Here is a 126,594-nt window from a genome sequence, read left to right as displayed (position 1 = left end):
TCACACATGTCTCATAAAGATGTGACCCTTTGAAATCTCAGAATGGCAGGTTATGTGAACTCCCGAGGATGAACGGAGAGCTGGGTCCAGACTCTCTGCAGAGGTTGACTATCATGCATGCACAATGCAACGGCATATTTTCCACTTAGACATGTTCACAACAAATCGAATCTCTGTAGCGTTCAGGTGACGGGTGGTGAAGCATGCAGACGCAGGACGTAACGTATGAATTCTGTAGTGCATCTCTCATGTTGTGGTTTACAACACATTTACAACGGTGTTGGCTCTTATCAAAGTTTGTCTATACTACTTGTGTATCCAGAGAAATATTATTATTATTTTTTAATTTTGCATCTGTTACGCCTTAGAAATCCTTGTGAATCAAACTTTTTGCGGACTTCATACTAGGGAGCCCGATAGAGAAAATCCTCAGAAGGTTAAGCGGCTCTCACTCGGTCATTTCCGTTCACACATACAGCCCCTGTGGAAAAAAAAGCTGGATGATCTACAGAGTTCAGTACATGTCTTAAAGCAGCTGTAGTAAACTGCTTTGCACAATCACTTCTTTCAACCTATCTGCCTTATTCATGATCACACACAGGCTTGTTATCTCTGCCAAGCAGGTAATGTTCCTCCCTTGTTTGTTTTCTTTGTAGGTTTGTTTGCAAGCAAGCTTATACAAAAACAACACAGATTTCCACAAAAATCTGTGGGAGGATGCTGTGTGGGTCTCGGAAGAACTGATAATTCTGAGGTCTGGACATGCACAAACAGACACTTTGGAAAACAATGACGCAGACATTGATATATCCCTCTTGATTGGATGATGTACTTAATACACAATTTCATTTTTTACTTTAAATATAGCTGGTATTGCACTGTATAACTCTGGTTTACTGCAGAAACAACTGTGACATACTTTCGGCATCTGCACATTCCAACAACCAGAGCCGGAGACGGCAGCTAGCTATAAGAAAAAATAAGCTTGGTATCCTCAGTATGGCAGAGCCAGCAAAGAAACTGAAGTCTATCATGTACAATATGTGCCTATATCATTACACCTACAACATTTAATATCATTATACAAATTAGCTTGCATTATGAGCTGAGAATACAAGCAGAATTTCAGCCAAATTAATGTCATTTTGTATCTCCAATGTCACAACAATTTTAGCTATTCAGTCATGTTTGTGTAAATTCCTGTAACATTACTGTACCTTTTCAGTTAATGTGGTTCTTTGGTTCCGAGTTTATCTGTTCGTTTGATGTCAGCTTTTATGGCAACAAAAGCATGTGTGTATGTTTGTCCATGGGGCGACTGAAACTAAGCGTTGTTTAAAAGACAGTTCTGAAAACGTTAATTGTCCCCCTTATCTATAGGGAGACCCCTAGCGTACCCAAGAGCAATTTTTGCATTGTGTTGTTGAAATAGTGCTGGAGTCATTACAAGTGAATGTTTTACTGCCCTATTTGATAAATTGGAAACAAATGTATCTAATTTTACCGAAATGTTGGATGACATAAGGTTGACTTTCCAAATCGCACAATCACCAGCAGAAAAACAGACAAATACCTGACATCATCTTTAATTCATGACTTTGAAAGCTTACAGACAGAGAAAAAGTAAAACGCCTTTAAATGTCTGTTGACTATCCAGAAATCAGAGATAGAAATGTTTTTGGTTTTCTGCAAACAGCTGAGAGAATGCTCATGAGCACATTGCAGTACAATCAGTTGAGAGCTAACAATGTCTTTCTTCTCAGGAGCTTCATTTACCACTTCAAAGTGCAAGCATTTGTGTCACTACCATTTACAACAGTGTCTGTCCTCAGGAATGACCTTGCATCTAACCCTGTTAGATATGCGCCTTGAGCATGTTCATTGCTCACTGACATTTTGCTCCTTAAAAATAACACAGATGCTGGGCCCTGTCTGACAGACCCACTGTAGCTGGACAGCGTCCGGCTATTTTCATTACTACCATCTCTTGCAACCCCCCCCCCCCCACACACACACACACACACATACACACTGGAACCTCCCTCTCTCTTGGTGTCTGTGGTTCAGAGAATGGCAGTTGAGTGAGTCACTTTATACGTTTTGAAGTCTGACATGTTCCCAGCTTCTTGGCATGTGGATGAAGCAGTAAGAGCCTGTCTGCAACTGGGAAGTGTTAATCATGGATCAGCAACTTGGGTTTCACCTTTTGGACATCCCAGCGCTCAGGGACTCAGGGGGATTTGCATAGTCTGGTCCCCCTGACAATGTTGTCTGTCACTTATTACCTCTTACATCACATGCTTTAAGCTCTTAATGTCATTAGTTATTCACACACATCAGGCTGACCTATCTTTGTTACATTTAACTCATCACTGGCCATTTTCACACTGTAGGGTCACAATTTTGCAGGGTGCTTATGCCTTCCATCACTCAAACAACTTTATCTCACGTGATCCCATGCTGCTTGACTTGCTAGTGTGTGTGCATGAGTGTGTTTGTGTTCAAAGGCTTTGTGGGGAAGCACTCATTATGGATAAAGGGGGTGGGGAAACTAGTTCAAATTTATTGCCTGCGTCAGCTGTGTCAAATTTGGCAAGCTCAAATGGCCAGCTTGCAAATGGCAGGGCAATACCTTAGGGTCAACAGCCTTTGTAATAAGTTGTACATATTCACCTCTCAGTGTTTAACTTTAAAAGTTCCCAAAGAACATTCAAGGGTTACTTTTTCATTAGCAGGCTGCTGAATCAGTCAAGTGAGGGCAGACGTGATTGTGGATGTGAGAGACAATCAGAGCCCCGCTGCTACTGCTGCAGCTTTTGATGAGGAGCGGCCTGCTCGTCCAAATCAATCCAACTGTATTTTTTTCATTCTTTTTTAACGTTTCTCCCCTTTTGATCGTTCATAAATTGGACCACCCACTTTCTGAACCCTTGCCTCTATTTTTGCAGGGTCAGAAAGAGTGGCCAGTTGCTCTTTATGGCGGAGATTTTTACGATGTGGTCAGAGCTGTTTGGAGACCACCAGTTCTCCTTTCACTTGTCACTGCAGCTACAGTAGTCCCAAGAGAGGCCCAAGCTGTGCACGAGTTTCACTGTTTTGAAGACTTGGACATTTTGGCAACTGCTCAAAAGTCTCTAAAACAGTTTATCCTGCTAGTATTAAGACAACTACATGATTTACCTGTGTGTCATATTTATCAGGGTCATTACTTGAAGATTATGTGGAACTATTGCTCACACGGTGTTAAACTTGTTACCATCATAACTGTAAAAACTACAAAACATATACCAGTATATAGAACAGTGATTTGTTCATCTTTACATAAATGTTTACTTAGAATTAATGTCAACTCCTAAGAAATGCCCTATGCCAGTGATGTGTCAACCTACAATTAGGACAATAAGGAGCCTGGTAAACCAGCATTCCAGCAAGGCCTTTGTCAAAATATTATGAATAGTTAAAAATAGAATAAATAATAAATAATTAAATTAATTATTTGTTGAGAACACGTTTCCTTTTTGTCATCCAAAATTGATACACAGCCTTGTAAGGCTGCTCTTAATGACAATAATGCTTTGAGCGTAATTTGAACAACAACATGCTGACGTGCTCACAATGACAATGCTATCATGCTAACGTTTGCAGGTTGAATGCTCACCATGCTTAGTGTCTTATCAATTGTGTTCTAGCATGATAGCATGCTAGAATCTCTCATCAGCACTAAAGACAGAGTGTAGCTGAGGACATGTTTTATGGTGTTTGTTATCTTTTATGTATTTAACCAATAACTAAGGTATTGGCCATATTAACAGTGAAAAAGAACACACATGTCTCAACCAAATTTAATGGCAATCCATACAATAATTGTCTAGACATTTAAAACCCACAAATTTACTGGTGACAGTAGATGCAATGTCAGTTTATAGAATTCTTCATGGATAGAGTCACCAAATTTCATGAAAATCTCTCCTGGATATTTTAGTCCAGATCAAAGTGGTGGACCCACAGAGAGACCGACTCAAGCCATGTTGCTAGCATGGACAAAATCTTCACCTGTTTTGCCTGCATTTCTGTCATCATCTAGGTCTTCTCATTTCAGCCTGAGTGCCTGCCCAGCCTGCCACAGAGACACGTATAAATAAGATCAGGTTACGTGTCCTCAGATCTCTGCGTCACTTTTCAAATTGAAGAGTGTTAGACTGATTCTATGTTGTGCTCAAGCTGTCTGAGGAGACATTTTCCTTTAGCCATATCCCATTTCTATATCCCTATACACTGTGGGTACATAAACAAAAATCATGTATATATGAAAGTGTTGGGATTTGACCTCTGTGCATCATGAATATCCACAGCAAATTTGAAGCCACTGGATCTATGTTCATGATGTTTGAGTTGGGACATCACAATGATGGAAATGAGTGGCTATCATGAGTTTCTCAAATATGGCATTATGGAAGGAACTGATCAGGATTCCTCTCATTGTATTAAGTGGCATATTCAAATTTGAAGAAATGGATGTAAAACTAGGATGTAGAATTTCTGCTCCAAGGATAACATGTTTTAGTTTACAGCACATCAACACCGGCATTGGCCTGTATCACCAAAACCCTTGAATGGCATTGTCTTTCCAATTTGTCGTCTGCTTTGGTGTTGACTACATGTCTCACATCTCTTTTACATTCTGAAATATTTGTAATCCTTTTTTCTTTCTTTTTTGCATCCATTGCGTGTATGAAATTAACACACCCAATCACTCAAAGCCTGATAATCTCCTGCTGTATTCTCACATGGGCTCATTTGGAGATTTCTAGAATTTTTACCAAGGGGCTTGCAGGAAAAGTTTCAGAGAATGTCTGTAGCAACTGATATTTGTGTTCTCACAAACATCCCCTCGAGATAATTTCAGACGATACTGAAACTATCCCGAACCAAATCACTGCACCTTAGCACCGCGCGTGCCCATAACTTATTGTTTTTACTGTATATATTGTTGTTTTATGTCCTATTGTTGTTTTATGTCCAATGCACAAACCACACCAAGTCAATTTCCTGTTTGTGTGAATATACTTGGTAATTAAAAAGAATTTTGATTCTGATATATCCGGATTTCAGTGCATGTCTGAAAGCTGCTTCAGATGGGTCTTTTTTTATTTTGGGTCTTTCATGTAATTTAGGCTGAACTGTCATGTAGTTGTCTGACAGTCACCAAAGGGTTATAGTAAAATATTCACACACAAAAGAATAAAAGATGATTGTGTCTTCCTCTTCTACTCCGACTTTTTAACATATCATAGGTTCTGACGGTGTGTTTATGTGCTTTTAAGTTGGCAGTAGGAAAGTTTGACGAGTTGCATTTCGTGAGGCCCTATTTCCCTTTTTTCTTCCTTCTACATCCCATTGCCTAAACATCTTGCTGACAACAGAGCGTAGCCAGAGATCTGTGAACTCCACAGTGATGACAGCAGCTACTGCAAAAGTATTCTGCAACCCTACTGTCAAATAAGATGGTATCCTTGTTAGCAGCCGTCACCACATGCTGAAGAGGTAATCCTGCACAGCCAGCTTTTGACATTTAGAAGAATTTGACATCTTACCATTGAGTCACAGCTTATCACTATATAAACTATATGAGGATCAGTTAGATGTATGTGGATCAGTTAAGAGGGAGAAGACCAATCAGCTAATGTAAGAAGATAAAGGTAAAAATGTTGTCACCATGCTATCAAGACATCAAGTTTACAGTATCTATTAGATGTCAGAATTTAACAAGACTTTATACTATATATCAACTTTATACCAGAATAAATTTGAAATACATTGTGTCCCGGAGGAGAGTAGACATCTTTATAGCTTTTCAACATGTATTGGCTGTAGCACAATGTGGGAATGAAACTCACAATAAAGCAACAGTGAATGCAGGTCTCGGGTGAGGACCCTTCATGCTATCAGGTTCCATTTCCCCTTTTATCAGAGCCTTTGGACATACTAAAGGACACACTAAATTATTGAACACATACTGTATATAGCACTAACCTCTCTTATGCAATTGCTGGGACTGAGTCTCTTTGACGAGGCAGCGGATGTCAGATGGTAGTGATGATGATGATGATTCAAATCACAACTGGTTTTAGCCAAAACAACTTGCAAGAATTCCTCCCCTTAGTTTTGTTGTTTATCATAGAGAGAGCAAGTTGCCGCAAACTAGAAACATTGATTTATTCAATTTTTTCATGAAAAGAGCAACACTCCAAATCTACTTTTCTTTTAATGAGATTTATCTTGATGTGATCAGCTGTCATCAGTGATGACATGTAACAGCTACGTGTTCTTCCTTCACCCTGACTGTGACCTGACCTGATCCAGTCCAAAGGGATTGTTATTTTTGTTATTGCACAAAAAAAATAACTGATGTCATGATTATAAGTTTCTATTGCTACGTTGCTGTCTTGTCTTTATACATTGGCTTGTGGGCCTGAGAGTCACCATCCACTGACCTGTACTATTTGACTTACATTTCTGATTTTACGATTCATTTCTGATGATTTTTGTTTTTGATTGCATCTTTTCCAGATGACAGCGAATATGACATCATGAGGCTGATGATATTTCGATCCAGCTGCCACACACTTACTGGACCATGGATCACACCACTGCATCATTAAGAGCTTCTCTCAGCATACATTACTCACATGTCTGTTTAGGTTCCTGGCAACAATAATATTGAATGTTGTATTACCAGAGGGGATGAGCTGATGTTAACTGTGTCTTATACAGTAAGAAGTGAGATCACCAGTGAGAGAAACAAGCCACTGCTGTCAGTTTAAGTCTGAAAAATCGGTGTGTCCGAGATGACTGCTGCATTTTATCACTTTAGTGCCCCAGACTGGGGTGATGAGGGGTCAAGAGAACGTGAGAAGGGCAACAAGTGAAGGCACTTGAAGCTTCATGTTACACTGTTGTCCATGGACACAAGGAATGTTTCATCTGGACGCAGATACTAATAAATTATATTCAATTCGTAATTTTAATATACATTATCTCAAGCCACTTCACATCGAAGGCCGAGACCTTACAATTTTAGAGAAACCCAACAGTCCCCACAATGAACCAGCACTTTAGGGACTGTGGAGAGAATTTACTCCCTAATTAGCAAGAAGAAACCTTTAGCAGAACTAGACTCGGCGGCAGTGTGGGCGGCCATCTGCCTCGTCCGGTTGGGGTGAGCAGAGAAAAATGGAGGAGAGAGGAGAAGGTAGGTGGAAACGAGGGGAGAGAACATAGAGACCAGGAATAGTTGTGTGACCATCATATTTAAAATCTGTCAGACTGGTTGTTATAGTAACGATGATGATTAGAGTGATACTTATAGATATAATTATGTTATCAATGACATCAGCATCAGTTATTAATAATAATAATAATAATAAAAATAATAATAATAATAATAATTGAGTGTTAGATCTGGATCCTGCAGCTGCAGTCAGAGCAGGTCTTGTCTTCTCTTATCGTTAACGTCATTGCTTTCAGGGGAAGAGGAAAAGACAGAATCCTTCAGTATCTCGAGATGTGGATTGCTTATTATCTAGACATGAAACTTTTTGTCTAAATGGTTTGTTTTGGCTCATTTACATGAGCTTGAAGTGTGACCAGTCAACACAGAGATAAAAGGGATTTTGTGGTGGGAGTGGGGGGCTGTGCCCTCTTTAACACCTAATTGCCACACCCATAAGGTGCGATTAGGCCTCTCACTTTTAAATACAATGCTACAGTAATGATCAAGGCTACCTTAAAATCAGACAGAATGAAATATTGAACCAAAACTTCCACAACTGTCTCGTTTTCTTTTGCAGTTGAGCTGAATAATATGAGAGTGGAGATAAGTCTCTTTGTAGCAAAACATGACTGTGAATAATTTCTCTTGTACTGCACATCTGCGTTTCCCTGGGCTATTAAATCATCGTTAGGGGTCTTGGTGCTGTGCCCACCCACAGAAGGAAGATTTCAGGGAGGGACTTTGCTTCTCAACATTTAACCAGTGAGCAGCCTGATCCCGGAAAGGCAGAGGGCTTTTCAAAACCTGGAATTAACCGGAGCAGTGCTGCACAGAGCCGGGAAGCGCTCACGTTTGAACCCCCAGTGATGCGCAGGCTTTCTGTTTTCTAATGGATGTACCCGGGTGTGATGCGCAGTGCGGATCTGTTGAGGAGCTCTTCACCACCCAGTCAGCTGGACCAGGGGGCTTGATAGCCTGCATGTGAAGGGACATAACTCCGCGGTGGTTCTACCAGAGACTCTGTTGGTGTGGATGGACAGGTCACAAGTGCATACGCAACAGTGTGGCAGCACCGCTGGATTTACGCACCGCATCCAACTTGGACTATCTACCTCCTCTCTTGTCGGGTGAAATAAGAAGGAGGATGTATGGAATAAACCAGCGCTGTATTTACATGTAAGTCGTCCGATAAGGCTGTAGAATGAAATATATTTTATTGATTTACTCAAATATAATAACAACTCTCCATGTTTTCTTGCCCCTGCAGATCATTTCATTTTTTCGTGCTGTGGTGCCATGCTCAGGTAAGAACTAAATTCCGAATGACACTATTAAAAGTTATCTTCTAAAGTACAATCTAAAAAACAATTGGAATTGAAACGAAAGTTGGTTTTAAGTCTGGATAACTTACTTGAGAAAATCTCATTGTGTAGTATATATTGTTAACTTTAATTGTCTGATGGGGAGATTCCTCTTCGTACACCCTGTCTTGTAAAACTGGCTACATACTCATTTATCTCAGATTAGACAGAAAAAGAATTATGTATTTTATTTTTCCCTGTACATGAAAGGGGGAGAATCACCCGTCTCCTAATTTTAAGCAGTATGTGAGGACGCAGGGCGCAGTGACGGACCAGCTGAGCCGCAGACAGATCAGGGTGTACCAGCTCTACAGCCGCACCAGCGGGAAACACGTCCAGATTCAGGGCAAACGGGTCACCGCTACCGCTGAGGATGGAAACATGTACGGTAAGAGCTGACCCGAGGCCCGCTGCTGGCCCTGCAACACATGTGGCTGTGGTTGTAGCTTTTGCCACGGAGCTGTACTTATTAACAGAGATGATCCTTCAGCAATATTTTCATTAGAGGCATTCACCACTGGAGGTCTGCACGGTGGAGAACACAATTAGACTGTTTTTTAATGGTAGCTAAAGCATGTTTGGACAATTCCCATCCTCCACCATGGCATTGAGCTAAGCATCGAATTTTCTGAATAATAAGAAAATGTACCACTGATCTCTGAAAAAAAGAAGACGTTTAAAGGCAATTAATCTAAGGAAATTTCCACAAATCCTCAAGAACTTCTGCATGAATAATTTGTAGATAATTGAAATATATTGGTAACCTCGTTTTTCTCGTTCAAATCAGATGGGAATTAATCATTCTTTGAACTTAATTTTTAGGGAAATTCTATTGGTAGGTAACATCAACATATATTAATAGTAGAATTTTACACTTTGATTCATGTGGTACCACAATATGCTTTGTCATTGCAGCCACCATCTTTGTCTGGGGTTGGAAATGTGGTCACACCATGCAAATCTTTTTTATCATGCAACAAACTGAATATTTCTTTCATCGTGATAGTTAGATGAGTCCGCTGGGGATTTGTGTTTGTCATGTGTCGGACTTCAAAGAATTAAAAAAATTGGTAATTATTTTTCAGAGAGTCAGATGCTTAGCTCTGACTGAGAGGCACAAATGAGGCTAGTCTGGACTGGTATTTATGTCTTATAAACTGTGCATTTTGGCAACTTCAAATCTGCAGGGAAACCTGTTGCATGTTTAGAGTCTAGGCTTTACAAGGATTGTGATTTTTGAAACACATTTGGTACACAAAAATGGGTCATGCGATAAAAGACAAACAGAGAAATGTTTAAAGTTTCTTTAGAGAAGGGATCAAATGTCATGTTTCGGTCCCTGACACTGGGCACAAAGCCTCTGCTGGGGACTGATGTCCTCAGGCACAACCAGCAGTTTCACCTCCTACCTGCGTGTCCCTCTGTGAGGTGTTTTCAGGCCTATATGTTAATTCAGCCTCCCTGCTGTACCCATGAATCCATCGTCTGGCAAGTTAGCGGCTGATTAGGGCAAGTCCTTTGTCTCCATACCCCCAATACACAAGGCTGTTGTAATGCCCAATGACTGTAATTAACTGCAGGACAGATTCAGTTGAGAATGTATATTCTGCTGCCAATACAATTCTTTAATGTTCAGTCATCCGCTCACTGATGATTTGTTTAGTCTTTCAGCATAGAGTTAAATTGAGGAGGGTTACCTTCATTTCCAAAGCAGGTCGATACTGTTGGTTTCAGCCCAGCAGAGCTATTGTCTAATGATAACAATTTAATATACAAGGTGATAACAAGCATACAAAGTAAATTTCATCTACTAACAGGTAACACAACAAGTAACAGCTTTACAGACTCTCAAATGCTCAAATAAGCTTAAATGAACAAACAACAGGCCTGAAACATGGATTATGTCTGACACGGTGCAGTATCAAATTGTGGATCTTCACATTGGAGCATAAGTGTCCATAAAAACAGATTAGAGCCTACAGTCAGAATTCTGTTAATTCATCAGTGGAACTGCATGTTTCACTGTGTAGTGTTGGTTTGGGATAATATACGGAACTCTTGAAATGACAAACTGATAATTAAAAGAAAATGATTTCATGGATTCTGGTGTAACTTGACTTTCTATTCTGCAGCTCGCCTGTTTGTCGAGACGGACACGTTTGGCAGTCGCGTGAGGATAAGAGGAGCAGAAAGTGGGCGCTACCTCTGCATGAACCGGAAGGGTAAACTTGTTGGAAAGGTACAATATATATTCCTTTATCTTTTTAACCTGACAAACAAAGTTAACTTTGATGTTAGTTAGCATGGATCAGTTTGGAATCATTGCTGTGATAAAATAAAGTTAAATAAGTAAAAGTAATTACAATGTTATAGTATGATAATGTTCAACGGCCAAATTCTATTGTTGCAAGCAATAATTGTGTCAAACAATCTGAACCATCTTTGAAAACACTTGTGGTACTTATTGTAAAAGTTTCACACTTTACCAAGCAGATAAAATGTAGACAGAGGATGTAAACACAGTATGATCAGTGTTTCTTACAGTTCCAGCCAAAGAACACATGACTCACTTCTCCTAATCCATTCAAGAGCTAGTTCCTCTTTAGAATACATAATCTGTGCTTGGCGTCAGTTTATCAGATCTCACAACCACTAAAATACACACTGCAGCTCTGATATGAAAGCCTCAGTCCATTGTCATTGTAGTGTCATAACATGTCAGTCACCCCAGGACATGATGTGATGGAAAAAAAGGAATCCTCGGAGAAGTGTAGGATATTTGCTCCGCCTTAGAGCCACAGCTGACAGAATTTAGGGGAAAGTACAAGCCCATCATGCACTCCCTGTGTGTTTGGTCACAAGTCAACTCTCCATTTCCTTCATGGAAATGGAAAAGATGGGTCCACATATCTGGCTGACAGGAAAACGTACAAATCTATGTCTCCTCTTGGTTGAGAGGTGTTGAAGGCGCGGCTGCTCAAATGTCTTTTAGAAAGACTGAACACGACACAGAACACAAGTCAAGAGGAAACTTTCTTTGATCTGCTAAAATTAGTGTTCACGACAACAAACCACTGACATGTGGCTGTCACACTTTTTCTGCCAACATACCTTTTACAGAGGTTGCGTGTTATTGACATTTCATACAAAACTGCAGCACATAAAGTTAGTTATCTTTGGATTCATATTTTATTACTTAATAGAAGTTGAAACTGAAATTACAATTTAAATGAGGAGATTGATACCACTCTCAGGTCTGTATATTAGATATGAGGTACAGCAGCCTGTTAGCTTAGCTTAGCTTAAAGATTAGGAAAACACTAGCCTGACACACCGACCTTGTTGTTCAATATGTAGAGCAGCTAAGGTTGTGGTTGTGCAGCAGAATTATGAACCAAATTGTTGAAAGAAGTGATATATTTAACGTTTTAATTTGTGAGCCTTATACCTTTGCTCTGAGCCAGTGTACTACACAAACTGACTGCTTGTTATAGGTTCATATTTATTGATAGATATTAGTCAAAAAAGGAAGAAAAAGAATATGATATCTATCCTCTCAAACATTACACAGATTGTACACACGGCTTTAATATGAAGAATAAAAAAATCTGAATTTACCATTGGCTTATTATAGATCATATGACTTTGGTAATATAGTTATTTATACTAAGTTATCCTTTTGTTTGATGTGTATATGAACAAACAAAGCATGTGTGTTTCATGCTTTGCGAGTCTGTCCAAGTTTAACATAAGGAACCATTCTCTCTCCTCATGCAGCCCAATGGTCGGAGCAGGGATTGTATCTTCACAGAGATAGTGCTGGAGAACAATTACACGGCGTTCCAGAATGCCAAGTATGAGGGCTGGTATGTGGCCTTCACCAGGAAAGGGAGGCCCATCAAAGCCTCCAGGACGAGGCAGAACCAGAGAGAGGTCCATTTCATCAAGAGGCTACACACGGGCCCCCCTCCCTTCCCCAACACCAACCAAAGCAAACACTTTGAGTTCATCCGATTTCCGTCCACACGTCGAGCAAAGCGGAACAGGAAATCACATACCTCTTCCTAACACGCAGCAAAAGACATGAACTGATACCAGCTGTGGAATAGGAAGAAACAGATGCAATTTTATTTTTGTATATTTTTGATAGATAAGCAATGGTGAAAACGCCATAAATGCAGAGTAATATTGCTGTAAAATGGTCACGTGTAAATAATGAAAGAGAGTAAAGCAGATGGATTATATTTAATTGTCCCGTGTGTATGTGTTTTCTGGGGGGATGGGGGGGGGGGACTGTTTAGGACGAAGGGTGTTTAATAACAAAGTGGAGTGTGACAGAGACATTATTTTTGCATGATCAGTGAACTTGGATATGGAGATGATCATAATCTTAATCTTAAGTATCTTTCTCTGATGCTGTACAAGACAGTCCACACTGTTCAATGTAGGGGGTGAACGAAATAAAATGAAAATCTCATGTGACATGAAATGATGAAAAAAGGACATGAAATATGTAAAATCGTCCGAGCCTATACTGCAGTTGCATCAGAGAAAGAAAGCTGCAAAGTCACATGGAGTGATTATAATAATCATCGTTAGAAATAGCAGCTTCAAATTATCATCTATGTGCAAGAGCTAGGGGGAACCCCATGGTGGTGCTAGAGCAACAGACTATGAGGATTTATCCTCCGGGCATCAAATATAGCTCATGGAAAGTTAATACTTGATGATATATTTCAGTCTGGAGAAAAATTAATTAGTGGTACATATAAACTCTTAGTCATTCAGAAAATATGAGCTCACAATGAAATTACAACACATTACAGTGAGGGCAGTGGTGATGGCACCGTTGACCAGGACCAACAGCGGTAATGATGCTGGATCTGCTGCACGCCAACGCAAGAGTCGGGGAGGAGAAAACATTGGAATGAGATAGATTAAGTTGTTCTGCTCAGGACCATCTTGGTGGGTGGGTGGGTGGGTGGGTGGGCATCGGAATGGTTGATGGAAAAAGGACGAGGGCAGGGTGGAAGAGTCCGGGTCACACATCAACAGTTGTGGAGCTCATTCAAACGCCGATGCTTGTGTCACATGTCAGATTAGGCTGTATTAGATCAATGTGATGTCAGGACCGACACAATGTTATGACAGATCAAAATGCTATTTGGAGTTCAGCCAACTAATATTCCTCTTTTAATAAACTTGGCAAAGACAGAGGACATGAGCCTCAGACCGACTTACCACTGACTGCAGGAAACATGGCTGTGAATGTAATGAGATCTATTTTTACCACAATAACAGGAAAATATTTGATAGCAGGTTGGTGGGAGCACATCAACTGATACTGTTTCAAATCGCACACGAAGTATAAATATCTTTACCTTATGTCTAATTTATCTTTGATTTTTAGATTTAATGGGGCCCACTAGTGAGTTTTGGAAAATGACGTGACGAATTTCATCAGACTGCAACTCAAATTGAGAAGAATCTGACTCACCAACCCACTGAGGATCTAGCTTTAATTATTTCTTGTGTATGCAGGGAACCTCTGTTGTTATTATCATACCCTCTGTTCTCTTCTATTATTTCTGTGTCAGTTGCTGTGTGTGAGTATACACATCACTAATGGATACAATCTGAAATAGTGGTGAAAACAAATCAACAAGAGTGCCTGGGACATTTCCAGCATTATAAGACAGACAGAGAAGAGTAAAATAACAAATCAAAAAGTAGACATGGAAAATTTAAACTAAACGTGATGATGATCTTTACACTGACAAAACAGACTAAACAAAGAGATGTTTAGTGTGGTAATGTTGAATCATTAACAGCCACATAAAGGCTGTGTCCAAAATCTCTAATGGTCTTCTACATAGATATCCCAAAACAGTGAGGTAGTGAATGAGTGGGTGAAATAAGCATAGTTTGTATAACTGTGTATTGAGCTTCCTTGGACTTATTGTGAAAACCAAACTTACTTCATTCCATTATCTTCTTCTGATTTCTTCCCCGAGTGTGATTTCCGTTAGAATTTACTTCAGATTTTAGTCGTAGTAGATTTGCTTATGCCACTCACCGATCATCCCACACAGATACATTCCCTCCTCCTCCTCCTCTAAGCTCATGTGTGAGGTCAGAGGACAGGGTTAGCAGAAGGACAGTCACTTGATGACTGCAGCACTTTTGATGACCTGTGCTGCCTCAGGATTAAACTCTGTCCTGTGTGGTTAATGTCCTGTAATAGTCGTTGGCGCCCCCCAGCGACAGTTATGGGAAATTACACCCGGATCAGGTGGAAAGTCAGCTGATCCCACCACAAACAGGAAGCGACAGTTCACCAGTCTGCTCATTGGAAAACAGCTAATTCACTTGTGCTATTGTTTTATTGAAAAAGAGAAGGCGCTGGACGCGAGAGAGGATGTTCGTCGGAGACGATGAAGAAGGAGACTTCTTGTCTCCGTCAGGAGGGTGCGTTTGTTTATGTGTTTTTACCCACCATGCTAATTCTCTTAGCCTATGGGCTAACTAGCTTGCCTCCTTTAGCTAGGGTTAGCTTTGCTCGTTGATGGGCCACATTTCACTTTAAATTGAAATGTAAAGATGATTTCGACTGCCTCGGTAAGTAGTACTGTTACAGTGGACTAGTTAAATTCAATTCAGCTTAAACTGTCTGCATGAATTGATTCAGTAGATGTTTTTGACGTGCCTTTGTTGTGTCTGTAATTCTGTTGAATCACTTCAGACAGATGTCGCAGTATAAAGACTAAGTCTGTGTGTAATTAGACTCCTGACATTCATTCTGCTTGGTGAGAACCCCCCCCCCCCCCCCTCACTAACCTGCAGGAGATATGAATATAGTTGAAAGCTAATTTCTAATTCCAGGACTGATGCCATGTCAAAGTCAGTGTTTTTAACAGCAGCCAACTTGACAGAAACAGTATTGAACACATGTGTTTTTAATCTCATTCATTCATCATCTGCACCTGAACAGAAGCTTAATTTATGTCATTAGTAACAACTGTGTTTACAGTGTCATGTCAAAATGGCTGTGGGGAGAAAATGTGTATTAAGAGGATTAGGTGTGTGAAAAACCAAACAGTGGCTGATTATATCAGATATATTTAAACACTGAACTCATATCCACCACATCTCTGGTCCCCTGATCACAGGCTTCCCCTAACCCTGTAGTGTGCACAGTAGTTTGTATGAATGAGGCTTCTTAGCCTGTCTGACACGTCCCACAGTGCTGACTTGAATGTGTCAGCACCTTGGTCTAATTAAACTAGCCTGACTTCTATTGCAGCTGTGATCACTTGATGGGACCAAGATACATGACAATACAATAGGTGTACTGTGTCAATCCACATCTTGCCCTAGCTTTAAATAGAGTAATACTATTGTTATTAATTGTGCATTCACTTGCTCCTCAGAAAGCCCCATTTCACTTTCATGTGAAGTCATTATTCCAACTTTGGTGCGTTCATGTGCTTTGAAATCAGAATGTGGAAAGAACCCAAATGCTGTAAACAAAATGTGTTTATTTATTCGCACAACACTCACATCTCTTACAATATATGCATAATCATAAAGAGTAATGAAAAAGGTGTGACAGGCGTACAGAGGATTTAAAATGTATGCACATTTTGTATTGATGGTGCTAGGTGCTTGTGAGAGATGGATGTTTTAAAAAAACAAACATTTTACAAGTCACATTAAAAGATATTATTTAACGGTGAATGTAAAATAAGAATATAAGTGAAGATGTCAGCAGCTCTGGAACTCGTGCACCAACATATTTCATCTCTCTGAGTGGACATTCTGACTTCAGATGGCGTTCAAATAGAGTTTCCATCTTTACCATCTCAGATACACCTCTTTTCAAACTGTGATCTATTTGTCACGATACAGACTCTCATGCTTATTATAAACCTCACCTCACAGTTATCTGCCATTCAGTGAGAGTTATTCAGTTGAAGCTTTGCCCTATTCTCAGGCTGACCACTGAGCTGTACTTTTTGCAACTGTTTGTGTGTGAGCTGGTGGACTAAACAACCAGTGTAGGGCCTGGCCGATAGGGAGGAGTGGTCTGGCGGCTAATTCCTCTCACATGCTGCTTGTTAGACGAGGAAGGAGAAGGCCTCCGCCCCAGCCCATCTCTGCTCAGCGGAGACCCAACACTCAGTCGGAGCTCCTCGGTTTCTTCTGCTATGCTGTTGAATCTACCATGGTGGTGTGACTGCACTGAGGGGACGAGAGGTCAGGGGGGGCCTAGGTCAGAAGCGTGGAGCGATTATCAGAAGGATTTTGACTAGCACATGCTAACAGATAGCTTCACCTCATCCCAGCTCCTTGCCGTTGGAGATGAGGGCCTCAAGGCTTTCAACATGTCATTCCTTGGAGATGCCAGTGATTACAAGTGGAAGGAGTTCCAGGGGTCAGTACGAGGCAGCTGGGCAGTTTTTCAAGCCGTCTTGTTTGGAAACCAGGAAAACTCGGAACTATTGGTCTCATCTTGAATGTTTCGACAATGTTACAGCATGCTATGGTCTTGTTGGAGCTCAACATGTAGATATTTATTTGATTAGCTGTTGATATATATTTCAAGCAAAAACATTGTTTTTAAGTGTACAGATTTTCTCCTTTTTAGTTTTGGGATCAGTGTAAGACATAAATAATAAGTATGCAAGCTCACTTTTGTCCTTGAAAACTGTGGTTTGACAAAAAAATAATCATATTGCATGTTCTATGAACCAGTTTATCGGAGCATCTCACACTGATTGTTTTCAGTATATGGAGTTATCTTAGTTGTGACGGAGCATGTCACGTAGCTGCATCATGCTGGGCAGGCTCCACAATTTGAACACATCTTCTTTGTCTCTGGAAAATTGCAATGGCCATTTTTCAAAAATGACATTTCGTCACATCTATAGACTAAATGATTCATCATTTACCAAAATAAAAAAAGAACTGACCAGTTAATGAATAATGAAAACATTGCTAGATGGAACTTCTACAGTTTTTGTGGCAGGCAGATACAGTAACTGCTGAAATCCCCCAAAAGTGGATGAATGGTCTGTATGAGCAGCTTTTACCTGGTGTTAGGGAACAAGCCTGAGTCAAGAGTCAGTGCTGTTTCAAAAGTCACAAATTATACCTCAGGGCGTTTTTACTCTGCGTGTCATACACTAGATCATACGTCTAATTGCAGATAGACATAGATGATCTTTACTGTCACTTCTTCTCTTTGCAGGGCTAAGTTGGCCTCCCTGTTTGGTCTAGATCAGGAGGCAAGTAAGGGGAACGAGTCATTTCAATATACAGCTCCCAAACAGCCCAGGAAGAGCTCCACTCCAGGTAGGATCATCACAAATAGATGTGAATACATGTTTTACAAGGATGAGGATTTAAAGTGAATATTTCTGTCTGTTCATAGTGCCACCCTCCCAGAAACAAGCTTCACCGTATGGAGCCCCAGCTGTGCTATTCGCCACAGCCGTCCAAGCCTTCAGATAGTGAGCCCCCTGTTTCTTATTATTTGAACGTCTTTTCTGATATTGTTCGAAGTACTTCTCAAATTTTTTTTTAAATGTGAAAAATCAATGGGCTGCAAATATTCACTCCGCATAAATAAACTTTTTTTACAAAGCTGAAGATTTGATGGTAATTTCTAGAAGTCAATCTGCCGAATCATCTTTTGTCAAGTCAAAAGCTTTTCTACCATTTTTGTCTTGCACAGTATTAACGGACAGTATGTGAAGCAGGGCAAGCTGGGAGCAGCCGCACTGGGCAACCACACAACAAAAGAGGTTGGAGCTTTGCTAACTGGTCACTTGTTTGAGATTACTGGTTTGACTTTGGAGTTTTTTGAATAATACTCCTCATCTTTTCTTTTCTACAGTACAAACTGCTTCTGTACTTGAGCCAACAGAAACAAGTGACCACTGCCAAGATTCACATGGGCTTTGTTTTCACGGTGAGTGAACACACACAATTGAGTACATGCGAACAAACAGATAATGGGATGCATCAAAGGAATATCATGCTTTGCCGATTAGTCTTTCATAAAGTTGGGAAGGTTACAAAGTATGGAAGTACATTTGGATCGTTTGTAGGTGTGAAAAATTGCATCAACACTGAGCAAAGGCCTAAGTTTGTGTACATGTTTTTAAATAGGTATAAAACACCTTTGTAATGTTGCACTGATTGTTTTATTGTCGTACACTGTGCCATATTCAGCACTTTAGTTGTTTAGTGTAAAAACGGTATATTTTATAGATAAAGAAAATGAGACCTTCATCCTAGACAAATTCATCACAAACATTGAGCTTTTAATTCTGTCTCTCAATATCATATCAGTTCCTGCTCTGCAGGATTATTATCTGAATAGGAAATCAAATTCTTTAATTGTGAGGATTTTTTTGGTCAAACTTATAAACTTGTTAAAATAATGACAATTAAGCATTTACAAAGTCTATGTCACACTGTAGCCTCAATATTAGGCTGTCCTTGTGTTCCTGTGTTTATTTGGTGGTAAACACAGCAACTGAAACCAAAAATGAAAGGTCATGACACAATATATTTCTCCTCCAGGAAAAGCAAGTTGCTTTGTAAATTAGCTGATCATTGTAGAAAACTGATACACTGTGAACTCAAGTTTTCCGTTGTCATGTCTGTTCTGTGTTCATGACCACACGTTATTTTGCTCCTGCAGGTACAACCTAACCATTATTGCACTTTTTATGATGACCAGAGGCAGAACTGGTCCCTGATGTTTGAATCAGAAAAAGCTTCATCAGACTTCTGCAAGGAGGTCAGTGACACGGGAGCAGAGCTACCGCTTTTAGTCAAATACAGCTTTTATTTGACTAACAGAGCGAGTATGTGTTGATGGAACAAGGTCCACAAGTTTCAGGATTGATCGTTAAAGGCCCTTTATCAATCCAACATACTCAGGATTCAAGGTAACGCCAATTATGATGAACTTACTTTCTTTTTTGTGCACTAGGTATGCTTAGCAAAAGTGAACAGTGCAGCCTCTTTAGATGCTGTGGTGGTTCAGGATCTGAGTCTTGGGGAGGGCCAGGGGGTGGAGAATGGAGACTCCCTGGAGGTGGTGTACACAGGCTGGCTCCTGCAGAACCATACCATCGGACAGGTCACACAGCTCCTCCATTGTAGATTAATTTGCAATTATTTGATCTCCAGTTCTTGTGAATTTTCTTGACATGTGAAGCTCAACTTACACGTTTTTCAAATATAATTTTAGATGTTTGACTCCAACCAGGACAAAGACAAGTTGCTCCGACTGAAAATTGGAGCTGGAAAAGTGATCAAAGTGAGTCAGAATACTAGCTCTGAATAAGAAAAGCAGCTTCAGTCCATTCATACTTATGAACAACCATTCATCAAATGATCTTTATAATTCTTGAAAATATTCCAAATTATTTATTTTCTTCTGCTGCATATTAATACATTTAATTTCAATATATTATGTTTATTTATTAACCTTTTTAATTACTAATTGCTCAACACAGGGTTTTTAAATAAACTATCCTAGCCTCAAATGAGCAGCATCATGATCATCACCATCATATTATATTATCACGTTCTTTCCTCATTATCGCTCTGCCTCTCCTCCTCTGTGTGAGCAGGGCTGGGAGGAAGGGATGCTGGAGATGAAGAAGGGAGGCCACCGCCTTATTGTCATCCCACCGAACCTTGCCTACGGATCCAAAGGAGTCCCCAACTGTGTCCCGGCTAACAGCACTCTTATTTTTGAAGCAGAACTTCGGCGGGTAACAGCCACTGAGCAATCTTTGTACTTCCTTGCCTCATCTGCTCTAGTTGTTAACATTCTCCAACATCCAAGAGGAGTCTGATGTCACATTAATCATGTCTACCCTACATCGGTAAAGTGAAATATGTTCTGCTTGTTTTGTGCTTTAGGTGAAGTTTTCCAAGGACAGTGGCTCTGATCGGGCCAGTGCCAGCTCCAGAGACTCTGCTGCTCCTTCCCCAGCTCCCAGTGTGGAGAATCTGACCCCAGAGTCTGCAGTACAGATGACTGTCTCAGGCCCAGGCAGACCAGGGTGAGTTCGGCAATAGCTAACAACATTTTCCTTAACTTTTAACACGTAGCCTGGTTTGTCTCTGACCTTTCCTGTTTTATATTGTTTTTTTCCAGGGAGCCACAACTTCGTGCAAAGTCAAACTCTCTCAGTGAACAGCTGGCAGTAAGCACAATCACTTATTTTCTTTCCCTCTCAGGGAAGCATTTCAAAAAAATTATTGTATGCAGTTATTTCATAGCTGTGTTGTGTCAAATTCTTTTTAATCTTCAGAATCCAGATGCTTCTAAAGCCAAGCTGATTTCTCGCATGGCAAAGATGGGTCAGCCCATGTTGCCCTTTCTGACAGGAGCGGCCAGCCAGCCTGAATCCAGTGACTCTGAGCTTGAGGTAGGAATTTTTATAATGTGTTTTTTATCTGAAGATCTTAAAAGGGAAAAAAGGTGATACTATGTGGTTTTTATTATTGATAAAAAAAAAAACATGAGATAATCTAATTTCTGTTTGTATTTATGTACTCATCTTAGCCATAGAACTCAATTGTTTTTCAAAAACTGTTAAAAACAAATCAGTGAGCCACAGTGCTGCAAATGTCAAAATAGTTTTTGAGCTTTATGGAATTATTTAGCCTTTAAAACAGATTAATTACAGAAAGTGTTGAGATTACTGCTGGTTTGGGTCTTTTCATCGATCTTATTAATTGTTGACACAAAGAAAAATATAGCTGGAAGCCTTGGAGACATCATAGAAAATACCAGCTCCCATTTACAGAAAAGCTCAAGGTGTAAAAGGAATAATCCTTCATCATAGCAAAAGTCAGCTGAGCCCGTCAGCTGCATCATGTGAAGTTTTGCTCAGAAAATAAAAAGAATCGTAACCAAGAATCTGGATCAGTTTTGGCCTTCAACAAAATGAACATAACAAACATAAAAGGGTAACTTTCAAATTTAAATTAGTTTACATCTTATAATGTGCTGAAATGAAAAGCTAAACAAAGGATTGTGGTACAAAGGTATTTACTTTACTCCCTTTACTAAGAAACTGTTGAATGGTTGATGGATCTATTAGGTTTTTTTAGGTTTCAGTTCAGTTATATATTAAACATAAAAAATATGATCAAATATTCAATTCTACAAGTATACTTCAAACGTAAAGGTATTCAAATTAAAATGATATAATGGAGACATACAATAACTTCACATGTTGCTGAATGGTCAACTTCAGACTTTATGATATTTTATTTGGTTATTATCAATTGATTATCATAGTTGTTATTGATATTGTGGTAATCTATGAGTGGACAAACGGCTTCAGTATAACCAGCAATAATCTTTTCCCAGCAGATATGTTGACTTGGAAAAACATATGCTATCTATCCAAGCATTAGTAAGCTTCAACAGTGAGCCAGCAAGAAGAATACCATGGCTTTTAGACCTTTTCTCAGTAGCTTCAGAAAAAATTAACTATTTATTTGAAAGTATGAAGATGTTTCTCCTGATTTAAAAAAAAAGTTTTCCAGATAAATAACCCAGCTCACACATTTTGTTATTTATCAGAAAGGAAAGCCAAAAATTTCAAAAAAAACTCTCACAGCTGGTGTGTTACTAAGTTTCTGCCACTCTGCGTTGATCTCCAGGACACCAGCGGCAGCAGAGTGAAGGATCGGCCTTTAGCTTCATCTCCAGTGCAGATTTCCACTGCTCCAGATTCAGCACATGGTGAGCTTCTTCTTATTCCTCTTATATGCATTTATTCTGTATTACAAAGGAAATAATTTCTTATGATGGTGTACAGCATGTTGCTTTGTACGTGACCTAAATTCTTCCCCCCCAGTACATCCTCATCCTCACACTGCTCCAGCTTCTACCTTACTTCCTGTTATGACCACTGTTGCCCCGCACCCTGGCAGCAACCATGCCTTTCAGGTGAGTTTTCACCACATTTCTTACCAACATATCAACAGTATCAACATGACACAATGAAATCAAACCTGGTAATATCAGTGCACTATGTTGTTTCGTAGCCCTACTACAATCAGACCTCTATGGCTCAGTCTCAGCTGCAGCCTTTTGGTCAGGTCTACCCTGCACAGAGTGTCCCGTATACAGGTAAGAGCATTCATTTCAATCACAAGGCAGCCATTATAATCAAACCAAGAACGTTGGGTCTGTGACACAAATATTTGTATAGAGAAAATACAATTTTAATTAATACAAATTAATAATCATCTCAACTTCCCCCCCATTGCATAACATAAATTAAACATATCGCAGATATACATGGAAGAGGAAAGCTTTATGATATATACTGCAGGCAGCCATCAGAGGGCGATCAAGATGATTTGACTTCACCTTTAGGGAGCTGTCATCTTCATAGACATAGTCTATTGTTTCAGCCACATTACACTCAGGATTATGTTGTCTACTCCAGGCTCCAGTGATGTGACTTCCTTCTTGATGACTGAAGCACGCCAGCACAACACAGAAATCCGGTTATCTGTTGGAAAAGTGGCAGATAAAGTAGATCAACTGGCCTCAAAGGTAAAAAAATGTGCACATGTGCAATGTGCAAATGTGCAAGAATCAGTTGAAGATGTACTTTTAACAAAAAGCACATACACATGGTTCTTGTCTCATTTAACTTCAACAGATAGATGACCTTCAAAGGCAGGGAAGTGTTCCAATGGGTGTTTCTAGTATGTCGATGGAAACCTCCATGATTGTACACAACATCCAAAGAATTGTGCAGGTACACACCTGAAAATACTGCATCACATGTTTCTGAGACTTTGCTACTAGCGTTTTTTCATCAGCTCTTTTATAACAGTGTGCTGGGACGCTTTATTCAAATCAATCTGAAAACTCTCATTTTGTCTATAGGAAAATGAATGTTTAAAAAAGGAAGTCTTTGACAAAAGCTCTCGCATTGAAGAGCAAAATCGAAAGATTGGGGAGCTCATTAACCAGAACCAGAGGTGAGTCAGAAAAGACAAATGGTCACAATTATTGTTGACCAGAACATCATTGTTTCACATCATCATGAACAGAAATATAAATGATCTTTCTCTCATGTTTGGATCAAATAATGATCAAATTAAAAAATGCGTTTTTTTCTTTTAAACACACATTAACATCTCATACAATTTCCAATGAAATATTGCTGGATAGTGTACTTAAAATCTGTGGATTAAAACCCCTAACTGATATAACTAGAAGGGCACTCAACAGTCCCATTATGAAGCCACATTTAAATTCACTAGTACCATTTATTTGGATCTGCACCAAATTGTGCACTCATAAATATATAAAATATATATAAATATTAGTCCCCTAAACATAATGGATATATTTTCATCAAGATCTTTGAAATATTCTATGGTAAACCAACACAAGTGTTGAAGAACACCCTATCTCTCAACAAAGTGAATACAAATCCTGGATCAACCACCTGATCTAGAGCCACACCAAAATGAAAAGTTACATGCTACCACTTCCAGGAGTTTTTGCGTAGTCCTTCTAACTAACAAACAAATTTATTTTGCTCAAAACATAGCTTGCTTGGCGGAGGTAACGATAACGATTTTATCTTTGTGTACTTTATATACTTAAGGATTTTTCTGCTGGCCAGTATCTGATCTTGTATTAAAAAGTGTGAGGTCAATGTAATGTGGAATTGCTGTGCTTGTCCAGGTACATGGAGCAGAGTAACCTGCTGCAGGAAAAGAGAAACGACTCCCTTAAGTCGTCCAGTGAACACAACCAGGCCAGAATTCTACAGGCTGAGCAAGACAAGGTGAGTGTCTGGCTCTAGTGCTGAAAAGGGGAATAACTAATCTTTCAGATGGATAATACTCTCTTTCGCTGCATAGTTTTTCAGAGGATAATTGTGTGTGATGCACACACATCATCACATACTTTATATAGTGTTGTGCTTGTGCCTTCAGACTGTAAACATTTTCCACATATCACAGAGGAAGATTCATCCTGTCACTGAGTTTCAGATGTTGTATGTTTGAGGTAGTTTAGAAACAGTCCCATGGAACATTGTCCTGCTGGAAGTAGCCATTAGAAGATGGTACACTGTGTCCATGAAGGGATGAACGAGGTAACTAACAAGCAATGTTTGATTGGTAAGGGATTAAGACCAAAACGTGTGTCAAGAAAACATTCCCCACATCATCACACCACCAGCAGTAGTCTGGACTGTTGACAGGTTAGCTCCATTGATTCATGTTTTTGCATCCGTTGTGACTCTGCCATCTGCTGCCTAAGCAGAAGATTCATCAGTCTTCAACTGTCCAGTGTTGCTGAGTCTGTGTCACTGCAGCCTCACATTTCTATTTCTTGTCATCCACCCCGAGGTTCGACACATTCATTGCTAGAGGTTTATCTGCTCACCACAGTTGTAGAGAGGGATGCCTGTGTTACTGTGGCCTTTATGTTCACTGATACTAGTCTGACCATTCTCCTCTGACTCGCTCATCAACACTGAACTGCTGCTCACTGGATGGCTTTGTTATTGGTTCCATTCTGAGTGAAAAACACACAACAGTCTCTCACAACCAACACTCAAACCAACAATCATGTCACATTAAGTCACTGAGTTCACAGGTTGTCATCATTCTGATGTTTGATGTGAACATGAACTGAAGCTCCTGACCTGTATCTGCAGAATGTTTAACACTAAGCAGGTAGGTATTCCTAATGAAGTTCTGAGTTGAAAGCAAAGAAACAGATGTAAGGTGGGTGCAGGGGCTATAAGTTGTAGTTTGGTGGGAGGGGTATTTAATGAGTAAAAAGTATAATCCTGGCCTGTGGTGGAGGCTGCACCAAGTCCTCCTTTAAATATCCCCCAGACCCTCACTGTAGGGCCTAATGATTGCCTGTGTGCGTGTATGGGATGTAGTTTAGCACCCACCCTCTGCCTGGGGTCTTAAAAGGTTGACTAGGGCAATGCAGGCTACTAATCCACATACACTGGGCTTGATGGGTAGTGGTTAGAGATGAGGGAACGAGAACAAGCGAAACAAAGCCAAACTAAGATTTTTTTTCCTCATGTGTCAATAAAAGGTTTTAATCTCTTTTATTCATATTTTGAGACTGGCACGAATTATCATATTTGGGGATTATGATAAAAAGATAAGGTTTGGTATTTTCTCAAGTATATGATTTCTGTTTCCGATAACATCTGATACTAATACTAAGGACTCTAATCTTTGCGAATTGCACTCTGCCGGTTTTTTTGTACTGCTGAGGAAAATCTAGCATTTACTACTCTCTCTTCTCAGCCTGCACTGCCTCAGGACCTGGGCTCTGGTCAGGTGAGCCTGTTTTCCTCTGAGTACTGCTACCAGACCAGGGTCAAACAGTATTTGCAAAGTAAGAGACAAATTGGAATGGTGTAACTTCTCCAAAGGTTTACTCAGGAAGAAAAACATGCTCTTTGTGACCAAAATAGTTGAAATGATTTATTTACATGGAGCAAAAACACCCAAGTTCTTGAGTAATGGTCAGTCCACAAGTCACAAGTCACCTCCTCTCACTGCCAGAAAGTTTATATTCTTTGCAATCATTTCACATTCACTTTGCCATTCTGGGACCAAACCACTGATCTGATAATCTTGTCTGCCCCGATTACCGCCCAAGTCCAAACATGCTGCTCGAAATACCTAGTATTATATGCAACTACTATTTGACCCAGGTCTAAATGCTTTCACTGGAATAATGTGTTCACCATTCATTTGCATTTTAACAAAATTTCCTATTTTCTTATTCCTGTCCATGTCCTTTCCCATTAGTCATTACTCTTTTTTTTCTTCCACAGGTTCATGCTGATCACACCACTATCACCAGTAGCCACTCATCCAGGCTCTCAATGTTTAGCTACACTGTCTGTTTGTGCTCTGTGATTTCCTATAGCTTCTTACTGCCGCTGTCCTCCTGTGTCCCCATCAGGTTCGTCTGACGGAGGATCTGGCTTCATCCTCAGCCCGGCTGTCTGAGCTGCAGCTGGAAGCTACTTCCCACCGGCAGAAGGCTGTGGAGCTGCAGAGTAAACTGAGCTCAGTGCTGCTGGATACTGAGAGTCAGGGCAAGTGCATCACTGCCCTGGAAACAGAACTGGAAGGTTTGTCTATTATTATTATTATTATTATGATAAAAAAAAAATTTGAGAGGAATTCAACACCAAAAACGACTTCATCAAACTTACATACTACAGTGGCAACAGTACTGTATGTGGTTACACTTATTAATAGGTTACCATTTGCCCAGTTCTCCATATGTGTTTAACAAATCCTGATATATAATGTCTTAGCAAACCAAAACAACCCAGTTAATGTTTTTAAAAGCTCAGTAGTTTCCTAAAGCGGCTTGTCACTTTAGTTTTCGGCTTTTTACTGGTTTACTTAAACAGGAGGAGGAGGTGTGGACCTATTTGTTGTGACTATTTTCAGCAGCAGATTAATCCACCTTTTGTGCTTTATTTGTGGCAAGATTGCTTTTTCGGGGTTGATTTGGATCGAAACCATGATTCACACTCACTGCTTTGTTTGATCATATCAGCATTTTTCTGTTGATGCCTTGAAGGAAAATTAGTTCATGATCTAAATAACAGATTTGATTGATACCCGTTTTAACAAGCATAAGAACACTTTGCTTTAATAGCACACAGTATCCTGGAGCATAAAAGGCTAAGGACTTTGTGAAAAAAGAATGATGCAACAAAGCTATGTTTATGTGGTTCAGAGCTGAAGGAGACAGCAGAGAGGACACAGGCCCAGTACCGCTCAGAGAGGCAAAGACGCAAAGAGACAGAGCTGAGGGTCAACAACACCGAGGAGGAGCTGCAGGACCTAAGGACTGATAAAGAAGGTCTAGAACGAGTAAGTTTACTTCTTGTTCATGTCCCTCTTCCTCTTACTGTTGTCGAGGTTTAAGGGCAGAAGATGTTGCACCTTTTTAAGTCCTATGAGGCAAATTGTGATCTGTGAATATCTGCTATATAGATAAAATTGGATTGATTGTTTAATAAAAAGTAATCACAGGCTGACCTTACTACAATGTTATCACTTAAACTCATAATGTGGCTCAGTAGTGTGTATGGCCTCCACGTGCCTGTTTGCACTCCCAACAACGTCTGGGCATGATCCTGAAGAGACGGCCGATGGTGTCCTGGGGGAACACCTCCCAGACCTGGATCAGGGCATCAGGTCTGACAATTGCTAAAGGATTTGATCCCGGTACCTAACAACAATTATTGGCCATGACATGGAGGTCTATGCAATATGCCTTCCCAGACCATCACTGACCCACCGCCAAACCGGTCATGCTGGATGATGTTACAGGAAGCATGACGTTCACCACGGGGTCTACAGACTCTTTAACTCCTGTCACATGTGCTCATTGTGAACCGGCTCTCATCTTTGAAGAGCACTGGGCGCCAATGGCTGACCTGGTTTCTATTTCTGTCAGATTGGTCAGAAACATGCACACCAGTAGCCTGCAGGAGGTCATTTTGTGGGGCTCTGGCAGTGCTCCTCCTGTTCCTCCTCGCACAAAGGAGCAGGTACCGGTCCTGCTGCTGAGTTGATGCCCTTCTACGGCCCTGTTCAGGTCTCCTTGTGTAACTGCTGGTCTCCTGGTGTCTCCTCCATGCTCTTGAGATTGTGCCGGGAGAGACAGCAAACCTTCATTTGACCGTATGGATGTGCCATCCTGGAGGAGCTGGACTACCTGTGAAACCTGATCAGGCTAAAAGGACTGCCTCATGCTACCAGTAGTGACAAGGACACTAGCAGAACACAAAACTAAAGATGAGTCAGTCAGGAAGGATAAGGAGAGAGCAGCTGTCTTTGGCCACCACATGCAAAACCGTTTTCTTTCAGGGGTTGTTTTGCTTTTGCTTCTCCATTGCACCTGTTGTCACTTTAATTTGCACCAAAGCTGGTGAAATTGATTAACATCATTCCGATTGAGTTCCTTAAAGTTTATCTGACTTGGTTTTATACGGGGATGATTAAGTGTTCCCTTAATTTTTGGTTGTCATGTATAATCTGACTGTGTGTTTCTGTCCTTTTTAAGACACTTTTGGAAAGGAAGAAGAAGTGGCAGGCGGAGCGTCAACGTCGGGACGAGGAGGTGGAGGAGCTCCGCAAGAGCAGCCAGCAGGAGCTGGACAACCTCCGAGCTCAACTTCGCAAGGCTAGGACCAGCACTGACAATGCTGCATCTGAGCAGGTAACATTCAATGATAGGATACTGTAGGAACATGAATGATGATGATGAAGTGTTAATCTCAAGGGGCCACATTGTTAACATTGCATTACAAATATCTATTTGGCAATATATCTTCGTCCTAATTAATTAGATATGATTATCCATATGCTGGCATCATATATAGATATTTAGTTATTTATTTTAGCTTGGACTTTTTTCACTTTATGGCTGTTTTACATTGGAATTTTGTCATGTGCAAAATGATTAGTTACAGTGTGATTACTACTAAGATTTGATGTCCTTTTTACATGTTTCATCTCAATTTTTTGTCTGTAAAACTGGCACCAAATCACAATGAATGAATACACAAAGCCTGCTCTTTATCCTCTTTAAGGCAGTATCTATTTTTTTTAGTTAGACATGATGTATCATTATATGATTGTCTTCCAATATATCAATTTTCACAGAATAGCTAGACCGTGATATTATCGTTATCGTTGGCTTTGTATAGCGTATCGTATCCTGAGATACCCTGGGATTCCCACCCCTACATCAGACCACTGATGGAACACTTCCTGTATGTTTTGCAGTTGTCTCAGCTGCAGGCTGAGCTTGAGGAGGACTGGAAGGGGAAGTATGAGCACATGTTGGCGTCTGTTAAAGAGCAGCACAGGAGAGATCTGTCTGAACTTACAGAGCAGAGAGATGCTCTGCAGGACAAGTTAACCCAGCTACAGGAAAAGGTACGCAAGCCTGTCTTGATGCAACTTGTTTGGTCATAACCATTGTATACATTTACAATATGAAACCATTACTTTCATTGTTCAGTTCTACCTCACCTCTTGCCCAATGACAGCTGGGATGGGCTCCAGGTTTTTACTAAATTGTCCTGTAATGGAGATTTTTGATGAGATGTTTTCACTTAAAAATATTCAGGTTTTTGCAGCTTATAGTGTATTTTTTTAATTCAGTAGAGTCGAAGTTGGTTACATAGTGTGATCAATGTGAATACATGATGTTTTATTACCTTGCTTTTGGACCTTTTCGCTCTCAATAGTTTACTCATCTGAAGCAGTCAAGGGATTCGGAAGAGCAGATTTTGCTCCAGCACAACGGGCAGACTGAGGAGCTGCAGGCCCTTCAGGAAAAAGTAAGAATGAATGACTCGTCAGCTGATCCCTCTTAATACGTTAAATGATAGTAATTGCCAGGGAATGATGTCAGGGATGTCACTGGACTTTTGCAAGACATTGTATTTACATACAGAGTTGTTCTTCATTCTGTAGGAAAACATCAGCCTCTCTAGAGACACGAATTCGCACACACAAAAACAATCACTGTATGTTATTGTCTTTAAGTACACAGCCTTGGAGCAGCAAGCAGGAGCTGTAAAGGAGAAGCTTGAAAATAAAATGGCTGAACTGGAGAAGAAACTGGCAGAGCAGGAGAGTTCGGGAGACACTGCAACAGAGGTGAGGAGTCCTAGGTGGCAAAGATCACAGTTGATGTGTTGGTCACTGATATTTTTGTGGTCATCCTTACCAAGGTTACCTGGCCTGACGTTGTCATACTCATTATTCTAGTCAGAATATGAGTCTGATACTGCTCCATTGGGCTGTGATTATGGGGCGTGTTTCAACAGAACCAGGAAACAAAATGCCTCTTCGCTCAATTGGATAGACCTACAACCAATCAGAGCAACGTAGTATGTGACGTATGTCAAGCGACGCATAGTTGTTGTCAGTTGTCTGTTTCACGAGTTATTCACTCTAAATTTCACTCTAAATCAATGGAAATGCTGCTAATGCCGCTCGTATCTCCACCGGAGGCAAAGCCCCCAGGAAGCAGCTGGAGACCAGGGCTGCTTGTGAGAGCCCCGGCCGGCGGCGGCGTGAAGAAGCCCGCTACGGATCTCTCTCAGAGCCTCGCGACCGGCCTGGGACCGGCCCGGGACCGGCCCGGGACCGCGACCGGCCCGGGACCGAGGCTCTGAGAGAGATCCGTCGCTACCAGAAATCCACGGAGCTGCTGATCCACGGAGCTGCTGATCCGCACGCTGCGCTGCAGAGCTCCGCTGTCATGGCTCTGCAGGAGCCAGCGAGGAGGAGAAACGGCAGCTAATCGTTTTACACTTCCTTGTTGCTCCAACATTAACTACAACAGCGTCCCAACTTGTCTTTTTTGTCTCATATGTGCTGAGGAGCGTAGCGCCCCCCCACCCCCCACTCTCTTTTTATTTATATGACTGCTTGTGTGGCCGCAGCATCGGGGCCAGCTGATAAATTAAACTTTTTCCGAATCCCGTAGGTGGACGGTAAAAGCATCTGTTCGATCTACAAATGCCTTGATCGCGTTCCTCTGTTCCTCTTTCAAAATGAATGCGCTGTCGATGTCTGCTAGAACAGACTCAATGGCAGCATCGACACATCTCAGCTCTGCAGGCAGCGCTCTCTGGTGACGTGGTTGATTACGTCACTGTAGATCATCTGTCAATCATCGTATAAAGCCCGCCCTGACGATTTGATTGGATCGACCAGCTTCGGGTCTAACATAGTTTCTCCCCAACGGAGCGATGCCAGACCGAACTTCCCGAACAACAAATGTTGTGGGCGGGGCTAAGTTCGTCTGGCACCCAGGCTAAAGGTTACCTACAGCACACTTGGAAATATAACATCCGTTATAGGCAGCTATGGTAGAGGTGGTGAGAAACATGGCCAATCACATTCTCGTCTCTCAACCCTTTTAACATGTGTACACTATATTAACATTACTGATTATAAGGTTATGGCTATAATTTAAATTCATGTTTGAATTCTCTTGGACATGTTGATGAATTTACAATCAACATGTTTTTCATATGTAATAGTACAGATGGTAGGGATGCTACAATGATCCCTTAATATAGACATAACTCATATCTAGTTTTTTTATGTTTGATTATCTTCTGATGTCTTCTGATGTTGTTTTAGTCTAGAGTTGTATGTTTGAATGATACCTGACAATCCAGAGCGATCCGCAAATACATTATTTTTAAGATAACAGTCTTTTATTATTGTGTTTCTCAGTACCGACATCAGTTTATCTTTATTCTGTTTGTCTCGCATTAACGCCATGATCACAACACAACCTCTTTCTACACATGATCACATGTCATGCAGCATGTTTGAAATTGTGTTTGAAAAATGTTTAAAAGTGAAGATATGAGGAAAACATAAAGGGGGATATGTGATATAACAGAGGTTTCACCAAATGAAGTGACTAGAATATTATGGAACAAAGTGCCCTTCTTGTGAACACAGTGCATGGTGAGTCACCAAGTTACCAAACCAGCACAGTAGAGGAAATATCCACAGTGCATTGCAGGAACTTTTCAGTTTACCTCACTGTGCCAGTGTTTTGCACTACCAGTTCTGCCTACTGCAGCTCAGAGCTGAGGCGCAACTGTACTGAAGTTTGATAATTGATTTCTATAGAATTCTAGTGGTGTTAATGTGCCTTGACTTATCCTCTTTGAGCAATAATAGTAAGGCCATCTGTGTGTATCTGCAGGTGAAGCGTGTGATGAACGGAGTTTTTCATTCTCTGCGAGCGGAGTTTGACCTTAGTGAATCTTACTCAGGCCAGGCTGTGCTTGGGGTGATTGTCAGCACCATCAAGGTAGGTTAAGTCTTTTAAACAATTACAATACCTAAGCAGTCTTAAAGTGGCAGTCTGGAAAGCTGACTAAGTACATTTACCAAATGGACAATATAAGGATGGAAATAAGTGTCTCAGCTACTTCCAGTTTCTTAAACCAAGTGAAACTTGATTGTATTGGCTGTGATGGAGTTGGTTGACACTCACTGTTTGGCGTTGTAAAAGAGAATATGTGCTAATCATCTTTTGATTCAATCTTCAATCGTGTGGTCTTCTCCTTAGAATGTAACTCTACAGCTGCTCAGTGGCACACAAGGACCTTCTGTCCTTCCCAAGAAGGAAGAGGATGCGGAGGAACAGGAGGAAGAAGCAAGTGATGATGTGAAACAAAGTGAGGAGAAACCTCATCAGAATGTGCATGTGAATGGAGAGAGACAAGTCAAAGAGGAAGAAAAAGAAGAAGAACATGAGGCTGAGTTGAATTCTTACCATGTCAGTGAGACTCAAATGAATCAGGACATAGGGCAAGAGGAGACAGAGACATCAACTGAATCAAAGACACAAAGCCAATCTGAGACATTACAGGCCACTGATCTCCATCCAGTTTCATTCAGTGAAGGGTCACTTCAGGAGCCAGCGGAAGAAGCAGCAGCAGCAGAGAGTGAAGGACAGCAGGAGCAGGGAGAACAACCTGTTCCTGAAAGCCCAACAGAGTCCAGAGACTCCAACAAATCTGCACATCCAGATGATGGATCTGATCAGAGTTCAGCATCTGACGATGGACAGGAAAGTGCTGCAGAGAGCAGTGAGGTGGACAAGGAGAACATGGACAATAGAGAGCATGTAGAAGAAAAGAATGCTGCTCCTGAGGAATCTTTTGGACCCCCAGCCAACCCACCTCCACCACCAGACACAATTCAGAAGACCCCATGGTGAGTTGGAACATGAACGCTTACTAATACTGCACATTTATCTTAGATGTCAGTAAAATCAGATGAATATTCACTCAGAACAAAGTCTGGTGTCCAGTGGTTCCAGAAGAATAACTGATGGGATGGAGGTGATGCAGCATCCTATATAATACATGAATATATATATATATATATACTTTATGATAACACAACAATAGCAACACTAACACACAAACAATTCCAGGAGGACATTGATGTGGCCCAGGAGTCAACCGAGCCATCATTTCTTTTATTCATTTATTTTTCATCACAGCATTATTGAAAGCCCCACGACGTTTGGAACTGGTTTTCTTCCCACTGCAGAACCAAACAGCTGCTGCCAGATCTAAACGTTTACAAATCTCCAAGCTGAGCTGAGATGAGCTGATCAGAAACCAGCAGCAGCAGCAGCTAATGAATCTGAAAACGTTGACTGTGATTAGGAAGCCATTAAATAACATGTATGCTGTTTGCCCACTGTCAGATTTCATCTTGAGGGCCATAACTTTACTTTAGTATCTAGATTACAATTGTAACATATGTGTGTGCCCCCCCACACCCCCACATCTATTCTCATGTACATGTGTATTCCTTTAAACTAACAGTCTGTCTCTCAACCCCCGGTCTCTTTCTTCATCCCCATGTTCCTCTTCTCATTCTGCTTCACCGTGTATTTGTCCCCTCGTCCTCGGCTCTTTCTCTGCTATTCTCTCAGCCTGACTGAGGGAATTAGTGAGGAAAATGGATCGGAGCCATTTTTCCAGATCACAGCTCCTGCCAAACCCTCCGCAGCAGCCAGCGAGGAGGAAGAGGAGGATGAGATGGTAAGGGAGGATCTGTAGAGTTCGATCAAAGCTCTCAGATTTGATTCTGCAGCTGCCTCACCCCCCCTACCCCCCAGCTCCCCCCTTGTCTTTTGTCTCCATGTGAACTCAGTCAGGGAATTTTTTTATCGCCTTAAAAAAACGTAAACATCTATCAACAACATTTTGGACGGCATTCAATTTTTTATTTATCTCGCTTGTGTCCAGAGCTTGAAGGGCCGCCCACCACCCGCCCCTCTGTTTGGTGAAGAGGAGGATGACGACGATGATCTGGACTGGCTGAACTGAGATGGAACCAGAATAATTTAATTTTGCGTCTTAATTTCTGACTCTACAAACCAGACGCAGGGTGTTTGACCTGTTGTTTGTGCCTGGCGGAGCCGTTAGGATGAACGTCTGCACGTCTGAGTCCCGACGATCCACGATCTGATGCTGCAGTTATGGTTGGAACATGAAGTCTGTAAAACATGATTAAAAAGGCCACATCTGTTAGTGATGCGATTAAGTACCGAACCTTTACATGGCACTGTAGCAGAGTTTGTTGAATCAGCAGTAATCCTCTTATCAGACTGTACCACGTTTTTTAATCATTAGCTTGCTGCTTTAAGAGTAGAACTTTTACACGGTTTTGCTGACCTGAAATTGATTCCAGGAAATAAATAGCATTTATCTTTTCTTCTTCTGTTTTGTTGTGCGTGTTCTATCAGTTCTCTCTGTGATAATTAATCATTTGTGTTTAGTGTTCAGCCTTAAATACTGAACATGGAGTACGATGTCAAGGAAACAAAGTGCCATTCATTGGTAAACTAATTCAACAGTTTATAAAATATGGTGTACTTTTCTGTGTTTGGGATTTCTGCCAGAGACCAGCAAGGGGTGCTCAAGACCCTAGGAAAAGTTACTCTGTTGCTGAGCAACAGTAGCACCAACCATGAACAGTACCACACTGCTTAGAGTTGAGAGCCTGAAAGAAAATGTTTGATTCAGTCAAGACAAAGATGAGCTCCAAGTATTAGAACACTGACACTTACACAGAGCAAACATATGTTTCTGTTATGTTTTAGATCCACAGGTTTTCACCTTATCCAGCATGGAAATTCCATTCACTCATTAATTCAATGGACTGAAGCTTCAGCCCAAAGCGGGAAGAAGGAACTAAGTGCTAAATCTGTTCAACACGACAAAGTGTAGAGATCAGGTAAAGAAGTGATTTAACCATCAGTTACTCAAGAAATCACAACTAAGTAGACAGTGTTGAAAATAAAAAACAAACATACAGTATTGTAACGTTGACAGATGTAATAAAAATAATTTAGATGTAGCCATTAAAATAATAATTGATTGTAAATATTGAACTAAGAGCTAGAATATGTTCAATCATATGTAGATAGTGTTTCCTGCTTGGTGGTTTTGAACATTTTGATACATTTGTTCAGTCAAAACAATTTAGTGACATTATTAATCCAGTACTCTGTTAAGATGATATTTAAAACTGGAAATTCAATATGCCTGTTCTTCGACATGACTTCTGACGAGGTGGAAAAGAAGATGTGACATGGTCTGTGTTTATGGATTTGCAGCCAACCATGTGAGGATAAGTGTGTCACAAGAATAAAACAGGTGCTCTGTTGTTTCTATGTTAACTCTGTGCGAATGTGTTAAATGTTGCTGCCACGAGTCTGGGAAAGAATCATCTCTTTCCAGTAACAGGACCTGACGCTCTAGCTTCTGGTTTGCTTTCATCTCGCTCTGGCCGTTGAAGACACACAAGGTGCGTCTATTTGTGTTCTTTTATTGAAAACTTATTAAAAAACAAGACAAAATATGTATTTTTTATCGTCTGCCTCAAGTTCAGTATTAAAACCAAATACATAAAGAGAGAAATAAATCTAAGAAAATTAATAATCTCAAATATTTACTTATATATATTTAGCAATGCTTTCTAGTCAAGTTAAAGTGATATATTACAGAAATGTATCTCATTCATCTGATAGATCAAATTTGCTTTTGTCTATGCATTAATAATAAAACTTCCCTGATACCAAATCTATTGAAAACCAACTCTTAATTTCTGTTGACGACAGAAGCACCAAATGAGTGTGACAGCTCAATCTCCTGTTCTGGATATCACTCCAGACGGATTCACAGCGGATAAATATATGTTCCAAACTTTTAAACCCTCTTCTACAAAACATTCAAATCAACTTTAAATCTCAATCTCAAGATTCTTAGAAACAATGTAGAAACCGTCATAAAAGACACTTTTCAGTGATAAAGCTATCATCTGCAAAATTAATTCAGGTTTAACCCCTTAAGATGGTTGTTTTGATTATAATAAACAGTATCTGTCAGTCACCATTATGAACAGTAATTGCCGCTATGTGCTCCTCTCTTAATGTCCCTCTTAAAGTGCCATTCGTTACAGCTATAACTCTTGATTCAATTACAAAGCATTACAATCACATTTAGAAAAACCCTATAAATCCAAAGCAACCCAGGTTTCCCACTGGTTTAAATCTTTTTTCCAAATAAAGTAACTGCATGCTTTTATCTTATAATCAAGTAAAAATGTTTTGTTATTGTGAATTGGCCTTCCTTCCAATTGTCTTGCTTGAGTCTCATTAATTGAGGTTCAAATACATTTCTTCATCCTCATCAGTGAGAGTACATTATAACCAGTTAAGCTATGTGAATTTTCTCAAATGTCTTATCTTTATCAGATGTAGCCATCAGGGTGATACAACCTTGTTTCATGCTTCTGTTCTTCCTTAAGCTTTGATGTCCTTTCATCTGGACTAAACAATTTATTTTGAAATTGGCCCTAAGCCTGTCTGTCCCTAGAGATTAGTTTGAAGTCATCTTTAGGAAAACTGATTTCTGTTCCTTCATTTTAGAAACCAACCATTTTTCTAAGAATGTTAACACTCACCAACAAATGGTCAATTTTATCTATATCTGAGGACAAGTTTGTGAGTGTGTGAGTGGTGTCTGGTGAACAAGCGTCTGGTTCCTGGTTGGTTTTTGTTGTATTGTTGGACAGTAGGTGTCACTATTGAGTCACTGAGGCTCATGTGAACATCGTTGACAGAAGGTAAACTGCACAAGAGAGAACATATCTGTCACGTGCACAACCCAAAAAATACAGATCAAATATATGGAGAAAATATTCAATTTGAAAAGATCCCTAAATACATGTATAGACTCAACTCATTGCTCTGGTTCTTTTAATGTGGCTTTATTCATTTCATTCCTAAAGTTTTGTAATTTATTTCTTGAAATAGAATGTTATAGAACATTCATTATGCAAAATTATCTTAATGGATACAAAAATACAATAAATAAAATCTGTCAATGAGATAAAATAACATTCAGAGACAATGAGCTGAGATTCAAACTCTTTTAATAGGCGGGAAAAGATCAAATGGGCAACATCTTTATAAATAAATCAGTGAGGAGCACATGCTAGAGTTTGGACTGATAAGGTGAAGTAGTCCCTCTGTATTAATCAGCATGCTCATTATTACAGTGAGGTTTATTTAAGATTAAAAGTTCCCCTCAGTAGAAAAGTATAGAGACTGAAGAAGTGATGAGGACCTTATTCCATATGTTGAGTTGTGATGCTCAGGTCAGGTTCACGCTGCTCTCAAGTGCCGACTGGAATCAGAAGGTTTTCATGTTGACTCTGGCTGCCTGTCAGCATAATGAAGAGGTGTGTGTTGTTGTTGATGTGTCTGTTGCTGGGGTCGACAGTATGATGTCACACTCCGGTCACAATCCTCCCTGGTTGCCTCAGCTTTGCCTGGCTCTCCATACCTTTGCAAGATGATGATGTCATTACCAGGTTCAACTGGTCTTTTACTTATTTTACTGGCATTCCATCGTCCAGTCATTTATACCAAATAATGATGAATGATTTGTTGATCTATAGAAGCTGCAGATCACATCTCTGTTTGCAAAAGTAATTCAGTACTACAGCATATGATTTATGACTTCATAGTGATGTCATGATAACATCATTTCTACAATATGATCATAAATAATTTCTGATCTATACAACCATGCATGAACTCTTCATTTTATGCGTCCTTTCTGACTTCTTTACGACGTCATACGATGTCATATGATGGGATGTAATCTCCTGAGCAATATACACTTAAGATTATGTGCAGAGATGTCATGGGAGATGTGTTTTTTCTTTGACCATATTTTTGTTAAACTTTTTGCATTTCTTGATCTTTGACTTATCAGCTCTGAAAGTAAATCATCTGCAGATACACTCCCAAGTGACATTCCCATCATATTTGGTGAACATCCATTGTTGAGTCATAAATCTTCAATGATTCATGTGTGAAGATGTAGAGGTTTTGGGACTTTGCACTACTCTGAAGAACTGATGGCGCTTGATGAATCCAAGACCTTGAAGACAAAAGCAGAAACTTCAATTACCTTTGCCACCAGAAGACCCAATTCCACCTCTGACACATTGTATAGATAATAACAGGTGATCCTCAGGTGTTCAAAAGCAGTTAGTTCTCAATAAACAAGTCAGTGCCAGGTCCTGGGTCAAGGACAGCAATGCCTCGGACAAACCCCTTCCTGCGAGGGAAGTCTTGCTAGCCTGCCTTCTGCCTGGCAGCTCGAGTTAACAGCCAGAATGTACACACCCCAAACCTTGAAGAAGTTTCAAAGAGCCCTTTGAATAAATGACCTCAATATCAGCACAAACACTGCTGCCTAATTTTAGATGCCAATAACACTGAATGTTTGTCATAGGGTATTGGTGCATGCTGCTCGCTGCTGAGCAAACAAATGATCTCCCCCGTTTGCCGAAGGAAACGGCGTACGGTTGAGTGTTGCCAGGCCTGTTCCTTACAGATACAATACCTTCTGTGCTGTCATTTCTTGATCAAAAGTGACTTCATTTCCATTTACTGTATATTGGTTTTCCAGTCAGACACAGTGAGCTTTATGTGCTTGTGTCCCAGTTCTCGCAGGGGAGCCCTGGAACGTTTTCTGTTTACGGCTTTACTGTGATAACATTTTCCCCTCTGAATCACAGGCAGCTCTGTGTAGTGGTGCCACCTTCCCCTGCCCACTAACAGGACACACTCTGTCAGCTGGCTACGCCGCCAGCTCCCACACTAAAGGCCCTTTGAAATACCAGTTTGTTTATTCTAGTGTATGAAATGTGCCGTGTGCAGTTTAAGACACCTCAGATTCACCAGAGGGAGAAGCAGCATCTGTGTTGATGCCTCTGGCCTCTGTCCCTCGCAGCTAAATCCTGCTCATTGTACTCAATTTAATGTAAATAAAATGGATATTACAGTATCTCCTGACTCTTTGCTCTACTTTCTCTGCTTGTTTGTTGTTTGAGATGTTGCTGACCTCCCACCTCCTTATTCACAAAATACATTTCCATTTCATATAATTCCCATTTCTGCCCTGCTGTCAGAGTCCAAGGGATCAACTTTCCACTTGTGGTCCACATCTATATACACAATACAGAGATGAAACGCTGACATTTACTGTGCAAATGGGTGACATTAATCACTGTGCGAATGTTATGACTGTAAATAATCAGTTTTTTTCCGCAATTGAAACATTTGTTTGACTTAGCTACAGACCCAGAACCAGATGTTTTTGCTGCCCCTAGTTGTTGTTAGCTTCACTCTATACCTACAACACTCTGCCTGCTCTCATGACAGACCCTCACCCTCACCCTCTTTAAACCTCTGTATCTCAAGACCCCAGTGTGGGGGTGGGGTGGCATCCAGCTGCAGGACCGAGGTGTCCAGGTGGCTCAGAAGAGCAGAGCCAGGTGAATTGACCAGGAATGTTATCACTCCTCTTAACTGTAGTAGTGTGCTGGGCCTCAGGACACCTGCCACTGGTGCGAACGGATGCCACGCTGCAGGATTTATTAATAAGGCACCACAGAAATTGAGCTGAGCACAGGGACATTTTGTGTTTTCATTCATTTTGAGATTGACCCACTAATTCCACAAACATCTGTCTGTTTGTCAGTGTGATCCTAAATCCAAGTCCTGTCCTCACTCTCCTCCTGGCTTTGCCACTACATGCTCCACCAGCTGCCTTCTAGCTCTGTGTGTTTGACAACATTTTGAAAATTTAAATTTCTATAGACTCTTTTGACCCCAAAAAACTAAAATAATAAGCATAAAGAGGCTAGTAAGCTGAATTCAGAAATACAGAGTCACTGAAAATGATGGTTGTTATTATTTGAGACAACCTTTGCATCATAAGGTCAATTTGTATTATACAAAATATTACCCTTAGTTAATTACCTAAAAAGTGCTTAATTGAAATGACCAGCTCAGCAGACGAGAGGCTGTTCAGTCAGAGCCACCGCAGTAAAAGTTATGAGTTGAATCCACTTGTTACCTCACTCTCCATCTGTCGGTCAACACCTGCTGCACACCTGCTCATGCCAGACACACAATGGCCAGGTTATTGCCAGTATTGGTAGCACTGTGGCTAGTTATTGCGGCTCTGGGCTCCCTGCTGTCATCACTCCTATTAGATGCTGTGGAGGAATTTGCAGGCCACAGCTTCCCTCTGTCCTGGGCAGCTGCCAGCTCAAGTCATGACTCCCTTTTGTATGCAACCACACCTGCAGCCACCACATGCAGGGTGAGCCCAAGTTTTCATTCGTGTGAATGCTGAGAGCATCCAAACTTTAGTTAGTAGTCAATTTAGTCAAGACCTTTATCAGTGACCAGAAACCTACACAAGTCCCGTGAGCCCCTAACAGCAGGCCAACACTTAAAGACTTGGAATGCCTACAGTACTGATTTGTACCACTGACACCTGAGGATAGCATTTCTGTGTTAATTAATTATAAAGATATTTAAAGAAAACATTTGTATGGAAATACAGGTGAATAAGTATACAGTACTGGAGGCCCCTCCCACATTGCAGTTCTACTATGCCAGTCATCTCTTTGCCAAAAATGGAATTTGTGATGTCACACCCATGTATTTCAAGCGTGTTTTTACACATGTTAAAACATTTGCCTTATATATAAGTACTTTAAACATTGACAGACTTCTCCATTGTTTTAAAAAAAGTTTGTTCCAATTAATGTTGTAAATACTGTAATTTTCTTGATGGGTTCAGTTACTCGTGACATCTATTGCACTTGTGTCCGTCCTGGGAGAGGGATCCTCACATGTGGCTCTCTCTGAGGTTTCTAAGTTCTTTTTACCCTGTTAAAAGGTTTTTCTTTTGTTTCTCCTTACTCTTGTTGAGGGTTAAGGGCAGAGGAGGTCACACCATGTTAAAGCTCTATGAGACAAGATGTGATTGGTGAATATGGGCTATACAAACACCCTCAATCCCCTCAATACCATGTATTACTCATGTGAGATTGATGTTGCACTGACAGTTGAAAACAGCAAATTTTATTTTTTAAATGCGATGTTAAACTCACAAATAGAGAAACAAATAATGAATATAAAAGAGTGAAACAACTTTTGGAAGAAGAAACTCTCTTTCTGCTGCCAGTCACGTGCTTCCAATTGCAGCACAGCTCCTGACATAATCTGCTCACACTCATCTATGAAATGTAATACCCACCTGACTGCTCAGCATGTGTGTACACTATATGAAAAATGGGAGCCCCCCCCGGGAAACAATGGGATGAGTGATGGCTGCAGTGCACCATGAGCTTTTTAAGGACACTGGCATGAGGAATGCAGCAGAGAAAGAACCTGTGGAGACGCTGTCATGGCTCACAAACACACACGCACTCACACACACACACACACACACACACACACACACACTCACACACACACACACGCACGCACACACAGTTTGTACTTCCTTCTAAGTGAGGACACTCATAGACATAACACATTCCCTAGACCCTTACCCTAACCTTAACCAAAGGCCATTCTCATATATAGGACAAAATATATTTTGTCATTCATATTTAAGGGATTCATATCACTGAGTGTCTGTTATTTGGTTTGGCTTGATTGAATGTAATGGGACTGTTGGGCCTTGACGAATGCATCACTCTACTGATTGTCATTCTCATCTATTTGCTATTTATTCTTTAGTGGCCCTTACAATCATTGTTTTCATGTGCACAACACCTTTGCAGGCTAATGCTGCAGTCACAAGCCCCACCAAGGCCCAACAGTTCTTTAAGTTCAATCAAACAAATTACACACACATGAGAACCCTTGATTTGACTTTTTTTTCTCATCAAGACCTCTGTATTATTTCTTCAGACATTCACAAAATTGTCTGAAAACTCTGTCTGGAAATTTTAAAAAGAGTGACATTTTTTTCAAAATTGTAATGGATTCTTCCCTGACCCAGACTGCATCCTTCACGTTTTATGGTAATCTGTTCAGTAGTGTTTGGGTATTCCTGAAAACAAAAAAAACCATGAAATTCTAACCTTCATAGTGGATTTAATTTGCATATTTTGTTTTGTTATGTATCGATTTGTAGCAAGTCTGTTGCTAAAGCCATTTTCAGACATGACTTATGGGTAAATTAGGAGAATTGGTTATGGCTGATCTGCCTTTTACACATGCACAACTCAATGGGAGGTTTTCTGCACTGGCCCGTTCCCAACAGCAACACATGCCCTGCATTCTTCAGGTGAGGGGTACAGCAGGCAGAGGCAGGAAGTGACATTTTGACTCCGCTGTGGAGATCACGTGATCTGTTCTTCAGTGTTTACCCGGCTACTAACACAGTGGGCTGGACCTGCTGTGAGCCTTAAATAGCAGGTTACATATTTTCATCATACAAAGTTATATTTTTTAATTATCTGTCCTGGTTGAGATGGTGACATCGCCATCTTATGTACATCTTATACAACTGCTTTATTACAAACTTTTAAAAACTGAAACTTAAATGTTTTGTGCTCGCAGCAGGAGGAGAATAGCAACAATGAATGGATGAAACAGTAAAAGTGAAAGGCATCATCCTCTTGGAAGCGTGAATGTGGTCTGTATATAATCAAACTTCCAGTTATATGAAATATACGTAATCAAAACTTCAGATAATACCTGTGATCTTTTTATCCTGTGAACAACAAAAAGAGCAGCAGTTTTTGAATTCACTCAAGACAAATGTGAGGAGACACTCAAATCTAAAATCTCTGTCGTCACTTGTTTATGTTTTCAATAAGCTAAGAACACATATTGTCACTGTTGGTGTTTTTACTTTTATAAACCATAAAACCATCTATAAGCTTCTTTGCAGAGTTCAGAGGTAGTGAATATAAACTATAGCTAATCCATCCACTGTTGTGGCTCCGGTCTGACTTCCTGTTGTGTCTTCTGAGCTGTCTGCGGTTGACTCAGGCGTTACAGCACCTCGTCCTGCAGCTGCACACACTTCCTGTTTATCCCTTTTATTACTGCCATGAGTGTGATTCTGAGCTGTTCAGTAGAATGAGGCTCTTTGACACCACATGATAGTGAAAGCTCACACTGGGTTACTGGGGAACCTCTGTGCTGCCATGATACAAGCTCCTTTGGGTTTGGAGGCGACAGGTTAAGTTGTACTAAAACGACTTTTAGTGAACACTTCAAAGGAAGGAGTCATCATACTGCTGGTTGGTGTCAAAAATCCACATGAGACAATAAACATAGGTAACATCAGTGTGATGAATCACAGACGACTCCTGACCTCCATGTATTTGGAAATGTTTGCCTGGCTGACAAACAATGGCTGGAACATGGCCAGACAGGAGGCTGCAAAAACTAGCAGCCCCCCCCCCCCCTCCACTAAAACCCCACTCCTCCATCAGTGACGCAGCGTGGCCAGTACACACATCCTGCCTTTGTGGGCCAGGAATGCTAAGCATCCAGACTCTTGCCCTCCTCCCCACTGCTGCCCAACAAGGTGCTCTCACCCCATCTCCCCTCATGCCTCCTCTCACCCCAGTGACCCCCCACCCTAGCTTCCCAGTGCTTTTACACCTCCGTCGGCCTGGTGTCTGGGTGGCTGCTTGCGTAACTACGTGCAATGTGTGTAGTTTGATGTTGTCCTCTCTCTGTTCATCACCCCTTCAGTCTGGTGCAAACAGCACCGCCTCTCAGCAAGAGAGCTGTGTGTGGTGGCAGCAACCTTCACCTGTTTGGCTTCAAGTGACATATTCAAGTTTTCAGGGTGGGCTGTGGGGGACTGAGGTCACCGTATGGGTGTGTTGACCACTAGCAGTGCTACGGAGCAATGTTTTTTAAAAAGTTTGTCTCTTTTTGTTGGTATGGACGCATACAGACCACAGTGTTAATCCACTGATCAACAGTTGGTGGCGGTGATGTGTAGAGACGTGGCAATCCAGCAAGAAAGACAGAGAGGAAGGTAATGGGCGGTGTGGCCTAGGGGTAGAGTGGTCGTCCTCCAACACGAAGGGTGGCGGTTCAATCCTCACTCTCCCCCATCTGCATGCAGAAGTGTCCTTGGGCAAGATACTGAACCCCTAAATGGCCCCTCATAGATGTTGAATGTTGAATTGTGAGTCGCTTTGGATAAAAGTGTCTGCCAAATGACATGTAATGTGACCAACATAGGTCTCTGACACTTCTCAACAATTCTTATTAGTATACCCTTATTATTTTCATTACAGAAACCAGTCTGACGGAGCTTAAATATGATGATTATACAACTGCCCCTGGTCTCTCTCTCCTCCAGCCCCAGTCACACCAACTGGTGGAGGCAGGTGGCCGCCCACACTGAGTCTGGTTCTGTTGGAGGTTTCTTCCAGTTAATAAGGGAGTGTTTTCTCTCCACATTCAACAAAGGGTTTGCTTGTTGTGGGAACTGTTGGGCTTCTCTATAATTCTGAAGGTCCCAATACTACTATGTTAATTGCCTTAAGATAATTTATGTTGTGATTTGCTGCTATACAAACACAGTTGAATTAATGAACATTTACACCCAAGTTATTCCAGGGGGAGAAAAAAACCTGCAACACTCTATCGATGGTGTTAGTATGAATCCTGAATGAAAGACATATGAAAGCACATAAAGGATTCTCAGACTGATGAACAAGATTCTTTAGTCTTACTTTGGTATACATATACATATTAATCTAATGTAATTATCATTATCAGTGGTTTCATTGTCAGCAAAATGTGTGCACACTTTGTTTTTACAGAAACAGAGGGGAGACCTTCAGCAGAGCCTATCAAATGTGACAGAGTACATTTCCCTTGTTTCATAACAGTGCGAGCCAACGCTTAATGTGAGGACTTTCCTGCTCTCCAACAAAACACTTTTTACGTGCCCTTGGGATGACAATGGGAATGCTGGGTTTTTCCTACCAATCATGGGAACCTGAAGATAGGTCTGTATTTCCTGGAATGCAGCCCATTAGGAAAGTGATGGAGGGAACACAGGATGTCCTGAGCACAGCGTCCCACAGAACACTGCAGTGGAGAGGACGGAGCCAGCTGCTTGGCTCTCGCTGCTGGAAGAGTTGTTCACAGGGATTTTCTCCACATCACCACTTCCCCTGTTAAAACCTCAGCCAATATGGAGTGGGATTCCCTGCTCAGGTTTTCCATTACACCTGGCCTACCATTGCTTTCTTTTTTCTTGTCATACACTGTTTCTATATTACTTAATAAAGTTTTGTCTCTTGCATATATTTTTGACACCATGACATTTCTCCTTGGAATCACATGTCCACAATAACAGTGATGTGTCAGTGTTTGTGTGTCAGTGTTTGACACCAGTATACCTGCCACCTCCTCCCTCTGGAGACTCTCCAGTCATCTGGAGGGGAAAGTCAGTGATATCACAGAAGGGGCGGAGGGAGGCTGGTGTGTCTATAAGTACAGGCCCCACACAGGGAGACCTCTCTGTGAAGCAGAGCTGAGCTGTGCTGACACCAAAATACTGCAGAAGACCAACAAGAGCACAGTGGTGTAGCTCTCAGTGTACAGAACCTGGACTGTGGATACCTTCTCCTCCCGCAGCTGACGAATAAGACTTCTTCCCCCTGGACGCTGGAAGATCTGAACTGATCCTTACTTCTACACTTCTCTATTGATTTGTTTGATGTGAGCAGGATGCTTATCTCTGTGACTGTGCAACAGATCCTTTCCACCCTGTTTGTGCTCAGCAGTGCTGCAGTAACGGTGAGTTGCTGTGACCTGTGGTCACTTGCTTTCCAAGCTTCTCTGTACTTGTTTCTGTTTGTTTAATATTGCTTAGTAATCACACAAGCCAATTTCTCACATCCTGACCTGACCTCTGACCCCTACCCAGTCTGCAGAGAGTGAGTGTCCAGCTCAATGCTCCTGTGCCTCCTCACCTCCGCTCTGCCCGCTGGGCATCAGCTTGGTGACAGACCACTGTGGCTGCTGTAAGATTTGTGCTCGGCAGTTCAATGAGGACTGTAACGCCACCGAACCCTGTGATCACATCAAGGGGCTACGCTGCCATCTTGGGGCTGGAGGAGACCCCAAGAGAGGACTGTGTCGAGGTGAAGATGAAAACCAGCAAGAGCAATGAGTCATCCAAAAATATCTGTCATTTAAATAAAAATCTGAAAGTCAAGAAGAAAATCACTTCTTGGTTTTACAACTCATAACACAGCAAACAAATTGTTCACTCCTTCTAAGTAGGGAAAACAATGCTTGCCTGTATGAATAAATCACAAGGAAAGAAACCAGAGTAAACAAAAATGTAAATTGTTATGAAAGGAGCACTCGGCTCAGCCGGAGCTTTGTGAAGGCTGAGTCTGGAGTCTTAGCCATGTGGGCAGGGGATGTCTAATAATTGGAACTAAAGTTTAATAACAGGAAATCTGAAAATCTTTTGACATAGAATTGCAATGAAATTGTATGAGGCATATTAGTTGTGTCAGTGTGCAAATGCAGGTGTTCCAGAGTGTCCTTCCTATGGAGTTGAAAGGTCTCTCCTCATCTCTGTTTCCTGTCTTGTACGTGCACGTTCACAGCTGAGGCCCAGGGTTTGCCCTGTGAGTTCAGCGGGCGAGTGTACCAGCACGGCGAAGACTTCCAGCCCAACTGTCAGCACCAGTGCACCTGTATAGATGGGGTGGTGGGCTGCATGCCCCTCTGTCCTCAACAAGTGCCTCTACCCACCTGGCGCTGCCCAAGGCCCCGGCTGGTCAGGCTTGAGGGCCGGTGCTGCGAGGAATGGGTGTGTGACGACGACAACCACATCAGTGAGGAGCCAGACGAGTCGACACACACCTCCCGACGAGACAACCAGCCCCTTCCCAACCACATCAGTGCCTTGCTGCAGACCAGAGGGAACACATTTAGAGGTAAGCATCACAGTGTAACCCAGCCATGCATTTCCTGATGTCCCACTAACACTTGATGTGGTCCGGTTCTCAAGTTGATGTACAGGAGATGGGCCAAGATCAGCATCAAAATCATTAATACAATATATCCAAAACATGATGCAATTATCCTACTGAAGTTGCTTTAGAATTCATCTTGTATTTCATTGGTTTTGACCTTTTGTAAGCCCCCCCCCAAAAAAACATGGCAGTATCAGTTAGATATACAGTTTCTTTGCAAATTGATGAGTTGATATCGATTTACACTCAGTAATCCATTCATCTGTCTTTCTGTCTGATTTTGGCTCGCATATCTCAAGAACCATTTGTCTCATCGACTTCACACTTGCCGTAGGTATCGATAATTTGGTTTGATTTGGACTAGTGATAAACTGAGTAAGCAGGCAACCAGTGCTATGTGGCAGCGGCTGCTATGACTCATTAAGGTTGGTGATTTTGTGGAACACGACAACGCAACTGCCACTGATCCTCCAGTTTGGAAAAAACTGGAAACCAAGTCGAGCTTCACTGAACTTTGAATAAACAGTTGAACAGCTCTTTGTGCAGCAGCTGTGGCTTCAGGCTTCTGAGGACTAATTTCAAAAGCTGGTCTTTATTTGCTGTGGCTCAATTACTTTTACAGTTTCAGATAAAAAGCTGCTACCAGCATCACCACAGGCCAAGCAAACAGTCCATTCCAAACTGGCACTGTACTAATAATAACAACCTGAAAACATGTTTGTAGAAATGTTTGCAAATTTATTAAAAGTCAAAAACTGAAATCTCTGTTTGCTGTGGTGAAAAACGTGTGGTCAGGGGAATCCTCTTTGCTTTAATCTTCCTTGAGGTGTGTCTGAAGTTGACATGTGACAAATTAGGATGCTTGGACAAAGTTGAGAAGGACACAACTGTGTATATAATGTCTCACAATTCAGACCTTTGTGACAGCATTGTGGCGAGACATAAAACAATTCTGAAGCATGGCCTCGCCTCAGTGAGAGTCCTCTTGGAGGAGAAGTGAAACATCTTCAAGTGTTTCAACTAATGTGCAGTTGCCCTCAATTCAACTCTCCTTGAATGAAATAGAAAAGCTTCAACCTCAGAGGGGCATGAGTATGCTCAGTACGTATGAATACACATTTCACATTAGATTTTGTTATTTCTTTTGTTCAAGTAAAAAATCGTTATGATCTCCTAAAGAGATCGTGTCCTGGTTGTTATGATGCTCATGATGTTATGATGTTGGAAAACACCCAACTGAATCACACTTATCTCTTCTCTGGTTCTTCGGATTTTGCTTGTGATACAAATAGCATCACAAAATTCACCGTTACTGCAATTTTTTTTAAATACCTCATAATTGCCTGAATGTTGGGATTCATTGTTTGATTCTAACAGTTTGTCTTTCTTCTCTATCTCAGAGATGGTGTCCTTCCCCATGTCTGAGGTATTGATCAAATCCACCTGTTTCCCACAAACCACCGCATGGACTGAGTGTTCCACCACATGTGGGATGGGCGTTTCTAGCCGTGTGACCAATGACAACCCAGACTGTCGGATGCTCAGAGAAACCAGACTGTGCCAGGTCCGACAATGTGAGCTGCAGCCTCCCGTAGCTAACAAGGTGAGATACACCCCCCGCCAGGACATCAAAAGAAATTTGATAGACATGTATATTTATTGCATCCAACAGCTACTACATTGTAAATTCATCTCTTTTCCTTTGAAAAGAAAAGAAAAGCTACTCAGATGATTGTATTTGTCTATTAGAGTGTAAAACAGAAATTTACAAAAGAATTACAAGGAAATGAGGCCTTTGTGTTTCTGTCATCCAGAAGGGGAAGAGGTGTCAGCGAACAGTACGCCCCCAGGACCCAATCACAATCACCTTTGCTGGATGCTCAACAGCACAGCAGTACCGCCCTCGCACCTGTGGGACTTGCACCGATGGCCGCTGCTGCACGCCTTCCCTCTCCCGGACCGTGAGCCTTCATTTCCACTGCCCCGATGGAGAGGCCTTCTACAGGAACCTCATGTGGATACAGCGGTGCAGTTGCAGTACAAGCTGCCATTCAAACAGCGGGCCCTCCAGCCCTTCAGTCAGTCTCCACAATGACATCCACACCTTCAGGCACTGATGCTGACTCATCATGCCCGGCTCGGACCTGGCAAGCTGGGTGAACGCTCTGCACCTCCCTACAGCCACTGTCTCCCATTTAGACGTAGGGTTTACGTGTGTTGCCTCCAACCAGGTTACACACTTGCTTGCACTTTAAGCTTCCTGCCATGATGAGAGTTTGCCCACACAAGAGTTGTGTTAGCTCTGATACTGGGGCAGCACTGAGAAAAACACACAGTATGCTACTGTGTCAGACTGCTGGCAGAGGGTTTTTATTTTTATTTATTTGTGTAATATCCACAGACAACAACACAACCACCTGTCATAGAGTAAGAAGCTTGTTTAGAGACAGAGACTAGGGTTGCAAAATTCCGGGAATATTCAAAGTTGGAAACTTTCCATGGGAATTAACGGGAATTAACGGGATTATACGGGAATTAACGGGAATATACGGGAATATACGGGAATATACGGGAATTAACGGGAATAAACTGGAAATGTTTTGGGTAATTTATACTAACTGTATTTACCTTGTCATATACAGACATAAATATAAACATTTTGTTTTGTCTTTGGCTGATTTGAGCCCTGAGGAAACTTTGGGCACTTGACTATATGCTTCTGCATCGTTGTGTCATTCTTAACTTAACAGGTCTTTGCAAAGTATTTGCAAATGTACACAGCCTTTTCTTCTACATTGGATGGGGTGAAATGTCTCCACACATGAGATAGTGCACGTGGCATTGTTTTGTAGAATAAGATGAGAAAAAAGTTTGTAAAAAAACACTAATACAATGCCAGAGATATAAATAGTTAGCCAAACAATTGCAATCGTCTGTAAACATATTCTACAATTGATGGATGTATGTAAATGTATGTAAATAGGCTAGATGAACAGATGAACAATCCTCAATCAGCATGCTAATATATTTTCCCCAGTAATATCATCGAAACCTACCTGACTAGTCCTGCACACTACAGCAGGCCTCAATAGCCCTGCTGTAGAGTGAAGGATGCTGGAAATTATCTGTGCATGTGATGGAAGAATGCACAGTGGAGGGTTGAAATTCAACGTGCAGCGTGTGCTGTATTCCCTACATCTTTGAAATAGAGTTTTGAATGATGTTTTTATTGCTCAGCGTTTAATTTGCGTCGTTTTTTTTTTTTTTCAAAATTCCCAAAATTCCCGAGCTAAACTTCCCATGGAAAGTTTCCGGAAAGTTTCCGGAAATTTACCGGAAACTTTCCAACCCTTTGCAACCCTAACAGAGACAAATGTTTTTTTTCCAATGAGAAGAAGTAGATGACATGAGACGTATTCATTAGAGACTATAGGGCTCATTATGTCCTGTCCTTTGTCTAAAAGTGTTTTCTACACGTGTTGTTTCTGTGTGTGTGTGTGTGTGTGTGTGTGGGGTGGGGGGGTTAAAGTGTTGTCCTATTGGTCTGTTGTAAGAATGAGATACTTATATTGCTCATTATGCTACACACAGTATATACATTAAGACATTTGATGTATATAGACTTCACTCTTACTTGTGGAGTGGTAAACTCTTGGATCACCTCATTTTTCGGGGTGTGATTGTGCTGATTATGTGTGTGTTTTTGTGTGTATGTTCGCGCGTGTGTGTGTGTGTATGTCTGTGTGTCCTTCAGATTGTACATACAATGCTTTATTTGAAGAGAAAAAAAATATGCGATATATTTAGGTATACGGATATACAAATTTGTCCATAAACTCCTGTGAATACTTATAATAAAAACTTATCAACCTGTTATGTGTTATCTTTTGGCTTAAATGTAATCTGATACCCACGCCCAGGTAAAAAGCATAAATATAGTATATGAGCTTTCCTCACAACTCCTCTGACCTGGTATGAATATTTTCAGAATGCAAAAGCCAGCTTGGACCCAGAGCAGGAACCATTGCATGATGATTCATCCTTTTGAATCCGATTTTTGATTTTCCATCCCTGTTGGGTTTCTGCTATTGTGTGGATTTTATTATTCATTTTCCTGTTGAAGCTGCTGGGGTCAGGAGGAAAGAATTCACAGCCCTAGTGTCTCATGTGAAACTGCACTTTGTGCTCTCTGCTGAACAAGTATTCTGATGGGCTCAAGAACACAGACAAAGATGAGTTTCATTCACAATGTCTTTTTAGCCTGAGGGCACTGTGCATTGTCTTAGCTGTTCCGAGGACTGTGCTCTTACAGAGCTATCAGATGTTGCTCCTAGAATCTAGGAAATTAAATATACATAAATGTATCCATACAATTTAAGTCGGGAGCAGCACGGGGTGCGCTGGTTAGCACTGTTGCCAAACATCAGGAAGGTTACAGGTTCTAATGGTAGTTTGCCAAGGGTTTTACTGTGTGGACTTTGTATTTTCTAAATGTGTCTGAGTGGGTTTACTAAATTTAAAATTTAAATTGTCCATGAGTGTGAATAGTTGTTTGTCTTTTTATGTTGGCCCTGCACTACGCTGATGACCTGAGTGTTTAAATATATGGAATGAAAGCTGCATAAATAGAAGGAAATCTGAATATTTGGAGTGAATGTTAAAACATATGGAATGTAAAGTCAGACTGTATTGATTAATGAAATAATGAATTAGGATATTGAATGAAATCTTAAATCCATAGTCTTGATCCAAACCTGCTGGCTTGTTGCAGTAGATAATACATCCAACCTCCTCCATGTTGGTGGACAGGACATGGATCAAACTAAAAAGTAAAAGTACACTTCTGATCTTTTTCAGATCTTTGTGGTAATGATAGAACGCCTAACCTTGGATCAAAGAGCTTCTCAGTACAAATCTTCGGGCAGAACTCTGTGTTCATGTTGTCTCATGGCCTAACACAATGCTGCGGCTGCCTCTATAGCACAAACATTACAGTGGGCTACTAAATTCCTGACCCTGGCCTGTGCCTCTTTCTGAGAGGAGGGAGAACACACCTACCTCCTGACTGTTCCAGTCAGTGGTGTGTGCTCCATCTCTGCCAACTCTTTAGTCTTTACATACAACTAGTCCAGAGCTTTTACCCTGCACCCTGGCATAGCCGTGTCAGCAGGGTAATGTTTTGCCCCTGTGTGTGTGATAGCGAAAAAAATAACCCAACAACACATGGTCACATTTGCATTATTACTTTTAATCAAGCAAATATATGGTTAAAAAAATACATAAAGAGATAATTGAAAGCCTACATTGATTACAGAAGTATTCCTTATCATGTGATGTTGATGTGACGTTATAACATCACCTAAAGCTTATATAGATTGAAATATTAATTTGTAACATATTTGTGGAGGTAGCAGGGAAAGCACCTTCACAAAAGGCAGCAGCAGAGCTGCCTCAAGGAGACACTCAAGAGAGGAAAAGACACTGAGGACTGAGACACTGTGAAGCTCACAGAACGTGGGGCGCCAGTGTGGCAGTTGACCATGCCACAGGGCTCTCACCACAGCAGCTAGAGACAATCCATTCAGTCTTTAACATTTCAACTGGCCTAATAAATCATAAACTCAAAAAATTCTTAGCTCAATATACGCCAGCACATATCCCATGCACTGTTCAACTTATTGGCTTCACACTTGGCATGTCTATTGTAAATTGCCTGAGAGGGCAGTGCTTAGTTTGGTGCGATTTGGACACGCAATACGTTCAATATCAATTAAATAAAAAAGTAAAAAACAGAAAAGCAGATTGATTATTTCTTTTGTTTTATTTCACCATATCAGACTGACATCCATCGTGACAACAATATTAACAGCATCACTTCCTCTTTAGAAATGGGTCTTCAAAATGAAAGCACTGCAGTAGTCATATAAAACAGCCATTAGATTGTTTAAAAGTGAGCCTGAACAAATCGTTATTTCCATATCAACAATGAATCAAATGAGTATGTATAGTGTGAAGAATTAGAATACTTGATATGATGGATGTTATAACCTGGGCTGTAGAAAATGTTTTATCACTGGAACTATATCTATTGTAAATTCAACTGGTCGAGTATTCCTCTCTGCATCTTTCTTCAGCCAAGGTTAAATTCTTTTACCTTCCCACCAACAGGCAGGAAGCTAAAAGCACACATGGCATACCATCTCACCATGGAGACTTCCTCACCATCTGCTGTCGTCACTGATGGCGCCACTGGTTCTCATTTGACCCAGACCATACACTTGATGATGATGTTTGTCTGCTCAGGCTGTTTGGTTGGTGTACATTCAGGGAAATGATCCTTCCAGCAGAATTGTTGGACATGAAAGCTGGTGTCCCATGACAACATCCGATTGCTCCTTTGTCATTTGGACATTTCAGTAAAATGCATTGCATTAACAGAAAAATAGGCTTACAGATAGTAGGAAAATATTCAATATAATAAGTTAATTATTAAAAGTAATAAGTTAAAAAGAGAAGTCCCCTAATTCAAAGAATACAATTAACTTAAATTAAATTTTAAAAATACTTCAAAGAAATTTCTAGTACCGCCTTCTTTCACCAAAAAAATCTGACATGTCCTGTCTTAAAAAGATGCAAAATAACTATGTTACATCCAGACTTGATTATTGTCATTCCTTATTATCAGGCTCCAGCAGTAAGTTGTTAAAGACTCTGCAGCTTGTCCAAAATCCTGCAACACATGTCCTGACAAGAACCAGGAAAAGAGAGCACATTTCTCCTGTTTCAGCTTCGCTACACTAGCTTCCGGTTAAATCTAGAAGAGAATTTAAAATCCTCCTCCTTCAAGGCCCTTAACAATATGGCTGCATCATACCTTAAAGAGCTGTTAGTACCCTATCAACCCACTAGAGCACTGTGCTCCCAGAATTCAGGCTTACTTGTTGTCCCTAAAGTCTCTAAAAGTAGAGTAGGATCCAGAGCTTTCAGCCACCATCTCCTCTCCTGTGGAATCATCTCCCACTTTCAGTTCAGGAAGCAGACACCATCTGTAAGTTTAAGAGTAGACTTAAAACCTTCCTTTTTGATAAAGCTTATAGTTAGAGCTGGTCCAGGCTTGTCTTACACCTGCTCTTAGTTATGCTGCTATAGGTCTAGAATGTCGGGGCACACAGGAGCTTCTCTTTCCTCTTCTCCCTCTTTATAACATTCACATCAATACATGTGACTTGACTTCTTCTTGAATCCCGCAGTCCTTGTGCTTTAACGTTTGCAGATCCAGGGGCGCAGTTGCGGCCACATCGTGGATCATGATGATGGATCAAGTCATGTAACGGAGTCATGTTCATGTCATGTCTTGATCAAGTCATGTAACTGACTTAAATTCTTCCCTAGAGTCCTTGTGTTTTATCATTGCATGATCCTGGATCGTTGTCATAGTTTGTAGATCATGGAACATGGTGGCAGCTAATTGTAGATTAAGATTACCACTTGCTTTGATATGCCTACTCACATATATCATTAATGTTAGACACAGTTTTTTTCCCCCATTAATGTTGTAAATATTGTTATTTTGTTGATATGCTCTACTACACACAGCATCTATTGCACTTCTCTCCGTCCTGGGAGAGGACTCTCTCTGACGTTTCAAGGTTTCTTCCATGTTAAAAGGTTGCTTTTGACATTTTTCCTCACTCTTGTTGAGAGTTAAGGGAAGGGGATATTGCACTTTGTTAAGCCCTAAAGAAGAATTGTGACTTGTGGATATGGACTGCAATCAAGGAGTTGTTTTTCTAACAAGTAAAGGTTGGTTCTTGTACCATTACTAAAATAAATTAAATGCACTGATCTCCACTGAGAAATTATCACACTGCTGAGTTTCTCTTTCTGCAACACACCACTGCACTACTCCATGAAGATAAAATACCTGTGGACTCAGGCGACATCAGGCGTTTAGAATGACTCATTTAATACCACATTAGTCAGATAACACTGAGGTGCTTGCAAGAGAAAAAATAGAGCCGGAGAGATGGAAGGATCACAGAGAGGGAGCTTCCTAAACGTGATTGTCTTGGCAGCTTGTGGTGCTGTGATTCTCCACGGCAGTTTGTATTGGCTAGGAATCCAGACTGGAAGTTACAGGTGTTGACCGGCCTCACAGAAAGCTGTGGCTTTCAGCAGGGGCTTGACAGAGGAACAGGAAATATGTCCGAAATCAACGGGCTCCTCACAGAGAGGTGGGAGTTGGTCTTGGGCTCCCACACTGACTACAGTATAGGAAACTCCACCTCAAACCCTCCAAGCACTGTGAAAAAGGATGTATCTAAGAGGTTCCTCTTCAGCACAATGTGGGACAATAACACGTCTCTGTATCACTTGTTATTGGCTTGTTGTTCTGAAAATGAATGTGGGGAGCATGACTCACCCTCCTTTAACAGTGCGACTGCTTTTCATGGAACATCTTTTCAGCATATCCACAAAGGATCCTGTTTGGACTGAGAGTGACGTGTCGAGTAAACACTGTGACGTCAAAACTGATTCAAAGAACCACCTAAAACAACTACTCACAATGTGTCTAGCACTTGTGCTACTGCTTCTACTGCTTCCCCTCTTCACCCAACATGATCAGTTATATTTTATGTATCTTACGATTGTTACACTAATGACTCAAATGATAGAAAAGTAGACTCTACATAACTCTTTAAAGTCATTTCAAAAGATTCATGCTACTGGACATTGACAATGCGGACATGTTGAGGTTATGTTCGTAGTTATAACGTCTACCATGTTCACCGTCTTAATTTTATTTATTAAAGTGATTCACCCACAAATGAAAATTCACTCATTATCCACTCACCACTCTGCCAACGAAGGGTGTTTGAGTCCACAAAAAACTTTTAGAATTTCAGGAAAAACTGATTTGCAGCTACATCCAATACAATTGAGGTAAATGGTGACCACTTCTTCAAAAGTAAAAAACAACAGAAAAAAACATAAAATGCCTCCATACTGTTCCTTGACTTTGTAAAATCCACCGAAAAATAAAGATATGCTGCTAGTCTGACGCACCTTCCTTCACTGTAACAGTTTTTTAGAAAGGGTGTGATAACAGTTTGATATCTTTATCAGCAACAGTCATATTTTTTGAAGAAAAATCTATCTTGTTTACATCTATCTGGTCATGGTCACAAAGTCTTTAATCCATGGTGTGAAAAAGTTGGTCTGCTGTTTTAGATGATGCACCTCAATGTAGGACCTTAGCCTTTCTGTCAGCTCAGTCTGACCATTCACCTCTGGTCTCTCTTATCAACACTGAAGTGCTGCTCACTGGATGTTTGTTTGTTATTTGCTCCATTCTGAATAAAAACTCTAGAGACTATTTCAGAAAGATTCAAACCAACAATCAATTCACAGTCCAAGTCACTGAGTTCACATGTTTTCATCGTTTGGATGTTAGATTGGAAAAATAACTGAAGCTCCTGTATCTGCAGGATGTTAAACACTCAGCTGCTGACACATGATTGGACGATTGGAAGATTCAATGAATAAGGAGGTGTACAGGTGTTCCTAACAAAGTGCAACCCCTGGGGCAAATCATGTGTAGACAATTCTCATTGCTATGCAGATGATATGGTACTATGTGCACCTCACCACACTTCATCTTAATTCCAACACACCATGAGCATTTGCTATTTAAACAACATGGGCACTGAGTGAGCACATGTCAAGAACTGTGGTCTGAAATTTGTCAATTTGTACACTTTTGTCTTTTTTGTCTGTTTTCTGAGTATAAACTGTAGAGACTGTTGTGTGGTAAATCTCAGGAGATCAACGGTTTCAGAAACACTCAAACCAGCATCCTATATATTTATTGTTCTGATGATTCACGTGAACATAAAATGAAGTCATGAGCAGCTTTTAGTTTGGACTACTTGTGCTTCTATCTAATCACACCGCAAGCATGTGCAGTGATCTACTTTGCACTTAATGTAGAGACTCTATGTGCAAGATTTGAAATGTATAGACTTTGGAGACTTCTAGTGGTAGTAACCAAAATAACACATCAACACAACAGCGAGGCTGAGACCCTGGCCAATAGTTAAGAAGAGGGGATTAGCCTTAAGCAACTAATTGACAGCACGGTTCTCGTGCGTTTTGCTGTTTTTCTACACACTTGAAAGTGTAACACAACGTACACAGTGACTGTTTAACCTTATCAAACTATAATGGTTGATGTTTGAGATTAATCCATTCAGAAATAATGAGTGTTTACTACTCGGCCACATAATTGAACTGAAATACTGGATGATCTAATTCATGGTGTATCACAGATGTATATAATAAAGAAACCTCCAAATCTTCTGATCTGTCACTTCACATGTGTCAGTGCAGACACATTAGCTCCTGAAGTTACACCTCTGGTGATCACTTTTAAAATAAATGGAACAGACATACTTTAAGGACAATAGCTTCCAGTGACTGTTTGCTATTCGCAATGTTTGTTTTACCACAAATTTTATCTTCTCTAACCTTGTGTATCAGAATGTACAGTGACCTGCTAATGTCTGCTCACAGAAGTATGGGATGCTGTCCTCTACTGGAACACAGCTGGAAGTACAGCAGCTACTGAGGCCGCGGGCCTTATAACACCTCATCTGCCCTGCTGAAGTGTCCTTGAGCAATAATGAATCTTAAACCTTTCAAATTAAACAGTGATATTTTGATCTTCCTTTGAAGTTGGCATTGGGGATTTAAAAAAATATCAAATGCTTCCTCATCATATTTGAAACATAGAATATTATATCATGTAGGGATGCTTGTTTGCCAGTTAATACTATGTCAAGACCATATTATACCCCTTGCACACACGAACACACACACTGACGCTTTGCCGTTTATCATGTGACACTGTCCAATCTGATGTTTACATCGTGACTGGGAGTCTGAATTAGCTAAATTTACTTCTGCTTTTAATGATGTACACAATGTCCACTCCGGTGGATCTTAATTTATGTAATAAAAGGGGAATTTGAGTTTTGCACGCGTATAGATGCGTTAAGATCTAGATGCAAAATCCTATTCCTGCTTTAACTAATTACAGGAAACTATAGCATGTCTGCACTCATTTGTTAACTTACACTAGCATGGGGTGTGGGTACAGGGGTATTGTCTTTTTTTAGGTTAGAACAATGGCCCCTCAAAATGTTTAGCACGTCCCTGTATTTAGCTCTATGTATAACATGTGAACTATTAAAAATGTATAGCCACACGCACACAGTGTTGGATAATAATTAGATTTCATATATAAAGGTAAAAATCCTGCGCAGATCTCGTAAAAGATGGAAGTCCACAATCCTCAAAAAAAATGCTTGTGTGTGCATTTTTTTTTCTCAACTTCAACTTGATAAATGTACAGAACTTTGGACAATTGTCCATTCAATTCGAGTAATGTAGCTGAATACAATGTTTCATCATTTATTCTCTTTAAAACTAAAATAAGTTCAATTCTGATGAACAAAATAATGTTTTTATAAACGCATGTCCTCCTACCACAGTTTTTTTCCTATTCAATATGAACTATTAAAAACCTGGTGTGTTGAATGTACAATGTTCAGGCACACACCCTCACACACACACACACACGCACGCACACACACACACACACACACACACACACACACACACACACACACACACACACACACACACACACATACACACATACACACACACAGTAACACCCTACGGGGCTCTGCATATTAATAAGCCACTAAAAACTCATAAATCATTTTGACTGAGGCCACGCCCCCCGCGCCCCTATTGGCTGCTGCACGCTTCACGTCGGCTGCGTCCCCCTCCTGCTCATTTAAATAACATCTTGCGCAATTTGATGAATAGTGTCGCTGTCAGGAGCGGAGGAGTCGGACGGAGCAGCGGTGACGGGCTGTGAGGACGGAGGAGGCTGCGTCATGTCTGCTCCATGTACTTATTAGTCCGGAGCCGGATGTCTATGGGGGAGAGTTTGCTCAACTGTTTCCGTCCCCGCGCCGTCCCGCCGGGCTTCACGTTGCGCTGGCTCTGCCTTTTATTCTGAAAAGCCATGGAGAACAGGACGTGTCCAGTCTAAAAGAAGAAGAAGAGCCGCTGTTCAACTCCGAGCGCGTCGAGGTTCCGGTGAACCCCCCCCCCCCCCCCCCCCCCAGCTCCTGAAAGTTGAAGGCAGGAGGAGAAGCTTCGGCTCGTCAAGGTAACACGTCTCCTCTTCTCCTCTCCCTCCGCGGGCGCAGCTGTGAGTGAAGCGAGCATCACCTGGTGGTAAACAGCACGTCACTGAGGCTCAGTGTGCTCAGGTCCAACAGTCAGGGACATGTCAGAGAAAGCTTTTATTCCGCTTGTAGTGTTACATTGAGTGCCGGGGCTGCCACTGCTCCTGAAGTCCCATTCGGTGACTCTGTGCCCCCCCACCTCCTCTGGGCGCACACACATGGAAACACACAGCAGATGTTAGTGCATGTGAGTCCGTCTCCAGCGTGTTTATCAAATCAGTCACCTCCAGGGAACACGACTCGACACGTCACTCGGTCCTGATGGCGAGTGTGTGGAGGTCAACCTGTTACAGCTGCAGTCATGTTCAAGTCCTGCAAGTACTTTGTTGAGGAAGTGGAGAGAAAACTGTATTTACAACTGCTAAGTACATATTCACCAGTAGAATCAGATAAAAAAACATTGCAAATCGAATCAAATTGTATTTGTATAGTCCATATTCACAAATAACAATGTGCCACATAGGGTGTAATAAGGTGTCACATCCTCTGCTCTTCATCAGCAAGTGGGAAAAACGACCAAAAAAAAACAATTTCCGACGGGTAAAAGAAGGCAGACCTCCCAGAGAGAGTTGCATGTGAGGGATCCCTCTCAGAGGAAGGACCCAAGTGCAGTAGATGTTCCGTGAAGCAGAGCACATCAAGAAAACAAGAATATTTACATCATTGATGAGAAAATACAGTGTCTCACATATATGGAGAGTTTAAATGGAGTATCATTGTTTAAAGTATTTATACAATAGAAAATGACTGACAGAGATGAAGGGAGCTGCAATGGCAATTGTAATGATACATATATTGCCAGTAATATTGGAATAGGCAGATTGTATATCAAAGCAATCTGTTTGTAACCATAAACCACAATCAGCTGCCGACACAATCTTTCACGCTGAAATTATTAAAGAGCTTCATGTCAGACAAGAAATGGGAACTTGAACATATCGGAGTCCAGCTCTGCACCTGTTTCAGTTGTCCCTCCTGTGTTCCACATGTAGGAGCCTCTGAGGGGCCACATCACAACATGGTGAACAGCCAGGCAGCAGGCATGCCCACGGCCCCCAGGTCATGTGCCGGATGCGGAGGAAAGATCGCAGACCGCTTCCTGCTCTTCTCCATGGAGCGCTACTGGCACTCTCGCTGCCTCAAGTGCTCTTGCTGCCAAGCCCAACTGGGGGACATTGGCACCACCTGCTACAGCAAAGGAGGCATGATTCTTTGCCGGAGCGACTACATCAGGTGAGGGCAACTGAGAGGTGGTGAAGGAAACGGAGGAGACGAAGTTGCTGTTTTTATATTTGGGAGGCTCCACAGACTGAGCAGTCAGTGTTGTTGTGTTTGCAGACTGTTCGGGCACAGCGGGGCGTGCAGCGCCTGCGGCCAGTCGATTCCAGCCAACGAAATGGTAATGAGGGCACAGGGAAATGTTTACCACCTCAAGGTAAATCCCAAGCTCTCACATCAACGCCCTTTTGTCTCCTGCTGCTTGTTTGACGGAAACATCTGAGATTTGGTGGCAAAAATAGCAGGATGGAAAGATATTTCCTTTTTTAGTTTTAGAAGAGAAAGCAAACATGTCTAAATGTTTTTTGTTCCGTGCTGTCATTTTTAAACATAATCCATTATTTAATTAACCTTATTCAGTATCAGTTTCTCATAGCAGGTGGAACATTTTGTTTAAAAGTAAAAGCTTCACTTGAACTGATGTGGTAAACCATGCTGTAAGGAGCTGAATTATCATTGTTTTCTGACCCTCTGTGTTTTCTCTGCTGCTCCGCAGTGTTTCAGCTGTGCCACCTGTAGAAACAGGCTAATGCCTGGCGATCGCTTCCACTACATCAATGGTACAATCTTCTGCGAGCATGACAGACCCGGTGCTGCCTTGCTCAACAGCCACATGCCTCCACTTCAGAGCAACTCTGTGTTGACAGACCAGAAGGTAAATAAAAAGGGTTGCTGACATGACACAACGGAGCCATCTGAATTTACAGCAGAGTGTAAAATCTCTCTTACATGAATATCTCTTCGGTCAAATGTGAATAATAAAATCTGTTGATTTCCCCTTTGGGAAAAGGAGCTACAGCAGCAGGACATGGTATTAATATGAAGAAAAACTATGCAGCACTGTGGGTAAAATGTGATGACAGAAAAATCAGAGGTGCCAATTTTATAATGAGATCAAGAGTGTTTATGTTACAATGTGTCTGCTCAGGAATGGAAGGATATTATTGCAAGTTTGAAAAATAAATACAGAAAGAATATAGGTAAATAAACCAAGACAGAAAAATGTACATACAAATTTCAGTTTGCTAAAAGCTCTGTAGCATTGTACAATTTTCAGGTACTTGACTTGAGCATTTCCATATCTGATATTTATATTTTATTTTATACTACTCCACTGCATTTCTGAGGATAATATGTACTTTACTAATGTACTCATCAGTTACTATTTCCATATCTATCTCTTTTAAATGTATGTAAATTAAATAAACTAAGCTCCACCTTGACCAGATGCTACATTAAAATACAGCATAAATAGTAATGCATCAGTCACAATATAGTATTATAGTATTATATTTATAACATAACGTGAGTGACACACTATTCTGCTGCATAATGCGCTTTGAAACTCAACACAACATATCTTTAAAATGTACCTTCATAAGCTGCTTGAATTAAAATGTTGTTGATTAGTAGTGTTAGAATCTAAATAATGTATTATGTCATATTGTGTTGTATATTTAGATAATCCTCAATAGTATATTTCATTTTATTTGTCTCTTTAACCTAAAATGGAGTTTAATTTTAGAAAATATTTTAAAAGAGAATTCCTGAATAGGAATGAAACAACCAAAGAGAACGGCTTTGGGGTTTTGTACTCTCACAAGCAGAAGGCCACACGGCTGACTGTGAGGTGTTTGTTGTTGCAGTGACCCTGACCCTGTTCCTGCCCTCTGCTCTGCAGGTTTGCTGAGTGGCAGCAGTGTTGCCCTCGCCTTTTCTCCTGAGCTTCACTTCTCCTCATCGCACCTCCTCTTCTCCTGCTACTGTCACCTTTGTGGATTTTCATCCCCGTCTTTGCCTCTTTTACCCGGAGAGGCTGCAGTTTTTCGCCGAGATATCCCCCTCCACATCATATCAGACTCAATATAGAACATACAAAGTGACATTTATGTTGTGTTCAATGTTAAAGTGGTCTGTGCATCATGCAAAGACTTGGAAGTGTTTGTTTGGCACTGGCAAAAAGCTACAACAGGACAAAGAGAAAGCTCGAGGAAAAAAATGACGATGAAACCCAGCGCCAACTGGAAGAGGGAACAAAAGATGCTCAAATGAATGTTTGATGGACTGCTGTTACAGGACTGTCAAAGCTTTGCTTACGCCATGTGGCATTATTTCCCCTGAGCGTCAGGGTTTTTAACGAACTCTTGATCTCGCTCTCTTGTATATGGTAATCTGAGATCTTACACACTGAGGATTGAATGTAAAAATGTGAGGTGCTAGGCAAAATCCAGAGTATCTGAAAATGTCCAATCATGGGAAAACCTTAAAATGGGTTCGACCAGAAACTTTTTTTAGCACTCAAGGAAAACAGAAATCTAATATTGCTATTATGTGTGATTACTGATATTTCTGATGCCCTGCACCAAGAACTGATATGATCCAGTAATGGTTTTGCCTTTTTTTCTGTGCAGTTATATTTCTCTAGTTCATTGTGTGAAAAATATTTGGAGTTAACAAAAAATCCTATTAAAATGATTTTCGTGTTGCGAAGTGAGCTGGGGTCATTTTGTAGCCTCTTAACAGCCTGAGAGTGACATTGTGTTGCATGGTACCTAGCATGTGGCTAACTCTCTCGCTCTCTTTAGCCCTGTATGGCAAAAACATGCCTGATTACCCAGAGGAATGGAATTAGGAGGCTTGAGCTCTGACCATTTACAGAGGCAATTAAACATGAGCCCCGTATCTGTACTCTTAGAGCTCCTGGGGGGCTGAACTTGGGGCATATCCTGTGGCTGACTGGCTCAGTGGCTGCCTGCCTGCCTGCCTCTAATAAAGCCTAATCGGAAAGCAGGCTAATTAAAGGGGAGTGGCCCCCTTACATCCAGGGCATTTGAAACAATCTGATGTATTTACTGTTTACCATGTTCCAATTAAAGCTCCCACACAGCCTGGGTTGTTTCCCAACACCGCTCTTTGTTCTCTGCCACTGCATGGCTTCTGAAAATTATTTTCTTGGGCTGCGTCTAATTCGCTGTAACTCAATGTGTCTTTTTAAAGCTACGCTCAAAGTCTCAACATATCATCAGAGGCTGGGAGATAATATTAGTGTGATAGCAGTGGTAGAGTATGCAGCGTGCAGGAAGCACGAGATAGCATCTGCTCTACTTTCACACCTTGCCTAGGAGCATGGCACTCATCAAACTTGCACCTTAATGCGCTTAGCTATTTCAATAGTCCCACTTGTCATGGTAGTGCTGATACTGCATCAATTATTTATTCCACGTCTGATCAAGGAGCGTCACGCAAATTCATTAACGTATGCAAATGATCACAATTACAATTATCTTTGTATCGTGATGGTGAAGAAATAAAACCTCGGCACATTCCCGAGTCCCTCCGCACCACAAGTTACACTTTGAATTCAAACTAATCAAGCCTCATCTGCCTCTTCCTAATTAGACGGAACGTTTTCAGATGCCAATTAGCAGGTCTCATGAAAAGGCTCTTTGCCATGAGGCGATGTCTTTTATCAGAGCTTCTGCAGGTGTGTGGCTCACCATGTAGCCTGTGTCATAGGAAAGTGTTTATTCCTGCTAATTAATCATATTAACACATGCAGATGAGTGTAATTGCCTGAGCTCCTCCACCTCACACTGCGTGAAGACACAGGATGATGCCAGGATATTTTTACTTGCTCATCATGAAGATGAAGAGGACTCATGGAGCCTCCTTTTTGCCCAGACTTTCCTGTGATATAGATCCAAGATGGCTGCCTACCCATAGGCCATTTCCATTCTAAAGGTGGTCTGCAGGTTTGTGAGCCAGAAGCTCAAAGCACTAGGCCTCTGTTTGTGGAGAGGCCAGACCAAGTGTTTGGAAGCAGACGATGTTCTGCTTTAACATCTCTGTGACAGTCCAGTCTGCTTTGTGTCCCCAGATGTCTGAACTGTACAAGAACGCAGATGTTCAGCTCCCACTCTGGCTATCAACCATTGATAGAATGCTGTGAAAAATACAATAATTCAACACTCTTTATTTTTACTTTCATTTAAACCATCTTTAAAACTAAATTATTGTTATGTTTGGTGTATTTGAGCTGCATTTCAATGAAATAACATCCTGCTGTTAGAAATACTGCCATCTTAGCTTGTGACTCATTCCATTGAATTGCTGCCGATTGCATCCCAAAAAATGAAATGTTTAAAAAATAAATATGTAATTTAAAAATATAACATTACTATTTCTTGTGTCAAATTACAGTAAACCCTTGTTTTCATTCTAAAATGTCTGCAAAATGTTAACATTTTCATGTTGTTTTAAAATATAGTCATACTGTCAAATTATTTTTTGTTATAAATGTATATTCATTGAAAAATTTATCAATTAATAACTAGTAACAAGAGATTTTTAACTAATGGAAATGTCTGTTATTGAGTTATTGATCAACTTTTACCATCTACTTCTATTCAATCTGGATTACAGATACCTGTAATAGATTTTTTTCATGTTATGATTCCTCGTGCATTGTGTAATATTGCCTTGACGATAACTTGATTTTCACTAGACAAAATGTTAGTGATATAACCAAGTCAATTGTGGCAATGTTCATATAAAATATGTATGATTCTTACAGATAATGAATAGATCATAAATAAGTCAAAATCAAATTATTGATATATTGCCTTGGACTCGCAACTAGTAAGTTAAGATGACATTTCTAAATACATCAGACATTGTATTTGTTGATGTATGAAATTACATTTTTCAACTGTTGTTAGACAGCCCTACTTAATGTTGAAATGTCTTCTGGCTATCCCCGGTCTCTTGTATATTTATATGGTCACTATGCGAATAAAATTCTGGTCAATCTTCCTAAAATAATTCCAGTTTTCTTCAAAAATGCTTGTCAGTAATACAAGAACTGCAATGACAGAAACAGTAGACCTTAGCTCTACTAAAAAGCGTACATGTTACTTTGTGAACTATCCACTTTTACCACAAACACCACAGAATTAGCAAGGATTTGTTGCTTTGCCTCATTGCTGTTGTGAGAAATGTCACTGCTTCTGCTTCCAAATTCATTGCTGTAATTCTCATCACGCTGAAGCACATGAAGAGTAAATAAGGGTCCCTAAAGAAATATTTTGGAGCAGCTTTTTGCCATGAAAACCCATGTTTGTGTGCCCCCAATAACTGGGACGTAAGTTCTTATTTCATTTGATTTCATTCAAATTTCCATAAAAACATCCATCGATTGACAGAGTGTAAAAGGGTAATATCTGTGTATGTATATATGGCGATGCAGTTTACGTACTCACCAGTTCAGTTGGCCTCATCATGTGATTTGTGAGCAGGCAGTTTCTGTTTGACATGATGTATATTATAGCCTATGCTCTCTAAATAGACTAGAAATGTAGAATTGGTTGTGAGGATTTTTACAGCTGATGTAAGATCAACACTTTCCTGATCTCCACACTCCACACGGTTACATACACCAATAAATAAGTAATATACAAAAACAGATGTCTGCCACAAAAATGTCACGGATCATTACTTTGAGCCGAGACTTTGTATTTTAATTTGGATCCAATCATTTTAAAATTAGGCCCTATTTTTAAATAGATTTTACTATAATCAATACAGGACCAAAAGGCAGAAGAATGGAAGGAAAGACAGCAACGAGGTACAGTATGTGTGCAGCCTGCACTACAGATGAATGCTGATAGACAGGTCGTGTCCACCCTTAGGCACTGAGCTCAATACAAGTATGCGTGCTGTAAAACCGCCATCTGGTTGTCACCAAAATCAAAACCCAAGCATGTAAATGCTATGGTCCTGTGTTGAGAGACGTCTGTGGCATTAAACTGTGCTGACAATCCTCCAGAAAGCTGATTGGCCTGTGCAAGCTATTTTTGGTTTACCTTCCCATCCCTGAGCACCAGATGATTGTCAAGAAGTAGCTTTTACAGCTGCAGACACACACCCAATTTGTCATGACCATATTGTGTTAAATGTTCCAATGATTCCCGAGCCCTCTTTGAACTCATTGAGGTCACCAGTGCTGTACTGTGTACCCTACATAGTACGAGAGTGAAATATGAGACACGGCTGGAACATGTAGGAAGTGAGGCATGTTGCAGCCGTAATTCACTTCCTTCAGCATGGGAGCAGAGGAGCATAATGACAAAGAGAGCGACTTTACAACTCCAAGTCTCATACAGGAATGTCAGGGAGGGGAGATGGAGAAAAGTTCTCCTGGCCAATCGGAACGCTTTGAATAATTAAAGTGATCGGCTTAATTAGCTCAATTACGTTAATTTGACCACGGAACACGGCCATATGGTGAAAGGAAACAAAAGAGGGGGGAACTAATTAAAAGTAAAATAATGAGGATTTTAATTAACTGGCTCCCCAGACAGCGGAGCACAGGGATCAGGAGCCTGCTACCATAATTAAAGTGCTGTAACGCTGGCAACATCTCTCCTCTCTTTCTTATATCTGTGAGGGCTCTATCCATCTAATTAAATCTGTAAATAAATTAGCAACATTGAGGGTTCCTGCTTGACTTAACACCGCCTGCAATCCACCCCCCCCCCCCCCGCCCCCACCTTCCCAATAACACGCTCACCTTACTTGCAGCACACTGCACCAGCCATATGTAGGCAAAGGTTGAGCTAAGGTCTGACATTAACAGAGAGATGTGTGTGTGTGTGTGTGTGTGTGTGTGTGTGTGTGTGTGTGTGCACGTGGGTGTGTGCACGTGGGTCTCAGTCTATCATGTTTGTGCAGGCGGATGTTTCACCCCAGATTCTGTTCTCCAGTTCTCTACTGGGAACCCTAGTGGACACAGACCACAGGAGGCCAGAGTGCAGGTGACAGAGGCATTAGCTCCTTGTGTTGCACATGTTAAGGCTGCAACCAGCCGCCATGTTTGTTCAGCACGTGATATGTGGCCTTCCGTTCTGTGTCCCTCACACATTGCACCTCTGCTATTCTTCCATCACATCTTCTCTGGTGTGCTCTTTCCCCTCTGGCCCTATTCCCTCTCCCTTCACACACAGCCACAGTCAACCTGCAGAAGCCCCCGCCCCCTTTGGGAGCAGTAGCTTTTTCATTAAAATGCACTCAGATTGACAAGAGACTTATTTGCATATTAAATTAACAAGCACTTAAGAGTTCTGAGCGAACTGTTACACTGCCAGCGCTGAGTAAATGAGGAGGGAGCGAGCATTCGACTGTCATTACGCCCGGCTGTCACTGTTGGACACGGTTGAGGAATGGTCCGCTCAGAGATAGAGAGACACACAGAGACAGATAAATGTGACAGAGTCAACAAATGTATTGTCTCCTCCACCTCCGCTGTCCCAACTATAGTTAGAATGATGCATTGGTTTGATGATAACAAATGGATTTTCATTACAATCAGCCAGTTTAGACAATATGATGGAGTTATTATACAACTGATGAGCTTTACTCTGATAATTTTAACAGATCCTAACCTGACCTTAGATCAAACTTTCTACATGAAATGGTTTATATGTATGTTTATAGGAGCAGTAAGAGTGATGCTGGTATAGCATATAAACAGTCCTCTATGATTTTATCTTTATCTAGGTCACAAAAACGTTAATGTTGCTCTCCTAAACACCTGGCCGCTGATATACAGAGACAATTTTACATGTTTATGTTCAAGAAATAAAAACTACATGCACAGTTGCCTCAACGAATTAAGTGTCACACCGGCAGAGCAAGTTTCACTTCCACAACAAATAACCCTGAATAACCAGTTGCCGGCTCCCTGCTGCAGATGTAAGTTCCCTTCAGCACTGCATTATTATTATTTTTACTTCATGGCAACTTGGGGGGTTCACAACAAGTTTTACACACAACACTGACATTAATAAGTAATTAGGATTTATGATCCAACGATTGTCAATAGTACTTTCCGGGATTTTTATAAATCCCTGTATAGTACAGATAAGGCTGACGAGGCTGACATTGCTTCATATTTGAACAATGTCCCTTTACCTACTTTTGCGGAGGAGGATCGCTACAGCCTAGACGCTGCATTCACTCCAGAGGAGGTCTGGGCTGCAATTCAGTCTATGCCAAATGGGAAGTGTCCAGGCCCCGACGGGTTTCCACTGGAATTTTTTAAGAAATTCTGGCCAGAGATCCGCACAATTTTTATGCCTGCCGTTAATGGTATCTTGAGAGATGGCATGCCCCCCTCCTGGAGATACGCTTCCATTAGTTTACTTCTAAAAAAAGACAAAAACCCTTTAGATTGTTCATCATTTAGGCCTATTAGTCTCCTCAATGTGGACTACAAAATTATGGCAAAGGTACTGGCTCGGAGATTGGAAAACATCCTTCCGAAAATAATAAACCCAGATCAAGCGGTAAAATCAAGATATGGCACAGACAATACGTCGCGTTCTTAATATTGTTCAATATCTTAACGCACACAAAAATCCAGCACTTATAGTCTCCCTTGATGCCGAAAAGGCTTTCGACCGGGTTGAATGGTCTTTTCTGTTTCTGGTGTTAGCAAAATTCGGCCTGGGCTCTAATTTCATTAACATGATTAAAACCTTCTATACAGACCCAATAACCACAGTTAATACAAATGGTTTGATGTCTGATGGCTTCCCGGTGCACAGGGGCTGCAGACAGGGGTGCCCCCTGTCACCTTTACTGTTTATACTGTTTTTTGAACCTCTGGCCGAGGCCATCAGAACTAACCCTGATATATTTGGGATTGGGGTGGGTGAGGAAAACCTCATTATTTCCTTATTTGCAGATGGTGTCCTTTTATATATATATAAACCTGAGAAATCAATTCCGGCAGTTTTGAAATCTATAGCCACATTCAGTGCCCTGTCGGGTTATAAGATCAACCTGGGGAAGTCGGTTGTTACACCCTTTGATATCCCCCAGGATATGTCTATAAAATCTCCTTTCCAAGTGTCCAGGAGGGGTTTTAAATATTTAGGTATCTTTGTCACCCCTGATTTAAATAATCTGTTTGAAACTAATTACTCACCTCTAATTCAAAGGGTTAAGAACGATCTGACAAAATGGGCCTCCATACCAACTTCTGTCCTCGGGAGAATCAACACTATAAAAATGAATATTCTTCCTCGATTGAACTATTTATTTCAAAATCTCCCGTGCTATCTGACCTCTGCATTTTTTAAGTCTCTGAATTCTCATGTATCTCGCTATATTTGGAACAATAAACATCCAAGAGTTAAGTTCTCTACTCTTACTAAGCCAAAGGATCTCGGAGGCTTGTCATTGCCTTCTCTACAACTATACTATTGGTCAGCACAACCTAAAATTATGTCAGAGTGGTATTTGAATAGGAAAGATTCCTTATGGTTGGGTCTTGAATCTCAATCTTGTTATCCCAGAAAACTTACTTCCCTTCCATTCATCAATAATATAGATCATTTAAATCATCTCAAGAATAACATAATTGTTTATAACACACTACTAGTCTGGCGAGACGTGAGGAAATACCAGAATATTCCTCCTGTCCTCTCTCTCCGATCTCCCCTGGCTCTGAATCCAGATTTACCAGCACAGATTAGGAGTATTGGTCTGATGGAGTGGGCATCTAAGGGCCTATCTAACTTTATGGACCTGTTGGACTCCGACTCTGTTAAACCATTTGAGCAAATCAGGGCTGATTTTAATATTCCTCACAAAGACTTTTATAAGTATCTCCAAATTCGTCACTTCATAGGGTCCCTTCTGAGGACAGGCAAGATTCGCATGGGACTGTCAGAGTTGGAAAACACAATAATTCTGGCTAAGTCTCCCAAAAAACTGATATCAAAGATTTATGTTTCACTTTTTTATTTTGAATCTTCAGGTTATGACTCTTTGAAGCCGGTATGGGAGCGCGACCTGGAGGTGACGTTTAACCCTATAGACTGGGACAAGATCTGTAGTGGGGTTTTCCCCAAATGTACCTCAATCTCCATACATGAACAGAACTTTAAATTTTTTTTTAGAACCTATTACACACCTGTTCGCCTCCAGAGAATGTTCCCTGACACCTCTAACCTTTGTTATAAATGTAAAGTACATAAAGGTACATTTATTCAGTTGTTTTGGTCATGCGACCGTATACAGACTTTCTGGAAGGGGGTACACTCTGTAATTCAGGAGGTCACGGGGTAAAATATTCTTGCTGACTTCCTCTTTCTGTCTCCTCAGTCATACCCTAGACAATCTCTTTGATGCGGACACTAATTCTTTGTTGATAATTCTTTTATTTGTGGCAAAAAAATGTATTTTGCTGAGGTGGTCAACCCCTCAGGTCCCTACAGTCGACATGTGGATATCGCAGATTTCTGCTCTTTTCCCCATTGAGAAGTTGACCCACGACCTCAATCACAAATCAGTCAAGTTTTGGAAGATCTGGGAACCGGTGCATTCATTCTTACAGAAACCATAACTCATATTCTTTTTCTGGAAGGGGAGGCCTAACTGCTCTTTTATTTTATTTGTTTCATTCTTTTTATTTTATATACGCTATTCCCTTGTCTATCTCCTGTCATCCTGCTGATTGTGTATGTATGTATGTTTGTGTATACACGGATGTATGTGTGTATGTATGTATGTGTGTATATATATATATATATATATATATAATTATGTATGTATGGGTATGTGTATGTGTGTATATAAATATATGTATATATGTGTGTAAGGATATATACTGCAGTGCTCATTGTTAGTTTGGGGTGGGATTTTTGTTGTTCTGTTTGTTTTGTTGTCTGTTCTGTTTTTCAAATGTTTGTTCTATAAAATGGTTAAAAACCAATAAAAAGAATATATAAAAAAAAAAAAAAGAAAGTAAAGATGAATATAATACAGATGAATTATAAAAAAAAAAATAAAAAAAAAGTAATTAGGATATTATGGTTATTACTCACACAACTCCTGAGAAAAATATCAGGCTCTCTGGCTGCTCCACTCTGTTCATCAGCTATTTTAAGTTTGTCTGCTGTTTGTCTGCTGTGCTTTCTCAGCCAGGACTGCCGGACATGAGATTGATGATACTGAATCTTCATGACTATGATTGATTAATCTCTTTTAGTCATAATAATATAGTCCTGTGTTCATTTTTTTACTCAAAATGCAGCTGAGTGGTCCACACAGAGTGATTAAGTCGCACATACTTCTATAGCTCACATTTTACAAATCCTCCTACTGGGGTTTAGAAATACAAATGACTTCCACATATTTCTGTTTGCTATTAGAATCGATTAAACTCATAAAACTGAGATCGTTAAAATTGCATTAATATTTGTCAGTAATTTCTGCCTAATAACAGAGTGCAGTCCTTTCAAATCAATCTGTGATTAAACTGCATTATCGCATCATAATAATGTTTCATTGACAAGAGCTAATGCAGACTTGATGCTCACTCTGATGGATTATGAAACTCGGGCAATCTTCAAGTTTCAAACTGATGCTTTTGATTTTCATACCGTCTACCAAGTAATGTATGTCTGTCAGACATAGAAATATGTCTATCAGCTTCACACTTGGCATGTGTATTGTTAATGGCTCAAGGAAGTGCACTGTTGAATTGAGTTTGATTTGGACTTGGACCGGATTGAGGTGGTTAATAATAATAAAAATGTATGCTCTGTAGCAGTCAATGGGGGAGGTGCAGTGTGCCTTTAGTCTGTTGACTGAGTGGAGCAGTCCACAGATAAACTACAGCAGTAGTTGGCAAATGGCAGCCTTTGGACAATAATATGTCATAAGTCCTGTCAGATCATTGACAATTACATTTATTTGATTTCCACATATCAGACAGAGACATGGGTGTAGCAGGTGCATGTCAGCAAAATTCATAGATTAACTTCCTCTTCAGCAATTTGTCTTCAAAATATAATCACAGTGTTTGTTTTGTTGTTAAAATGCTTCATATCCAGCGGCATTACAGAGGTTTTGTTTTGAAAAGTTGTGAACTTGGCCCCGAAGATTTTGTGGGAAATAAATGAAAAAGGACTTTTTGGATTCTCTCAGGCAGTGTTGATCATTAATGACCTTCAAGCAATAATAATCTCATCAACACTGAATAATGACTCCATCTGACATCCATCAGTGGCATAAATAAATACTGTATATCTTTATTGTTTTTGGTCCTCACAAAGTTTGTCAGTCTTTAATCTTGGCACATTAAAAAGGTTGCACCTCTGCTCTGTGTGATGGTGACGACAGGGTTCCCAACTGTGCTCTGTGTTGGGAGAGCACACAGGGGTGTTGTAGCAAGGCCCACCTTAGCAGGCTCAGGGGGGAACATGAGGGAGGGCCTCTCACCACAGAGACTAACAGACAGCTGCAGAGCGACAGCATGAGGCTGTTTGCAAAGCAACTGAAGCAACAGTTCACACCCCCTTTTCCCTGAAGTGGTCTGCTCATAGGAAAAAAAAAACAAAGCTTCGCCTTAATATCAAACTGAACAGCATTATGAGGGTTGATTCTCTTGGAATAATGTTAATTTGTATTTGAAGAAAACTTGGTTTCAGATGGAAAGTGCTGAACAGAGCGGTTGCTCCTCTGCAGCTCTGTGCAGGAAGCTGTCAAACATAATTCCTGCAAATCATCCACAAACTTGTACACATTGTCTCTGCTCTGTTTCTGAGTATGACTGATTGCTATGATCATTATGATTGTCATTTTCTTATGTGTTTATTTTATTACTGTTCTTTATCACTCGTTCTTTTTATTGTTGCAGTTTTATCACTTTTTCATTTTGGTTTATTGTTTTTACTTGAATAGGAATTCTGCAACATTGACTCAACAAATGTTTTATAAATGTGCTCTGTATAATGTGAAAACGCATTTGATATACAGAACATATTTCCACTGTAATGCATTTGCATTTATTTTTCAGTGGGAAAAAAGACATTAGGTACACTAATGACTGATACCTTAGCTTTTGTTGAACCAGAATACAAATAGTAAACATGCTGTGATATTAAAGCCGAAGATGCATCCATTGACGATTAAATGTCAGACCTCAAAGAGAATTGTGGGAAGTGTTCAGGGTCATTAGTTCTCACAGACAAAACCGGATCACATCGCTGTTAGGGTCTGGGTCAGCAGAGAGTGAACCTTTAACAAATGAGACCACCGTTTGTTGCCCAATTCTTATCCACTGTCAGAATTATCTTCTTTTAATCATGGCCAGGAGGTGCCTGCTGAAATGTTAAAGAAGGATTTTATATTCTTGGGACAGGGTGTTTATCTGCTTTAAAGAGTTTTATATTTAACAGTGTCCTACTTACTCTTATAATATTGCAGACATTTCACAGAGCACATTTTCAACAGCTTTCATGGGGATAGGCCTTTCATGACAGGGTGAGTTCACCTTGTTTTGTGGTGGAGGCAGAAATCTCCACAAAACAAATTAAACCAACAGTATCTACATGGCTCCATAGATAATAGAGGGATATGTGACGATTGATTCTCTTCTCCGACCACTTTCAAAATCAGAGGCATCCAGTAAGATGGTTATTAATAGTTTCTGCATTGGAAACAGTTTTATTGAGTACTTAAAGGTCCAGTGTGTACGATTTAGGTGGAAGGGATCTATTGGCAGAAATTTTATATAAAATAATCCTACTAAATGTCACTAAATCTTACACACTGAACCTTTATGATCCTGAATTCATTTCACACATTTTATACTAGGACAATCTGTTCACAAACATTAAAATAACTTTTAAAATAACTTTATTTAATGTTACAAAGTGGGTCACGAAAGACATGGCAAAAAACTTGAAAACCTCTAGCAGAACCCGACTCACTGTGGGAGGCCATCTGCCTCAACGGGTTGGGGTGAGTGAAGAAAGGTGGGTGGAAGAGAGGGGAGAGAAGAGGTGGAGGGGGAAGAGAGACAAGGAGTAGTTAAGTAACAATCATATTTACGCTCTGTCAGACTGGTTGTTGTAACAGCCTTCTGCTGTTGCCATGTAGTCGGCAACAACATGTAGGCATTAAAGGAACGACACTAGACTGGTTTAAATCATATTTACACGACTCCTCCTTGCACACACAAGTTAGTCATGGTGTTCAACAAGGTTCTGTCCTTGGGCCTATACTCTTTACCTTATGTATGCTCCCTTTAGGCAACATCATCAGAAAGCAGCACGTAAACTTCTATTGTTACGTAGACACACACTGAGCATTTCTCCCCTTCTCTATGTCTCTCTGCCCCCCCCACATTCATTTCTTTATATGTCCCTTACTATGTGTCATTTTCCTTCCAAAGTCTCTCTCTCTCTCTTTCTATCTCTCTTTGCAGGAATCCCCGACTCCAGAGCTGCAGGATAATAAAAACTATCATTCTTAATCCTACTATTATTATTAAGAATAATACCTATTTTTTCTTAATAACTGTATGACCTGTTGCTGCCATATTTAATAATCAATAGCATCTTTACACGGTTATTGTTTTCATTATAACTCAGAGCTGATACCTGATGAGGTGTTCCTGGTCTCTCTTTCTCTTCTCTCCCCTCTTTTCCATCCATCTCTCCTCTCCTCGACATTTATCCCTGCTACCCCAACCGGTTGAGGCAGATGGCCGCCCACATTGAGTCTGGCTCTGCTGGAGGTTTCTTCCAGTTAATGAGGGAGTTTTTCCTTTCCACAGTCACCAAAGTGTTGCTCATTGTGGGAACTGAAACTGGGTTTCTGTATTAAAAAATAATGTACGGTTTTGACCTTCAATTGTCAAGTGCCTTGTATATTATGATTTGAAACCATACAAATTTAATTTAATGTAATTTGATTAATGAAATAATAATAATAATCTTCAATTATACCTTGGCTTCATCTGGTGTTAATCTCAATAACGTTAAAAGCCGAATTTGAGGGTACGCTGAGGCTAAAGGTAAATCTGACTGGCTACTGATTATTATTATTATTATTAAGATTATTATTTCTGTTTTATTTGTATATAGCTGAAGGAAGTTAAATGACATCCACTCCTAAATGGCCGTTAGGCATTCTGCCAAGACACTGTTTGGCCTAAAAGACAGTAAGATTTGATTGTCATCGGCATAGCAATGATAATATATACAATTAAAGTGGTATAAATGGCATAAAACAGAAACCATCTAAGGGTAATTCCGCCGGAAAACATTAGTCAGAGCTTTAAACACTCATACACCAGTTGAAGCCTGATAGAAAATTCAAGCGGAATTCCCACAGACATTTCCATGACTCTTCTCTGGTTCGCGTCTATGTTGTTTTCAGGTAGAGTCACAGTCACATGCCCACCAGCGCCACCACAGAGCATCACCTTCATCATTAGACGAGGAGCCGCCAAACTGTTGTCAGATGAGCGTCTGGGGGATCGAGCTCCCCTACTTGTCCTGAGACAGTTTTTACGATAGGAGAGCTGGGAAAGGCCAGGCCCCCATCAACCCCCCACTCCACAAAACCAGGTGGAACACACGTGCGTTCATTAGCGCCCTTTAATGAGGAGCAGATGCAACAATGCCGCCCCCTCGCTCTCACACACAAAGAGCTGCGTATAAAGATAAATACACACACGCACAGACACTGACGCTCACACATGCTGAAAATACACGGATACCTCTGCTAATCCCATGCAGGTCACGTGAGAAATGTTAATGTACAGATACTGACAGATTTTCTCACATTAAAACAATTAGATCCTGACACATGAAAATGCATACTAAGTGTGTGTGTGTGTTTGTGTGTGTGTGTGTGTGTGTGTGTGTGTCTGTGTGTGTGTGTGTGTGTGTGTGTGTGTGTGTGTGTGTGTGTGTGTGTGTGTGTGTGTGTGTGTGCATGTGCTCTCACACACAACCCCCCTTCACACCCATTGGCCCTTTCATTCAGTTCTATTTGGTGGGGGGGCGTTTTTCACAGCTCAGACGTCTGGGCCTCATTTGCCCAATTTAGATGAATGACTGAGATCATATATCATTCCCCTTATGTCAGACTATTTTTATCTTGGAGGAAGTCGATGCAAGCAATCTGCAAAAAGTCAGACAAAAATGTTACGTTTTGTGGATATTATATATATATAGATATTATTTTGAGTTGAACTCCAACTGATGTAAGAGGCTGAAATTGTAATCAATGACAGCAACAGCAGAAGAGGGTTCAATGTCTCGCTGAAGGGAACATGCACAAACTGCTGATGGGCATATTGGCTGTTCCTGTTATCGCTTAATGTCACAGCAGGTAACTTCGCTTTAATCCATGCTTTCAATATTTGCAGAACCAATATATATATTTTAATGTAAAATCAAAGAATTAGCGGTGCAAACGTTATTATAATTGGATCGTTTGTTTCATTTTTCACCAAGCATAGCTTAATTAAAATAAAATAGTTTAACATTTTCATATTTAATCTCTTTCTGATTGAGATGAGAAGTTTCATATCATGTCTGTGCCTCAAGTATGTTTACTTGAGGCACAGTCAGGCTTAGCTTTCATTTTAGAGGCAGAGAAAACAAGAGTCAAGGAGAATATAATTAGACACAGTGGTGCTTTGTGCTAAATGTCAACATCAGCATGCTAACACGGCCCTAATACAAAATGCTAACATGCTAAAGATAATAAAAAAAAACTAATATTTGCTCATTAGCATAGCACAAACACAATAAACTCTACATTTGAGGATTGTTTGTTATCCCATCTAACACACAGTATATTTCCATGTTCTCACTTCTGTTAGTATTAACAAACAAGGTTTAAAGAGAGCCTGTATGCTTATGCTAAGCTAGGTTAACTGTATCCTTATTCAACACACAGGCATGAGGTTAATATTGATCTTCTCATTAACTCTAACTGCAGTGGTTGTTCTAAACCTGTCTGGTCGGAATTATTATTGAGTCCTCCTCAAACAGTTCTACAATGTACTGTCACTTTCATTGTATGTGCGCTGGATGTTGTGTGCAGAGCATTTAATAAAAAGTGTATGGTGCAGAGGCAAGATTAAAAAATATATATCTCAAACAAGCTTATTAATGTAAAAGTCTGGCCAGATGAATTTCATGAATGGAAGAAAATGTTCTTTACTGTTGTTCACATGAATGGTTAATAAATGAGTTTGAATTATATACTGAACTGAGAAGTAAAGAATTGCAGGAAGTGATTCTATGATATTTTTTGCAATGATGGACGCAGCACCTGCCGTCTGTGTCTGTCCGGTTAATTCAAAGATAAATTATCCAAAGATATGTCTTCCACACAAAGTTTGCAGAGAATGTAAATTTATGCCAATTGTATAATTTATACATTTTGTTGCTTTTGAAGGAGGAACTTGTAAATGATACTCTTTTCTAATTGCTAGTTACTGGCCCAGTACTGACTGTGACTGCTGCTAAACACTGTCAGCTGATTTCCATCTGCATGCTTCTATTTTCAGCCTGTACACCATCACACTGATTTGTTATATAATGAAACACATTTCCAAATGTGTTTTCTGGCTTGGCAATCATAAAACACAAGTGAGTGTCAACTACTAACTGGTCCCCAGCTAACATAATGGTGCTACGTTATGAAATTTACTGGGTTATGCCTTCAACAACATACCCATGGTCTCTCCGAATTCAATAGCTAGATGCTAAATTATTGTATAAACATATAAAGATAGAATTCTCTTAAAAAAAATCTATTCTGACAAATCCATTTCAAAGCGCTTCTTGGAACATATTTTCTCCAACAGACAAACAAAGCTAACACACATGACCCTTTGACACATTATTCCTGTTCATGTCACTCCTGGGGCTGTTAAAACAGGTTACGTATTAACGTCTCTAACACGTGCATCTTGTAGATTATTTTCCCCCTCAACATTTTGCTGATTCTTCAGCTAGCAGCTCAGGGGGTGTTTGTAGCCCCCTGCTTGGTCTAAACTCGTAGTGTGGCTGTATGAACTCCAACTGCTGCACCAGTTGCAAGGCCTCAATTAGGGAAGAAGGCTGGGATGTTGTGAGTTAACTTTAATGGGCAATAATGGGATAGTAGCTTTAAAGCCTGGCCCTTAGAAAGCAGTGGAGGCTGGAGAACTCACGTGGCAGAAAACAACCTTGTTTTGAAAACTGATGTGTTTAGAGAAGGTTATGCCTGTAACAGTGTGATCACTGTATCTGCCATGTATAATTATTTCCCTGTTCCAGATGCAAGCTGGTGTACGGGCTGGGATAACTGTCTGATATGAAACTGCTGGCCTATGGAATAACTTGAAAAATGGCATAAATGATTCGATTTCACCACTGCTAAAGTTTGGAAACTTGGCTCTGAAGTCGGTTGCTTTACGGACCTCTAAACTTGTGTAATAATATGTAATAGCGTTTATCTGTTATGTTATCAATAGGCTATTTGATGCAACAAAGATATGGTGAAACACGATAATTGACAGCTGAGGCTGACTAAAGATTAGTTAAGAGTGTGTACCTCATTACTCTGCCTCCATCCCATTTGATCCTGATAAGCAGCCTCACTTCCCATTTCTGGCTCCAAATGATGTCACCAGTGCAAGATGGCAGCTCTCCTATCTGGGATACAATGTATGCTCCCAACACATGTCTATAGTACAACATACTGTAAGTGGTCTTTTGGATCAACAATTAGTTATAGCAAAGTTTAAGTCCGAACAAAGTGCCATTTTGGATGCCCTAATGTCAAACTAAAATATGCAGTAAAATGAGCATTCATACAGTTTTACAGATTTGATCTGCAGTAAATTCACAGTTTTCTCATGGTGGTAAAAGTGTGGTAAAATAAAAACTGAAGAAATTGGAGCCTCCACAACAGCCTTGTAATTCATTGTGAGTTCCCACTGGGGCACTAAATGATAATGAAACGCTGAGCTAATTTTCACCTTGCCTCTTTCATGACCAGTAGGGCTTTCTGTTTGTGTAGCAGTAGGGACTACTCATTCGGTCAGAAAGGACATGTCAAAGAATTTACCATTAACAATATTACACAGATTGATGTAATGGAAAAACAATCTACTCTTTGAAGGAAGATTCTGAGCAGCAGGAGGATTCTGGTGGGAGAATGGCAAACACATCTGATCTATTCTTCAAAAGGAAATGCATAGTGACGTTCTCTGTGATTGACATTAAGAGTCAGCTGGTACACAGGTGTGATGAACCTGTAAGACATGATCACTTGTGGGAAAGTGTGACATCATAGCAACACCTAAACTAACGCTGTCAAAAATGTGTATTTGAATTGAAATTGTATTGTATTTTCAAGCCAAACAAACATTTAGAAGGATTCTCTTAAATCAACCTACTTACTCCACACGTCTGTCTGTCTGTGGAACGCATATCTAAGGTTCATCTAATCTTGGCATGTCTATTGTTAATATCAGAGGGGAAGTGCAGTTTCAAATTTGGTGAAAGTTGGACCGGAGTTAAATACAATAAATACACAAACTGCAATAAAATACAGATGCGGGCAGTAACTGCTGACAAAATATCCGACCCACCTGATCATTTTGATAATTGTATTATTTTATTCCACCATATCGGACTGACAATATATTGTAGAACTGTTTAAGGAGGACGCACTAATGACAAGGAATAATTCAGAAATTGCCCCAGAGCATTAACACAGGCCAAGAGAGCAGCCCATTCCAAAAAGGCAGGTTTAGAATGGGCACTGTGCTAGTGAGCATAATTTAAGGAGTTAATTTCTCTCTATATTTAATACGAACCTTATATAAGACAGAAGTGGACCACTTATCCACAAACACTGATCTGATAAAGGCTTGGCATTTTGCCCTTTATAAAATAGATATCACTTAGAAATGTCCTTTTGTTGACAAGTGTGGCCTCATTCTTTTCACTACACATTTGAAGCAAAGGGGAGCTTCCCACTCTCCAACCTAAAACCACTCAGTGAGCTGTACAATCCTGAAGAGCCAAGTACAAGCAGAGGGATATGCTGATCAAGCGTGCAGATGAAATGTCAGTGTGTGGTCTGTGTGTGTGTGTGTGTGTGTGTGTGTGTGTGTGTGTGTGTGTGTGTGTGTGTGTGTGTGTGTGTGTGTGAGGTTTGGCATTTCAGACAGAGATATCATTGCAGAGCAGGGTGAGAGGTGCACAGCATGGATCCAGGGACGGTGCCTGGGGCTGTTGGTTCTCACCCTGACAGTGGTGGACTGTGGTTTTCCAGACTCGAGCAGGGCCTTGCTACCAGGCAACAATAGGTGAGATGCTTGGGTGCAGGCTAGGAGTTCAAGTCCCCGTAGCTCCGCTGGGTGCCTGGTTCTCAGTCATGGGCTTGATAAGCAGCCTCACTTCTGATCTTCTCGGTAGAGTCTCACCTGGTTGGAAATGCCAGGGCAGGGCCAAGGGCACAACTCGCCGAATGCAGCCTCACCTCGATGAACCACAGGGCACATGTGCTTCTTATCAGCACTCATACACCTGCACAGTTACTACAATAGGAGGCCACAGAGGTGTGTCTCTGTGGGGGTAGTTGGGGGGGGGGGGGGGGGGGGCAGACGGACAAACAGGACGGCAGAGGAAGGAAGAAAGCAGTGGACCCACACTGGTGTGTTAAACTTGGGTGTAAGATGGAGCAGGTCTGTTTTTCCACAGAAAACACAGACCTGACAGTTTGAGGTTTGTCGAGTCAGTGTGCCTCAGCCTGTATTCTGCTGCTGAGCTGAACTTTTCTATTCACCGTGGAGATGCTGCTTGATAAGACATCGGGCCAGCAGCCCTCCACCAATCTCTGGCCCCATCTTCTGCTCTGTTTGCTTATTCTGCTGGTCGTGACCTCAGAACCGAGAGGGAGCTGAAACAGGGCACCGTTTCTGGGATGGTGGGTGAAAGCTATGATGGATCTCTGTAATAAAACAAGCGCATCATTGTTGCTGTCTGTTTGGTCTGTAAGACTTACACTGTAATGGCCTGTGCAACAACTCTTTTGCCTCGAGGAGGTTAACTTGATCTATTTTAGATTTAAGTGGGCTGCTAAATGCCTCTTTGCATCTGTGTGTATGTTTTGCACACAAGCATTGCTTTGACTTTATACGTGGCTACACACTTTTGTGTGTTTTCTATAATTGCGTAAGCCAATGAGGACCTGATAAGCCTGGTGGAGCCAGACAGCAGACACTTAAAGATGTCTGCATTGATAATAAAGGGAGAGTCTAGTATGGCAACCTTTCCTCCAAACACACACAGAAAACACTCATTGTATCATTTTGAACCAGGGCTCCGACAGTGAACAGTGTACACAGTCGCATGCGTCTGAATAAACATTCTTCAAGGAAGCAGGTAAACAGATTAATCTCATCACTGCCGGGATGGCAAGTAAAGCTCAGGTTGAACTCTGGTGCAGGCGATATTATCAGGACACCATTTGTTGTCATCACTATCCAAACGCTGGTGCTGCGTTCTTCCTCTCTGGTGACCACAGGCAGAGGAGGGCATTTATCTCTTCCTTCCAGTTTAATGTAAATCTCCATATTGGGAAAGGAAATCTAAACACATGAATGTCTGCGGAGCCTCTGCTCTGTGGTGGGAGATCAAAGCGCCGGACTGACACTGTTGAAGGGGGCTTATCTAACTGCTGCGGCGAGGGGTCAGCGAGCTTAAAACAGCTATGATCTCAGCGCTCATTGAAATGAATCCTCCATGGCCGTGCTCTGTGCGTCTGTGGCCTTGAAAGAAACAGGCTTCAGAAAAAGGAGGTTAAAAGCTAATTGATTTCATGTTGTCAGAGTGCACAAATCGTGTCTCGGCCTGTGCATGTGAACACGTGTGTTTGAGCACAAGGACATCACCAGTGCACGCCTGTGAGTGTGTGCGTGCAGTGCGGCTCTCGCCCCCATCCCTCCTGTCTGTGTTTTTGAACTTGGAGATGAAGCCATCTGCACTGCTCTCTGGAGACGCCGGGCTCCCTCGTCTACTCATCTCTCCTCCATTTTCTGCTCCCGCTGTAATGGGAAAATTGCTCTGTCTTTCCGCTCTAGTTGGGATTGGCAGCCTTGATAAGCATTGCAGGGACAATTAGAGGTAGGAGTTTTCATTGAGAGGCTTTCAAACGACGCTCAGCTGTCATTGGTGGCTGAGACCCCCTGGGACATACCATTGCGCTGAACATGACTCCCTCATCAGTGAGAGAACACCAGAGGTAAAGTCCAGTGTTTGGGTGCAGCAACAACCTTCCCTGAGAAACAGTCTTTCTGTAGTTGCAATCACATTGATGTGAACAGCTTTCACCTTTAGAATGAACTCCAGAATGAAAATGTGTGCAGCAGCTGGTCTTATGTCTTCATGTGCTTTTATCATGGAGTTGTCTTGTGACAGCAGTTGTGCACAATAAAGACAACAAAAAGGCTTGTTTCTCTCACACTCTTGTCTTTGTTTGGATGGTTATGATGAGCCTGTCATTATCTCAGCATGCTCCAACCAACACAGCTCTACCTTACCTTTCCCCTTCTCCCAGAGATGGGGAGGAATTAGGGAAATATCTCGCTGTGCTGCAGTCCCTCAACTAATTACTGTTAAAAGGTTTGATATGACTTGGAGGCAGGCAGGCAGAGAGAGGCTGGAGCTCATAGGCAGGCAAAAATATGAAGGTGTGGAAGGGGCTGGGGGCATTGTTTATGAGCTAAGTGAAGTGGACCATCACAGAGGGAGTCAAGCAAAGGCCAAGTAAGTGATGGAGGGAACGATTAGAGGAGAGTGAGGGTGGGATGAAAGAGGGGGGAGGCAAAAGCAACATTCCTGCGTAGGACTCAATCCCCCCCTTTCAGTAACAGGACACTCCTGTCTCTGCGGCGAGGGCGTCATATGAGGAAAGCCCAGAGCCAGTTAGAAGCAGACCTGCCACCATTGCTGGTGTGTTTTCCTGTTGCTGTAACTGCCAAGTATTCACATCTGCTACTAGTGTGCACAATTTTCAACCCCTTTCCAAATCTGAGCTGCGATCCAACCGGCAACGCACAGCACATCTCTGCCACCGTTCCACTTTTTAGGACCAGGTGTCCAATTTCCTCACGCATCTGGGGTCAAACAAACATCAAAACCATAACTTAGTAGCCGCCAGGTTTCTCTTGAGCTCAGATAAAAGCTGTAATAATAACAGCGCTGGGTGAGTCAGTGGCGCTCCATTCACAGCACACTGCTAATTGGCCATAAATGAGCCCATCTGGTTTGATTTGCTGTTCGGTGAGGCAGCAGGATAGCAGCTCCCTCCTAGCTAAGCTCTGCCTGCTCAGCCCACGGCCCCACTATCACCCAAGACCACCTAAGCTGAACTCATAACACGAAACCTAAACTACACCTCTCCACACCAGCACATAAAAAAACTAGGTGCAGCTTATTCCTAAGCAGTTCCTTAATGGCAGCATTATAAGTAAACCCTTGGCTGAGGCTTTTGTTCGAGAAGTTGCATGCAACATAAATGCCTAAGATTAGGAAAAATTAAACAGTAGAGTGAAATTTAAGACAGAGCCTGAAGAAATACAAAGTGCAGTCAGGAAGGTTTGACTTTCCCACAGTGTAACATGATGGAATGGGGATGACAGTGTTGTCAGTATGAAAGACTTAATATATGAGTATGTTTGCTCAGCCAGGTGGTTGAGGCTGGTGAGTCAGATCCATCAATAAACTAAAACAACACCAACTCTCATTACATACAGCCATTTTTTAATCATGATGGTTTTGAGATTTCTGCCTCCACTACAATGAAATATAGGAGAGTGGAATTTTGTATCTTGTGGTCACAGCACTACAGAAATGACATAAATCTGCATTAATGGTTAATTAAGAGTTAGGGTACAGGAGGAGCGGGTTGTCCACTAACCGGAAGGTCAGCCATTCGATCCCCGTCTCCCCCATTCCGTGTGCCGAAGTGTCCTTGGGCAAAAATCTGAACCACAAAATTACGCCTGAACGGCTGTGCTGGCTGTGTACGGGTGGTGTGTGATCGAAAAGAGCTGCACATAGATGATGTGTATGAATGGGTGGACAGCAAAACTGCATTTTCAAGCACTTTGAGTTGTCATCAAGACTAGAAAACTGGTACATAAATCCCACAGTATGCCATTTTTACTGTAGAGATTTTGACTTGACTCAAAACTGAATGCAGGCTTCTCCTACCATGTAAAGTCACTATGTATGCTGGGAAATAAGCCCATGGCGAATGTCCATGACATTGACAGTTGTCTGTCCATGATGATGCAGAATAACAATAATTAACTGCTCTCTACAGTGTCTGATATTGGATGAGGAAATAAAGACACATTTGGACTAATAGTCAAATCAAAACTATTTCAACCACCTGGATATAAACAATAAATGTTCTCTCATGGTTCTTCAGCCTGATAAATAATAGAAAAACATGAGGCATTTGAAAAATGACATTGTTACGTTACATTGTTATGATACGATGCTAAAGTAGATTAACTTAGCTGTTGGTTTAAGCACCAAATGAAGTGAGCAGCCGGCTAACCTTTATGATAAAACATGATAAACAGATAAAGTTGTGGCTCAGTTTTAGCAAAATGCAACAATTTTTTTTAAACCTTATCTTTCCACCAGTAAACTCTGCCTTTAGTTTCTACCATAACAACAGGGAAGTTGCATTCCCAAAGTCACAAACTCCATTAACCTTTGCTCAGTTTAAACTCAAATAGTGGCAAATTTGACTGGTTCCACTCTGTGGGGTCCAGGCCTATTGGCACCACTTCCCCACCTTTAGCCTCAGATCAATCCCAGCACATCCTGCCGGCTCTGTTTGCACAGCTTGCTGGCCAACACTCATACTAATACAGTACATTACCTCAAAGCAGAACAAACTATCGCAACCTGTCATAATGTGAAGTGGCTGCAGCTGGATCATCAAATAGGCGAACCTGCCAGCTCTGTGATGCTCAGGACAGGATTTGAAGCAGCTTTAAAGTCTGGGTCTGTGGCTGAGCTCTCTGATATGTAAACTGACAGGGTGGCAAAAGCAGGACACTAACCACAGTGTTTCGGACATCATTATATTATCAACACGGCAAAGATTTATTTGGTTTCTATTGATATCGCTCTGTTGAGCATGGCCAGATTGACTTGCTAGTGGGCCCTGGGGTTAAAATGACCCCCATTAACCTACTGTTCCTCCAAGTCTCAGTGCAGTGTGTAAGTTTTTTCTATGTCAGACTCTATCCGACACATTGTGTGCTGTGTGATAAAGTTATTGAAGACAAATGGAGCTTAGTGAAAGTTCACTCTGCTCTTTTCAGAACCGTGGGACTTTGTGACCCACCTCCAACCCTTCACCACCCTAGCTGCGGAACGCACGGCCCTCTCCAATCCAACCCTCCGATAAGAAGGCTCCCTCACATGGAGACGTCCCAGCGTTGTGCTCCATCCCTCATCATCATCAGCAGTGTCCTAAATTTGTTCATATTCAAAGCACCTACTTCAAAGGATCACTTAACATGGTGATGTTCTGCCAGTTAAAGTCTAAGGCTACATTTACACTACTAGATTTTAATTTGAAAACACATTAACTCTGTTACTGAAACAACTGGAGTCCACAGTTCACTGCAGTTTAAGAGAACTTAAACTGCGGAGAATGATTGGCTCCCCATCATTTGTCCCAACAGAATATTAGAATATTAAAATAAGAATATTAAATAAAATAAAAGCTACACTCTGTAATCTATCATAGTATCACAAACCCCCTCATTGAGAAACTAAATACTCAACATATTGTGTAGTTGTGTTAAGGTCCATCATGGCAGTGGTCGACTACACCGACTCCCTGATGACTGATTTTAGTAAGAACCAACAACTAGAACAGGTCACCTGGTTATTTTTTATTACAAAAATCTCCTTTGGGTATTTGATTCCATGAAGTTGTCTGGTGGGATGACTAAGAGTTATTAATTCATACTGTACAGACACTCTCATCTTGTTTTTGGAGAGCTGTACTTGACAGGCAACAACATATTGTATACTTGTATACCTGCTCACTGCCTAGATGTATTTCTGTAGTGTTGGTGCTGATGTACAATGTCGTCCCACAATCACATCAGAGAAGCGAAAAATCCATGGCTGAAGAACAGTGAGGAACCGTTAGGAACAGTTGAAACGAAAATGTAATAGAACAAATCATCAAAACCACAGTATAAATATAGTTGTTATTTTTTTGAATGTGTAGCATTTTGCACTTTCTTTAATTTTTGGAGCATTTTCACAGTGCACTCTAGAAAATGGCAAATGGCATTATTTATAAGTAATATGAAATTGGCCCACAGACACACGCTTTGTTCCTGTTTCAGATTTGCTGCACCTGAGTGAATAAGTTGGGCTCTTGAATCAGGTGCTCGGTGGTAAAAGATCTGGTTTGCACCGATACAAACCTCAGCAAACATGTTGTGTTCAAATGGAACTATTTTAATGCAAATATAAATAATATAGTCATGTGATGATAAGGCTTTGGTTCCAAATCATATAATTTTGCATGGACATGGACCTCCCTGCACTACTGATGTGAAATCGTAAATTTCATTGATTCAATTTTCTTTTTTTTCTGAAACTGCTTAGATTGTTTGGGCTATTTGTTAGTTCAGATACATACAACATATTGTGATCACTTTGTTTCCAGCTGAGGACTATAAAAAAACCTTTTCCTGTATTTTCACTGCCGGCTGACCTTCCACTCAGCACTTGCGTACCAGATGTCAGTTCATGTTTGCGAAAAACTTATATCATTAACAAAAGAAAATGTGAAGGAAATGTGAAGCACAATATAAACCACATATAATCTGTGTGCACAGATACATTAAGTACATCATCACCAGCCATAGAAACACGCCTGCTATTATTACATAGTCGAGGTTTGTCTCAATTACAATCCATTAAATATTTCTGAAAGATGCGTTTATACCACAGTTGAGTGTTGTAACCACCCACCCCACGCTCTAGATGAATATTTCAGTATTGCAGTGGTTACAATACTTCTAAATTATGTAATCTCAACATGGAGAGTCACACCATGACCCTCACAGTCCCTGAGGTGGAGGCTGATGCTGGAATAACGTAAAATCAAACATGGCCAGGTAAGCCAGCGCTCTCACCTCTGAGTGTGACAACCGTTAAAGTGGGAAAATGGGACAAGCAATTTCATTCCCATTCACTTTGGCAATAGCCGTGGTGTTGTTGAATGTTGCTACTAATGCATCACTTGCAGGTAACTGAGTGACAAAAATAGATTATAATCTCATTATCTCCAAAACTATGCAGGAGGAGAGAGAGTGTGCAGGAACAGAGCTGTTGTGTGTGCGTGTGTGTGTGTGTGTGTGTGTGTGTGTGTGTGTGTGTGTGTGTGTGAAAGTTTCTGTGCTCATGCACCGTGAATGTGTGTGTGTGTGTGTGACTGTTCATAAATGGGTGTGTGTCAGAGGGAGAGAAGAGAGAGAAGGGAGGGAGAGAGAGTGCAGGAGGGGGTATGGGTTTACAGATATGCACCCTCGCTTCCTCCCACCCCCGGGTGCTCTAATTGAGAGGAGGCTTTTGTTATATAAACAAGAGGTACACCTCAAGTTGAAAATTAAATATTTGGAGAGCAGGTTTTGAAAGTGATATATATTCCAGTGGGTGAACACTGGTGTCAAAGGATTGCCGATGAAGAGGTGGTTATTGGCATGGAGAGCCTGCTCTCTGCACCGGAGAGTCAATTCTCATCTCTCCTCTCCTTCACAACTATGAACACAACAGCCTCTAAAGCTCTATTTCTGTACGCTCCATTTGGATCACGCTGCTGACGATTGTTCTACATCTCAATAGGCTGTTAAAGCGGCAATCTGCAAGTTCCTTGTTATTTTCCTTTTTTCCTTTGTCTCCATGTTTGGTGCTAAGCGCTCATTACTGCAGTTTTGCTCCAGACATCCCAGGGATCAGTCAGTGTGTCTGCTACTCTGATGTCTTTTCCCTTGAATTTTTGAAGCCTGACTTTCTGTGGCAAGCTTTTGTGTGTTTGGTTGTGTGGCTACTGCTAATTTCTGTCTCTGAAAGTTGGAAAGTCTAACTTCCTGTGAGCAAAAGTGCAGCAAGTGAGGTTAACAAGTAGTAAGAATACACAATATTTTCACCATTCAGACATATTCCTCCCAGCAAAACATTGATAACAGATATTGTAAAGATGCAGTGAGAACATCATGTGATGTTAAAAAGTTATCCTTATTTAGTTTTTAAGCTTTTTGCTATTGCTCTTTCATCTGTCACAGTTCCTTATTTTATTAGAACCATTTTCTGACATGTGTCATCTGGTGAACCTGCAAGATTGCTGTTATCACACAACCTCTAGGGGCCACACTGAAGTCTCAGGTGCCAGACAAAGGAGATGTACCTGACATTGATCAGCAGCAATAAGCTTGGATGGTTTACGTTATGATCATTGTGAGCAGTATCTTATCTTACTAGCTACCCTGATACTGATGCATGTTTCATGCATGTTCGATCTTGAGTTGTTAAATAACAACTCAAACTATACAAATAAAACAATGAAATCTACATACATCTAATTTTTGAGACAATAGTAAATCATCAACATTATTTTCTGAGGCGTTACTGAGAAAGATGGAAGTTACTTCTCATAAAAACAGATGCTGCAATTAATGAGAATGACGTTTGAAAGTTGAGCAGTTATATTTTGAGATGCACAAACACCACACAGGCCCCTGTCTGCATTGATCAGCCACACATGGGGGCACAGAAAAAAGTGCTCATGCATCGGCAGAACAGAATAGTACCACTTAACAATTGCTGCTTTTGCAGATCCAGCTTTTAAGCTTGTGCGGCAAAACAGAGGGTAAACGGGAGCTGGAGAGTCTGGTTTGAATCGATGAAAGCCATCAAACACCTGAGGGGTCCCCCAATTTTCCCACAAACCACTCCACCCCCTGGGCAGGGGCGAAACAATGGCAGGGCATCAATACCTGCAATTGGGAGAAGGTGGGGCAAGAGACAGTGAGCAAACCGCACAAGTGGGTCACCTCTCCTCCAGACAGCAAATGGGCGCACAATCGTTTACATCAATTCAGTGCAGTGGGAGATGGAGGACACGATGGGGAAGGGGTGCCATTAGGGATGTATTGGTATAGAAGGTGAGCGCTGGGGATGAAGAAGGGGTGTGGAGGTTTTTAAAGCAGGTAGTGATGGAGACACAGGGGGATATAGGTGTTTTCAATTACCCAGAAATTCAGAGCAATTTCCTCCTCTTTCGGACCACACCCCCCACTGTGAGGCTGATGGGAGTCCTGAACAAAGAGGCGTGGAGATTGCAATTGTTTGACTGCAGGTTGGTGGGGAGGAGCAGGAGGAGGTCTGTTTTCATCTGTCTGCCTTGTTCAACCTTTCTCTGTCACCTTGCAGCTTATTTTGGAGCCTTCTGTTTTTTGAATGGGTAGGAACTTCAAAGTGCATTTCAACTTCTGTGTAGACGTTGATAAGCCACTTCCTGAGAGTGAGAGATACTCTTATGCTGCCTAAAGATAACAGGCCAACATACACATACAAACACGCACTGCACTGTTCCATTCAGCAGAACAAGACTGTGCTGTTTCTGCATTGCAAAGTGTTTAGAGTCACTCTGTAGCGATGCACGCTTCACGTTACTGATCATTGTCACCTTCGGTTCAAAACTCTTCCATTAGCTAATAGCGGAGAGGGAACGTTTTTAAGGCCTCACATTAAGTTACAGGAGATACTTGTCAGACATGTGGTATCCTGGAGCAGTAATGTAATGACAAAAACACCTTGGCAGGGAAGCAAGAAGACAGAAATGGAACTATTGTGTTCAGGAGGTGTGAACCAGTATCCACTCATACAGGCCTTACTGGCTCTTATCAACTCTTTTTTGTTGGTAGAAACTCGTATCCCTTGATCCAAGGTCAAAGCTCTGCTGCTGAGTTACTGCTGATAATTCACTAATCTACTTTTTCTATCTATCTATGATAAATTCAAATCAATCAAAATCCAAAAAATGTAATGATTTAACTGGAGGCTAGGATTGAATGTTGAAGAAGAAAGAGGGTTAGAGTTCAGATCTGGAACCCTGACCCTGCAGAGACCCCAAAAACCATGGTTTTCGATGCATCCTAAATTTGATTAAGAATAAAGGACACTATTCAGTACTGCAGGGCTTTTGCTGATGATGATACTCGTACTCATACTGATGATGATTTTTCTGATTAATCTCTTAGAATGGAACATTTTGCACGTAAACATACAACCATCGAATCCCACAAAGCCCAGGGTAACTTGATCAAACATATACCTTTCTTAAATTAGCTGTCCAAAAACCAAAGATCATTATGGTTATTGTGGATAAAGAAAATTCACATTTGAGGAGCTGAAACTTTTTTTTTTTTTTTGGCATTTTTGATTGAAAATGAATTACAGGATTCATTATCATAATTGTTGCTGATTTATCTTCTGTCACTCAGCTAATTGATTCATCTTCAGTGCGCTTGCTGTTGGTCTTGTAAATAACGAAGCTGCCATGTAACAAATCTTTGCCCATCAGGCCCCCAGCAGCTTAATCTGCCCACGATGACCGGACCACTGATTACTAAGCAAGTTTGTGCTGTGGGTGAACTGTCTGTGGGTTCATGCCTTTGTTCAAACAATCAATTATTTTAATTTTATTTGATTATTCACAAATCCCAATTTGCCTCATATGGCTTAACAAGGATTTCCCCCTCTGCCCTTAACTAGGGTGAGGAAAACCACCCTACCAAAGATAACCCTTTTAAAAATGGAAAAACAAAAAGTTAAAAATCTCTAGAGTCGCAAGTGATGGATCCCTAATAGTAATAGTAGCATATATGAGTATAAGCACATTGTGTAGGTAAGCAGTCGAGTTGTAAAAATAATCCATCAGCTGCCATCACAATCCACAAACTACAATGTGGCTGCAGCAGCGTTCCTGGATCTGCATGGATAAAGCACAAGGATTCCGGGGAAGAGTATGTGGTATTCAGAGGATGAACCCTGAATTTCCCTGTCATGCCACCATGATTGACAAACACATACAAAGGCATGCCTATCACTCTAATCTGGCACCATAATCAGATCACAATTACAGTTAATCAAATATTTTGAGACAAATAGCTGCAAAATCAATGACATTTGCCAACATGCTAAACTGATGAACATGGTAAAGGTTAAAGCTCACGTTAGCATCTAGCCACAGCCTCACAATGCACCACGGAGTCAAAGCAGAATAATGAGGCTTGTTTCTTACACATTCTTTACCAATGCTACTGTGCACACGTGAGAATCCTCCCTACAGGAGACAGGAAGTTTCCTCTGCTTGCAGACGTTGCCACATGAACATAAGAGAGGCCTGATAGCAGCCTCTATCAACCCAGTCACTTCCCCTGTTCCATGGCTCCGCAGCGAGGAACAACAAGGTAGCCATTTTACACACTTACCCTGATAGTGGGCTACATCTGAAATAGTGTGTGTGTGTGCGTGTGTGTTTGTGAAGGGGGTAGGTTAGGGCTCTTTCTGGATGGTTAGCCTTATCTTCCCTCCCATGCACATTCACAATGTATGGTGCGCCAGATGGCCAGAGAACACAGAGCCACTAATGGTACCACTTGATCATGTCTTTGCTCTGCTATAAATCAGTATATTAACTACGAACATAAATGCAAAACACAGAGCGTTTGACTGATCCCCCATGTGTCGCATAAGCCAGTTTAAAAAAGGAGAAGTAACTCTTAAAGGACAATGTAGATTTCGACATAGTGTGAGCCCACAGAAGGGCTCTAATAGGCAGTATCCATAATTTAAATGTGTTTACTTGGATTTAATTACAATGGCTCCTTATACATGCATTTCCATACATCGTGTTTTTACTTCATAGAGATACGATTATTGCTGAACATGTGGGGAGATTTAATTGCACTGCATATATGACTAAATACTTGCCACAGCCCCAAAACACTCACAAGCAGTGGTAAATGAGAGGCTGTGTGCGTCCTGTAATACATTACTGCTCCCGTGTGGTGACATCAAGTCTGACAGCACTCATTGACATGTACTCGTGTTTCTCCATGCAGCTAGTTTTGCTTTTATTTGTACCAGCTATGTAAAACCTGTCTCTATATTCTAATGCAATGAGGGTGGGATTTTTGTTTGTGCCACTCACAGAGCAGAGAAATTATGTCTTCACTCTGCCACATTACTCTAACTAATCCAAAGAGCAGATATGGTAAAAAGATTTCCTTGGAGCTATGTTTTTATCCATTATATGCTCACTAGAATAATTGATGAAGACTCTTTTCATGACCAAGAATGCATGTTAAATGAAGATTCTTTTTCAGATCTGTGTCTTGAACAGGATCTAGCTCAACTGCATGGTTTTGACCCAGTAGGAGTAGAACTACTTATTATTGACCTGACTGGGAGGTATTTAAGAGGAATAACCAGATGTGTAGCTGAAAAAGGCTGAATGCACACAATACCCAGTATAATATATTGAAGGCATGGGATGTTCTAATTAAAGTGTCCCATTAGGCCTGATATACTAAGGAACAGGGGCGTAGTTAGGCCTGTTTTAGGGGGGCTGAAGCCCCCCTAAAATGTTCTTCAGCCCCCCCAAATAATTATTGGGATTTTTTTTTAATTTTTTTTTTTTAATTTAAAAAAAAAAATTAAACTATTGTTTTACACATGGACAAGCTATTTATAAGTCTCACATGCTACATATGTGAGTGCGTTTCTGGTTTGTATGTTTTCTCCACCATCAAATTACAATCCAATAGCCTCTCATCATACTTAACAAAAAAGACTGGGCACTAGGACCTTGGGGAGTCTGCATCGCTGCTGCGCTGGCTTTCTCACTCTGCCAAGTAACGTCTCTCATCAAGACAGCAGGATTACAGCCAAGGAGTTTAGCTCAAAGTAAATTATGTACGGAGTGAAATTGTAAGTACAGGTAGTTACAGAATGTGGCTATCTGTAGTTGTTAAATTTAGGTTTACTTGAGGCAAATGAAAGGGAATATTGTAATGAGCTATGTTTACACTAAACTAGCTACAAATAAACAACTCAGAAGTTGAAAATTATTTCTCTCTATTTGAGAAAAGTTCATATTTGTGTTGTCAAATTTCACAATGACCCTGAAATTCTGTCTCTTCTGTTATCTCATACTGAATGAATGCAAGCAAAGATACAGAGAAAAATCACACTCTTTCTGATTGAACCAATCTACGAACTGTCTGAAACAATTGATATCCGCAGCCCCAAATGAGCCCCAAAAAAATTGGCGCGCGCAAACATTCAGCTTCCTTAGGGGCTAAGCCCCCCCTTTCTTTCAATCCTAGAAACGCCCCTGCTAAGGAACAATGTACATGTCATATTACTGTGTGATGTCCGTCTGTCATTTTGTTTAGATTAAAACAGTTAAAATTACAGGTGATGGACATTCTGATCACAATACAACTAACAACCCCATGAGTTGGCTGAGCATGCGTTAACCTAAACGCAAACAAATTTCTTCGGGACTAGTTTCTGTGTTAATATCGTCAGCCTTGTAAACAGACTGTATATTATTTATTAGTCAGAGAGTAGTTCCAGCTAAACTTTTTCACAACAACAACTGTGAATAATCCAAGCAGAGATTTACTGTAATAGGGGGTCGAGGTGGAGTTACTTTCAACTACTTTACATTCGGTTTGTGTGCTTTGTCTAATGCCATGTTTGCATTGTGATTTGTGAATGTGGGCTATACAATTTGATAAATTAATTGATTGGTTTTAGAAGACTATCCTTTTTTAAGTATAAAATGCCAGATTTGCAGAGACAATACAAGTTAAAATACAAGTACCTCAAAATTGCTCTTATTCAGCAGGCTTCTTGTTTAAATTTCTTTTCACCACTGGTATCGCATTATGACAACAACCATTTCTACAAATGTTTTGCAGGTTAAGCTTAGTAAATGCAGTAAGCTGCAGTCAACCTAAAGGTCATTGAATGTAACAAAATCAGTGGCTGAAACAATAATTATGGAAAGTTCAATACTCTTGTGATGGCCGCACCAGCAACCACACACATTCAGTAACATGGTGGTAACCTTTCTTAATTCCTTTTTGCTTAGTTTGTTTCTCTTTGCACATTCACGCACAACACAGATAAATAACTGGACAAATAGATTTGGTTTCATACAACACACTTCATTTATTAAATAACTGGACACAGATTTTGGTTTCATACAACATACTGCTGCAGCAGACAACCTTAAATGGCTTTGAGCATTAATTGGACTGCACTATGTCTGGTGTAATCATGGGGAGGGACATTGTTTCCTTATTTATATTTTTAGTTGTTAATCTTTGACTACTGTTTGATATTTATGTTTGATTATTGTTCCTTAGTTAATATTACATGGCCTTATACTGGGGTGTTATGTTGTGGCTGTAGTTTGTTTTCAATATAAGTATGTCTAAATCTACCCCCCTTTTGTGTTTTGAGTGGCTTGATCAGTCACTATATATGTTCCCCGGGTTGAGGGGCAGTTTTTGTGGTGATGTTAATTTGGCTTCACTGGATACAGGAGGCTAGTTTGGTTGGTTGACCTTTTGCTGGCCCAGATTTGTGAAGTTTGTCCTTTAGTGTTTTTGTTAAGGAAAACTAAATTAAAATTTAATTTTTTCAAAGAAAACTATCTTTGGCTCTCTGATCAGTGTAAAGTTAACCTGTTCCTCCTCGGTGTACAGGTTCGCTGTGCTTTATTCTTTATTTAGCCTCCTGCTTGTGTTGGAATGGGAATGTTTGTCAGGAGCAGCTATGACTGTGCATATGAGGTTGGAGATCAGTGTCCGTTTCCAACAAGGGCTCTATATTTAGCTGGTGAGGGGACGGGCTGACCCAGTCTGACTGCAACACAAACAGACTCACTCCTCCGGACCTCAACTCTTTAACCTGCTGGCTCTTCCCTACGCATTGGTCTGTTTGTAATAATGAAGAGTAGGTGAGTTGAACATACTTGATTATATGACATTATATTCCCCTTCTCCCTATTCTAATGTGAGTTTTTACTTCACCGTATCCCTACAGCCCCATGACAGACGGAGGTAACATGGAGATTGGCTCTGCTGCATTGAAATCTGGCAGCTAAGACCTAGTGAGAAAAAAGCTTGGTGGTTAGTTGAGTGGTCAGAGGTGACTATGTGTCAGTCGGAGGAGCCAGAGGCCATACAGGGCCTGGACAGTCCTGATCCACTGGTGAGAGAAGCATTTATGATGGCCCATGATTACATCGACTATATTACCAGAGGGGGGGCAGATGGGAGCATGGGTCATGCCCCTACTGCCTGCACTGCAGCCTTGCGCCATGCAGGGGACGAGCTCCTCAACCGTTTCCCCATCTTCTTCAGACGCTGGCCTCGTGTTTTCCAGGATGTGACGGAGAAAACAGCCTGCCCTATGCTCATGAGCATCCTTGATGAGCACTTCTTTCTGCCTGTCCCTGTGGGGCGCCGCAGGGACCTGGCCTGGAGCGCTGTGCTGTCAGTGTATGTGCTGGCTGGCCAGATGGCTCTGCATTGCCATGAGAGGGGCATGTTGGGGGTCTTGCCGCAGCTGAAGGAGTGTGTGGGCGCCTACGTACAGAGGGTCATCTGCCCTGACATACGAGACAGGGGAGGATGGGTGAGTGCTCACAAGTGAATATAGAGAAGAGGAAGATGATTCTCATAAACAATGTGTCGCTATGTTGAATCCCTCTTACTTTCTGTGCATTGCGTGCCACCTGCTTATAACATGATAAATTTCAATTGATAAATAAAATCAATTTATTACTTTAAATGAATTTAAATACTGTATTAATAGTATTAATAATTGTTGTTATTATAAAGGTTATGTAATTAGTGTGATACAAAATCCTGCCAAAAATATAACATGTTCTATTCACAAATGACCAAAAACTAAGTGCCACACATTATACACTTTTTTACAGCCTGTATTAATTGGTTAATAATCCAACCTTGTACATCAACATCCTTTTCAGACAACATGCTATTACAAATGTTGACAGAGTTGTATTGAAACTCAATTGTACAAAATACAAAGCTGTTTTTGTGTAATTGGTTTGTAGATCATTTGAAACCAAATCAACTGGCAATTTCTGCAGTTCCTTCACGTCTTATCTAAATAAGAATGCTTCCCCATGTTTAATGGTGTTCCCTCTGTATAGAACACATCCTACTATCACTTTATGTATTGTGGTGAAATCTTTTTATTTCTGTCTGACAGAGTGGCTTCGTGTCACGCTTTGGGGAGAAGCAGCATTTGGAGGGTCAGGTGAAGAGAGTGTGCTGCTGGACACTGCTGGCACTGGCCTCAAGCATCATCACCTACCTTCTGTGGAAAAGAATGGCTTAACCAGCACTGCCCCCTGCTGTTCACCATCAGGAAGTGCTACTTAGCTGTCCTCTGAGAGCATTGTAGTTTCTTTAAATTGTACAGAAACCTTATTCAGGTAACAAACATATCTGCACCCTTTCATATCCTTGTGTAACACAAGTAGTATCAAGCCATTCCAACAGTCAAATGCCAGCTTATCATGTTTACACAGCAATTCATGGACTTAGACCTGACATTATGTAATTTGATATTATGCATCACCCATCGCTGTTGAATAGTCTAGTTATTGAGGTTGGATTTATGGTTTGGGTCTGTTGACTACTTTGGAAATGGCACTCTGCATTTCCAGACCAGAGTAAAGCGCTGAGAACTACTTAAGTAAATAAAGCCTTTAAGAGTACACGCTCAAGTAAACATATCTGGGCAATATTACTTTAACTGCCTCCATCTTTATGTAACCATGCATCTGCCAATCCTTTACATCTGTACATGATAATTAGGTCTGTATCGGAATGCACAGTCATTAAAAACAGACAATTTGCCGTATGTTGAACTTTTATTAATTCCAACAGCAGAGAGAACACTGAAAAACATACATGTTACAAGACAAAACAATTTTTGATAACAGCAGATGGAAGACTTTAGGCGAGCTCCTCCTCACCCTCCTCCTCAAACTCTCCCTCCTCCTCAGCAGTTGCGTCTTGGTACTGCTGGTACTCGGACACCAGGTCGTTCATGTTGCTCTCTGCTTCGGTGAACTCCATCTCATCCATACCCTCTCCGGTGTACCAGTGGAGGAAAGCCTTGCGCCTGAACATGGCAGTGAACTGCTCAGAGATGCGCTTGAACAGCTCCTGGATGGCTGTGCTGTTGCCAATGAAGGTGGCTGCCATCTTGAGGCCACGGGGAGGAATGTCACAGACTGCGGTCTTCACGTTGTTGGGGATCCATTCTACAAAGTAGCTGCTATTTTTGTTCTGTACATTCAGCATCTGCTCATCCACTTCCTTCATGGACATGCGGCCACGGAAGATGGCAGCCACTGTCAGGTAGCGGCCATGACGTGGGTCGCAGGCAGCCATCATGTTCTTGGCATCGAACATCTGCTGGGTGAGCTCTGGCACAGTGAGCGATCGGTACTGCTGGCTGCCTCGGCTTGTGAGGGGAGCAAAGCCTGGCATGAAGAAGTGCAGACGGGGGAATGGCACCATGTTTACAGCCAACTTGCGCAGGTCAGCGTTGAGCTGCCCAGGGAACCTGAGGCAGGTGGTGACACCGCTCATGGTGGCAGAGACCAGGTGGTTGAGGTCTCCGTACGAGGGAGTTGTGAGTTTGAGGGTACGGAAACAAATGTCGTAGAGGGCCTCATTGTCGATGCAGTAGGTCTCATCTGTGTTTTCAACAAGCTGGTGGACTGATAGTGTGGCGTTGTAGGGCTCAACAACTGTGTCTGATACTTTGGGGGAGGGCACCACGCTGAAGGTGTTCATAATGCGGTCGGGGTATTCTTCACGGATCTTGCTAATGAGCAGAGTACCCATACCTGAGCCAGTGCCCCCACCAAGAGAGTGTGTGAGCTGGAAGCCCTGCAAGCAGTCACAGCTCTCTGCCTCCTTCCTCACCACATCCAGGACAGAGTCCACCAGCTCTGCACCTTCCGTGTAATGACCCTTGGCCCAGTTGTTGCCAGCACCACTCTGGCCTGTAAGGGAAGAATTAAAGATTAAGCTTTTGCCGAACTAACATTGCATCATAATGAAAATACACATTTAAGGAAATCTTACCAAATACGAAGTTGTCTGGCCTAAAGACCTGGCCAAAAGGTCCGGACCTCACAGAGTCCATGGTGCCCGGCTCCAGATCCACCAGCACAGCACGGGGAACATATTTACCACCTGCAAAATCAGGACGAGAGAGAAAATGTCACGTCTGACATACGCTAACCCTAACCCAACTTTAGTCCTGTAAAATGAAGACTGAGAGACACTAACCTGAGGCCTCATTGTAATACACGTTAATCCTGTCCAGCTGCAGGTCACTGTCTCCATGGTAGGTTCCAGTTGGGTCAATACCGTGCTCGTCACTGATGACCTCCCAGAACTAGAAGAGAAAAAGACCTTGTTAACTGAGGAAAACATACATGACCAAGTCACGCTCATCCACCAGAACAGCTGTGATTTTTCCCGTTTTTTTTTTTTTTAAATTCATATTTATCAAAGTTGTTATTTAACCATCTCAATATCCCGCCACGCTCCCTTCGGCGCGCGCGCCTTCACCCCCTATTGGCTGAGACTCATGGGTTACGAGTTTGAAATTCTTCGTTACGTCACTAGCCGCCAACTCCGCCCAGAGCAGGCGCAGTTCAGACTGCGCTGCTAGGAGGGCCTGGCTGAGCCGCAGCTGCGCTCCAAGACAAAAGAGCCTTTATTTCTCCTGGTACCGGTGCAAACACGTTTTATCAGCACAAAAAACACACAACGAGCGAATGCGTTACAGGACTGGAGAACTCTGTCATTCTTATGAAACAAAACCCTCACTTCCTTTTTCGCATCGCGCTACCTTGAGTAACGGTTTTAATGAATTAAAATATCCTAATTTATCCCACCGATATTGTTCAGATGGCTTTTAAACGGTCACTAAATCATCTGATGAATTTACAAAGGATGGACTAAGTGATTTCAATGGAAATTTGAAAAACATGTCAAAATTGAGTTAAAATGGCTTTATTTGGTCCACTTTTCGATAAAATTGGGGTGCTCAAACGGCACCAAAAAGTCACCGAGTGTAGATCTAACGTTTAACGCCCATTGTTCCCTAAGTAGCACACATCGATCTTCCCAGGGTGTGGCTTTCAGGGACGCGTATGGACACAAAGCAGCGGCTCACACACACACACACTCAGAAATACAGCACAACACATTTCACTTTTAGTAAAATGACTCAGTTCAGGACTCCAGTGATAAAAAGGGTTTCACTAACCTTGGCACCAATCTGGTTCCCGCATTGTCCGGCCTGGAGATGGACGATTTCCCTCATTTTCGCAGCGGTTTGGTGAGTCTCAGACACAGACGACTTGAACTTCTTTGTGCACGGTGCCCGGCTCAACCCTCCGCTTTATACTAGAATAGAACCCGCCTTTTCTGCGCCACTCGAATGCCTATTGGCTGATCCGCGGAAGGATTTCTTACAGACACAAATTTGGACCAATCAAATCTTCTGAGACTCATCTGCCATTGGACCAGACAGTCTGTCAGTCACAGTCATCTGTAACGCGTGACTACTAATCTGTAGACGTAGACCTACTTTCCTCAACATGGCGGAATAGATTCACGACGCTGACATCACACCATGTTCTGCACTGCACTGCCGCATCGAAGCTGTAGACGTACACAGAGAAACGTTTTTTATTCAAGTATTGAATCAAATTCCTGATCCCAATCCCAGTGGACTGCTCGCTAGCCACAGCCGACGTGGCGAACAGGATGCAGCTGTCAGCGAGAGGATTCATCAGCGGAAACTGTCGCAATGACACAGGCCCTGCCTCTGCTCATGCTACAACACTGATTTCCAGTCATGTGCTGGTTAGGCCTGTAGTCTTCAGACTTTCATCACAGAGCAGCACAATGGACACGTCAGACCCTGTGCTGCAGTCAGTGCTCAGAGAGGAGCTGCTGCGGCTGCTTTAGGTTTACCCTCAGGAGAATCTCACGCATTCCTGGTTCATTCTAATGTATGAATATTACTTACAAGCATGCAGCCCCAATGTAAGGCTTAAACTTAATGTGTATAAAATGACACGCTGTGCAGAGAATAGAAAGGTTTATCCTCGTGTTGCTGTTAAATGAGGGCAGATGGTTTTATTGATAGCCGAGACAGTGGCTGTGTTTCCAGCATTTCTTCTTGTTGCAGTTGCAAAGGCCTTGTCTCTAAGGATGGACCGCCACTCCTAGGGAGTGGTCGCCATGACGATAAGGCTGGCCACAGCAGACTGGTGTGCACTGTGCAGTAGCACAGAGTTTCATAATAGGCTTTCTGTGGAGCCACCAAGCCTTTAGCACAGAATCAGTACATACCATACATTGTTATGTAGATTAGTTATTGTGCAGAAAAGTAAAGGCTTTCTGGGGGTGTATGAATAGCAATGGATTCAGTCTGTTTCATTAAATCTAATCGTGTTCTAATAAATTCATATTCTCTAGGCCTGGCAGGAACACCACTGCTACACTTATCATATCACACAGTATGTAGGCCTGGCTAATTCTCTGTGTGCATTGTAATCTAACACACAAAAGCCTACTCTGTGTGTTCCATGACAGAGGTATGTCACTGAGAGAGCTAGCCAGCTAGCTTGTATTGCAGCCTCTTCCCTTTTTTACTTTGGGTCTTGTTGTTTTCCTGAGTGCTTCCTGAAACTGGTGAACACAATATGACAATTTTTCAGACTATACCCACAGCATTTAGCTCAACAGGGAAACATGCAAACTCCTTATAAAAAGACCCCAGGACATTTTGCTGTGGGGCAACAGTGCCCACAACCACACCCCTATCCTGCCCTATAATTAATAAGTTTAATGTAGATAAAACAGATTAATTATTTTGAGATTTTGGTTGTTGATTTTGATTTTGACATTGACATTTTTTGGAGTGTAGAGTAATTCTTTTAGGGAAATATTGCCTCATGAACTCAGTATGTGTGAAGTCGTGATATCAGTCCTGCTAACATAGGACTGTTTCTGTTTCTCTGTAGTCTGTTGCCTTTGTGTAAAAAACGATTAATTATTCATTGACATCTTTCTTTGGGAGGAAAGGTGCACTGAGTGGTTTGTGGTGAAAGCCGCAGCAGGTCAAAAGCTTTCAGTGGACAGGGAGGAGATTTAGCTTTTTGATGCTTTTCAAGTGCACCATACCTCATGACCAGGCACTTATCTTAGTGTGCTCACAGTACAGTAACAAGCAGCGTATGTCTGTGAAACCCTGTTGAACCAGTGCTGCATCCCATGACTCAGCATCTCTCATGATTATGCAGCATGCAGCATTTTGCCTCCAGCAGCCAGATCAATACTACAAAAACGAAACGGATGCTGCTGGGATAGATGTGCTCTCATCAACCCTGCTCAATGGTTATATGCTTTAACCAGATTTCCTGTTATGCCACTGATGCAATTTCATCAAAATTATCCTCTTAGGAAAACTATACCTTACAGTCAAAGAGGGAGGGAATCTGGTAGTGAAGAATATGGTCATAGTATTTCAATATTTCCATCATGACATGACTAAAATCTAAACATGTTGAATTTTCATTATGAGAAGCTTTAATCTCAAAATATACAATTTTGTGTTGCAGAAAATTGTGACATTTTGCTGGATGTTTTGTTTGCCTATTGGATTTCATTCAAAGAACTTTTGTTGAAAACAGCATAAAGTGATACATTTATAATGATAAAGCAACAGACTCCAAATCCCTGAATTACTATTAAACAGCCAAAGAACAGCTAATACGACTTAAACGGAGTAAGAACCAGTGCAATTAAATTCTTGCACTGGTGTTTCTGCTTGAATCTTAATCATATTACATCCCATGGTTATGGCTCATGCCTCCAGGTTCCACTGACTTATACAGTGCAGAGGTGGGCTTGTAAGACAAGGCCATATTGTACAGTAGAATACAGGTTAGAGAAAGATACAAATCAGGTGAGAGCTTAGAATAACTATGACACTTGCATTCAACAAATAAACTTAAATGCATTTGAGGATAATAATGCACCAGCTGGTCGTATGTTCATCTCATGTGCGACTGGTCCTGTTATAGATATTGTGGGGAAAGGGCTGTTAGGGTCGACAGGTGTCAGACAAGAGCAGCTGGGCTCATGTACAGTATGTCTGCTGGGAGAACCACTGAATCACTCTAATATCAGGTTACTGCCTTCCCACTGCTGAAGCACTCAGCCAGTGTCAAATTCTGCTGCACAACATGGCCCTTTAAGTCTTTAGAAACACATCGGATATGATCAAAGTTTGTCAGGACAATCTGTTTGTTTGACTGCTAGTTACACCCTCAGGTCTCTTTGTTAAAGAGGCTGGAAAAGTATAATGGCGGAGCTGGGAAAGGAGCAGTTTTACAGAGCTGTAAAGTTGAAAGCTGACACTGAGAGTTTTTGGATGTAGGCCACTGATAGCTGACTTTTGAGAAAGCATCTGAATATATGTGAAAAAGACAAGCACATATGAAACACATTAGACTGTGTATGGTGGAGAGTTAGTTAAGAATTTATTTGATTTTTTTCTGTATTTGAAAACTATATATTTTTTAGGGTAAAAGATTGTTGTTATTGATTTCCTTTTTTTATTTAAATAAATTAATCAGAAGCTCAGCCGTGATGCAGCATATGTAGCTTAGCACAGCGCAGAAAAGTCTCTGCTCTGTCCGAAAATCAGCCCCCTGGTAATTCACAACTCCCAATATAATGGAAAGTAATTTTTTACTCAAGTATAAATTAAAGCCACCAGTTTGAACTATTTTGCTTCTGAGAAGACATGTGTTCATGGCCCTTGGGTTTGACTAGCACAATACACATGAGCTTCAGCATGTGGAGAGGAAGCCAGAAGTAAAAAAGCCCTGTTCAACTGTAAAAAAAATCATCATGCTTTATTATTACATTTGTTAAGAAAACATGATGCTTTACCTTTTGAAATCTAGCGGAACTGAATGTTTTGAAACCACCATGAAACCCCTCTTCCTGTTCGTTGTTTCCAAGCACATGGCCTCCTAAGGTTAGATAAAGCAGGGTGGTTTCCTGTATCCTGCTCAACTGTGGCTGATGTAAAGATAGAAAGACACAGTCCCTGATTTGACCATTTTACACTGTGTGCCCCTGTGCTGGTTTAGACTGCTGGTCCTTCATGTGACACTGAGTGACCTCAGGCTCTTACTTTCACTTATACTGTGTGTTTTGGTGCAGTTTAACATTAGGTCCTGATAAACATTCACTGTGATGTTCCCAGCAGTGTGTGTATAAGTTATGTAACAGTTATACTGTCTCCTTATGTCAAAGTTGTTAATAAGATGGAGGATTTACATGAGGCCTAATATTCAGTTTGAAAGTTCATAAAAATGCTGTGTCAGAAATTTAAATTTGGATTGGTTGCAGAGGTACAGTGCCTTCATTAGTATTGCCTGTGTCACGCAACTAAGTTTATTTAGTCTTTGTGTTTCTTTTTGTTCAGTGTCAGTTTGTTTCATCAGTTCCATGTCAGTCTTCCAGAGTTGTTATGTTTGTGATGATACCTCATCCTTGTTACGAAGTAAACTTTTTTTTACTGTGCCTTTGCCTGTTGTCCTTCCTGATACCACTGTCTTTCTGTGTACCAACCCCATAAGTCTAATTAAAGTATATTTTTGGGAACTTTCCTTGTGTAGCATCTGCTTTTGGGTCAAACAATTGAGTATCAGGGTTTTGTTGAAATTCATTTGTCTTCACCACAAAATAGTATTTTGTCAAAGTTTGTGTGGTTCTTTCTTCAGAGTAGTGTTTCTTACACAATCTTTTCAAAGCCCTGACACTTGTGATAATGTGGTGCTGATGAACCAAAATATGAAGCATAATGCGAACATGATACATATCCTAATTTTAACGCAAACTGCTCTGCTGACATTTTCCAGTTAAAATTGTAAAACTTTATTCTCGAAATCTAATTTTTTTGTTGAGACTACGCCATGGGGTCCTCACATGTTTGAAATGTAACGCAACCATTTAATCTGAAAAACGTAAACCCTTTCCTCAACTTCCCTGATTCTGCTCCAATATTTTTTTAATTTTAATTTTAATTTTTAAATATCATCATAAGACGGGAGTCTGCCATTGGAACAACTGGAAATGTAGATGCAATCTAGCTGCATCGCAGAGGTGAGTCAAATGGCATACACCACTAGTTAGAACACATTAGCAAAATGCATATTGGAAGTATTGCCTTAGAATAAAACAGAAAGAGCTGTATCCATTGTTTTCCCCCTATATCCTTAGTATGTGTGCCTTTAAGAGACACACAGGAGTGCCTGTATGGCTGCTCTCCATTGATTAGAGTGAAGAAGTACATTTGATGCTAATAAAGACAGACAGTCACCAACAGGCTATGCACAGTCACATCCCTACAGAGCCCAAAGAATGATGGTCAGTGTGGTGCAGGGGAAGTCCAGGATGCATCAGCCCACCCTGCTACAACAGAATATCATGTTACATAAAAACACCTGCATTGTTAATGTAAGGGCCAACTCGAGGCCCTCGGGAGGTTCCAGTCTCAACTGTACCATCAGTCTGCATCTCTAGACTTGATGTATACTAACTGGGGTGGCTGTGGCTGAGTAGGTATAGTGGTCACCTCCAATCCAGAAGGTTGGCGGTTTAATCCTCAGTCTTGCCAGAGTGTCCTTGGGCAGTATACTGAACCCCTAAATGGCCCCACATAGATGTTGAATTTACTTATTGCAAATTGCTGTGGATAAGAGTGTCTGCCAAATGACTTGCAATTAATAGACTGGTTGCCTCCAATGGCTTTAGGCCTGCAGTGCAGATTTCCTGGCAGCTTCAGGCTTGCATCATGACAAGATGCCAGCAAAGGGGAGGGATCACAAAACTACAGGGCTCATGGGAAATGTTGTTTCCCTGAGACAGTAAATGTGTTCACCCTTTGTGTCACAGGCAGCAGTTGAAAAGGTTGAGATCAAGGAAAGATGTAAAGGAGAATCTTGTCAGATTCATTTAATGTGTATTGTCCAAAACAGTTCCACACATCTTGAGTAATATACGATGATCACAATAAAAACAAACAAAGACCAAATTTGAGTAAAATGAAAACAATTGGATTCAAGACTTACTAAAAGCCTTTATGGACCTGGAGCCTGTGTTTGGTAGGTTACTTCGGGTCTTCTATGGAAACATGGTGGGCTCAGTGGAAGATGACCTGTGCTTGATGAAGACAGTGTTATCCGTGAGTTGGAGTCGAAACAGATTCTAAAATAGCATTCATATGTGGGCTTCTTCAGACAAAGATGCGTTCCATCTGACCTTCATGTGGTGTGGACAAAACGAATGTGGGACAAAAGTGGCCCACATGTAAAATAGCAATGTGTCCCAAATATCTAAAAAACAAATGGGGCTTTTTTTGTGCTCTTGGCAAGGGGTAGTCTGGATGTGTAACTGTCAGCAAAACCGGCCAGTTTATGCAGACTGTTTTATTCTTTTATTTTAGGGTTGGGCTATATATTGTTCTTATGTTCAACTACGGTTTGGGTTATTTTCAGTTTTATTTCGTCGTCTTTTACACGTAGCGACTCCCCTCGCATAATTACCTGCAGCAAATGAGCGGACAGTTTTATTCGACACACATGATCCCTCGTTTCCGCCCCAGTGCAATAAAATACCTGCAGTGAGCCCGGAACAGATAGGAGCGGAAACCAAACCGGACGCCAGCTTCGTGGAACTTCTCGGGCCTAAGAACCATCCAAACACCAATAGCTTAACACCCCTCGCCAAGCGGAACGAGGTAAGGAAGCTGGTCTCATTCACTTTGCTGCGGGTAGTGCGGAAGGGAGTCGCTGTCATTCTAACGAGTCAGATGTGTCTCACGTGGCGATTTGTTTGTTCATTGTATTTTAACGTTCGTGTTTGGTTTTAATGATTAAAATCTTTGTAACTTGCAACTGTCATTACAGTTTTACGGTGCTACTACGGCAAGCCAGATGCAAAAATAAAGAGCCGTGTACATCAGTCAGACTCAGAAGTTTGTATGGAGAAGCGGGGGGCCGTTACAGTAAAACTCGAGGCTAGACCGAAACGTCTTCCTGACTCGTGTCGTCACCCGAAGACACAAAACGTACACATCGACCGTCAGACAAGACCGGATAGCGCATCAAAGCGCACGCACTATAGATACTCTGAGAGACATGTATATGCAAGTTTAATTAAGCTTTTCACATGTAAATACAAAAATGTTGTGGACTTTCCTGCTGTGTCAAAACTGATCACGAAATAATAATGATGATGATTGTAACAACCAATGGTAAATATGTGTCATGTTGCAACATTATTTATTGTTTGTTTGAGGAGCGTAATCACTGTTTAAATTGCCTAGGATAGCTTCTGTTGAGAGTGAATAAGTGTATGTATGCATGCAACTGTGTTTGTCCAGGAGGAGGCGCTGTTGCGCCTCATATGACATGAAGTCACCTGTGACTGGTGACATTACCATCTTATAAGGGGGTGTTACCGTCTTCCTTCTCTCTGTTACCTGACTCTCCCGGAGAGCAGTATGTTGTGAACACCTCTGCAATAAACAACGCCTCTCGATGGATGACCAAAGAAACGCACGTCTGTTTATCAGTTAGGATCATTATTCCGTTGTGCAGGTAGGCAGAAGTTATAAGCCTACCTGTTAACAGGTTATGGGCCCAGCTAACCGAGGATGGTTCTAAAGTTTGACGGACACGTGCATCGATAGCTAGCAAGTGCGCTAGCATACGGAAGAGCTAGCATCGGGAGTACCGGGGAAGCTAAAGCTAGGCTAAAAAGAAGCTAAACTGAGCTACGAAGACAAAAAGCCATGGTAAACAGAAGCAAGAGCAAGTGGCCCACGTTTGACGGGAGAGCAGAGGAGTACGAGCTCTGGGAAGAGAGGATGCTGTGCTGCATGCACGGAGTGGGGCTGAAGCAGACGATCCTCACAGAGCCCGCTGGACCACTGTCGGTGGAAGAAAAGGCGAACGATGACAAGCTGAATGCGGACGCATATTGTGCATTGGCGCCGCTACTCGACAACATGAGCTTGGGACTGATATTCAGGGACACGAAGGACAAGGGACGAGAGAGTCTCAAAGTGTTAAAAGAACACTACATCGGAAAAGGTAGACCCCGGATTGTTTCCCTGTACATAACAATGACTGCGCTGAAGAAAGCTGACCATGAGACTGTAACCGAATATGTTATTCGAGCTGAGCAGATCATTACGGCACTCAGGGGTGCAGGTGATGATGGCGATGGTCATGAGGGGGTTGCCGGAGAAGTACAAGCCGTTCACACTGATGGTGACGCATGGTTCAGCGGACATGACGCTCGGAGAGTTTAAGGCAAAGTTGAGAAATTTCGAGGCTTCAGAAGACTCAGACCCAGTCCCGAAGGAGACGGGAGAAAGGGTGCTGCGGGCCCAAGCGGCGCCAAGGAAAAAGACCGGGCCAGTGGAGCTGGTGTGTTGGCGGTGCGGAGAAAAGGGCCACAGAAGGGATGACTGCGCAGAGAAAGTTTGGTGTAGTTTTTGCAAGAGCGGGGGTCACACAGACAAGGCGTGCACAAAGAAGGAATGGAGCGCTCGGTGTGCGTGTGTCGTAGATGGCGGCGGTGAACGTAAAGCAGGTCGTGAACCAGATGGCACCCGGAGAGCCGCGGGTGGAGAAGACTACATCTTCAGGGCACAAACAGAATATGCCAGCCCCTCAGAGCAACGGCTGCAGATCCAGAGGAAGGGCCTAATCGTGGACACGGGCGCGTCGTCCCACATCATCAACGACAGGAGCAAGTTCAAGAGCTTCGACAGCACCTTCAAGCAGGAGAGACACAGCATGGAGCTGGCAGACGGGAAGCGAACCGTCGGGGTGGCAAAAGGCAGGGGAGACGCACAGGTATGCCTCATAAACAGCGAGGGGCGCAGGTGTGCAGTGACTTTAAAGAACGCTCTCTACATCCCCTCCTACCCTCAAGAACTTTTCTCAGTGAAGTCTGCTACCGCTCACGGTGCCAAAGTGTTCTTCGAAGAAGGTAAAGATGCCATAGTGTTGCCGGATGGAACCAGGTTTAATATTTATGTATGTAAGAGGATGTATTACTTACAAACCGAGTGTGATGTACATAATATGTGTCATGTCAGCTATGATATCCAGACATGGCATAAGATAATGGGTCACTGCAATTACGAGGATATACTGAAGCTACAGGATGTAACAGAAGGCATGCACATTAAAGGTGCAAAGCGTGATAAAGAATGTGCAGTGTGCATAGAGGGAAAGTTCACTCAAACGAGAAACAGAGATCCGACTGAAAAAGTAAAGACACCACTTGAGCTGGTGAACACAGACCTAGCTGGTCCAGTAAACAATGAGTCCATAGATGGTTTCAAATACATGCAATCTTTCACAGATGTGTGTACGGGGGCAGTGTTTGTTTACTTCCTGAAAGCAAAAAGTGATGCAGTTCAAGCCACTGAGAAGTACCTGGCAGATGTGGCGCCTTATGGCACTGTGAGATGCATTAGATCAGATAACGGAACCGAGTTCACTAACAGAGAGTTTCAGACACTACTGAGAAAGAACAAAATCAGACACGAGACCTCCTGTCCTTATTCCCCGCACCAGAACGGGACAGCTGAAAGGGAAGGGCGCACTCTTTTCGAGATGGCCAGATGTAAGCTGATTGACAGTGACCTACCTAAGAGTCTTTGGCACTATGCCATCCAGGAGGCTGCCTACACTAGGAACCGGTGCTTTAACAAGCACACAGGCACTACCCCATATACAGCACAGACAGGTAAAAAGTGTAATCTAGCCAGGATGCATAAATTCGGGTCAGTGTGCTATGTCTACCAGCAGGACCTAGGAAAACTAGATTCTAGGTGTGGGAGAGGACTCTTTGTAGGGCATGACAAGGGCAGTCCCGCCTATCTCGTTTACTACCCCGATAAAGGAAAAGTGCAGAAGCACAGATTAGTAAAGTTTGTCACCAAGACAACCTGTGAAAACGAGACTCAGACACAGGAGGTAGGACTGGACCCCAATGTAAGTTGTGACAGCAGAGCAGAGACTCCACAGCCTAGTGGACTGAGTACAGAGGTACAGCGTGACGGTCCACGGTCAGCACAAGAGGATGATGGCGAGAAGCACCCCAGGGTGACGTCACATGCCTCAGACAGTGGGAGATATCCCAACAGAGAGCATAAAACCCCGGGGTATCTGAAAGATTATACCCTGGAAGATACAGATGATGACAGCACACTCACTAGTATAGATTATTGTTACAGAGCAGTTTGTGGTGTACCTTTGACCTTTAAAGAGGCCATGACATCAACTGAGTCGGGAAAGTGGAAGAAAGTGATGGACGAGGAGATGAGGTCCCTAGAGGACAACCAGACCTTTACCCTGACTAAGTTACCAGAGGACAGGAAGACAGTGGGAGGAAGATGGGTATACTCGATCAAATGTGACATTGACGGACACGACAAATACAAAGCTAGGTTTGTAGCGAAAGGATACAGTCAGAGAGCAGGAATAGATTATGGCGAGACATTCTCACCAACAGCCAATCTTACAAGTATACGTGTAGTGATGCAGAAGGCAGCACAAGACGATTTAATCTTGCATCAAATGGATGTGAAAACAGCCTATCTACACGCCCCCATTGATCGAGATATCTATATGGAACAACCTGAAGGTTACGAAAAAGAGGGAGAGAAGCTAGTGTGTAAACTAGAGAAGTCAATTTACGGCCTGAAGCAGTCGGGGCGTAATTGGAATGAGATGCTCCACACATGCCTAGTAGATGATAATTTCACTCAGAACCCAACAGACCACTGCGTCTACGTAAAAGAGTCTGAAGAGGCAGGGAAAGTAATAGTAGTTATCTGGGTGGATGATCTTATCATCGCAGCCAACAATGACGAGAGTCTAAAGAAAGTGAAAAACATGCTTTCTACCAGGTTTAAGATGAAGGACCTAGGTAGATTGAAGTATTTTCTGGGCATGGACTTCAGCCAGTCTGACGGCTGTGTAAAAATGTCACAAAAGAGGTATGTTGAAAAGATACTGGAACGTTTCGACATGCAGGAGTGTAGAATTAGAGAAACACCATGTGACACAAAGTTAGACTACTCTGAAGATGCACCAAAAATGTCTGATGTGAAGAAGTATAGGGAGGCTGTCGGCAGTCTCATTTACTTGACAACCTGTACACGTCCTGACCTATGTTTTGTGGTCCTCTTCTGTTTGTGCCTGTCAAGCCTTTTTTCCTTTGATTATAATATTTATGTTGCATCCGTTTTGTACTGAAACTCTTGAGTATTCAACTGTTTGTAAATGTCTGGTCAAAGAAATAGCAGTTACTAAATTAAAGCGACTACTGGCAGAGGTTCGATTCAGGCACACTGCACATCACACCTAAAGATTAAGGTCCGAAAGTCAAATTAACAACGCAAGTAAAATAAAATGTCAATGTGAACCTAAAATGGCCATTTGGTGAATGGTGAATTTGGCCCAAATAGTATAATTTCGTGCCACTTTCGGCACCTTTGGCTAACATAGGTATCGCTATGGCTAACTTGTGGTCCAGATCTGGCAAATACGAGCAGACCGTCAAAGTGCCATCATTACACCTGGTATGTGGGCCAGATCACAGTGCAGATCATTTGAGCCAAAACAATTTTTCTATGTGGGTTAGAACCTTGTCTGTGAGCACCCACAGCCACAGGGGGCGCTGTATGTCAGCCACTAACATGGTTGATGAGGGACTAGGCAAATGTTTTTCAGCCTTGTCAGATATTTCATGGTCACATACTGCGCATATAATGATAACGGTCGCAGTGCATGTATTTACCTGATGATTGATATCCAGCAAGTCACGTATTTTGCTCTGATCAGGCCGTCCCGCTCCCCTCATGTGGACAGACACAGTGTCCATGCATTTATGTCCCTATTCTTACTGATAATACATCAGCTGAAACAGAATAAATAAGACTATTGTGGTTCAGTCTATAACTTGTGTGTGAACATTATGTTAACCTGAAACAATGAGATTCTTCATATTCTAATATTACATAAAAAACTGATTCTGAAAGGTCTGTATAGCTTGTTTCGTGTCTCTTAGCTTCACTTTAGGAAACCTTATGAAAAGAGTTCTATGGGAACTATAGTCGATATCTACAAATATGAAGCATAGATCTTTGTCTGAGTTGCAGAATTTTGTGAAAGCATTCAATTTCCGCTTGTTTAATTTTCTAACCTGAAGAGAGGGGACACGATTAGTTATATTATGCTTCCACCTGGTGGTAAATTTTGGAACTTCACACTGTCTGTCAATTTAGCTCAATCTGGAGAAGGCCTGTTTTTATTGTGTTTATTTTATAGGTATTAAATGACTCAGAAATCATTGCTGACTGAAATTCTCTCTAATAGTGTATAAATTAAACCTAAAAGCATTCTCAATCAAAACAATTTTATAAAACAAGCTTTAATTTTTCATGACAACATGGAATATTAAGAGGCAGCAGCAGGGATGGTCTTGGTCATCTATAGCAGTGTGCAACATTTCCTTTTGCTCTTTTCAGAATCCCCACTGGGGCTGCTGCCTGTTCCTTTCCCCACTTGTCCACTACCTGTAAAAGTAATTTGTTAAACTTAAGCCGCTTCACAAGAAACACCTGACTGTTGCTGCTGCTGCCGGAAAATGCATAGAAACGAGTTAAACCTGCTGGATTACCAACAAGTGGCTGCATGAGAAGAAATCTGTCCTTGTATACCTAACATACTGTGAGCAGGAGATAATCCTCTAATAGCTGTTGCATCAAGCACATTAAAAAAAGCTTTTCTTGATCAGTTCATCACACATCAAGAAGATTTGGATCCAACATAACTGGTTTGTTATGATGTACGATGAGTTTCTGTTCACTGACAGAGAACCACAACTACGATTTCATGATTCTTTTACAAATCCAGTGCTGCAGCATTACTCTGTGTGTTTTTCAAACCAAAACAGGTCATTATGTGTCCGCAGCTTTAAAAAGTGGCAGTTACAAGCAAAATGACTGCATTTAGAATATATATATATATATGAGTAAAAGATCATAGATTTATGCAGCAAAGTGTGATTAACATTCCTAAAGTAAGTAGAAACTGACTCCTTTGCATATAAAGTAAATATATTACATGAATGCTGTATTTTAATGCTATTATATATCACACATTAAAACATTTAATAATACATTAATGCATTTTTTTTAGAAGTGGGCCATGTGATTTTATTTAAAACTGGAATCTTCAAAGTCAAAATAAATGACAGTGTGCTCAAATACATGTAGTGTAAGAAAAATACAATATTTAGTGGACAGACAGTAAAACTAAAGTAATAGAGTGATTACCAGTGGTCTAGGGTCGACAGATAAATAATTTGATAAGTTCTTACCTTTCTCAAGGACGTTTTTCTCGAAGTATCCCGGCATGTTCATGTTGCCGGGTGGAGAATATTGGGCAACCACATAGACATTGGTACCAACAGAGGCGACACCCACGCCCAGTTTAGTGGTTTCTTTCCAAACCACCTGAGTAAAATGCCCTGCGAGAAGAAGCACAGCAGTGAAGTGAGGACAAATGTGTGGTGATGTGTTTCCAACATAAATTTCTCAGTGTTTTATATAATGAACACTATTTCAAAAGTAAAGGTTGCTATAAATGTTTTGCTTTTCTACTGAATTTAATAGATATATATATATTTCACCCACACATTTCAAATCTGGCTTTATTCATTTTCTCTCTATGGAGCCCACATCAGATGTTATGTGTTTTACCAGTGTTCATGCCGAACCCAGGACTGCTCCAGTTGTAGTCTTTGATCTCACTGTACCACGCATCCACAGCTCCTTTCCCTAAAGAGAAAAGACACACACAAAAAGAACACAATATGAACAAACTACAATGATGTGATTGCAATACAAAATGATAATAATGCCATTATGACAAACATAAGAAGCTGTAAGAGAAAATTACAGCTTAGTGGTAAATGTTAAACATAGTGTAACAGCATAGTGAGTAAAGAAGTCCCATTAAGTTGCACAACTGACTAAGGAATGTCTTGCAGCTTGTTAAGTTCAGCCCCCAGGAGCTGCTGGTTACACTGCAGAAAGTGAGGCTGCAGTACCAAACCCCTGAGGTGTATTCATTTAGTTTTTAAATGATCAGTCTAGAATAGTGGCCTTCCTTATTTCAACTGTTTTTAATGAATTTGATTGTGGGGAATCTCACCTGTCATGGCCCCAGAGCCCAATATGTGGTAGATGTTCTCTCCATTCTTTGTGTCGCTGTGTTGGAAGACACCAAGCTCCAGCAAGTGATCGGCCCATTTCTGAGATGAATCATTCATGTCGCTACTGAGCGTCAGTGGCGGCGCACCATGTATCGCCCTGTAGGCATTGTGAGTCTCCAGGAACTCCTTCTGAAAGCTTTCATCTGCAGAAAAGAAGGTATCAACTTTAAGTGCACACAAAAAAACACATGCTATGAGCAATTACTGTGCCTGGCTGTCCACACACTTGGGTACAGACAGGATTAATTATGACCTGTGATGACAAAGATCTCGACAGTGATGATGTTTTTGTTTCTTAATAGTTCTGAAGCACTTACCTGCCATTATGTCTGTGGTTGTGAGGGCTGAAAGGGAGAACATAACAAATGAGGACAGAGTTAAAAGATAAAATCCAATAAATTATACCAAATAATCTGAAGGAACACTCAGCAGGTGCTCAGGCACAATGTGCTGATGGTTGAAACAAAACTACTGTATCTTACACAAACTAATCTCTAGCACTCACCTGAGTCAGGTTGTGTTCCTAAGATCTGAGGGAATGTCCTGTGTACACACTGCTGTCTGCTGTCTCAAAGCCAGTATTTATAAAACAGATCTCACCGCTCCTTCCTCTTGTCTGTATGGAGGAGGAGACAGAACCCCAGCCCTTTCCTGCTGGTACTTCCCTGCAGCCACTTAACCTTTTTCATGACTCACAGCGCACAGTGTGGCTGTTTGCTGAAAAGCCCACATTCTCTACTCGTCTGCACCACTCTTGATTGATGCAGAGAGGTTGTCTCTCTAATCCAGGATTCCAAAGATACATTAGTGTAATTCAGGATTTTTTAAACTCCTACATAAGTGAAATAGTTAATCCTTAATAAAAGCTTTACCTAAAACGGGATAATTTTAGCAGTGTTACTTTCCCAGTTTTGTTTAAATGTCATTGTAGATATAAAAAATGACAGCCCTAATTTACCTGGCACGATGGCGATGCCTATAGGATGCGGGGAGTTAGCGAAGTTTATTTAGGGACACCGTAGTAGCTCTCTCCCTCTCTCTCTCTCCACTGCCTGTCCTGTAAGGAAGTGGAGCCGGGGCGGAGCTGGTGTGGACGCAAATTGTTTGTTGCGGTAAGTTTTTTTTAACTCAAAGCAGTGGTGTGTAAAGTACTTGAAAGCCATACTTGAGTAAAAGTAGAGATATCTTACCTGAAACTGACTCCGGTAAAAGTAAAAATCATCCGTAAGAAAATGACCTGAGTAAAAGTCTTAAAGTAGCTCATACTAAATGTACTTATATAAGTACATGTACCAAACTTAAAAATGCAAAATTATTTTTATAGTGGGCCTATACAGACAAAAATCAAAACAAAATTGTTCTCTTCAAGCTTTATTTCTACTGACTGAAAATTATAACAAAAATAAACATATGATGCATAATTTTACAAATTTTGAACCCCAGATGCTGAGGTTCAAATAGTAATGGACCAGTGCATCTGAACTTCTAGGGACAACAAATTACCAACAGACTAAACAAGTAAAACTTGTGTCTGCCTAAGAACACTAATAGACCACAGTATAACCACTAACAAAGTGTTAACTGTAAAGTTCACTAAACATGGACCTTTCACTTTCTAATCAGTAAAATAAATGATACACAATTCCCCTTATGATAACTCAGCAAAATGAAACAAGTTCTAGGCACACATGACAGGATAGTTTTCCTCTTTTGTTAACAACCTGCTAGTACAGAGAAGAAAAAAATCACCTGACAGTCTAGTTTTGCTGCAGGCCAAATTTCAGACCGAATAATACAGACTGAACTGAACCGAGCTCCTGCATGAGCACCTGGATAATTCTAATGGGAATAAATGGATGGGGAATGTGCTCGCGTTGATTAACTGTGTCCTCGGATTCGGCCCTGCCAGAGTTGGTCACGGCCCTGGTGGAGCGCAGAGAAGACGATCAAATTTGACTATCTAAAGCAGCGATTCTCAACTGGTGGGTCGCGTGCCTGTTTTCAGTGGGCCTTTGTCTGGGCCAAAAATATGTTTACAAAAAAATCATTTGCTTATATTTTGAAGGGGACTTTTTTATGCAGCGGAGTGCCGTCTTTTCACACCCTTTTACAGATTTGTTAAGGGGTGGGAATAGGATCAGTTTTTCTATTTCATTTTCATTTTCATTTCTATTTCAATTCTCACCTAAATCTACATAATTTGGGTCTTTTTGAAACTATTTCTCGGTTGGACTTTTTTATTTCAAGTTTGTGCATGAAAGCACTGTTGAGTCTGTTAAAAAAGGATGAAGTTACTGAATTGTTATGTATGTTAATTTACCTTGTGTTGTTAAGGTCTTTTTTAATTAATATACAGCTAATTGAGTCGTTTTGGTTAATCATGAATTTTTTTTGTGTTGGCATACTGTGATTTTCTGTACTATCTCAGGTTCAAAGTGCACCATTTTTTCACTAAATACATTTGAGAAGTTGAACAGTTTCCTCGATTTGGGTCATCACTTGTCATTAAAGGGTGATGGTTTGCCCCCGGAGCCAGACCAGTTGAGAACCACTGATCTAGAGGAAGTAAAACTCGTAACAAAGTTTCTAAAGGTGAACCTGCGGAGGGATCATTACCGCTACAGCCTGCTCGTTCCCGGTCGACCAAGACAGCCCCACCAACATCTGGACGCTAGGGTCTCGTGCTGCCCTTCCAACGGCAAACACGCCGCCGGACTTGTGCATCTCTCGAGGCAGGGAGCATGTGAGTGAGCGAGAGAGAGGTCCGCCGTGTGTAGAGGCACATGTTGCGCAAACTTCCGCTGCCCAAAAAACGAGGCAGTTTTGAAAATATAAGAAGTAGAAAGTAAAGAAATTTGTGTTCAAATGTAGCAAGTAAAAGTTAAAAGTCGTCAGGAAAATAAATACTCACGTAAAGTACAGATATGTGAAAAATCTACTGAAGTACAGTTTACTTCCCACCACTGACTCAAAGTAACTTTAATCACGCAGAAAACGTCCCGTAAACATTTAGCGCATTTCTCAAAGATGTAACATACTCAAAGACAAATGTAAAGTGCTTTAGGTAGAACTGAATGACTCAAACAGGAATGTAAATTTAAAAAATGTCATTCTTGACCGGTATTTGGCCTTGATAATGTTAAGTGTTTAGAATGTGGATTCGCAACTGTATGTGAAGCCAAACATCGTCACGGTGTATACTGCCACTTTCGTGAGACCAGGGAAAACTCTCAGGTACAGTCTGTAGCCAGAAGATGGCAGCCTTACAAACTCCACACTGTTTTTTCAGTGCTAAATTTGCTTGCAGATCAACAAGTTCCATCTGTAAAGATGCCATATCTACCCACTTGAAGGTAATTTTAGCCTCCTGTGAAACACAGTTTTGACCAGAAAAGGATTCTGAATGAAAAGGAGGTCCTGTTCTTCCAGGCTGAAGAAATCAAAACCATCACTAAAGTTGCCAATCTGTGACAATCCTTAACTAGGCAGAGACTCAGAAGCAAAGGAAGCACGAGAGGCAGAAAAATAAAGTATTAAATAAAACTTTACTTAAATTGTCCAAGCAACAAATTCATACAGGGAACAGGCAGAAGTCAAAAGTCATAAATCCAGGCAGAGTCCAAAAACCAGGTAATCCAAACACAGAAGAAATCGCTGGAGAGCATGTACGCACACAGGAGACAATGACAATCTGGCAGAGGGTGAGGGGAAACACAGGGTATAAATAGGGAATGCTTAATGACAACAAGGTACAGGTGTGTGGGGAAACCAACAGGAAGTAAAGGTAGACATGAGACACAAGAACCCAGACACCAAAATAAAACAGGAAGTGAAATCAAAACAGACACAAACTGAACAGATCGTTACAGTACCTCCCCCTCAAGGGACGGCTCCAGACGTCCCCGGTTGGTCCGGGTGACGCCGGTGGAAATCTCTAATCAAAGTCTTAGCAAAAATTTCCCTAGAGGGGACCCAGGACCTCTCCTCTGGCCCATAACCCTCCCAGTCCACGAGGTACTGAAGTCCACGGCCCCTGCGGCGGGAGCCCAGAAGACGCCTAACAGCGTATGTAGGCCCCCCATCAATGACCTGGGGGGGTGGAGGGGGTCTGGTGGGGGGAACCAGCGGACTGGTCCTGACGGGTTTGACCTTTGACACATGGAAGGTCGGATGGACCCTCATAGTCCTGGGAAGCTTGAGCTGCACCGCCACAGGGTTTACCACCTTCGTGATGGAGAACAGACCAACGAATCTGGGTGCTAACTTGCGGGACTCCAGGTGTAGAGGAAGATCCTGGGTGGACAACCAGACTCTTTGGCCAACCTTGTAGTGTGGAGCTTGAGACCGGCCTTTGTCAGCCACACGTTTGTATCGGCTGGAGGTGCGGAGGAGCGCTGCCCGGGCTCTTCTCCAAGTGAGATGGCAGCGGCGCACCAAGGCCTGAGCAGATGGCACCGTAATCTCCTCCTCAAGCTCAGGAAACAGTGGTGGCTGATATCCATAAACACACTGGAACGGAGAAAGTCCTGTGGCTGAGACAGGGAGAGAATTATGAGCATACTCAATCCAGATCAAATTTTTGCTCCAAAGGGAAGGATTTTGTGAAACAACACAGCGGAGTCCTGTCTCCATCTCCTGGTTGTAACGTTCAGTCTGACCGTTCGACTGGGGGTTAAAACCGGAGGAGAGGCTGGCTGTGGCACCAATGAGCCTACAGAATTCTTTCCAAAACCTGGAGGCAAACTGGGGCCCCGGTCCGACACCACATCCTGAGGGAGTCCATGTAACCGAAAAACATGAGACAACATAACCTCTGTCGTCTCTTTGGCAGAGGGAAGCTTAGGCAGAGGGACAAAATGAGCCATTTTCGAAAATCGGTCCACAATAGTGAGTACAACTGTGTTACCTTCTGATGGAGGCAGTCCAGAAACAAAGTCAATAGATATGTGAGACCAGGGTCTCCGGGGAATAGGCAAAGGAAGCAGCAAACCATAGGGCCGCTGGCGAGAAGTCTTATTCTGGGAACAGACGGGGCAAGCAGCGACGAACTCCTGGACATCCTCCTTCAGTGTGGGCCACCAGAAACATTGTCGGAGGAGACTAATGGAACGGGCAACCCCTGGATGACAGCTGAATTTGGATGAGTGTCCCCATTGCAGGACCTGCGGACGGAGAATGGACAGAACAAAAAGCCGGTTCTCCGGACAGCCTGCCGGGATCTCTTCCCCCTCTAGTGCCTGTCTGACCTTATCAGTAATGCCCCATGTCACAGCTCCAATGACGCATGCTGATGGCAGGATGGCGGCAAGGGTTCCGGGATCTTCCTCCCGCTCAAATTGGCGGGACAGGGCATCAGCCTTGACGTTCCTGGATCCAGGGCGATAGGACAGTGTGAACACAAATCGGTTAAAAAACAGTGCCCACCTGGCTTGACGAGAGTTCAGTCTTTTAGCAGTCCTTATATATTCCAGGTTTTTGTGGTCGGTCCACACCAAAAACGGCTGCTCAGCCCCCTCCAGCCAGTGCCTCCATTCCTCTAGAGCCAGCTTCACAGCCAGCAGCTCCCTGTTGCCCACATCATAATTCCTCTCCGCCGGCGAAAGCCTCCTGGAAAAAAAAGCACAGGGGTGAACCTTGTTATCTTTAGAAGAGCGCTGGGAGAGGACTGCCCCTGCCCCCACCCCAGAAGCGTCGACCTCGACGATAAACTGCAGCTTTGGATCAGGCAAGGTGAGGATGGGTGCAGAAGAGAACCGCTGTTTAAGCGAACGGAAGGCCTCCTCTGCCTGAGGATTCCATGAAAACCTGGTTCCTGGGGACGTGAGGACATGGAGAGGGGCTGCAACAGAGCTGTAGTTCCTGATGAATCTTCTGTAGAAATTAGCAAAGCCCAAGAACCTCTGCAGCTGCTTTCTATCTGTGGGAACAGGCCAATCCATCACTCCACTGACCTTAGCAGGGTCCATCTGGATGCTATCAGGTGAAACAATGAACCCCAGGAAGCTAACAGATTGCTGATGAAACTCGCACTTTTCAGCCTTCACAAACAGCTGATTCTCCAGCAGCCGCTGAAGTACCCGTCGGACATGCTGCACATGCTCCTCTTCTGATTTGGAAAAAATCAAGATGTCATCCAGATAAATAAAAACAAACTTATTTAACATGTCCCTCATCACATCGTTGACAAGAGCCTGAAAAACTGCCGGGGCGTTAGTTAGCCCAAAAGGCATGACCAGATACTCATAGTGGCCGCTAGGAGTGTTAAAGGCCGTTTTCCATTCGTCCCCCTGCCTTATGCAAACTAAATGGTAAGCATTTCTTAAATCCAGTTTGGAAAAAATTGTTGCCCCTTTTAATAGCTCAAAAGCAGAAGAAATGAGTGGCAGAGGGTACCTGTTTTTGACCATGATACTGTTCAGACCTCTGTAGGCAATGCAAGGACGCAGGGATTTGTCCTTCTTACTGTAGCAGCCGATTGTCAAACAGATAAAAGTATCAACTCAAACTTCTAATTATACTAATCAAAGGGCCACTGTTGCACCATGGGTTGTGGTGTACGCGGATGGGAAAAACTTAATGTCCAAACAGATGTCCAGTTTCAACAAAAAGCGTGGTTTATTTAACCACACAGCGAGCAAACAAAGAACAAAGAAAATTCCTGTGCCTCTCCCGCTCCGTTAAAAAACCATTTGCCCACCCAGGTGCATGCTGGTCCCTTACCGACAGCCTACCTATATAACTTCAGGTGCCCCCCTACCGTGCCCAAATGAAACAAAACACAAATAATAAACAAGAAACACCTAAAGTAAACAAATAATAAACTAGAATACTAATAGAAATCTAATCATAATGAAATCAAGCAAATTGACTGAGAATAACCAAAAACTAAATACTCACTAAACAAAATAATAAACTAAACAGCACTAAGTACTACAACTAAATAAATAGCTCCAACACTCCGGCCCCTAATTGTGCACTAAATCACAATTACTTTAATTTATCAAAGGAGCTATTCCCTCCACCCAATCTATGACTAGACAGTTCATGCATTAGCTTCAGTTCACTTTCTTCTTTATGATGTACCTGAAAGAACAAAAGAGAGAGAGAGAGAAAAAGAGGGAGGGAGAGAGAGAGAAAGTCCATGGTGTCACATTCCTGCTTCCAACAGCAGGCAGAGCTTCGTCACAGGCCTCTCCAGAATGCTGGTCCTGGTCCGAAGGCGCACAGAGCGTACCAGGCCCTTTGCATCTGCTCTCACATCCAAGATTCTCCCCATCAGCCAAGATCCTCTTGGGGCTGCAGCGTCTGCAATGAGGACGATGTCTCCAGGAACGAGATTTCTCCTTGGTCTTGTCCATTTCTGTCTCTCTTGCATCATTGGTAAGTATTCAGCAATCCATCTCTTCCAACACAGTTCTGCCATGTATTGTATTTGCTTCCACCTTTTCCTGATGTACAAATCATTGCGATCAAACAGTCCTGGTGGCATGATTGGCTTGCCCTTTAACATCAGAATGTGGTTAGGTGTGAGTGCCTCCAGGTCGTCCGGGTCATCAGAGACTTTAGTGATGGGTCTGTCATTCAATATGGCCTCAGCCTCACAAAAAACAGTTTGGAGCCCTTCATCATCGAGAATTTGCTGTTTGAGAACTGAAGTCAGAACACTTTTCACAGAGCGAATCAGGCGCTCCCAAACACCACCATGATGGGAAGCTGCTGGTGTGTTAAAGCTCCATTTTATGCCATCCTGGACCAACGCTCTCTGAATTTTGCCATGATTTAAACCAGCCAGACTTTCCTTCAGCTCCCGGTTAGCTCCAACAAAGTTTGTGCCGTTATCAGACCTGATGGTGGAGATTGGGCCTCGTCTACAGATGAACCTCCGGACAGCATTTATACAGGAATCTGTATCCAACATATGTGCCACCTCCAAATGCACAGCACGGCTAGTCAGACAGGTGAAAAGCACTCCATACCTTTTAAGAAGACTTCTGCCTCTTTTAACCTCAATGGGCCCGAAATAGTCAACTCCAACATCTGTGAAAGGGGCTCTATCAGGCACCACTCTTTCCTCAGGCAAGTCCGCCATCTTCTGTTCAATGAGTTTCCCTCTGTTGCGTCTGCAAACAACACAGTCAGATATAACTTTCCTTGCAGCAGAGTTTGCATTGATGATCCAGTACCTCTGCCGCAGCCTGGACAGCATGTGATTTCTTCCTGCATGTCCCAGTTGATGATGAATATGACGCAGAATCAGTACGGATACATGCAAATCTTTGGACAAAATGACTGGATGTTTGGACTCTGTTGGTAATGCTGATTTATCCAGCCGACCACCTACTCTGAGGATTCCATTATCCATCACCGGATCCAGTCTGTACAGAGGACTCCCTTTTGCAACATTTTTACAACCATTCTTCAATGAGGAAATTTCAGCTTTAAATTTGTGTTCTTGTACATACTGAATGACTGACTGTTCTGCTTTTTCCAGATCTTCAGGAGTCAAGATTTGTCCTTTGAGTGTGGCTTTAAAGCTCTGAATTTTCCTTTTCACTTCCTGCTCTTTTGGCTCCAGCTTGTCCTGGCTGAGATATTTAGAGGCACACAGCTCCTTTCTCTTCTGTCCCAATAACACAAGAGTTCTCTTGACCTTCAGCAACCAGGCAACAGACCTTTTTAGTCTCGTCCAGGATGAAAAGTAACAGAGCAGGCGATCTGTGGCACTTTCAGAATCCACAACAACAGAATTTACAGTCAACTCCCTTTTGACCTCTGGGTCATCTGCAGGAATAACATGAAGATCAGCATCCAATTTAGGCCAAACCTCCTTTGGCCCACAGAGAAACTTCGGCCCATTTATCCATCTCCTGCCTGTCAGGAAATTATCTGCCGTCATTTCTCTTGATGCATCATCTGCTGGATTCTCCTTAGAACAAACATATCTCCACTGATCAGTATCTGATGCTCCTCTGATGAAGGAGACTCTGTTTGCCACGAAAGTTTGAAATCGTCTGGTTTCATTACAGATGTATTTAAGAACAGTTGTGCTGTCGGTCCAGAAAACTGACTTTTCCAGCTTAAGTTGCAACTCCTTCTGAAGCATCTTGTCAACTCGAACTGCAAGAACTGCTGCTGTGAGTTCCAGTCGAGGAATTGTTGTCTGCTTAAGTGGAGCAACTCTGGCCTTTCCCAACAGAAATGAAACCTGAACGCTGTCATCCTTTTCCAGTCTCAAATAGGACACTGTTCCATATCCAACTTGGCTGGCGTCAGAGAAGTGGTGAAGCTGTGCAGAGGCAGGGTCTCCAAAGTCTCTGGGTTTCATACAGCGATCCACATTGAATTCAGCCACCTTCTGAAGATCCTCCAACCACTCAAACCACTTCTTGGAGAGAGAATGGGGGATAGCTTCATCCCACCCCAAGCTTCTCCTACAAAGCTCCTGTAACAACAGCTTGGCTGGAATGGTGAGTGGGGACAAAAAACCTAAGGGGTCATAAAGTGAGCTGACCACTGACAAAATACCTCTTCTTGTCTGTGGCTGTTCTTGCACTGAGGTTCTAAACTTGAATTTGTCAGTTTCAATGCACCACTGTAGCCCCAAAGCTCGCTCCATCGGAAGCTGGTCCACATCCAAATCCAGCTCCATCACTTCCTTTGCTCTGCAGTCTTCAGCAATTGACAGCAGCACTGTTTGGCTGTTGCTGATCCATTTGGAAAGATTAAATCCTCCTTTGTGACAAAGCGCAGTCACATCCTTGACCACTTGCACTGCCACCTCCTCTGAGGCCACTGATTTCAAGCAATCATCGACATAAAAATTACACTTTACTGTATTGACCACTTCATGGGGGAAATGTTCGGCATTGTCATCTGCTGTTCTCCTCAATGCATAATTTGCACAGCTTGGTGACGACACAGCTCCAAACAAATGAACTTTCATGCGATGTTCCACTGGAGCCTGTGAAACGTCTCCCCCAGGCCACCAGAGAAAGCGGAGAAAGTTGATGTGCTTTTCAGAAACATGAACTTGGTGATACATTGCTTGGATGTCGGCCATTACTGCAACGGGCTCTTGTCTAAATCGAACAAGGACTCCAACTAGAGAGTTGGTAAAGTCAGGGCCCTGTAAAAGCTGACAGTTCAGTGACGTCCCTTTGTATGCTGCTCCACAGTCAAAAACAACTCGCAGCTTGCCTTTTCTGGGATGATAAACCCTGTGATGAGGGATATACCATACATTTCCATCACTCTGTTTAAGTTGATCAGAAGGCACCACTTCAGCATATCCTTGAGCGACCATGTTGTTTAAAAATGTGATGTACTCTCCTTTAAATTGACCATTCTTGGCAAACTTTCTTTTCAGGCTCTGGAGGCGCTGTTCTGCAACATGACGATTATTTGGCATGAGAGGGTTTTCCTGCCTGAAGGGTAAGTCAATGCAGTAATGGCTTCCAATTAACTTTGTGGTGTTATTCATAACATTCATAAACTTGACATCCTCTCTGGACATTTCAATCTGTTCATCTGATGACCTCTCATTAAAATCATGGTTAAACTGTTTAACCAGCATTTCTTGAAGATGTTCAACAGAGATCCGGTTGGATGTTACAGCAGAGCAGTCACTTTTATTCTTGTTGCTCCCACCACGAAGTGGACCATTAATGACCCAACCGACCCTGGTTCTGACAGCATAAGGTCCTTCATCCTGGCTGTTTATGAGCTCCCAAGGCTCCATCACTTTTGGTGCATCAGTTCCAATGAGCAGATCAACACCTTCCTCAATGTCATGAAGTTGAACAGCCTTGCGATACGACCACTGATCAACGTCCTCTTGTCGTGGAATATTGAGTGATGAGACAGGCATGTTCTTTTGTGTTAAAACATCAGGTAACTCAATAAAGTCATTCATATTCAGACCAGACACTTCCAGACCTGACAACACATGAGCATTTACTATCTTCTTTTGACCCATTGTTCTTAACAGAATACTTGTCCTTTTACCTCTCACATTCAATTTTCTTGCCAAGTTCTCCGTACAAAATGTTCCTGAGCTCCCAGGATCCAAGAAAGCATACGTCTGCACAGTTTTGTTGCTCCTCTGACTCTTGACTTTGACTGCAACAATAGAAAAAATGGAGGCATCTTCCTGACCGGCCCCAATATGGCCACAGGTCTGAAACACTGCAGGTGAAACATTTGAAGAGCTCACAGACTGTTGATCAGAGGGTGTGGCTTTATCCTGACGCTCTATATGAAGGACACTTGGGTGCTTTTGGTGACACACGTTGCAATCCAAACGACTCCTGCAGTATTTGCTAGTGTGGCCTTTTTTCAGGCAACCAAAACAGATTCCTTTTTCTTTAATGAAATTAATCTTGTCCCTGTGTACTGTCATCTTGAACTGTGAGCATTGGTCCATTGAATGATTAACTTGTGAACAGAACAGGCAGTTGAGAGTGGAGGACTTGATCTTGTTTCCTGTATGTTGAGTTATGACTCTATCCTTTACTGTAGTGACGTTAGTAGCAAAGCTGCTTCCCTTTTTCCTTTGTTTGAAGTGACTAACAGTGGAAGCTTTGGAGTTGGTGAGCTGTGGGTCTTGAATGTTGCCAAAAACTGGATCTGAAGCAATTTTGACTTGTCTTTCAATAAAACCAACAAGATCAGCGAACATTGCTCTGTTACCTCTTCGTTCTTGCAGATCACAAGCAACATTTCTCCATCTTTCCCTTAACTTGTAAGGAAGTTTCACAATGATGCTCCTCATGTTAGATGGTAAGTCCAGCTCTTTCATGTTCATAAGTTGCTCTGTTAAGTTTGAACATCCACGTAGAAACAAAGAGAATGATTGCAACCCTTTAATGT

At 41.6% G+C, this 126,594-nt stretch overlaps 7 protein-coding genes across 10 annotated transcripts; 5 read left to right on the top strand and 2 right to left on the bottom strand.

Annotated features, from left to right (window-relative positions):
* The first annotated feature begins 8,417 nt into the window (after positions 1–8,417).
* fgf17 (fibroblast growth factor 17) lies at positions 8,418–12,702 on the top strand. Its single transcript, XM_061072034.1, has 5 exons — positions 8,418–8,449; positions 8,541–8,577; positions 8,845–9,022; positions 10,767–10,873; positions 12,412–12,702. Exons 1-5 carry the CDS (start codon positions 8,418–8,420, stop codon positions 12,700–12,702), a joined length of 645 nt encoding a protein of 214 aa, XP_060928017.1.
* A 2,241-nt stretch (positions 12,703–14,943) lies between these two features.
* On the top strand, positions 14,944–35,006 carry fkbp15b (FKBP prolyl isomerase family member 15b). Of its 2 annotated transcripts, XM_061071047.1 has the most exons (29): positions 14,944–15,102; positions 17,885–17,988; positions 18,068–18,146; positions 18,371–18,440; positions 18,533–18,607; positions 19,346–19,444; positions 19,640–19,789; positions 19,901–19,969; positions 20,286–20,429; positions 20,581–20,723; positions 20,819–20,867; positions 20,976–21,092; positions 22,339–22,420; positions 22,536–22,627; positions 22,726–22,810; positions 23,133–23,242; positions 23,352–23,450; positions 23,582–23,676; positions 24,392–24,494; positions 26,657–26,828; positions 27,449–27,585; positions 28,784–28,939; positions 29,509–29,661; positions 29,976–30,068; positions 30,277–30,390; positions 32,468–32,575; positions 32,837–33,486; positions 34,220–34,328; positions 34,536–35,006. In XM_061071047.1, exons 1-29 carry the CDS (start codon positions 15,053–15,055, stop codon positions 34,614–34,616), a joined length of 3,588 nt encoding a protein of 1,195 aa, XP_060927030.1. In that variant the 5' UTR covers positions 14,944–15,052; the 3' UTR covers positions 34,617–35,006. The 2 variants fall into 2 exon arrangements, with proteins under 2 accessions (XP_060927030.1, XP_060927031.1); XM_061071048.1 differs by lacking the exons at positions 14,944–15,102; positions 17,885–17,988; positions 18,068–18,146; ... (1 more) ...; positions 18,533–18,607; positions 19,346–19,444 and adding an exon at positions 19,452–19,595 and having other exon boundaries at positions 19,677–19,789.
* Positions 35,007–46,199: 11,193 nt separating this feature from the next.
* ccn1l2 (cellular communication network factor 1, like 2) lies at positions 46,200–51,532 on the top strand. Its single transcript, XM_061071240.1, has 5 exons — positions 46,200–46,462; positions 46,593–46,809; positions 47,287–47,619; positions 49,059–49,261; positions 49,473–51,532. The coding sequence occupies exons 1-5, from the start codon at positions 46,394–46,396 to the stop codon at positions 49,773–49,775; spliced, it is 1,125 nt and encodes a 374-aa protein (XP_060927223.1). The 5' UTR covers positions 46,200–46,393; the 3' UTR covers positions 49,776–51,532.
* An 8,312-nt stretch (positions 51,533–59,844) lies between these two features.
* si:dkey-90l8.3 (LIM domain transcription factor LMO4-B) lies at positions 59,845–63,744 on the top strand. Of its 3 annotated transcripts, XM_061071319.1 has the most exons (5): positions 59,845–59,902; positions 60,974–61,214; positions 61,320–61,416; positions 61,756–61,914; positions 62,941–63,744. In XM_061071319.1, the coding sequence occupies exons 2-5, from the start codon at positions 61,000–61,002 to the stop codon at positions 62,947–62,949; spliced, it is 480 nt and encodes a 159-aa protein (XP_060927302.1). In that variant the 5' UTR covers positions 59,845–59,902; positions 60,974–60,999; the 3' UTR covers positions 62,950–63,744. The 3 variants fall into 3 exon arrangements, with proteins under 3 accessions (XP_060927302.1, XP_060927300.1, XP_060927299.1); XM_061071317.1 differs by lacking the exon at positions 59,845–59,902 and having other exon boundaries at positions 59,913–61,214; positions 62,906–63,744; XM_061071316.1 differs by lacking the exon at positions 59,845–59,902 and having other exon boundaries at positions 59,914–61,214.
* A 32,428-nt stretch (positions 63,745–96,172) lies between these two features.
* bcl2l16 (BCL2 like 16) lies at positions 96,173–98,083 on the top strand. The gene is made up of 3 exons (XM_061071170.1): positions 96,173–96,224; positions 96,311–96,904; positions 97,508–98,083. The coding sequence occupies exons 2-3, from the start codon at positions 96,422–96,424 to the stop codon at positions 97,634–97,636; spliced, it is 612 nt and encodes a 203-aa protein (XP_060927153.1). The 5' UTR covers positions 96,173–96,224; positions 96,311–96,421; the 3' UTR covers positions 97,637–98,083.
* Positions 98,084–98,155: 72 nt separating this feature from the next.
* Positions 98,156–100,721, bottom strand: LOC133001562 (tubulin beta-1 chain). Its single transcript, XM_061071169.1, has 4 exons — positions 100,598–100,721; positions 99,610–99,718; positions 99,403–99,513; positions 98,156–99,320 (listed from the first exon to the last, which is right to left on the bottom strand). Exons 1-4 carry the CDS (start codon positions 100,652–100,654, stop codon positions 98,260–98,262), a joined length of 1,338 nt encoding a protein of 445 aa, XP_060927152.1. The 5' UTR covers positions 100,655–100,721; the 3' UTR covers positions 98,156–98,259.
* A 12,216-nt stretch (positions 100,722–112,937) lies between these two features.
* Positions 112,938–116,549, bottom strand: LOC133002212 (Golgi-associated plant pathogenesis-related protein 1-like). The gene is made up of 7 exons (XM_061071977.1): positions 116,537–116,549; positions 115,685–115,702; positions 115,044–115,070; positions 114,666–114,869; positions 114,212–114,289; positions 113,830–113,979; positions 112,938–113,023 (listed from the first exon to the last, which is right to left on the bottom strand). Exons 1-7 carry the CDS (start codon positions 116,547–116,549, stop codon positions 112,938–112,940), a joined length of 576 nt encoding a protein of 191 aa, XP_060927960.1.
* Positions 116,550–126,594: the final 10,045 nt, after the last annotated feature.

This window comes from Limanda limanda, chromosome 5, assembly GCF_963576545.1.
Source record: "Limanda limanda chromosome 5, fLimLim1.1, whole genome shotgun sequence".
Lineage (NCBI taxonomy): Eukaryota > Metazoa > Chordata > Actinopteri > Pleuronectiformes > Pleuronectidae > Limanda > Limanda limanda.
The sequence above is the reverse complement of the archived record's forward strand: the minus strand, read 5'-3'. Positions and strand labels throughout refer to the sequence as shown.

Excerpts from the sequence above, each read along its gene's own strand:
- fgf17 (XM_061072034.1), top strand. The coding sequence starts at position 8,418 with ATGTATGGAATAAACCAGCGCTGTATTTACAT. Across the intron at positions 8,450-8,540 it reads AACCAGCGCTGTATTTACAT|ATCATTTCATTTTTTCGTGC; the intron begins GTAAGTCGTCCG and ends TTGCCCCTGCAG. Across the intron at positions 9,023-10,766 it reads TGAGGATGGAAACATGTACG|CTCGCCTGTTTGTCGAGACG; the intron begins GTAAGAGCTGAC and ends TCTATTCTGCAG.
- fkbp15b (XM_061071047.1), top strand. The coding sequence starts at position 15,053 with ATGTTCGTCGGAGACGATGAAGAAGGAGACTTCTTGTCTCCGTCAGGA. Across the intron at positions 19,790-19,900 it reads AGAACCATACCATCGGACAG|ATGTTTGACTCCAACCAGGA; the intron begins GTCACACAGCTC and ends ATATAATTTTAG. Across the intron at positions 22,811-23,132 it reads ACAGAGTGTCCCGTATACAG|GCTCCAGTGATGTGACTTCC; the intron begins GTAAGAGCATTC and ends TGTCTACTCCAG.
- ccn1l2 (XM_061071240.1), top strand. The coding sequence starts at position 46,394 with ATGCTTATCTCTGTGACTGTGCAACAGATCCTTTCCACCCTGTTTGTG. Across the intron at positions 46,463-46,592 it reads TCAGCAGTGCTGCAGTAACG|TCTGCAGAGAGTGAGTGTCC; the intron begins GTGAGTTGCTGT and ends ACCCCTACCCAG. Across the intron at positions 46,810-47,286 it reads CAAGAGAGGACTGTGTCGAG|CTGAGGCCCAGGGTTTGCCC; the intron begins GTGAAGATGAAA and ends GCACGTTCACAG.
- si:dkey-90l8.3 (XM_061071316.1), top strand. The coding sequence starts at position 60,889 with ATGTCAGACAAGAAATGGGAACTTGAACATATCGGAGTCCAGCTCTGC. Across the intron at positions 61,215-61,319 it reads TGCCGGAGCGACTACATCAG|ACTGTTCGGGCACAGCGGGG; the intron begins GTGAGGGCAACT and ends TTGTGTTTGCAG. Across the intron at positions 61,417-61,755 it reads GAAATGTTTACCACCTCAAG|TGTTTCAGCTGTGCCACCTG; the intron begins GTAAATCCCAAG and ends GCTGCTCCGCAG.
- bcl2l16 (XM_061071170.1), top strand. The coding sequence starts at position 96,422 with ATGTGTCAGTCGGAGGAGCCAGAGGCCATACAGGGCCTGGACAGTCCT. Across the intron at positions 96,905-97,507 it reads TACGAGACAGGGGAGGATGG|AGTGGCTTCGTGTCACGCTT; the intron begins GTGAGTGCTCAC and ends TCTGTCTGACAG.
- LOC133001562 (XM_061071169.1), bottom strand. The coding sequence starts at position 100,654 with ATGAGGGAAATCGTCCATCTCCAGGCCGGACAATGCGGGAACCAGATT. Across the intron at positions 99,719-100,597 it reads GGAACCAGATTGGTGCCAAG|TTCTGGGAGGTCATCAGTGA; the intron begins GTTAGTGAAACC and ends TTTCTCTTCTAG. Across the intron at positions 99,514-99,609 it reads GTATTACAATGAGGCCTCAG|GTGGTAAATATGTTCCCCGT; the intron begins GTTAGTGTCTCT and ends CTGATTTTGCAG.
- LOC133002212 (XM_061071977.1), bottom strand. Across the intron at positions 114,870-115,043 it reads AACCACAGACATAATGGCAG|ATGAAAGCTTTCAGAAGGAG; the intron begins GTAAGTGCTTCA and ends TCTTTTCTGCAG. Across the intron at positions 113,024-113,829 it reads GAAAAACGTCCTTGAGAAAG|GTAGTGGACAAGTGGGGAAA; the intron begins GTAAGAACTTAT and ends TTACTTTTACAG.